This window comes from Trachemys scripta, chromosome 6, assembly GCF_013100865.1.
Source record: "Trachemys scripta elegans isolate TJP31775 chromosome 6, CAS_Tse_1.0, whole genome shotgun sequence".
Taxonomy (NCBI): domain Eukaryota; kingdom Metazoa; phylum Chordata; order Testudines; family Emydidae; genus Trachemys; species Trachemys scripta.
Window position 1 is genome coordinate 79635695 of NC_048303.1, and position 144179 is coordinate 79779873.

At 41.7% G+C, this 144179-nt stretch overlaps 2 protein-coding genes and 1 non-coding gene across 5 annotated transcripts; 1 reads left to right on the top strand and 2 right to left on the bottom strand.

Annotated features, from left to right (window-relative positions):
* Nucleotides 1–3891: 3891 nt before the first annotated feature.
* Nucleotides 3892–30115, top strand: LOC117878682 (tubulin polymerization-promoting protein family member 2-like). Its single transcript, XM_034773017.1, has 5 exons — nucleotides 3892–4091; nucleotides 24922–25013; nucleotides 28774–28950; nucleotides 29133–29286; nucleotides 29641–30115. The coding sequence occupies exons 3-5, from the start codon at nucleotides 28781–28783 to the stop codon at nucleotides 29821–29823; spliced, it is 507 nt and encodes a 168-aa protein (XP_034628908.1). The 5' UTR covers nucleotides 3892–4091; nucleotides 24922–25013; nucleotides 28774–28780; the 3' UTR covers nucleotides 29824–30115.
* Nucleotides 30116–40473: 10358 nt separating this feature from the next.
* On the bottom strand, nucleotides 40474–115071 carry SYK (spleen associated tyrosine kinase). Of its 3 annotated transcripts, none has more exons than XM_034773858.1 (14): nucleotides 114532–115071; nucleotides 84001–84453; nucleotides 82784–82944; nucleotides 70289–70427; nucleotides 68844–68925; nucleotides 68090–68142; nucleotides 60259–60327; nucleotides 53123–53210; nucleotides 51296–51473; nucleotides 48854–49063; nucleotides 48248–48437; nucleotides 45808–45948; nucleotides 45413–45525; nucleotides 40474–43497 (listed from the first exon to the last, which is right to left on the bottom strand). In XM_034773858.1, the coding sequence occupies exons 2-14, from the start codon at nucleotides 84412–84414 to the stop codon at nucleotides 43425–43427; spliced, it is 1911 nt and encodes a 636-aa protein (XP_034629749.1). In that variant the 5' UTR covers nucleotides 84415–84453; nucleotides 114532–115071; the 3' UTR covers nucleotides 40474–43424. The 3 variants fall into 3 exon arrangements, with proteins under 3 accessions (XP_034629749.1, XP_034629750.1, XP_034629751.1); XM_034773859.1 differs by lacking the exon at nucleotides 114532–115071 and adding an exon at nucleotides 109443–109463; XM_034773860.1 differs by lacking the exon at nucleotides 60259–60327.
* A 16226-nt stretch (nucleotides 115072–131297) lies between these two features.
* Nucleotides 131298–131404, bottom strand: LOC117879687. Its single transcript, XR_004646344.1, has one exon. It is a non-coding gene; the product is annotated as a U6 spliceosomal RNA (small nuclear RNA).
* Nucleotides 131405–144179: the final 12775 nt, after the last annotated feature.

Consider the following 144179-nt stretch of genomic DNA (forward strand, 5'->3'; position numbering starts at 1 on the left):
ATTCCTGGAATAAGAGGGTTTTTGGAGTAGTTATGGGCAAATGCTTATCTAATCCCTATAGGATGCTGAATCCCATTTGTTTTCCTCATAGTTCAATATGCATACAAGCCCACAAAGGGGAGTCACCCACAGGCATAGTTTGGGATAGCCTCAGTATATTGATGATGCACAACTCTCTACCTCCTTTTCAATTGTTCCATTGTGAGTAGTGCCATGGCGTTTACTTGCTATCTTCTCTTTTTATCAGGGTGCAGTATTCCTGGGTAGGGAGAAGCATTCTGAGATGCATGATGTTGGTTGGGATATAACCATTATTTAGGAAATATGGCCATTGGTGGTGTGAAACTTTGGGTGTCAATCTTAATTGCTCCTTCAGCATCAGGGTTCATGTTGCAACTGTGGTCAAGACAGGATGGAGTCGAGGCAAAGAGAAGTGTGGAGGGTGGAACTGAGGGAGGGCAACAAAACCATTTAAATGGAGTGATGGAAGGGACTGGGTGAAATACCAGGTGCAATATTAAAAGAGATTTCAAAGCATTTTATGCATGGAAATGTTTAATGTTGTTCTACATAGTTTGCAAGCGCTAGCCAAATATTACTTTACAATATTATTATTATATGGCTAAATCCCAAAGTCCTTACTCAGCTTTTACTCAAACAACACAGCGGCAAAATTCCTTCTGTTTAAGCTGACTTGAATAAGGGTCGATTGAAAGCTGAGTAGAGACTTCAGGATTTGGTCCACAGTGACAAAGTACTGGCGTTAATTTAATTTAAGGAGAATGATTTACATGTCTCAACTATCTGGAACCATCAACTAAAACTAATTCTCAGATTCCACAGAAGCTGCAATGGTGGGGGTGAGGAGGCAAAAATGATGTTGAATGAGTGCCACCAAGTGTTCTTTTGTTGTATTTGAGAGCCAAATAACTCCTCAAAAACCTCTTTTCGTGACTTGGGGTCAAAAGCACTGTAAGTGGAGGAAATTAATAGTTGATCACAAAGATCTGTAATTTTGAAAGGGACATCACAGAGAAAGTAAATGCTGTGAGAGTGACAAAGAGTCCTGTGGCACCTTCTAGACTAACAGATGTATTGGAGCATAAGCTTTCATGGGTGAATACCCACTTCGTGAGACGCATGTGGTGGAAATTTCCAGAGGCAGGTATAAATATGCAGGCAAGAATCAGTCTAGAGATAACGAGGTTAGTTCAATCAGGGAGAATGAGGCCCTCTTCTAGCAGTTGAGGTGTGAACACCAAGGGAGGAGAAACTGCTTTTGTAGTTGGAGAGTGAGAGTGACAGACTTGTAATTAATGTCCTACTACAAGTCAATATCAATCTCTGGAGATCTTCCAGTTGTGAAATATCTGCTGTCCTCTCTGTAGGTGCAAATACACATGTAACTATGGCCAGCAATCTGTTTTCCAAACAAGATGGTGTTTCCTTTGACTGATTGGCACAGCATCTGTTTATAGTGTGTCATGTATTACTGTGTTACATCATGTCATGTGATGGGATGATGTAACCTGATATTATCCCAGCACAAGGTGGGTGAAGAAGTATCCTTTACTGGTCCAAAAACACAGCAGATGTGTATCACAAGGCATCCTACCAGGTCAAATAAATGACATTTTTGGATGCACTTCACCTATTCGTTTTGGCCTTGCTTCTGCTTCTAGTCAACTCAGTGAGAGTTTCATCAGGGACTTTAGTGGGAGTAGGACTGGATGTTTAGTGGTAGTAGGACTAGTATATGGAAGCAGACACAATATATTGATTAAAACAACAAGGAGTCCTTGTGGCGCCTTCGAGACTAATCGATTTATTTCGGCATAAGCTTTCATGGGCTATAATCCACGATGCATGGAGTGAAAAATATAGTAAGCAGGTATAAATATACAGCACATGAAAAGATGGTACAGACTAACACGGCTACCCCTCTGATGATTGTTTTCAGCTATGCTACCTAATTAGAAAGGACAGGTTTTTCATGTTTGCTTCTCCCCAAGCCACACACAGATATGTGTGTTTTCTATTAAGGCAAAGTACAGAAGTGCTATTATAAGTAGGAAGATTTTACATTAATATATCCCTAATCTTTACCATTCACTGAAAATCAGATGATGCTAAGAACTGAATCCTCAGGTGCTCTAAAACTCCACTGGGACTTTTCTGTCCCCAACCTTGGGGGCAGCCTCTAGCACCTACAGGGCTGCTTCAAGTTACTCTGATTTGTAACAGGCCCTTAGGAGCCATTTCAGCCATTCAGGACTGCCGAAGTATAGTGCAGTACAGCCACACAAACCCATGTCTGCCTGCCCCAACATCCACGCTACACAGAGGTGGCTGGAGAGTGGGGGCATAAAGCAAGCTTTACTTGGGTGATTCTCCTATGGCAGAGGAATCCCAGGTGTCCCTTTAAGTCCTCCTTGTACCACTGGAACAGCAAAACCAAAAGATTTGTTTGACAAGTTTTTTGTGGGAGGTTTTATGGCCTGTGTGACAAGGGAGGTCTGACTAGAGCATCCCAAATGGTCCCTTTTGGCCTTGGAATCTATGAAAACTTGGAGTTAGACTAGGATAAGGACCTAAAAAACTACTTTTGAGCATGCTGAGTGATGCAACTACTCAGAGAGGGTGTAAATGTGTTAGTTAACAAAGTGTGTTGAAAGACGTATGCAGAATTTTGACATTTCTAGTGGAATATGGTTATATCTAGAGGAACTAATCAGCTGGTAAATGGCACACCCGCTTAATGGGGAGAAGTGCCAGGGAACAGAGTGAGTGCAATGCATTTCAATGAGTATACAAACAATGAAATGCACACTTGGTCTGTTTAATGAGCAGCCTATTGTCTATCTTAAAGCCTTTTTACAGGAGGTAATGGGTGAATGGACCTTTACTAGCATAAATTTCCTGTGGAGAGTCCTTTGTTCAGTTCAGACTGGTTTCCTGCCCTGCTATAAATTCACTAGATGAGTCAGGTTTACTAATATTTAGTGTTTTGTAAAATGCTTACTTTTAAAACACTGTGCAACTCATCTTTAAATGTAAGCGAGAGCTGGAGACTAGAGGGGTGTTCATGGTAGGAGGTATGAACTATTGTAGTGTTCCAGAACTATGTGAAAAAGACATGTTTCATATTTGTGATACAGTGTCATATGTTTTCTTTGTGTGTGAACTGTAGCATTTGAAAGGGGCCAGTTTCTTGATATAATTCATGCAACGTATAAAACACATTATTTACAAATATGCAACACATAGTTTAATTGATGCGTGGAACTGATCAGTAGGTATCTGAAAACAATTGTATCAACATGCATGAGTGATTAGATGGGGCAGCATGTTAACTTTGTGCATGACAGGTGAGAGGAGTCCCTGTAGATTCAGAGAAGTAACTAAACTTTGAGATTCTTTTGCCAAAGTAAACCTTCAAAACTTCTGAGATTTGCCCATCACTATCATTAATCTGTAGCAAAACTACAGCCAATAAGTAGCTGTCAATATCATCCAGTATTCTGTACTTCGGATGCATTTGTCTTGCAGACACAATCCATAAATTCTTCAACAAGTTTTGTGTCGTCTTCTACAATTTATCATTTTAATGATGTCACAATTTTTAATATATTTAAGAATATATCATAGAATCATAGAATATCAGGGTTGGAAGGGACCTCAGGAGGCCATTTAGTCCAACCCCCTGCTCAAAGCAGGACCAATTCCCAACTAAATCATCCCAGCCAGGGCTTTGTCAAGCCTGACCTTAAAAACCTCTAAGGAAGGAGATTCCACCACCTCCCTAGGTAACCCATTCCAGTGCTTCACCACCCTCCTAGTGAAAAAGTTTTTCCTAATATCCAACCTAATATCTAAGGCTGTGAAAACCTGACATGTTCCCATTGTTTCTATCCATAAAGATGGAAGATAATGAACAGCTGTATCTGAAGAGCTCATGAGTACAGCTTTGGAAGCACTCACCGGGGAGCTGAAGAAAAGGGTATGGCCTTCTGAAGAAGGTTGCTAAGAAACAGATTTCAAATGCTTCCTGATTCTATGAAGAGGCGACACACCCAGAAGGAAATGATCAGGTAAGACATTTTCTATTACCAGATGAAACAATAGTAGTATTATTGAATAAGGAGGTATAAATAATCAGGATTAAATACTGTTAATAATAAATAAAAATAAGAATTTATAAACAATGATATAACCGGACAGCTCTGGAGGAGACAGGGCTCTGAACTTTCAACAAATCTTCCACTGTAATAGATTCAGCAGAGAATCACTTAAACAAGCTGCACAGTTGATTGGACATGTTCTATTGATGAACATCAGGTGGAAAACCCACATTAACTGTCCACTTTGAGGCAAGAAGAATTCATGCTGTTATGACAACTGATGTGTGATATATGCAGATATGCACCACAGGACAGGGCAGAGCTAAGTCAATCCCTGTTGTTTATAGCAAATGATATCCTCAGCGTCCAGCTGAAGTAGTTTAAATTGGTGGTAAAAAGCTACCTCAACGTTTTTTTAGCTAATCCCAAATATGTATTTCTTAAATAAAAGGAGATATTCTATCTCCTAGAACTGGACCTTGAAAGGTCATTGAGTCCAGCCCCCTGCCTTCACTAGCAGGATCAAGTACTGATTTTGACCCAGATCCCTAAATGGCCCCCTGAAGGATTGAACTCACAACCCTGGGTTTAGCAGGCCAATGCTCAAACCACTGAGCTATCCCTCCCCCATGAATTAATACATTCAATTTCAGATGATTTATTTGTTTCCATTATCCTTTCCAAAATTCTACTGAGTTGTGTTTCTAAATATGGCAATCAGTTGCTGAGTGTGACTTTACCTTGTTTCTTAATAATCTAATTAAGTAGGTTTCAGCAATTCATATAATTTATCAAAGACTGTTTTATTCTTAGGATATAAAAGTTCAGAAATGCTACAAGCCAGTTCTTTAATATTTGATTCCCAAATATTTCTTTTTATGAAAACTTGGCCAGTCTATTTATCATCTCTGGATCCAGGGAACTTAACCTGCCAACAATTAAATGAACTGGAATAAAGATAATCAGGCATGATTTAGCATAGTAGAACATTTCTCAGAATAAGTGGCCTATATGGTTTTGATTCAATGTGCCTCAGTCTGGTTCTGCATGGACTACATTTAGAGAGAAGAGCACAGTTAAGTTTCTGAGAAGATTTAATCCTTGGCTTCCTTGACTTCATTCTCTCTTGGATCTTCTTCTACCCAGTGGCGTAGCCAGGATGGGATATTTGGTTGGGCCTCGACTTTGGATAGGTGAACAATTATGGGAAGGCAGGAAGGATAGAGGGCTGGCATCCCCCTAACCCCTGCAGCCGGCCTTGTGGGGGCGATGGATAGACCCTCTTGCCAGGGACTCCTTGGAGCCTCAGGCATGCATCCAGTTCTGGGAGGACATGCTGCTCTCCAGCACACATGGCTCCTGGCTCCCTTCCAGAGTCCACTGCCCTGCCCCACGCTGGGCCTGGCTTCCCCAGGCAGCGGGCCTACCTTTTTTTAAGATCTCCTCTACCGCCGCTATCCGTCCACTCACTCGCCCTCCTCCCAGTGGCTAATCCGCCACTGGGCCAACCCGGGGCCCCAGAAAAAATTGGCACTCCCGTACCCTCACTTGCTCTGCCTGCCTGGTGCTCCTGCCAGGAAGCAGGTTGGGAGTGTGGGGGCTTGCTCCACTCCGCCCACCCCACCGGCACTCCAGCCTGGAAATGGGGTCAGGGTGTGGGATCTTGCCTCGCTCCACCTGCCCACCTGGTGGTCCAGCAAGGGTGTGGGGTTGGGATGTGGGGGCTTGCCCCACTCAGCCAGCCCAGTCCCGGCAGGAGCACCAGGTGGGTGGAGTGGAGCAAGCTCCCACGCCCCGCTTCCCAGTTGAAATGCTGGGCATGCAGAGTGGGACAAGCCTCCGTGCCCCAACCCCACTGTCCAGAAAGAGTGTGGGCAGGTGGGCGGAGTGGGGCAAGCGCTGCGGCCAGAGCAGAACTGGGACTGGGGTGCTGGGCATGGATGCTAAGTGGGTGGGCCACAGCCCTCAAGGCCCTCCTGTGGCTATGCCCCTGCTTCTACCTCTCAGACTGTTTCTTCTCCTCACTTTTTCTCCTGGGCAATTCCACAGGGTGCCATCCTTAACTCCTCTTCTCCTTCCTTTGTAACCTGTCTGATCTCATCCATGTATGTAGCTTCAACTACCATCCTTCATCTCAAAGCTCTCCTCAGAATCCACACCTGTCTTGCTTCAGAGGGGTAGCCATGTTAGTCTGAATCTGTAAAAAGCAACAGAGGGTCCTGTGGCACCTTTAAGACTAACAGAAGTATTGGGAGCATAAGCTTTCGTGGGTAAGAACCTCACTTCTTCAGATGCAAGTAATGGAAATTTTTCAATAAAGGTTTAAATAAAGATTATTTAAATAAAATTTCCATTACTTGCATCTGAAGAAGTGAGGTTCTTACCCATGAAAGCTTATGCTCCCAATACTTCTGTTAGTCTTAAAGGTGCCACAGGTCCTCTGTTACCTGTCTTGCTGCATATTAAACAAAACAACAGCCAATTAATGATGGATAGGCTGTGGGGCTAATGTAGGATAGTTGGCACATTATCTTAACTATACTAAGATTTTTTTAAAAAATTCCAAATGTATATTTATATGAAATTGTATATATTTGATAGTATTTCCAACCCTTTCTTGTGTCACTTGTCTTTTTAGATTTTAGACTCTTTGTGATAGGCAACTGCATTGCATCTTCAGGGTAATGGGACCCTGATCCTGGCTGAGGCCCCTGAGTGTAACTGTAATACAAATATTTCTTAATAATAACTAGCTTGACTTATAGGATTTTTCCACTGTGGCAAAAGTGAAGACACTTATCCATTCAAAACTGGATCAAGACCAAAAACTCATTTCCCCGAGGTCACTAAACAAGTCCTATTTTCAAAAATGCCTACATCATGTATACACATTCTATATTTTTACACCTGGACAACTTCATACTGGCAAGCTAGTCATGGAAGGCTCTATACCTACTGCCATGACTTTGAGTCATCCGTTCCCCCAATTAAGCAGTATTCTTAAATCATTTAGATATTGCCGGATGAGTTTGTAGTACATTTAGCCATGAACAAGGTACAATTTTAAGATATTTATTAGATTATAAAAACCTGATATGTCTAAAGGTTTCCAATGTGCAGCAATTGTATATACTAGATTAGAAGTGATGCATTGTTTGTATGAGTACAATTATTTTAAATAGATTATTTAAATAATTTGCCATTTATTCTGAAAGGAGATGTTTCTCTCAGTATACGTTCTCAGGAGACTTGTCAGAGCTGATGTAGGATAATTTTCCTTGCCTGTATTCCAAGATGGTAAGTTTTCATGCATGATAATCCTTTGGTGGAGATGGGGAGCCCATTATTTTATTTGATGAATACTGTTGCCCCCTGGAGGGCAATTCTCAATTATCACAATATCAGAGTGAAACTTAAATTAAAACTTAGAAATGTTCTCTATTATAAACAAAATATCCCCTTTGGCAATTAAAAATATTGTGATTTTAATTAAAAGGGCTTATGAGCTTAGAAATAACTGATTTCTTACTATGCTAATTATTTTTTGTACATTTGCTGTCTGGATTTGCAAATTACTTGACAGTAAAATTTAATTGCTTTTTAAGGGATCTGAATATTTAATTTATGCTTAGTACTTGGGGAAACAGAGGGTTTTTTGAACAGTGTAGCTAATCAAAGTAGTACGTGTGAGTGTATCCACATGCACTATGGGTGTGTTCTTGCATAACACCAGTGTTGCACACGTAGATGTGAGGAAATGGGATGAGCAAGACAGAGAGATCAGGGCAGCCCAGGATAAATGACAGTACTATTGTGTAACTACTAAGTTATTCCTGACTGGTAGGAGGATGAAGGCCAAAGGGAACATGTAGCTAATCACCTTGCTTTCATGCTGAGGATCATACTTAATTCTGTCTCTCCTCAGATGCCCGTTTAAAACCCCATTCCCATCTCTTTTCCAGCATGTGTTCTTGTGATTAGGAACAGCATTATACTTTTTACGGAAAGGACATAGAAATGGGTGCTGTGAAGGAGCAACTTATGGTTGTATTGAGGGAGGAGAAATATACTACATATGTTAAAAATGTGGATCCTTCTCCCACCTCCTCCTATCCCTGGGGTGAAATCCTGGCTACACAAAACTCCCACTGATTTCAGTGGGGCCAGAATTTCACCTCCAGTTTCCAATTTTGATGCCTCGATACTAATGTGCATTAGAAATGTCTAAGAGAAGCCATCATAGGTCACTAGTTCAAATTGGCCGCAGATCATTTTCACCATGGCTCCCTAGCATTCTGGATCAAATTTGAACTAGTGACCTAATTCCACAGCTCATTACTAATGCCCCTACTCATGCAGCGAGATACTCCTCAATGTGTGTAAGGGTGGCAGAATCTAGCACTAAATGTTTAGTTATTGAAAGCATCACTGGTATAAATTAAGTTGTACAGTGCTAATTTGTATGCATATTTATTTTTATATGTTGCAATTCCTCCCTTAGTTTACACCAGTAATTTGAGTAGTGCCTCTCTACAAATACTGTAGCTCTTAGTCTTCTTCTCACACTCACAGTGTTGCTCCCTGTTGGGTATATACCTTACTACCGACACTCTTTTTGTGTGGGATGTTGAAGATTAGCTCTCTGTGTTCCTTCTCCGGGCTTTCTGACACAAAGACCATTACAATTCTAGGGGTTTATTGTGATTGTGAGGAAATCAAATGTGTTCTAGTCCAAGGAGGATCAGGACTAATTTTTTCCTATCTTTTGTATGCAGGTCTGATAGTATAGGCAAATGCTTCACATATTAATTTCCTGTTTGCCCTCAGATTCACGTTGTGGGTAATTACTAGAAGCATGCACCCAGATAAAAGTAAGGCCATCCTGTTCTGAACCATCCCTTCAGGTTGGTTTGTTCGACCAATCTACTGACCTCATGATGCAGACAGACTGACAGTCCTCTGAGGTGGTATATTAAGGACTGTCTCTTTTCCTTCAAGTGCTGTTTTTTATTTGAAAACCCTAGAACAGCTGTTTCCATATGGTGGGTCCCAACCCACCAGTGGATCATGGGAAGTTTCTAGATAGGTTGCCACATCCAGGGCCTGATGAATCTGAACCCTGGCCTAGCAGAGATACAATTCTCCTGGCTCAGTGCAGAGTGGATGCCCCAGGGCAGGTTGGGGTGGGGGTAGAGAGCAAGCCTGTCATGCAATTACCCTGCAGTGCATGTCCTATTCTTCCTGCTCCGAGTGTTGTGACCTGGTGTGCAGGGTCACAGTGTTACTCAAGTTCGGCATGGCTGCCTTTCCACCAAATCTGAGTGAGTGGCATTGCAACCCCATGCATCAGGTCACCAGGCAACTCAGTTAAATTCAGCCTGGCCCTCCTCCATCATGACAGAGGGATGGCTGGGCCTGACCTGAGCGATGCTGTGACCCCTTACATCAGGTTGGAATGCCTGGAGTGGGGAGAAGGGCCCAGCCCTGCAGGACAGGAGATGTTGCGGAGTGAGTTCAGGGTGGACTTGCTCTCCAAAGCCCCTCCCCCTCAGAACCTGCCCTCTGCACTGGGCAGGGATTAGGGTTGTTGCGTTGGAGTGGAGGGTGCATATATGTAATGGTGGATCACAAAAAAGACACACTGCAGTTGGTGGGTTGCCGTAGAAAAAAGTTTGGGAACCACTGCCCTAGAATCCCTCTATCTCTGGTTCTTCATTTTCCTCCTCCATCCAGTTTGCATTCCATCCTAGCTCTTCAAGTGATTCACATTAATGTGTGTAACCTGTATGCAGAGCTTTAGCCAGGAATGAGTGCATGCTGAATTTCAATGATCCTCAAAGGAAGCTGAGTGACCACCATAACATCTCTGAAAAGCAGAAAACTCAGTGTCTGTTAGAAATTACAGTCACATGCTTATTGTAGCTGTTCTCTGTCAGAAAGATCAGTGCCACACCCTATATATTCAGGTTTTAGAACAATTTATTTACTGTAATATTAATTAAAGCGGTTTCCTGTGTCAAGGATTAAATACATTTCTCATCCAATTCTTAGCTCAGAAACCAGGAATGTGTAGTTGAGCCACTCACAATACGTACCCTAACTAATGAAAAGGATTAATTTCAGTCCCGGGATCTTTTTGCTCTGCAGCATAACTCGGCTGAGTCACTACACAGCAGAATATATAATTTTCTTGAGGACACACTAATGGCTTTAGTCATATCATATAGGATAATATGCACACACACATCACTTCATTTATATAGGTAACACATGACGTAAAGATGGAGTTCATGCAGCAACATGTAAACCTGCGCAACTCTACTGTTCCTTCCAACATTCTAGCTTTACAAACAGTGACAAATGCAGTCTAGTGAAAAGCATTTCACTTACAGTTGTGCTAGAGACTCCAGTTGCGACCATGTTTGGTTTTCAGGGAAATATTAAGCCTGCATAAAACCTGAGTTCTGACATTAATGCACAGAAACTAGTTTAGGACTGGCAGTCTATTCAGAAAAGAAGCTGAAGGAGTATTACAAAGGTCAAGGCTGAACTACATTGACAAAGCTATGTGTGTAGCATTGGACTGTTCAGCTAAAACTTGAACACTAAAGTGATACACCGCTACCTCGATATAACGGCACCCAATATAACACGAATTCGGATATAACTCAGTAAAGCAGTGCTTGGGGGGTGGGGGAGCCGTGCACTCTGGTGGATCAAAGCAAATTCAATATAATGTGGTTTCACCTATAATACGGTAAGATTTTTTGGCTCCTGAGGACAGCGTTATATGGAGGTAGAGGTGTATATCTAAAATAACACTTAACCCTCATACAGCTCTTTTCATCCAGAGATCTCAAAGCACTTGACAAAAGTGGATGACCATTATGGTCCCAATGGGGAAACTGAGGAACAGAGGTGAGGTAGTTTGCCCAAGGTTACATACCAAGCCAATAGCACAGCCAGGTATATAATCCAGGTCTTTTGACTCCTCGTGAGCTGTCCCTTATGTTATATCACATTGCTTCCCTAGGTATGTAAGAAGTTGTTTGTAGTACATTACTTAAATATTGGTTAATCTTATTTTCAAAATAACATTGCTTTAGAAAGCGGGTGAAAATGTTCATTTCTCTTTCAAATTTCTATTAAATCCTCCAATTTAAGAATGAACTGTTCACTTTGGTCACCAGGAAGGCTTAGGTTGGCCATATCAATATTAGCTGGGTAATCTTCCTACTTTCTGATTCCTTTCTGACCACAAATTGTGTACTCAAATAGGCCTTAAAGCAGCATGAAAAGCAAAACCTGTTTCTTCTTCATTCCGCGTGGTATTTACAGTTTTGGATATGAACAAAGCGTGTTCCAAAAAAGCGTTAATTGTCGTCAGTTACAAATACCACAGCAGGAAGGAGAACTAGCTGTTTCTTTTGTTTGTAATGAAGGGCGAGCAGAGCCACAAACGGAAGATTTAATGAGAAAAAGAATTTGTAAATAATAGAGAGGAGGAATTCTAAATTGAAATAACCACATGCTGACCGCAGTACTAGCCTGAAATGCATTGTTGAGGTGATGTACGGTTCACATGAGGTGAGCTCTGTTTTGTCTACTGCTGCAAATAGATGGGTGGAAAAATGTAACTGGTATGTATGTGCACAGAGGAATCTAGCAAGGCACTGTAAAAATTATCAGTCCTTTAGCATTATTCCTCCTTCCCTCCCCTTCCAGGTACAATTTTTTAAAGGATTTGCTGACCCTGAACATACTGAACAAAGTGCATCAGTAATCCCTCCCTCAACAAAGCTGAAAGACTATACACTGCAGTATATGGTTGCAGTCCTCCTATCACAAGGGCTAATCTTCTCCTACAAACAGCCCTTAAGCCCCTGTGCAACTATTCAAGTCTAAGTTACTAAGGCTGACCGCAGACAAACCACACAGGACCCATGGAAGGGGACAAAGACTTCCAATAAATTTCCGGTGGTTTGATGTAACAGCTGCTTCAGTGCATAATACCATTAAACTTCAACCACATAGGTTACTGATTTTTTTTTTAAGATTACTTAATAGGCAGGTAATATAATTTCTGGTATAGTTTCCAGCGATAGATTTTTGCATAACAACATTTAAAAGAATCAGAAGCAAAGGGAAAATTTCTACCCTCATCAACGCTGATATAAATCCAGAGTAATTCCACTAACTTCAGCTAAATTGCTTTGGATTTGCATTGGTATAACTGAGAGCAAAATGATCTGATCTTTTTTTAATGTTACAAACATCTATGGTAAAGTATCAAAAAGATCTTTAAAAATGTGCCCAAATTAGCCTTGTTTCTCTCGTTCTCTACATAACAATAAGGAAGAAACTTATTTTCTCAATTGTTTTGAAACCAAGTATACTTCCGAATTACTGTTATGGAAAAGTGTTTATGGTTTAAACCATTGGGGTCATTGATGTATAAATATTAAGTGTTGAACTCCCCACAGACATAATTAAAGACCCAATGCAGTAGCCACATCCAGAGTTGTTAAGGATATTATGTGGATTAAATCACTCTCCTTTGTATGGCAGCTGAAGCTCTGAGATTCCTTTGGTTGTAGAGCAGCTTCATTAAGGGAGGATATATGTCCAGGCTGACCTTTCCAGACTGTTATCTCCATGAGTAGCCTTGTTCTAAGACTACAGGTATGTCTACATTTAAAATGCTACAGTGGCACTGCTGCAGCGCTATAGTGCTTCAGAGTAGACACTACCTACACCAACAGGAGGGGTTCCTACGCCAACAGGCGGTAGCTAGGTCAACAGAAGAATTCTTCCGTCGACCTAGCGTTGTCTACATGGGGATTTAGGTCATCTTAACTATGCCCCCCAAGGATGTGGGTTTTTCACACTCCTCAGAGACACAGCTATGCTGATATAACTTGTCAGTGTAGATCAGCCCTAAGGGTTTGCCTTGTGTAAAACTCAGGGGACTGAATAAGAAAGAGGACCCTGTGTGTTAAGTAGTGGCGCTTATGGAAGGCAGAGACAGAGGTGCAAGATAACTGCTTCAGGGGACAGGGCAGAGATTCCTTGTCAAAGGGCTGGCCAAAGGCACAGTGGGTGTTGTTAATCCACTTCCCCAAGAAGTGGTAGCCATGTCTACGGCGAACCGCGGCCAGTGGGAGCTGCGATTGGCTGAACCTGTGGACACGGCAGGTAAACAAATTGGCCCGGCCCGCCAGGATGCTTACCCTGGCGGGCCATGTGCCAAAAGTTGCCGATCTCTGGTGTATTGCTATGTTGCTTGGGGAGGGGGGGGTGTATTTTTCACATCCCTGAGCAACGTAGTTATACCGATATGAGTCTGTAGTGTAGACCTGGCCTAAGCTTCTCCAAGAAGGGAATTTCCCATGCACCATCTGTTATCATCCCATTCCAGGGAACAGGATTTGTGAACATTCTTAAATTAACAAATGACATTAAGAAACTATGTGACTCCACATCACTGATTTCTCTTCCAAACAGGAAACTGATCTTGAGGCCCTCAAATTCTGCCTCTGCTCAGTAAATAGGCAACGTTATTTAAAAAGAAATATTTTCCTGGGCCAGACATTAAGCTGTTCCTTCATGTATTTGTTTTTCCGAGTGGTGTGGCTAATGCTATTAGGCAGAGATCTCCAATTCAACTGTCATTATTATAATGAGCCATTTGATGTCTTTACCTGACTCTAACAGTTTAAAATGCTGTCTGTGTCCTATTGAGCAAGTGTGGCAGGAACTGAATGTGAAAGGTGTTTTATCATGAAACACAGTAGGTTAATTAGAAAACTTCATACATTAATAGTGAACCTAATTAATTTCACTCTTTTGAAGAGAGCACTGATTACATTTAGAAAATGTCTGATATCCCCAATAGCAAATTAAAGGTAATTTAACACAAGGTCACTATAGTTTGCAAAGTAACATGGCAGCAATGCATTATGCTGACATCTGAGACTGTTGGCTGGGATTTGGGAGTGGCATGGCATGGCGGTGAAGGGCTTATTCACTACAGTGCAGCCTTGTTCCTCTGGATGAAATATTTGTATTTCCAGAGTGTAGCAACTTGCATGGAATTCGGAGGGAGGAGTACAGGTTGCATGAGGGGGGAAGAGTTTGAAGGAACCACCAGGAAATCTGTCTGTGTGCACATGGCTGGAATTGTTGCTGCAGTTGCAGTATTTCTGTAGTTTTACACTTCTACCCTTCAGTTCATGGGAAATATTGTGCACTGCAAGTGATTAACTTATTCAATTTATAAGCAAGAAAAATATAACTAATCTTACAAACACTTAAGCACAGGCAGAAATTTGCTCATGTGAGCAGACCTGTTAACTTCAATGAGCCTGCTCAAAATAGCAGAGTTATACAGACGCATAAGTATTTTCAATATAGGCCCTATAGTAAATGTGACAGGGGGTCCCATTTCTCAGGCCTCTCTTTTTCACTCTGCCAGTGGAAATAGGAGGTATGGAAGAATTCCTTCAGTGGGCCTCGGTGGGAGATCTGTGATGGAACCAGCAGCGGATGGCAGGATTCCCCTGCATTGAAGCAACTGTATAAATGCTCATGATAGAGAGGTCAGTCTGATTCAGACCTCAATGCTTCAGAAGCCTCAAGTTATATCAGCACCATATAGGTGCATACAGAGTCTGTGTAGTTCTTAGATATTTCTGCTGCCCTGCCATCCCAAATCCACAGATGCAGAGATTACATGTATTACTGCCCCTGCCTGCAGGCACATTTTTGTGCATCGTGATGTCAGTGCATATACCTGAGGAGCTGGCCCTTTAACTTTTCAAAGAGAATCTTAAAATCATTTTGCAGGTTATTTTTTAAGTAATAAGTGATTTAGTTTTCAGCTGTTGTGATTTAGTTTTATATTTAGATATGATTTTCCATGACTGTAATGATCTGAAGTCTTTTAAGGCTGTGTTTTTAAGTAAGGTGACTAGAATGCTGGCAAGAGAGGTGCTGTTCCATTGTTTTGTAGGTAAGAGTTCAACAGCATTTGTGTGAGTTGCTGGGGATTTTGTTGCTAATTTCCATTCTTGTGGCTAAATCTATCTGCATCACAATGTTTTTGTTCCACTTGTATCAAATCACAATAATTATTTATTTGAAAACCTGGACTGAGCTATTTTTAGAGCAGTGTTTTTCATTCATAGTATCTAAAAATATAATCATTCTGTATCCTTATAGGAAGTACGGTACTGACTGATATCATGCTTAGCTGAAGACACATTATAGGGAATTGCTGAGGCCTATTCAAGTAGCCATAACATCCTTGTGAACTCATCCACTGAAATCTCTCTCTAGAGGAGACCAATGTGGCGTTAGAGATTTAGTCTGACTTTTGTTTAAACATATTTGTATAAAAGAATACAGAAACCAGGCATGGAGGTACTTGGGGCCAAAATTGTCTCAACTGAAAAAGTGGAGCTTTAACAGTCTACACCAGCGGAGAATCTGCCCCTTGGCCTTTATACATGTATTTAAGTGGAATAAGGGACAAACTGAATGTACTCAGAAAAATGAGCTTGCCCCTGAATGTTTGAAGGCCTGATGGCTAGAGTGATTGTTTTTGTTTCCGACTGCCTGCCCCGTCATTAGGTGGACCATGCTGATTCCTATCATTCCATGGAAATACCATACAGACGTCTCCCAAAAATGTTACTTCTGAGAATGATGCACTTCACAGGAATTGTGGCATTGGAATGTTATGTGGAGGGAATAGACATACCAAATGTTTTCCAAGTAGTTAGGTGGGTAGCACTTTATTCTAGTACCTTAATCATTTTATCACTTCATGAGATTTTCAAAAGTGTTCAGTGTTGGCCTAAGTCTGCTGTCAATGGAGTTTTACCATTGAATTCAGTTAGGCTGTCACTTTTGAAAATCCCACCCTGAATGCCCACAAGCCAGGCACTGATCATTCCCGGGCTACCCGTGTGTTTGCCCTTGCTGTCAGAGTTGGGCGATGCTTGAAGAGCTCTTTTGCTGATGCCATCTGAGCAGCTCATCCCTGCCCCCGCTGTGCCAGCTGTGAGGATTGGAGGGGCTGAGTATATTGCCAAGACAAGCCCTGCTGACTTAGAGCCTCCAGCAGCAACAGATTTTAGTCCATGTAGTGGAACCTGAAGGGGAATTCTAGATGTTACTGCCCATCCTGTCAGGGATTTACTGTTACTGGCACTTTTTGCACATGTGATGAAGCAGAGGGCTCTGCCAGCTTCACACACACGAGTGAATTTGGATCCAAGAAAACTATTTAGTATGTAGTTTTTAATCCAAAATCAGAATTTAGAATCCATTTTTGGATTTGGAGATTGGCAAAAACCAAACTGGTGATATTCTGCTGCTGTGCCAGGGAAAGAGGCAGTGTGCTTAATCTTATGCCAGTAGGAGAGCACCAAGCCACCACCTGTGGCACTCAGTAATGTCTTGGAACATGACCAGGGTATTAATAATAGGCCAGAAGTACTGGAACTCCTCCCCATTTCCAGTGCTCACTAAGCTGCAGACTGTACAAATCCTCACTGGGTGAGGGGAAGGAGGGCTTAGTGATTATTTGTTTGTATAGTTAGTAAACCACAACATTTGGTCACTTGCAATGAGCCTTCCCTTCATTAATACAGTTTAAAGAGGTTCTTCCATAGATTTTTAAGGCTGGAAGGGACCATTATGATCATCTAGTCTGCCATGCATTATACAAGCCAGAGGTATACATCAAGAGCAATTCTTTTGTATTGAGATTTCTGAAATTCTTCAGGGGAAAAATATTCTAGAGCATTAAAATTTTCAAAGCTATTCTGTCTTCCACATGTGCACATATCTCCCATTAATATCTATAGCGTTTATGCATACATAGGTACCCATATATCTTGGAGCTAACCTCGGCTGCCCTTTATTCATACAAATAGTCCCACTGACATCAAGTTTGAATGCATACCATGAATAAAGCAAGAAAGATTTGGCCCCATTTATAAATCTTGACCACAGCTCATATATGTTTTTATGCTTTCAGGCCATGTGCAGTTATGAGTATAAAATGGCTGTGTGTGGAAAAGAAGTCCTATTTTCCCCAAATGCCAGGTGTTTTCTCCTACCAATTAGGATATGATGTTAGCACCACAATGAGGTTTTTAATTTAATTCAGGATGGAGGAGTTGATAAAACCCCTACCCCTAAAATCTGCTACCCTCCAGCCATACCCTGACACTCCCATTGATGCTAAAGAGGACTGAAGGCCTGGATCAAAGGTAATAGGTGTCTCTAAATACTGAATTGTTTATCTTGAAAATTGATACTAAAAATCCAAGTGTCAAAAAAGCAAAAGATACTTCAGGGGCAGAGAAGTTTATATTTATATCCTGTTTCCATGAAGGAACCAGCGGCTGAAATTGACAGTTGAACCGTTGTGCTCACATAGAACATGTGAGTGTGTGTGTATTTCTGCTAATAAAACCAGCATTCCCCTATAATTAGGAGTAGCAGGTGGTGAGGTCCTGAGTATTATGTACCACAAGCACGGGTTCACACCTGTTCCTTTCACAAAAATAGGAATATATATATCTGTGTGTGTGTGTATGTATATATATATATATATATTTCACCTCAGGTTCTCTGTTTTTGCACACGATTCACCTAAGATGGAAACACAGGGCTTGATTGATATCAGCTTTAAACAAGCTGGGTTTTGGTTTTTTTCTCCCCCTTAACCAGACCTGTAAAGCAGTCCCAGGCTGTGGCTTCAGCAACCGGCAGAGTGAGGCCAGCTGAGTTGTGTAGACTCCCACAAAGGGTGTCTTGCTTCCGGCAGATGTCCCAGATACCAGGCCATTCAATTCCACCACAAAAATAGTTGCGTAAAATATTGTGAGTTCTCTCTGACCTGACAGTGATGGGACTGTTCCGCTTAGCTGGGCTTGTGGAAATATCCAGAATGAGCTGTGGCTTGTGTCCAGTAAACCTCTCTTCATGGTGCAGCAAAATGCCTATCTGTAAGAATGAGAAAGGGAGAGGATGTGTGGTTCCCTGGCCCCTTTTAATGTTAAGCTTTTAAAAATTGGGGTCCGTGTTCCTAATTTTGTGTAGCTGTGTTGATTTTCACCCTCTGAGGATCTGGCCCAGGAAGAATTTTTAAAATTAAGCAGAGTATTTTGCATTGTATGTCATGAAATAATGAGGAGATAAGAAGTGATAGCAAAGATTCAGCCCCCTTTGCTGGACAGATTTCTTGGAGCTAGAACACTGCTGATTCTCTTTAACATTGCTTTTTTCTCTTCACTGCTCTGTTTCTAATCTTATGCCTCTTTGTCTTATCTTTGCTGGGAGCAGGACTGTGTTAGACTAACATGGATTTCATAGGAACTCTGAGCACCTTTCTGTCCAAATCATGCTACCAATTATCCCCGAATGCACAGAAAATCCTTATTCATATTGGTCAGTGAAAATGTATTAGACCCCGGCTGTTCAACAAATATTCTGCTCCTAATGTGGACAAGGCTTTCCATTCTGCTTACTATATTTCATCTCCCTTTATCTGAATTTCAGAACTCATCTCTGTTGCCTGGGGTCTCATTTGCCACTGCCTTGCACCATATGATGTCATTTACATAGGTGCAAATTAGACTGCACAAAGTATAAATGACTCCACGGGATACAAGGCTTATTTCCTCCCATCTTCCTCTCTTGCTCTTATGTTTCCAGAACTCTGCTAATTTTTCTCCATGTGGTTAAACTCATCTCTTTCCCTGGGCCAAATTCCAGTTATAGCTGATTTGGCTCCCTGTCTGTGGAAGTGCATAGTTTTTTAAACTGCCTTCCTCCGGCCAACCTTAAACAGAGAGTATTACACAGATCTCAAGCACTTTTCTCTCAGGACATCTCAAACCAGGGGTGAGTTTCAATTTTGCCTCAGTTGTACTTGGTTCAGGAGTGGAGGGGGGCAGGAGCGTAGAGGGGATTTTATCATATCTTGGCATCTCCCCATATTCTTGGGCAATCTGGGGGCCAATTTGGCTATTAATGTAAATTAGAATATCATTGGTGTGCTCTAACTTCTCACTCTGCTGCAAAGGTCCTACCACCTGCTCCTGCTAGGCTGTTGGCTATGAGGATGGGTGAAGTAGAGCTGACTGTGCTACTGCAATACATTTAATATTGGCCTCAATCCTATGCACAGAGGTGGATTGGGGGGTAGGTCTAGTTGCATAATCCAGCTGTAGCTATATCAGTAATCAAGTTTTTGGAAATTATTATTGGTTATTAATTTTATTGCTCTGAGGCTCCAGCCAAGATGTGGCCCACATTTTGCTAGGTGCTGTACACACATAATGAAAAGACTCTGCCCCAGGGAGCTTACAATTTAAGAATACAATGAGAGACAACAAGTGGATTCAACAAACAGAGAGGCAACCAGAGGCAGCAGTGAGACAATGATTTCCTTCTTGTTTTCCCCTTTAGTGATTTTTATAAAGAATTTTCAGTGCAAGTGGTATTCATAGAAGGTACTGACTGGATTGATAGCTGTGAAGACTGAAGCCCTCTGCTAATACACAGTCCCCGTGCAGAATGGTAGTAGCAATGCAAGGTTGCCTCCATTTGCCCACCAGTTTGCTTCAGCATTGGGTCCCCCTAGAGATGGGAGAATTTCAGACTCTGTGCTCATTCACGTCTCTCTCTCTTTCTGAAAAGTTTACAGTCGCAGTCTTTGTTTGATGGCAGCTGCAGCCTTTTCATTTGCAAAACACAGTTTATTTTCAAATAGGTCATGATTTTTCCTACCACTGATGGAAACAACGAAATCTCTGTTTTATTTTTTCATTGATATTTCTTGATGGAAACATATTTGTGTTTTAAAATCCCCCTAATGACTAAACGAGCATTACTTCTGCTTTTGGAACTCACAACAAATGGTTAACAAAGTAATATTATTTCCTTCACACAGTACAAGGAGTCTACACGCTGCAGACAGGGAGTTCTAAAATGCGAGCTAAATCGCCTTGTGTTGTCTAAGCCATGCTACGCTCAAGGCTTATTAATTGGGATTTTTTTTACTTTTCATGGAGTGCGAGGTGAGATGATATAGTACAAGGATAATGTAATACAGGCTGCAGATATAAACTTTTACAATAACATTGCTTAATAGCTACCTAAGCAAGGTCAAAGCTCTGTTTTCATATATTAATTGAGCCTTGATCTTTATGCATTGACATTAGAGAATGTTGTTGTTCCTCCATAGAATAGAGAGGAAAAGTTAACAGATTTGACATACATCTTAAGAAGCTCGAAATAACATTCTTCAGGGTTCAAACTGTCAGTCCAGTCAATGGGAAAAGGAGAAAAAACACTAGCTATAAAAGGGACATTAAGGACCAGTTTTATGTCATGTTGGTGTATCTCTGTTGGAGTCCTGCACATTTGCCTGTAAGGACATTGGGTGGCAACCTGTTCACACTACAGATAGGTCTCCAAAAGCTTGAAAGCATCTAAATTTTCCATAGGCTTAAGTGTTGTGTCTAAACTGCTTGATTGTGGGTAAACTTCAAAATCCCACCGAAAGTCAATTGGACCTGGGCTCCTTAGGCACTTCTGTAATTTTTACCTCATATCATTTTTGTTAAAGTGCTTGGTTTTGTAAACAACCATGTAAGCATTAAAACAATATTAACATAATATTTTTTGTACATGAAAATCAAGCTTCAATGACTGCTGATAAAACATCAATGTCTGTACTAGTACTGTAAGTACAGTACAAACAGCACGAAGAGTTTAAGATATGCTTCTTTTAGATTAGTGTTGAAAAACTGCCAAGGGTCTTGTGCATACAGAAAAATGTTGTTGGAAAAACATGCACATGGCTGGACTTGTTGAAACAAGTCCAAATCAAATTACTCATTACCAGATGATTTCATCAAATCAAGTTTGAGGCAAGTGCAGTTTTGATTATCGAGGGAGCTAATATAAGGTCACTATATCAAAACAAGAAAATAGACTTCAGGAGCTAAATTCATTCCTGATGTAACTCCAGGGAAGCAGGATTATACTAGGGATGAATATTACCAACATCATAGCATGTTTTTTTATTACTGTGATACATTATTGTATGCCATCTTTCTTAAGAGGTTAGCTACAGCCTTGTGAAGGCCAGTCTGGAATTATTTAATAGTTTCTCTGTACCTCAGAAGATTTTCAACAAAAGGCATGTCCACTTAGCACTTGAGTAGTTAATGGCCAGCATCTTGATTAGACACCATAGACCAAGTTCAACTCTGACTTATGCCCATGCTATCCCATTCAAAACAATAGAGATGCAGGGTACAGATATTGTCCTGCCTCCTCATCCTGTGTCTTCAGGATCTATCATCCAACTGCAAAATATTTACTATGGGCCTCTCAGCCTGAAAGAAACTTTTACCTTTTTTCCCTTGTGGGCAGGTTCCTGGGGAAAAGAATTCTTCCTGCTCCCCAATATAACCAATGCAAACCAAAACCAGTATTCCATTCAAGTGAGTAGGAAGAGAAGGAAGCAGTATAAGGAGTGTTGATAAGTACATGAGGGCTGCTAACCCTAGACTCAGTTTGTTAGGCCCGAGGCATTTAGGCCCGAGGCATTGCATTTAGACAAGGCAGAGAAGACACTTTGAGAAGTATTATAGAATCTACACAGTTTGAGAAATTGTAAAACCAAGGTTCTTAAGAACAATTTCACTTACTACTTTTCTGTTGCTGTCCAGCACAATGAGACCCAGATCTTCATTAGGGCCTCTAGGGGGTATCATAATAAAACTACCACTGGCAAAAATAATGGGAAGAATAAAAGGGAACTTCATTTAAGTGTTCAGAATTAAGAACTGTACAGTGAAAACTGATTATTGTTTTATTTTGGTAATGTTCCATAATAAGAGTACAAGGAGGTCCCTTGTTGACATTGATGTCTGTGAAACAAACAAAAAAAAAAATGCAAGTACATCTTCACACAGCATGTAGTTAACTTTAGCCTTCATTCCAGCACTCACAGATCATCTGGTTCCTTTTTGATCATAGATGTCTAACTTTCTGATACTGTTAAACACGTCTAATGTTTTTCATTTATTGGTACTAACAGCACACTTTACAGACCCTGGCCACTGGAATCTTTTCTGAATTATTTTTCATTGGACCCTGATTCATACTTAATGAATATTGATTATGTTTTTAGGCACACTAGTTCACCAAGTGGAAGCTTGAATAATTAATATTTGCACTTCTCTTTATACTGGGATCATCAAATTTTTCTTTTACAGTTTATAAATAAGGCTACGGGTATTTTTAGTAAAAGTCAGGGACAGGTCACGGGAGATAAATAAAAATTCATGGCCCATGACCTGTTCATGATATACTAAAAATACCTGTGATTCAATCTGGGGAGGGGGAAACACTGGGGGAGCGTGGGAGGACCCCGCAAAGGGGGGTACCCGGGGCCAGCGGCATCAGCAGGGGTGGCTCCAGGCACCAGCGCAGCAAGCGCGTGCCTGGGGTGACAAGCCACGGGGGGCGGCCTGCCAGTTGCTATGAGGACGGCAGTGAGGCGGCCTTAGGCGGCGTGCCTGCGGGAGGTCTGCCGGTCCCATGGTTTCGGCCGTAATTCGGCGGGGGGTACGCGGCACCGGCAGATCACCCGCAGAAACACCGCAGAATCCGCGTGACCGCAGACTTCCCTCAAGCATGCCGCTGAATGACGCCTGACTGCCCCGTGCTTGGGGTGCCAAAAAACATAGAGCCACCCCTGGGCATCAGCAGCTGGCTGGCAGTGACCGCTGATTGGGGCCACAGACAGCGGCTGCTCCAGCTGGCCACCTGGGGACTGCAGCTGGGGCCACGGACTGCAGCTGCTCTGGCCGGCCATCTGGGAACTGCTGCCTGGGGTCACGGATCACGGCTGCTCTGGCTGGCTGCCTGGGGACCATTGCCGGGGCTATGGGAGCAGCGGGTAGTATGGCTGTCCCTGGAGCTGCTCCAGCAGTGGCTGGTGTGGCTGTCCTGGGGCCACCTGAGCAGCTGGCCCCAGAGCCAGCTGCATGGGGGGCCCTGGGGTCAGCCACACTGGCCCATGCAGAAGTCACGGAGGTCACAGAAAGTCATGGACTCCATGACTTCCACAACCTCTGTGACAGACATGGAGCCCTAGTTATAAATGATGAAATGTTCTTTTTAATAAAAAAATCTTTCTCCTTGCCAGAGATAAGCAGAGTCTCACTTTAAATGAAACTCAGTGCCCTGTGTGAAAGTTCAGCCTATTTGTGGCCAGTTAAAGTGCATTCTCTCTGAAGCAAATTGCAGAGTCCTTTACAGATTCTATTTGACCAAAAGTCGAAGCAAAATTCAGCCACCTCTCTATGTTCTCAATGTCTCATATTACAGATCAGTGATTTTAATACACTTGTCGGGGAGCTAATCTCAGGAAATTGGTCATTGGAAAAAATATTTTTATTTTTTTATGGAGGGGAATGCACATACTAAGGTCAGTGTCCTTAATACACAGGCGAGAATGGACAATTTCTGATTTATTTCTGAAAGTTAATTGGAGGGGGCACCTCCAGGACCCAAGGACAGCAAGAGAAGGTCATGTACCACACACTGGTTTTCAAATGATGGGCTGCAGCTTTTTTGCTCACTGTGGGCTATCTTGTGGCATTTACATTGTATCATTACATTGACGGCAGAGGAGTGCTCTACCCAGAAAGAGCTCCAGGAAAGACTTTAAGAGTTTTGCCTGGGGATTGGCCCATGAAGTATGGCTATACCCAGATTTAAAATATCCACTAAAACACTGTAATTATAATCTCATATGTTTAGGGACTACAAACCCAGTGATGATAAATTTCCCCTCTGAATTAAAATCTAATCTGTGAGCCTGAGAAAGGATTCATTTTCTGTAACATAAATGGAAAATTAATTATGAAAATTAAATTGTAAAACCATAAAATAAAATATTCGGAGCAGCTAAGTGTTTAATCTATTTTGCCGTATCTTAATTTCTGACAAGCTGTTTGTCACATTTCTAAAACTAGGATTTTCTCTTCCTAAAACTCTGTAAATGCTTTCCTATAAAAATGGGTAATTCTGCCCTACTCAGGATCTTGCTTTTACTCCTACACATTTGCATCAAACATAGTATATTTGTTTAGCTAGGCAGATGTGATCATTGACTTTCAAAAGAGGACAGCATATTACTCCACTGTACTGCACTTTGATTAAAAATAAAACACTATGTAAATGGAGTTTCTGATTACAGTTCAAAAAGTCTAAGGTTCAACCTCAAAATACAGTACTGTTGACCTCAACAAGAGACAGGCTCAAGACACAAAACTTACATCCACATCTGCATCATGATTTCAGACTTTTCCATAGTTCACAGGTGTTTGGATCTGCACTTTTGATTTTGGTCCATCTGTAATCTGAACAGCTCATTTTGATTGATTTCAAATGTTTAATACAGTTCTTGGGATTGTCAATGTGTTAATGCCTTCATTCAAACAATTTCTGTGATCATGGCACTAAAAAAGAATGTATGCTATAAACAGCTGCATGTGAAAAGAGAGGTTTATGTGATTATGATCATAATTCATAAAATATAGAAGCTACATAGTAATTTGGAATTAATTTATTCATAACAGCAGAAAAAACATTCTTCTTGCCTACTAAAGATTTTGATACTTTAATCTTTCTCTTCCTAAATTTCTGGTGTTCTGCATTATTTTAGGATTGTAAGTGGCCTAACTTTTTTCTTTTTTAGGCTCTACAAAATGTTTGGGTCTCCTTTAAATAGATTATTCAGAATCCTCACAATGATATCAAAGCTGTCCTCCAACTTTCCTGAATAATTATGTAAGTGTTTGAACAGAATCCTGAATTATTCTGTTTATTTAGTAGCTAAGTGTTTTACTAGTGCAGATTCATCCCCTTACCTAGGGCTGAAGGTTTGGGCAACCTTTTGCATCCTTCATAATTCATAATTTGTAAAGTTTTGAAAAAAGTGTCAGTCAGTCTGGTTTTTTTTTTTTTTTTTTTTTTTGCTTTGGAAAGCAGAGATGTGGACCTTGTGGGATTTCTTTAAAGAACCCACAAAGGAGGGCCTTTTTTGTGACCTTTCTCAGTGGCAGAAATAGAGTATTAACTTGTTCTCACCCTGGTGTCTTCAGTGTCTGTCCACATGAGACATCTCAAACCTCACTAAACTGAGTTTGTAAGAGACTGGAAGCAGCTCAATACTTAACTAGTTACATGGTACCAAATTTGGCAATCTCTTGTATAGACTTTGTTGAAAGTCCTGGATGTGCTGTAACTTCATTGAAGCAATGTGCCTGGAACATTTTGAAAACTATTGTGCCATGTGATCTGTCTACTTTAGACAAGAAAAGAAGCTCTTTACAGCTAGGTCCTCCATGTTAAATGGATTAAGAACAAACAGACTGACTGACAGGCGTGAAAAATAGTTGTCAATGCAGAATCATCATTAAGTTGGGTGTGTTGCTGGTGGGATTCTGTAGGGATTGCTACTAGACCAGGTACTAGTGAACATTTTGATCAATGAGGTGGAAGTAAATATAAAACCAATGCTGATAAAAATTTACAGATGACACAAAGATTGGGGGAATGATAAATAATGAGGAGAGGAGGGCAGATATACAGAGCAATTTGGATTGCTTGGTAAGCTGGGCCTAGTCAAACAAAATGAGTTTTAATACTGCCAAATGCAAGGTTATACATTTAGGAACAAAGAATGCAGGCCATACCTACAGAGTGGGCAACTGTATCTTGGAAAGCAGTGATTCCAAAAAGGATTTTAGGCTCACAGCAGACAAACAGAACATGAGTTCCCAGTGTGACGCTGTGACAAAAAGAGCTAATGTGATCCTTGAACGTATAAACAGGGAAAGAGGGAATAGGAGCCAAGAGGTGAGGCCAATAGTAGGATACTGTTACCTGTTCTGGCATCCACATTTTAAAAATGATATTGAAAAATTGGAGCGGATGCAGAAAAGAGGCACAAAAATGGTTTAAGGATTGAAAAAAATGCCTGACATTGAGAGATTTGAAGAGCTCAATCTACATAGTTTATCAAAAAGAAGAATGAGAGCTTGCTTGATTACTGTGTGTAAGTAGCTTAGTAGGGAGAAAATATAAGGACCTAAAGGGCTCATTAATCTAATCTAGTAGAGAAAGGCCTAACAAAGAAAACAAAAACAAAACAAAAAGCAATGGCTGGAAGTTAAAGTCAGACAAATTCAAATAAAAAATAAGACAACACTTTTAACAGTAAGTGTGATTAACTATTGGACAAACTGCCAAGGCGAATGGTGGGTTCTCTACTTCTTGATATCTTCAAAGCAAGACTGGATCTCTTTCTGGAAAATGTGTGTTAATCAGTGACAAGTTATTGGGCTCAATACAGGGTAAAGTGGGTGAAAATCTCTGCTCAGTGTTACATAGGAGGTCAGACTAGGTGATCTAATGGTCCCTTCTGGCCTTAAAATAGATGAATGCTGGTGACACTAGATCTAAGCAATCAGGTGTAGGTTGACCCAAATATATTACTAAGTTCATTACATGGTACTATCCAGGGGCGGCTCTATGTTTTTTGCTGGTGAACAGAACCCTTTTTTTGTTTACTTTTCAAAATTGCCAATGAAGCAAAAAAATTATTTTCCCAGTTTTAGTATAAATTCCTTTTTCAGAGTAGAATAAATTTTAATGGATTGATTCTCCTTTTGTTACACACCAATGATTTCCATTAACATTAGTAGGAATAAAACACATGCATAGATGGGCAAAATGAGTCATATGTGCAAGTGACTTTAAAAACAAGAGACAGATTTTTGCCCTTCTAGTCTTTCAGCTCAGAGAGCTGCTTTATTCTACAAAGTTGCAGTTCTGGAAATTCATCCAACTTTTTCTAGGACAGTAAGTGCTGGAGCCAGACGCACAAGGAAAATCACCCTTTGATTGATTTCTACCAACTGTTTGGGCTGTGAAGAGCAGTGATAAGCTCCTCTGTGTGTTTAGGAATGAGTTATGGTGGTTTTGAGGTTAGAAGACAAAGTGTGCGAGGTGGACATCCTGGCTCCACTGAAGACAATGGGAGTTTTTCTGTTGACTTCAGTGGAGCCAGGCTTTCATTCCGAGTGTTTTGGCATTAGGGAATGCTCCTGGGGAATCCGTTTCCTTATTTTTCCCCAAATAATGTTGTAAAATAATGTGTAGTAGGGTATAAAAATTTCTCACCCTTCAACCCAACTCCCCAGATACCATCACTGCTTTTAGCTTTCTCCCTGTGACACTGATGTCAGCGCTCAGGTGGGTGGAGCAAGTGATGACATCACAAGCAACTGATGAGGTTACAATAGGTGGCTCAGCCTGACTCCCCAGTCTTTGGTGCTGCTGGCTTAAAGTATTTGACCTCCTCCCAGGAGAAACACGCAACAAACAGACAAAGGGCCAGGAATATCTGCCCACGCAGGTTAGCCCAGCCTTTGGATAAGGAGTCAATATTAGAGGGGAAAGGGATCGATTGTGATTTTAGTAATCCCCTGGACTAAATCCAGAGACACTACATTGGGATTTCAGATGAGTGCCTCTGGATTTACCCAGGTGAGCAATCTGGTTCTTCCTTTAGAGTTCCAGAAGCATTGGGAGTACTTTAAAAACCCTATCAGCCCTGAAGAAACTTGAAGGACAGAACCAGTGGGTGAAGGGACGTGGGTGTCAATAGGACATGATGGAAATTTCTAAGAAGCCTAAGGGGATTAGACACTCAAATCCCTTTAAAAATCAACAGAATTGGTTGCCCAACTCCCTTGTACTGCTTTGAAAATCCTGGCATGGTTCATACATTTTCTCTCTCAAGCCTAAATACAATAATCCTGAGTCTGAATCAATTGACAATTAATGGAATATTGACAAAGGGTCAGAAGAGGCTAAAGAGCTATATCTGGGGAGTTAGTGAGAAGGAGAGTATGATTGATTTTGGGTTTGATTCTAAATTCAGCCCAAAACCTAAACTAGGATTTTCAGATCTGCCTAAGGGGATTTGACAAGCAGTCTCCATTTAATTTTAATGGGAATTGGCTGTCCTAATTGCTTAGACAGCTTTCAAAATCTCAGACTTCATTTCTCCATCCCTTAGTTCCCCATCTATAAAATGGGAATAATTCCCTCCCTCAGATACTATGGTAATAGGGGCCTAAATAGGTAGCTATGGTCTGACCTCCCAATGTCATTCACTGGGAGGTAGGAGAGGGTGGAGGAAGCAGGCCCTGCAGGAATCTTTGGGTGGAATCCCAAGGTTTGTGTGATGCTGGAGCTCTGACTATGGATGTGGTTTCCAAAGCTGTCCAGAGGATTTAGGTACTAAATTTCTTTACATTTTAATAGACTAAGACTGACATACACCCGCTCCTGAAATCCCAACTCTGTAGAAATAACCTCCACCCATTTCTCTTCTCTCCTCAGACACCCCACTCCTAAATTCCAGTTGTATTTGTGTAAATATCATTATGACCCCCAACAACATAGTCTCAGGTTGAAGGGTTATAGTGGTGATGTCTTGGTGGGGAGGCCCATCCTAACAGTCTTCCTTTTTCCCTAGCCCGAAGATGTCAGAGTTAGAGAAAGCCTTCCGTAAATTTGCCACGTACGGTGACACGGCTGCCACTGGCAACGATATGACGGGCAAGAACTTCTCCAAGATGTTGAAGGATTGTGGTGTGATGGACGGGAAGGCCGTGACCAGCACCGATGTTGATATTGTGTTCAACAAAGTCAAGTGCGTGGGCAATGGAGAAGAGATGGGAGCAACAGATAAGGGATGGGAGAGGAAAACAAAGAGGGGAGAAGAGCTAGTTTCCCAGTGTGATGAGTGCAGTGGGGATGTTCTGGACTTTTTGCTGCCACCACTGGGTCAGGGAGCTGCAGTAACTTCCCATGTCTGTTCCCCTCTCACTGCAGGACCAAAGGCGCTCGCACCATCAACTTTACTGAGTTCCAGCAGGCCATGAAGGAGCTGTGTGGCAAGCGGTTCAAGGGCAAGTCTCCTGAGGAGGCCCTGCAGGCTGTGTATGCACTGATGGAGGGCAAGGAACCAGCCAACGTGGGTGTAACAGTGAGTACCAGCTCTCTCTAAGGTGTCCCAAACCCGGCACCCCTCACTTCCCTACCCCAGCACCAGATCTCCCTGCCATCTGTACAGACCCCACTTGGAGCAGGAATGAACCCGCTATGAGGACCCTTCCACCTGCCCAAGATCCCACTTCACTCAGGGAAAGAATGAGCATAACACCCCACTCAGGACAGGAACTAACCTAATAGGAGCTTCATGGAGATGCTATATCCCCCTGGAGGCAGAAATGAGCCTAGTACAACCCCCACACAGGCCCCACCCTTTGGAGTAGGCCTGAAACTATTGTGAGATCCAACCTCAATTCTGCTAACTTCTGCTGCGCCCTGTCTCTTACAGAAAACCACCACAGCTGGTGGGGTTGATAGACTGACAGACACCAGCAAATACACAGGCTCCCACAAGGAACGGTTTGATGAGAGCGGCAAGGGGAAAGGGATAGCTGGCCGTGAAGACATGACCGATGGCAGTGGCTATGTTGGGGCCTACAAGGGAGCTGGCACCTATGACAAGACACACTAGAGCTGGCACTGTACCTTAGGGAGCCCTACACCCTGTCCTCTCCTGTAACCTAGGAGGGAGGCCATTAAACATCTCATGCTCATTGCACCTTGGCTTCTTTGTGCGTGTGTGTGTTATTTCTGGGGGAATACTGCACCACTCCGTGCACACAGAATTTATGTTCCCTGCAGAAAAAATGACTTCTGACAGGGAAGCAAAGGGAAGTCTCAAGAATAGTCATGTGCCCCTCCCCAGCACCACAGGTGTGTCAGTTCGGGCACCCAGAACAATGGACAGAGAGATAAATTACGGTGGTGGTGGGGGAAGCTGGGGATGACCTAGCTCGAGGCTCCTACCCTGTGCTGAGCTCAGCTGCTAGTTCCGGCTGGATTGGGGAAGGATGGGACTTCCTCTTCCCTTGCACAGGGCAGCTGGGCTGGGGCTGGGTCAGACCTACCCCCAGAAACCTGCCCTGGCTGCAGAAAGCTCTGCCCCCTCCCCTCCACTGTCTGCCCCCATCGTTCCTCAGCCATGGGGGAGAGGTCACTGTACAGGAGCTGCTCCCCCATCCGCCCAACCCCCATGCATCCAGATCCTCCCCACTGAGCCCCTCTACACCTAAATCCCCACCCCGCTGAGCCTCATCCCCTGCATCCGGAGCCCACCCAGACCAGCCCCCCCTGAGCCCTCTGCACTTGACCCCCAACCCCAATGAGCCTCCCCTGCACCTGGCTCCCCCACTAAGCTCCCCCACACCCAGCCCCCCCCGCTGAGCCCTATCTCCCCCAAATCCAGACCCCCCCCCACTGAGCCCCAACCACCTTCACCTGGACCTCACTACAGAGTCCCATCCCCCTGCACCCGGAACTGCCCAACAAGCCCATGTGCATCTGGACCCCCCCCACACCCAGACCCCCTCCAGGCCACCCACAGCCAGATTTCCCCATACAGAACCCTCTCATCTGGCTTCCCTCACACTAAGCCCTTCTGCACTTGGATCCGGGCTGAGCCTGCCTGCCTGCCTACACCTGGATCGAGGGCCAGGGGTGGGTGTGCATATGAGACTCTGTTCCTTTTACTTGCTATCTTGGTGCACCTGGCGTGGAGGGGCAGGGCCCTGGGGTGTTTCTGGGACAGGCCTGGCCCTTGCGCTTTATCAGCGTTGGGTGCAGCCTCACCACCAACTCTGTATTCGGGGTGACTACAGGGTGATCTCTCACCCCACTGCAATGCTGAAGCCTCCACATTTATCTATGGACAAATAAAATATGCAGAATTTTAAAATATTGTGTGCAGTTTTTTTTTTTTTTTTTTGGCACAGAATTCCCTCAGGCGTAGTGTGTGTGTTTGACTCCCAAATAGGGATGCCTCGTGTCCGGTCAAAAAGGTACCCTGGCAGCTCCAGTCAGCACTGCTGACCAGGCTGTTAAAAGTTTGATTGCTGGTTGGGGGATGAGGCGGGGGCCTGCGGCAGCTCTCTCTGTGGAGCTCAGGAGCAGTATGAGCCCCAGCGGGCAAGGGGTGGATCCCAGCGGAGGGCTGGGAAAGACAGTAGCTGCCATGGTTGCCCCCTCGCTGCCGCAATGAATGCTCCCTGGCCAGCAGGCGCAGAAAGAGGAGCCAGCCCGGCTCCCCACAGATTACATGAAGCTGGTGCGAGGGCAGGGGGCCAGGGCGAGCTGCCAGTGACTGTCCTGTAGCCTGCTCCTGGGGGCTGCTGCTCCAGCCTTGTCTCGGGACCATGCAACCAGCAGCTAAGGGTCTGTGGACTTGTCAGTCTCCTCCCCAATGCACGGAAGCATGGGGCTAAAGTTGGGCTGCTCTCCCTGCGAATGGATCCAAGCAGAGTCACGCAGCAGCTGGGGGTGGAGACCCCAACCAATGGCCAGACTGGGGGGACAAAGGAGAGGGGCTGGGGACCACTGCAAATGGTGGGGGGGATGAGGAGGGGACCTGCAGCAGAGTTCTCCCTAGAGCTGCTGTGATTTGGGCTACACTGGGGTTGGGGGGCGCAGCAGGCCAGGGACAGCAGTGAAGTATGTATGTGTGGCCCTTGTGGGGAAGTTGCTCCCCCTCTCCCCCCCCGCCCACATTCCAGAGAACAGGATTAACTTTTGTCCTTGGTGCACTGTCCAAGCCATGTGTCCAGGATTCATGGCAGATAGAGCAGCCTCTTAGCTCTGGGAAATGCCAGGGCAGTGCTGGTGTGGCTGCTATTTAAGGCCCCCCCCCCCAAAGCCGCCCCAGCCAGAGCCGCCCAGAGCCTGCACCCCAATCCCCCTCCTATGCCCCTGCCCCAGCCTGAAACCCCCTCCCACTCTCGGCCCCAGCCTGGAGCCCATGCCTGCACCCCAAACCTCTCATCCCTAGCCCCACTCCAGAACCTGCACCCCCAGCTGGATCCCTCATCTCCTCCCACACCCCCAACCCCCTGCCACAGCCTGGAGCCTCCTCCCACACTCCAAACCCCTTAGCCCCAGCTCAGACCCCTCCCCCACCTCCTGGGCCCCAAACCCCTCACCCTCAGTCAGAGCCCTCACCTCCCCCTGCCCCAGCCTGGTGAAAATGAGTGACGGGGAGATGAGAGCAAGCAATGGAGGGAGGGGGAATGGTGTGATCGGGGGCAGGGCCTTGGAGAATGGGCGGGACCTTGGGGCAAGGGTGTTCGGTTTTCTGCAGTTAGAAAGTTGGCAACCCTAATCCCAAATCTAGGATTGCACGGCCCAGAAGAGCTGGTAAATACCTGGATGTGGGACTGGAAGCGTCCAATCCAAATATGAACAGGCCCAGGCCAGCTCCATGCAGGATCCTGACCCTATGCTGTTTTGGCTGCTGGCTGGTGGAATTCTCAGCTCTATTTTCAGGCTCATGTTTATCAAAGCTCCCACTAGGTATGGAGAGAAAAGGAACAGGAATGCAGCCAGTTCTAGCATGCTGCAGAGAATGGCAAAAAAACAATGGGAGGAGATGCTGAGCTGGGTTGTCAATACAGCTGGGTTCTGTTCTAAGAGGAAAAAGAGGGGAGAGGTTGCTATGGCTGAGTTTTTCAGATGATTAGCAATATAGGGCTTATGAAACATGGAGGGGTAGTCCTGAGTCCACCCTTGGGTGTGATTTAGTAGTTAGAACAGGTGGGAAGCCAGGAGGCAGGACTCCTGGGTTCTAGTCTCAGCTGTTTATGGGGAATGGGCTCTTACATGATAACTAAGAGGGTAAGTCAGGACTCCTTTAGCTGTTCTGCCACACACTTCGTGTATGACCTCAAGCAAATCACTTCAGCTTTGTGCCTCAGTTTCCCCATGTGTAAAATTGGGCTAATCTTATTTTCTCCCACCCAATAGACCAAATCCAAGCTCAGTTATGCCACTGTAAATGTGGAGTAACTCCATTAAGTTGAGTTGAGTTACTCCAAGTTTACACATCAGTAATTGAGCAGAAAAACTGGCCCTTAGGCTATCATGTCTATTTAGATTATGAATGCATTCCTCCCCTACACATACGTATGCACGCCGTAGAACAAAGGTTCTCAAACTTCATTGCATCACAACCCTCTCCTGACAACAAAAATTACTACATGACCCCAGTAGGGGTAAACTGAAGCCTGAGACCCCCAAGTTCTGTGGCCCTGAGTGGGGGGTGGGGGAGAGCCAAAGACCAAGGGCTTCAGTTCCACGCAGGGGCTATAACCTGAGCCCAACCAGCCCTCATGACTTCCGCTTTGGGTCCTGACCCACAGTTTGAGAACCAGTGCCCTAGAACAAGAAGGGAGCGTATGGACGGCTGGTGAATGCGCTGTTGGGGGAGGCTAGCCCCTAACCCCTCCACCTCTGCGCAAGGTCCTGCCCCCCCCCCCTTCCCTGCTGGATCCCAGAACACACAGCCAGGGCTGCTGGCCCCCGGTGCATGCCCCTAGCATTCGGTGGGTGGGCGATGCAGCCGGAGCACCCTCCAGTCCCAGGCAGGTGGTGTGGTGGGAGCACCCCCCCCCCCAGAGTGCTGGATGGGGAGCACACTCCCAGCCCCGGGCCTTATGTGCACGGGCCCCAGCCTCTCAGCCACAGAAGAGCGGGAGGGGAACTGAAGCAGGCAGGAGGGAGCATGGGGGCGGGGCGGGGCAGAGTGTGGGTGGAGCCATGCCAGGCTGTTTGGGGAGGCACAGCCTTCCCCTGCCTATGCTACCCACTGCCTATGAGGGAGAGCCAAATCACAGAACCCCCTAGTAGTAATCTAGGAAGGCAGGGATGACCAGGGTATGAAGTGATGCAGTTGTGGAATCACAGCATCCCCAGAGTCTGTCTAGGGAGAAGCAACATGAGTGGGTAGGGAGGGGAGTAACACATGCAGCACAGTACTCCCTGGTATGGGGTTTGACAGATTGAGCACTACCAAGGTAGTGAGGGTGGCACCTGCAGCTTCACAATGCCCCCTTGTGGTGACAGGGCACAGCCAGGATATGGTGGCATGCCCAGCTACATAATGCCCCTTCGCAACCATGCTGGTGAGACAAGGCATGACCAGGGTACAAAGGAGGCTTATTGCCATTTTTTCCTGTTCCTCAGTGCAGGCAGCTCTGGAGGCTTCAAATACTTCAGCTAGTGCATGGGATACAGCATGTACCAACCTCCCTTGAATAGCCTCCTTCATTACTCAGATTCACCCTCCGGCATGACAGTTGACTCTATCCCCATATGACTTCCCCTCCTAAACTGGGGGAAGGTGCCCTGGATATGAGGGGAGGGGGTAAAACCTTCAATTAGGGAGGCAGTGGGGCCCTAAAGGGTTTGAGGGGAGGATTTCCCCTGGGGTTGTCATTGCTCTCTGCCCTCTATTCCACTGTATTTCCATACCTTAACACATTTGGATATCTTTTAATGTCAAAGCTTAACTCAGAATTTCACAGGTTTATGAGGTTTGGTTGGGAATAATTGCCACATCTCTGTAATAGATTTCAGCCTCCATGACTGATACCTATTATTATTATTATTAATTTGTATTACAGTAGCACCCCTAGTCACATGTGCTAGACCCTTCACAAACAGAACAAAAACCAGCCCCTACCCCAAGAGCTTATAATTTATATACTCTCACCCGTAACTCCATCTTTACACTGTATTTGTCTGCAAATAGAATATGAATTTTAAATATTGTATGTTTAAATATATTAAATACTTATCAGTTACATTTTCAGCCACTGTAGAAGCATTAACTATTTAATATAATCCTAACCTATGTAGTTAGGGTTAATTAACATATGTTTGTAAAGTGTTTTGAGATACCTGAGTGCAAAGAGGAGAAGACCCATGTCTTTTTCTTGGAGAAGCAAGAAACACAAACAATATTTCAAAATAGTAGGGGAAATAAACTAAGAACATATGGAGGAAAATACAATCCTCATCCTTGCATTTTATGACAGAACTCTGAATAGTCAACACACAGCATCTGTCCTCACTGCTGCTTGTTTTAGTACGTTATGTCCTGTACAATACTGCAAGCAAAGTACATGTACATTAAGCGAGAAGAGGACATTATCCAAAACAGCTATTGCACTAGATGAAACAATCATAGAACGTTCTCTTGTCACTCTCTTTTCCAGGGCAAACCCGTGTTTTGTTTATACAGTCAGCAGGCAACTGCAACCAGTATATTTCATAGCTACTTATTCCTCCTTGTCGGTTCTCTTATTTGCTTCCCGAAATAGCTTTGCTTGCCTAATATTGTACTTAGTGTTCAGGAATCAATGTGACTCAGAGGCTGAGGGACTAACAAGGGTAATAGTATACTCCCACCATTGCCCCATTCTGGGTGGTAATGGTAGGAGCCATCCCATAGGGCATGCCCTCAGTGCTCGTTGGGAAGGCTGAGGCCTCCTTCCTTTCCAGCCCAGTGCTTCCTTTCTTTCAATGGGCTGAGAGCCACCCAGGAGGAGAGAGGCCTCAATCCCCCCTTCACACACAAGCACAGAACGATGTGTGAGTACGCCCTCCTGCCACTCCAGCAGAGTGTTCTGTGTATGGGAGCCTTGATAAACGACCTCTCAGTTTGTGCTCTCCTCTTCCATTACGGTGGAGCAGACCAAGCCGAAGACTATGAGGTGCCTTGTCTGTGAGGAGATCCTTTCAGGAACTACAGAGGGAAGCTCTGGCATAATTGCTTCCTGCCCGTGAACTGTCACTCTTCCAAAGTGATAGAGATTCTTCTAGCATCATACAGACCTTCTACCAGCTGGACTGGTAAAACCATTTGGACAAAATTCTACTAATGTCAAGGGAAAAGAGCAACACTAGAACCCCAGGTGTTCCAGCTCATCTGGATTTCTTAAAAGATGGCCGTGCAAAAACTCTTTGCTCTTGCAGAACCCCCGGCCCCCAAAACAGCATTCTGAGGATAATCTTCATATTCTAGTATTGTTGGTAACTAAGATTTAACTCTTTCTTCCACACGTCACAGAAAAGGTCTCTTTTTGTCTCAGCTTACAGTGCAATGGCCCTCAGGGCCCTGAAATAAACTTGTGAATAAAAAAAGCTGATCATAAGAAACAGCATCTTCTTTTGTCTCAAAGCAGAAGAAAGCTACAAATTTTGACTCCTATAGAAAACATTTAACTTTCCCCCCAGTTCTGCTGAACACAGCAAGTACATAACAGATGGAGTTCAGATCAGCTATTAGATTTCCAGAAATATAAATCAGAGGCTTGATTTCAGGATTACTTTACAGCCTGCATGCATTGTATACTGTAACAAAGTATCTGCTGAACAAATTGAACAGCTAGGAATTTAATATACAGGTATAAAATTGTCAGATTTTTGAAAGGAACAGTTTGGATGTAACTAAAAAGAATTGCACAATAATTTCCTGGTATAAAGTTATGTAAACTAATACAAGACGGGTTTTTTTTTTGTAAAAAAAGCTGACACAGAAGCAGCTGTGGGAGCTTTGGGAACAAATTGCGAGCTTTGTACTTGTGTTTGTGTGTACTGCAAGTTCTGTTTTGCATTAAAATGGACACAATCAGACAATTGAGGGTGACTTTCTGAGGCATGACTTACTCAATACTTCATCCTTTAACCTAAATTGTGCAGCACTGTATCACTAAGAAGAATCAGTACTTGTTCTACTCGCTCAATATATGCAAAAACTATGAATGTGTCAAGAATGCCAGACTTACAATCCATAGTGTCTAAGCCCTTTCACTTTCTGTGAGTGGATGGACAGAGTCACGGTCTATTGAAGAATTTAAAAATAGTACCTGAGCCACACAGGATTCTGCAATAGCACAGCAAGGGTAGAGCCTACAATTGAATGTATAAAGAAAAAAGGGCTGTACTAGCATTCTAAAAAGACAGGAGCAGCCATGCAATATACAATATCTTGTTTGGCCAGGGTTTTTACAATTACATTGCCAAGTGTCGTACAGTAGCTGTGTATTGCAGTGTGCAGACCCCCTACCTGATTTCCAGCAAACAAGGCATGTACCTACCTACTCAGACATCAAGGAGTGGAGTAATAAAGTAGAACTGGGATCTGAAAACCCAATTAAGTACTCGGGTAAGACAGGAAGCACTATAAAAAGTTAGCAGATTTTACATCAGTGCTATTATCCTGACCCGTAAACTCGGAAAATCAATGGTACTGTATATGACTCCTTAACCATTTAATAACTCTTCTTTTTATATTATTAGTTTTTAGGTGCTAAAGGATTGGATACAAGCGTAGTTTTGGGGTAAGATCTGAGTTATATCTTGACCTGGGGAAGTGGCTGATCCTCTGGGATTGGAAGAACTTTATAGATGAGGAATCTGTTTTTCAGTAACCTTTCATCATAAAGTCCAGGTGCCTTTGTGGTCTGGATTGCCTAAGGGGACTGTGTTTTGGCTTCATGTTAACCAGTGTTGTGCTATAGAAGCTCATGTTGTTACTGGTTTGGTAAAGCTAATTATAGAATAAGCCACCAGCTTTGGGGGTGTGACTGGCCTGTTTTATCAGTCCATTCTGAGTTTGGCATTCTCAGCTGTGACCCACACCAGGCACGCTCCACGTGCCCTGTTTTACAATTGTTATAATCTGCAAGGGAATAAGGGAAAGCTTACATGATGCTCTATTTCTGTAACAAATTGCTCTCGCTCATAAGCCCATTCCTACCCCTCACTTTCTTGCTTCTCCAAGAAATAAAAAATCAAGACACAATAGCCATTGTTTTGTAGGCTGCATAGTGTTTCTGGTTTGTCTTTGCAGAGCCTGCAGGAGGAGCACAACAAATGGGTTTGCTAGAACTGCCCTGCGTCCTGGTGGCATTGATAAAACTGGCACATAAACAAAAGACGAAGAACCAGAGACATGTTCACTTGAATTTCATTTTAAGAAAAGTGGTTGCTAAAGGGCAAGAGGGCAAAATAGAAGAGCAAGGTTTTGGCTGGGTTTTTTTGGGCCAACTTTTCAAATACACGGTGGGCACAATTGAAAAGTTTCCTTTTACCAGGTTTTCCACTCAGCGTGAGCGTAATGGTTTTAGTGATATTGCTGTTGTAGAGAAGGAATATTGCACAAACTAGCAATATTTTATTCCAAATGTGGAAAAGAAAACCATTTATGTTCACTCACAGTAGAGCAGTCATGTCTTCAAAATAGAAATGTAAATATGCATTCAAAGAAGCAACTGCACTCCTAATATTGTAGTTTTTGTCTGTGTGCCAAACTACTTGCTGTGCTTTTGAACCTTTGTTTTGAAAAGGGGAAGGCAGTCATTGCAACACCTCTTCCATGCCCCTTCCCCACCATCTGGCGCTGGGCAGAAGCACTGGGAGGCTAGTGCTGCATCCTCTCCCTCAGGGCATTCCTCTGGCCCTGAGGGATGTTCAAGGAGAGAATGTGGCTGGCCTTTGTGCAGAGATGCCAGGCAGAGGGAGTCTTGCACTCATTCTCACTCTTGCGGGGACAAGCTGCCATTGAAGCCGGTTACTCATATGGCAATATAAAGCTTTTAATATGATGGGCAGTCTTTGGTATCTGTATATTTATACCTGCTGGCTGTAAAGGAGTTCACTGAAATGAGAGCTATGAGTGTGATGGTCCATCAAGGTGTGGCACTCTGTGGAAAAGCTGAGGTGACTGAAGGAAATGGTGAATCTCTCATCCATTGAAAAAGGCAAGGAGTAGGCTCAGTGAATATTTGTGTGTATGTTAAGGTATCTAGCTGCTATTCGCCTCAACTAAAAGGTAGGGCTAAGGCTCAGGGGAAATGTGGGTGATTGCTGTAACTATTGCCCTAACCTGAGATAGCTGTACTAAATTGATAGAATGTTATTTAATACCGTTGCTTTCATTTATGTTTCTAGAGGCAAGCTAAGCTACCCCAGACTAACAGGCCACAGTTTTGTTAAAATTCATGAGCGAAACAACATTGGATAGTGCTTGGATGGGAGACTTCCATAGAATGACTGGATGCTCCAGGCAGGGAGGTATTGATTTAACAGGTGGCATGCATCCCTCTGAGTCAGTACTCAAGCTCTGAATGCTAGCTGTACTCCTTGAGATGCTTTCCTTCGCTGTGGTCATTAATATACCCCAGGATATTTTTTGCAAGAATTAGAGGTGAATTTTCCTGGGCAAAATTTACTGCAGGAAATTACATACAGCTAGCCTAAGATTTCCACTCTCATTCATTTGGTTACAATATTCTTTTCTTCTTGCCCTAACGTGTGCAGTGTGTTACTGTGTGCTCTTCAACAACTGTCATGTTTTATCCCAGAGTTGGCTGCATTTGAATGGTGGGGGAAGTGATGGATTTATTTAATTACTTACTTTTTTCTAAATATATAATCAAAGTGAAAATGCAAATTAAATTAAAGGTAGTTACAGAAAATAAAAGGTCAGGTGTTTAGAGAATAAAAGAGTATTAACAGCATTAAATCTATTCAATCACTGCCATCTGCTGGCAAGATGTGTTTCTTACAGCTGGATCAGCACAATTCTAAGTGACTAATGGATTGATGAATATCATTATTGACCATTTAAAAATAAAGAGAGACAGTTTCAGATGTTTAGTCTGTACCTGGTACCAGTTCTAGCTGTAATTATTTTAGTTGATGAAATTTATGGGTATTATTTTTGGTTCCTAGTTTAAAAAAAAATCTTCACTTGGTATATTTCTCGGTATATTTAGAGTTTATCTACACACTCGTTCTTTTCAGTTTCTTTAAGTAAGCTATGAAAGGGGATGAGTGAGTGGGACCAGAATACAACTAACTACAAAGATGCAAATGATTAAAACAGATGGTAACTGACATGATATTGAATACTTTATATAAATCATAATCTTAGAGATTATACTTTTCCATCAATGCAATAAATACACTTCTCCGAGAGGTGGTAACTAAGTGCAAGGAAGAATTTCTCTCGCAACCTATCGGCATGAAAAGTGGGGTTAGGTTGACCTAACTATGTCTCTCAGGGTGCAAAATTTTGGCCCAGAGCAATGCAGATAGGTCAACCTAAGTTTTAGGTGTAGATCAGCCCTGAGTAAAGGAATCACAATCTGGCTCAAAATAAACAATCACAGTAATTTGAAAAATACATATTCTCTACCTTGTATCAGTAATGGTTAGAAAACAGTAAATGAAAATAATTATATCATGGTCAAATATATTTTTTAAAAAGATTCTTATTACAACCAAACCTTTTACAAAAGAATACCTTTAATTTCAGTTTAATAATATATTCATTTAGGTCACAAAATGTTGTATTCATACACTGCAGGCTTTTATAGCAAAGCTAAAAAAACAATAAAATACTACTAATCAGGATCTTTCTTCACTTTTAAAAATGTTTTAAAAAAGAAATTGGAGAAGGTTGGTCCTCCCCAACTTTGTCACATTAGGCCATGCTCTCAGAAGGACCGAGAGCATGTGGAATTATAGCACTTGCTTGGTGATGGGATTTATACTCAAATCTGACTTGTTCTTGATTTACATCCAATTTACATGCACATGTGGATTACCGCACATGGAGATTCTAAATTGTCTGTGCAAAAGTGAGTGCTCAAAAATCAAACAGAGGCCACTTCTAGACAATGTGGCCATGCAGAAAAACAGATGCTGAGATATCTAACTTTTCAAACCAACCAATTTACATACTGGTCCCATTTGGATAAAGATAAATGGCCTTCGTTTTCAAAAGCAACTCGTAGTTTTGAGTGTCTTTAAATATCAGGTACCTTTACAATGTCTTCCATTGGGCACCTCAAAACTAAGGCATTGAAAAATCACTAGTCACTTTTGAAAATGTAGGCCATTTATCCTTAATTTAGTAAAAAGAAACAAATTATCTTACATTAGATCTACAGTACCTATAAATATTTCACAATGGAAACCAAACTTCTATAACCCATTTCTATGTTTGAAACATTGGCACTGTTTAACCAATTTCTTTTTCAAAGGACAAAAATAACATCTAACCTAACTTAAAATACCCAGTTAATTCCATGGTAAAATACATATGTTCTGAAAAGACATAGAAATAAATATATCAAGCCTTAAACATTATTCTTCAGTACCTTTACATACCCATATTTCGTTTAATAATAAAATGTGCATCAATTTATGTGCATGCCAATAAATTAATTTTGGGAACTAGTTATCTTATAAGAATAATCTACATATATTTGGAAGGTGTAAACACCAAGAATTATTTAGGACTGAATACAGGGCTCAAAATTAATATTGGAGTATGTGTCTGTAATTAAGAAACGGAATGAAAATTTAGGCTACATATCAGGATAAACTTGGAATATTTAAAATGAGATTGGAGAAAAGTGTATAATAGGAAACAATGAGGGGAATTCTATGATTTGTTATCTTTATACAGTGCCAGAGATAGTTTGGGGCATTGCAAACAAACAGAAAGATAAAGACTTCTTCCTGAAGGGTTTACAGTCCAATGCAAGATGAAAGCTATAATGGTAGCACACACACTAACATTATGGGAAGGGCAAAGGTAATGAAATTGAGGCAGATGCATCTCTTGGGATAAAGGGATTAGGCGTGGGGGATGCTCTGATTCCTGCAGAGTGAGAAGTGAAAAACTGGTTGCATTTCAAATACCTTTTGAGTTCCCTTTTTATGCAATGTCGTTATTATAAAATATTAAGAGTGCTGGTGCCTACAATTCAAGGAAGATAGTGGTAAATTGAAGGGGGTTCAGAGAAGAGCCATGAGAATGATTTAAGGATAGAAAACATGCCTTCTAGCTCAATCTATTTAGTTTAACAAAGAGAAGGTTAAGAGGTGACTCGATTAAGTATCTAGATGGGGAACAAATATTTAATAATGGGCTTGTCAATCCAGCAGAGGAAGGTGTAAAACAATAATGGCTGGAAGTTAAAGATAGACAAATTCAGAATGGAAATAAGATGTCATTTTTTTGACAGAGGGAGTAATTACCATTGGAACACTTTACCAATGGTCATGGTGGATCCTCTAATCAGTGACAATTTTTAAATCAAGACTGGATCTCTGTAAAAGGTATGGTCTAGGAATTTTGGGGAAGTTGTATGGCCTGTGTTGGAGCTCTGACTAGATGATCACAATGGTCCCTTCTGGCCTTGGAATCTGTGGAAGTTGGATGGATGGGTGTTGTGGAAGAGGAGATATTTGAAAGAGGGGGTGGTGACTATTTGGCATACAACATAGGGAATCTGTTAAAAGACATAATCCATAAAAGACATCGGAGGAAGAGGACAAAGGTAAGACAGAAAAGGAGATGCTTCCATTGGCCAACCAATGCTCTCTCAGCTAATGCAGGCACAGACAATAAGTTTAATACTGAGCAACATTAACTGAGGCATTGTTACCCCCTCTTCTAGAAGGGAGTATGGCTGAAGAACTCCTCCTGCATACATGGCTATGCCCCTAGACAAGCTGGGGGAGTCCTGAATAGAAAGAGGTTTGTGGGGGGAAGGGCGGAGAGAGGAGAATTCAGAGGGGAATGGATGCTTCCTTGCCACATGGCAGGGATTCACAAATTCTGTTTCCTCTCTACTTGCATTACTGCAGAGGAGTGTAGGGCTTTTTACTTTGAGGGGATTTCAGTGGTCTAGGTAGAGTACATTAGGATATAAACTAAGAATTAAACTGTCACTGGGAGAAAAAGCTTTATCAAAGCTTAGGAACTTCTGCGCAATTTTTAGGGTAAATACCAATAGTGAGAAAATTAGTAGCAAGGCTTTTATGCTGGCTCTACATTCAAATATAGGCATGAGAGGAAGAGAGATAAAAGAGAGAAAATAGAATTTGCAATTCACACCCCTCCCTCCAAAGACAAGAAAGCTGTATGTAAAATAAAATAAACTTAATTTAGTAGAATTCTAAAGATCTATTGTGCTGTCTTTGCTGCACACAGTGTAGCAATATCTGCTTTTAAAAAGATATTTAAGGGCCAAAAATTGCACTGAAAGCAAGTAAAGGCATCTATTACAAAGGGCTTTGCTTTGAACTTTGACAACATAAAGAGCTTCAGCAGTACCAAACTGAAGTCATGATGTTTTCTAAAGCTAAAACTTTTGGCTTTTATTTTCAGAAGGGGGCTTGCAGCAGACCAAAATGTGCATAAGGTCCATAGTATCCACATTGTTAATGTGAAATGTCATAATAGTAGTTACGTAGTCTGAGCTCAACAGCAGAAAATCCTGGTCGCTCATCAATCCTGTAAGAGGAAGAGAGATATAACTGTACAGTAATTGGAAACCTGTGAAAGGAATGGCCTTTGGACCACTGCTCCATCTCCTTATAGCTCCAGACTTTGCTGAAGGTTCATGTAAATGGCCAAGATTATTTTATTAGAATTACCACCAGAGAGAACACCAAATGGTGATTGTCACACTAAAATACATCCAAATCAACTAACCCATCATATAGACAATGCAATATATTACCCATTACTATACGTAGCCAGAGTCAGTGATACACCTGTACATGAAAGGCTAAAACTGCTCCTCTTTACCTTCTACCTCATTTATTTCAGATGTAAGGTGTGGAAGATAGTCCATACAGTGCACCATCTGACTCATAATGAGAGCTATGACCACAGCCTTGGAGTTGCTTCTGATCATCTTTGAGAATGGTCCTGGATATGTGGCTAGAATGCGTTTCTTTTACCCACTATTAATTCAGGCAATTGATTAAATTGAGAACAAGTCCTTGTGAAATTTACATTATACATGGATCCATTTACTTCATATGGCCATAGAATTGCTTTTCAAGCACAGGTGCACTGTCCTTAGCATTTTCCCCAGTACATTTATTTCACGGATATAATAATCAGCTTTCTCATAATATATTTATTCAATTATGTCATAATTAAGTGTTTAAGACTTTGCAATTAATCCTGACAGAAGTGATTCTGATGTGATCAACAACTGTTTATGGCATTCATTGAATTAAACAGAGAAGAAAGTCAGGCTTATTATAAGAAAGAATCTATATTTCTGTGAAGCGCATTATGTTTGTTGTTATTTCTAGAAGCACTGTGCTCACGAGGACTGTGTTCCTGCCATGACATACCATCCACCAATTCTGCTTTCAGTTATTTACTGATGTAAATTGAAAGGAACTTCTCCCAGTTTATGCCAATGTAACTGAAAGCAGAGTTTGGCCCATTGCTTTCATTTGTAGAAGACTGTATCTTTTTGCAATGTACCTGTGATGATACAATATTATTTTTGTATTGTCTTGTGGGAACACTGACTTTGTAGTAGTTGTTTAGGAACCCGTCTTCTCACCATGGCTGATTTTGAAGCGTTAAATCAAAATTTTGAAATATTTTGCAAGTTGTTCCCCTTTTTAAAAAAACTTTTTTCCAAAGTAAAAATATTTCAAATGTCAAATTTTTGAATATTTATCACACAGTGCAATAAAAGGAATGTCCAGGTTAGGGTGAGCTTTGTGCTTTAAATTTTCCAAATTTCTTCAACTTTGGAAAAACTATAGAGTGGAAAAATGAAACTAACTCAGCCATTCTGTAACTTTTCAAAACTTCAATCTTAAAAAAGTTAGTTTTTTTTCCTTTTGCCTCTTAATAACTTTTCCAAAGTTGAGGGTATTTTGAAAAGATAGAGGAGGGGAAATAAAATACAGAAAAAAAATCTAGACATCGGTCATTCTATTGCATTCAGGTGGCGGGTGGGGGGAGGGGAGGTGGGAAAATATCTGATAGTTGGACATTTTATTCCATTTCAATTTTTGAAAACAAGAAAAAAAATCTCTGTTAAAAATATCATCAAAAGTAACATTTGCCTGTGAACAATTTTGATTTTGATGAAACCCTATTTTTTGGCCAGAACATTTTTAGGCCTTATTCTTGTTTAAGCAGTGTGGAAAATATCACATTTGAAATCAGATATATTTTTTGTTTGATAGGTAGACGGTAAGTGCGTATAGTTCCACAGCAACTTGTGGTTATTTGAAAGCATGATGGACTGCTTGAAGATTACAGCTTATTGTTTCTAATTAAAACATCAGCTGAAAGTATATGTTTTCAAATGTCTCTTGTTTTCTTTCTACATATTAGCTTATCTGCCTAAGAAATATCAACAGGAGGTAAAATGTCACATTATACTTACTTGTATGTCCAACAGAGTTTCATCAAGTCATAGACCTCAGTTGGACAAGCCTCAGGAGATTCCATTCGCTCTCCTCTTTCAATCATCTGGGCAACCTCACTTCCTTTCATTCCCTAAAACAGAATGATAATGCCTCAGTTGCAGATAGAGTACATCATCTGTGCTTAAAATATGAGAGGTGTAGACACAGCAAACTTCTGAGTCACACTATTGCCCATGTGCTTCATTGAGCTTCCACAAATGGGTAGCTGGGGATTGTCCTGGCATGGGAGAATCACTTATTGCAGAAGAATGGATCTATCAGATATGTGTGTGCGCATGCACGTGCACATATACATGGGTGAGGTCATTACTTTTCACTAACTTTAACAAAAACATTGAAAAAAAATACTCACCTTATATGGCTTTTGCCCATAGGAAAAAGCTTCCCACATTAGAACCCCAAAGCTCCAAACATCACTCTTGCTAGAAAATTTGTAGAAGTTCATACATTCTGGAGCATACCACTTGACTGGCCATTTCCCATGACTTTGTGCCTAAAAATGAGTCACAAAAGAAAAAGCAAGCAGTGGAAACAATTATACTTCTCATCAAAATTCAAATACGCCATGTTAACTGAAGAAATGTAAAGCAATGCCATCAAACTGCTTACACACACACACACACACACACACAGCCATAAAATAGATGGCATATTTGCTATAAAAGAGACATTTTGTAGTAGAATCTGTGGAGTTGTTATTGTGCTAGTCACAGTATTCCACACTATGTTCTAGCATAGGAATACCATGAATACCACAGTAAAGGTAAATTTAACTGCAAATGATTTTTGGTCATGTTTTTAATGGCATCTACTGCATGCTGTTCTTTTATTTAACATTCAATCCTTTTGTCACTCTTTTAAAAATAAAGGTTTTCATATCAAGTCTCATTTGCACAACCTGAGACATAACAATTAACCTGAGGCTCATACTTGCTTCAAGGCAGAACTTGGTCTCAAGCAGAGATTCCCTTTTGCCTCAAAACAGCATAGGGACTGATAATATTGCAATATGATACTGAGTTGCAATCTGATTGTTTCTTAACTCTATTCTGTGGCAATACCAAGTTATCACAAGGCAATGTCACTGTGAAATTCCACTCCGCTTTTCAGTGGGAAAGAGGACTGCACCTTTGTTATCGGCTCTCAGGGCTGGTCTGGGCTGGTCTACACTACTGCATAAGTCGATGTAACTTATGTCACTTAGGGGTGTGAAAACGACATCCCCTTGAGCGACATAAGTTACATCAGCTTAAAGTGCTGTCCACACCTTGCTATGGTGGCCTCTCGCAGAGGTGGAGTAATTATGCCGATATAGTGGGGTAGTGTAGACATGCCCTCAGTTAAGATCCCCTCTTCACTTGAGACAAACTGTGCTTTTAAAGAGCTCATCCTGACCCCAAACATTTTAATTGTAATTAAAAACATATTTCTACTGTTTGTGGCTCCCCAACACCAATCACAATGAGCATCCTCACACTTTTCTTAATGCTACTGCTCATGTGTGAGAAACACCTGCCTTCATGCATGTTGGCCTCTAACTTACCTATGATGATAAATCAATCGAGTAGGAGGAAGGAGGAGGAGAGGGCAGGGGCAAGGAATGTTTGAATTGCAAGGCCTCACATGCATATCTGGCTATTCACCTAGCCCTGGAGATGTTTTGACAAGGAAGACAGAGCAATGAAAAGCATGGGGAGAAGCTGGTATCATAAGTTCATCCGAAAATGCTTCAACAGGGGTGTTGGATCTCTTTTTAGCCCTAGATAATCTGCTCTTCAGGAAATACAACAGACCAGCTCCAGCTTAAAAAAGATAAAACCTTTTTGTATTGGGAACGGGGGCACAAAAATCAGAATATAAGATAAGGGAATTAAACAAGGCTGCCCGGGGAGAGGGGCGGGGCAAGTGGGGCAATTTGCCCCAGGCCCTGGGCCCCACAGGGGCCCCCATGAGAATATAGTATTCTATAGTATTGCAACTTTTTTTTATGGAAGGGGCCCCCGAAATTGCTTTGCCCCAGGCCCCCTGAATCCTCTGGGCAGCCGTGGAATTAAAAGAAGACATGATGGGCCCAAAGGTCTCCCTTGGCTCCCAAGGACTGTTATCTTTTTATGAAACTTGGCAGTTGTTTCCTTTCCTTTGGATGCAGGCAGTATAATTCACTTAAAACTGAACTGAACAGTTCCTCTAGAGAAGGATTTATTTAGACATCATTTGACCAAACTGTTTTCATTCAACCCCTTCCCAAAACGAATCATCATATTTCAATAATATGAACAGTGTTAGGTTTAGTTTTGGGTGATGATGTTGAAAGAGTTTGGGTGCAAAATATATGAAAATTGATTGACACTATTCTCTAGTAGAATCCATTTCTAAGCCTGGTCAAACATTTTTAGTTGAAACTGTTTTTCAACAGTAAATTGGGCTTTTGACTAAACAAAAGAAACAAGGAAAGTGTCTGCTTTCCGTGGAAAACTTTGACTTGTAATCAAAAAACAAAATCTGAAAAGTTTTTGCCTTTAGGCCAAAAACAACTTTTAGGCTGAAAATCCCCCCACCCCCCTTTTTTTGTGTGAAAAATAGTAAAAAATTTCCATGGAATTTATTTTTTCCCACCAGCTCTATCCATTTCAGTAAGGCCATTCCTTTGTTTTAATTACCGACTAACAGGCAACAAATAATAAAATATGTTCTGTATTTCAACTTTTAGAATAACTACTTCAGCTGAAAATCATTCCATTAAAAAAAAAGTCACATCACTATCAAAGTCATATACCTTGTACTAATCTTACCTTGTAATAATTCTCATCAGAAGCAAGAGCTTTGGAAAGTCCAAAGTCACTAATTTTGGCATAATGTTGGGTAACTAGCAACACATTTCTTGCAGCCAAATCCCTGTGCACAAAATTGTTTTCTTCCAAGTATTTCATCCCCATGGAAACCTGATGCACCAGCTCTGTTATATTCTTTTCCTTGACATGTCTGAAAGTCATAATTGGGTCTGTAAGAGGTCAGTAGTTCATTTTCATGACTTTTAATGGAGCTACTGTACAAATTCATTAAATGACCTTCCTCGCATCATATAGGTCATCATGTTCATTTATGTTTTAATAAACTTTAATTAGAACTGATGACAGAAGTGGCTCCTGAACAAAAATAAGAGTTGTATGCTCAGATTAACAGGCCATTGATAGTGGGGCATTTGGAAATGTTTCATTTATTCAAAAATGTGGCAGTTTCATCAGAAAATGTTTGATACCTAGGAGTCTTACAGTAGCTTTCCACACTGTAGATTTAAGAAAGGAGCCCTTTTCATTAGTTTTTTTTTTTAAAAGAACATACCAATCTCATTTCCTTTTTTGACAAAACCATATAAAACATACTCAAAGCCAACATACCGGTTTTTCTGCAAAAATTTATTTAATGGTCCAAGTTCCGCCATCTCCATTACTAACATCCAGGACTCAGCTTCACATATGCCTATCATTCTGACAATGTATGGGTTATCCAGTTGCTGCATTACATTGGCTTCTCTCAGTAATTCATCCTTTACGGCTGGATCGTTATTCTCATTCTTAAGAATTTTTACAGCTACTGGCTTGGCACCCCTATAAAAGAAAGTCCAGTTGTGGGATTACTTGTAACAAAAATTTTAACTTGCACATACGCACAAATTTCTCAAGTGTCACTGTGCACCAATTTTGATACTTCTAGGTTTATAGTGGAGATTAGAAGTGGTGATACAATTGGGACTTCTGAATTTTTTTTGGCACTGAAAGGCAAAAAAGTGTAACAAGAGTATCTCTTACAATGGGTGAAGACAGCTGAATGAAAGATAGAATTGAAGGAATCATAGGAAAAATGCACACACATCCAAGAGAAGAGTCTTGTAAACAACCCCAAGATCCTCATTCCCACTTTGGCCCCTTTAAAAGGCCTGAAGCAGCATGAAGGGGCCCTGAAAGCCATGTGTCTGGTTTGGGGAGTATTTCCCTGGTGCAGGCAAATGGAAAATAGCTATAAGGCTGCCTTCCAAGGACCACTTCATAAGCCCTGGTAAAGGGGCATGTTGATATGGTGTTGTGGATGGGTGGGACTGATGTGTTGAGGGCAAGGCAGGATTATGTAGCACTCCAGAGACTCTAGTCAGCATGGTGGCAGATAGGGCAGTAAGAGAAGGCTGCTGTAACTTAGAGCACGTGCAATTGAATGGGAAAGTCATTGTCTGGAGAACAGTGGTGAATGGTCATAATTTGGACCCAACAAATTCACTGTCCATTTTGATACATTTGACGAATATAGGATTTTTAAAATTGTAAATTTCACAGTTCCAGATATTTAAATCTGAAATTTCACAGTGTTGTAACCTTTGGGGTCCCGACCTAAATTCCCTGTAATCTGCGCAGTTGTGCAGCAGCCTTCTTAGCGCCATGCAGGCACTCAGGGAACCCGCCCGGGGATCTGCTGGGGCTGAGGGAGGGGCGCCCCTCCCCAGCCCCAACCTAGCCTAGCCCCCAATCTGCTGTGGTACCCCCCTCCCAGCCTGAACCCAGCCCCAACTTGGACTGCTGCGGCACCCCTCCTCGGCATTGAACTCAGCTCCGACCTGGCCTGCCGGGGGAGAGGCGCCTATCCTGTGGTTCCAACCCCGGAGCCGCTGCAGCAGGGAGAGGTGCCTTCCCCTCCCCCCAGCCCAGGTGCTGCTGCAGGGAGAGAGAGCCGGGGGGGGGGGAAGGAGGGAAGGAAAAAAAGAGTCCTCTCTCCCTACCATAGCCCCGGAGCACCCTCCTGCACCACAAACCCTTCATCCCCAGCCCCACCCCAAAGCCGCACCCCCAGCCGGAGCCGTCACACCCCTGCACCCCCTCCCACATTCCAATTCCCTCGGTCCCACTGCCACCACATGAATTTTGTTCTGTGCACCAATATGAAAGGGATGTGTCACATCACCTCCATATTGGTGCACGTAACAAAATTAATTCTGCACATGGGTGGGAAAAATTAGAGGGAACACTGGTCCCAACCCGAAAGAGGGTTGTGGGGGGCAGTTGCAAGGCTACTGTGGGGGGACGCGGTATTGTCACCCTCGTTTTTGCGCTGCTGGTGCTGGTGGCAGCACTGCCTTCAGAGCTGGGCTCCCAGCCAGCAGCCATGGAGCTTCCTGGAGTTGGGTCTGACCCAGCCCCAGGAGCAGTCTGTGCAGGGGCAGAGGAAGTACTGTCCCTACCTAGCCAGCTAGGACTAACAGCTGGAACCTGGCACAAGGTGGGAGTTCCCAGCTGGGGTGCCCCCAGCCCTGCCCCTCCCTGGCTCTGAGCCCAGCACATGGGGGTTAAAGGGACTTTGCGCTGTGTGTGTGTGTGTGTGTGTGTGTGTGGAGTGACCACGTCACTCACCTGACCATGGCACCCTGGGCAGTCACCCACATCGCCCACCCATAAGGCTGGCCCTGGCCCCCCACAAAAAGCAATGACCCCTCCCCCCCATACCATGCCAACCTCACTTCTATGCTGCTAATGACAGTGCACTGCCTTCAGAGTTGGGTGCCCGGCCAACAGCTGCCACTCTCCAGCTGCCCAGCTCTGAAAGAAGCACAGAAGTAAGGTGGCAATACCATAACCGCACCCCTCCACCCCCATAGCCAGATTTCATGGGAGAGAACAGATTTCACTACATAGATGTAGTGGGCACATTTCCACCGTATGGGCTAAAATAATGGCTAGGGAGTACATGAAGCTTATATTTTTGGACACAGAGGGAGAAATGTGTGTGAATTTCACCCTCAGTTACTGTATGTAAAACATTGTGTCACACTAAATGAAATGGTAGTAAAAACTTACTTTTTCATCATATAGAGCCCTTTCTTTACAGTACCAAAGTTACCAGAGCCAAGTTCTTCTTCATCCAGAGACAGCATTTTTCTGTCTAGTGAGACATTTTTGGGTTTTATCTCCTCTGGATCTGCATATGGACTTTCATAGACTTCGGTGTCCATGGGCAAGGCATCCCTCTGATCTCCTGCATTTCAACCAATGAACAAGTTATCAAATTACAGGAAGTATGTCTGTTACTTACGGTAGTTTGTGCTTTCACATCTACTGTATTCACAATGTAGGTGATCAGAATGGTCACTCATACCTTTGGTTTAGCAGTATGAGTATTTGCTTAAAAAAAGTCCAGCTACTTTAGATGAGATCCATTCACTTTGCACATACACACATGGCGCTACTTGCATTGGGGGTAAGAATGGTAATCTACCTCATTTTTTTATCAACTTATTTTCCTTTCTACTACCACCAGCAGCGGAAAGTGTAGCATTTGTCATCACTACCTGCATTGTCCTTGTTAGTACACTGATGTGCAATTTTTTTTGCAGCCTTGTATACTTGAAAAATAAATAGAATGTTACAATTAAGTGAAGTCTTTCCGAGACAATGTTTGTGGAAGTTCTCTGCTGTGTGTGTCATTGTAAATGTTAGCCTGTGCTCATATTCTGATAGATTGTGTAATCTTGGGAAAAAGTTCATTTATATGGTGACATCTTATTTGTATGCCCTTACCCTTTCCATTCCACATAAATATCCACAGTCATCAACTTAAAAGCACAGTGCTTTTCTGAAAAGTGACTCTGGTAAAACTGGCATCATGCACTTCTGTGTTTATTGTCAGAATGATTTCCAGATCTAATTTTCTCTGTTTAAAAGGAACATGATGTTTTACTAACTGCCAGCCCTGATCAACCTGGCATCCGAAAATCCAAATTGGGTTCTTTCCTTCTCTTACATCATGACTGGTGATGAAGATTCTGGAAACCAAATTAGGCGACCACTTGTACCTCTACAACCTGAGGTCTCAAAATTTAGGTGTGTGTGTGTGTGTGTGTGTGTGTGTGTGTGTGTGTGTATATATATGTGTGTGTGTGTGTGTGTGTGTGTGTGTGTGTTCTGCACTCTTTTTCAAGGGTGGTACAGCAGACATGTGCAGGAGCACTGCTGGGGAAACTTCCCTGCAGGTTCCAGATGCTGCAGAGCCCCTCTTCATCAGTCTAACATGCCTGTAGATGCATGTGATAGAATCTAGCCCATAAGTAGTAATCATTTTTAAATGGTTTGAAATGTCTACATTTGTTGAAATGTTCACAAATTTTAGAAGTTGACAGCAACACTGTTACTGAACAAACACTGAATTATCTGTCTGAGCTCTTATCCACATGTAAAGGGCATTATGCCAGCACTGAGCCTTATGCTATTACTGCCCAAAGGGGAAAAACAGGCAAACCCTAAATCACCCACATATTGTTATTCATATTGTACCAACTCCCCTGACCAGGATGCTGTGTCAATGTGGTGCTGCTCACGGGAAGAGAGCTGAGAATGTAGTGGGGTTCCATACAACCTCAAGCTCTGTGTTAAGGAACCATGAGAAAGGGAGAGAAGAAGGAGAGGATCCTTCTCTGTATGTCTGGGCTTGGTATCAAGTATCGGGGGTAGCCGTGTTAGTCTGTATCTACAAAAACAACAAGGAGTCTGGTGGCACCTTAAAGACTAACAGTTAGTCTTAAAGTTAGTCTTTAAGGTGCCACCAGACTCCTTGTTGAGCTTGGTAGCGATTATTATTGACAGGGAGAGGTAAAGGTTTTGGTATTGACACAACATATCTCTGCCTACCTTGTTCAGCTCCCATTAGAACTCTCGTCCTCTGCAGCACATAAGGATTAAAAGATGCTGAATCATCATGAGGCATAGATGGATGGAACTGCAGCACACAAATAGAATTTTTCAGTTTGCTTAAGAAATGGTGCCTTTGAAAGCATTTTTTTTTTCAGGGGATTATGGCATAATGAATGCTAGAAAGATGTAGGTGGAGAATTAGAGAGTAAGAAAGGGGTCAAACCAAGCTTATCTCATTCTTCAGGTTATTGCTGGAGTAAATATGCAGGCCAAATAAAACATATGATGCTAAAGCAGAACAAGATACTGCAAATATTTCAGAGCATTGATTCTGAGAGAATTAACTTTAATGGTTCATGCACAAATCTTATCCTGTGGTCATTTTAATTTACATGCAGTTTTCAAATCCTATTTCAGTGTAACACTGGAAGTCCTCAGTATTTTTCTTTGATTTTTTTACCCCCTAATTTAGTCTCTTCAAACCCAGGCCATACAGAAATTCTGAGCACAAAATATATATATATCTACTGTCAATGCACACATTGTAGAAATGGCTCCAATTCCACTATTTTGAGGAAAACAAAGGTAGATAGAGATAACTTTAATACTCTTAGACAATCAAAGATTATGGGCCAGACTCTGTGCCCTATTCAGTCCCCTTTGTGCTTGTCTCGTTGCATAAAGGGGCCAGAAACTCACCCTACCTCTCCAGCATGTAGAGCCAGTTACGCTACCCCCACTGCAAACTTTGCTGTAGAGGAGTGCTAGGGCAGGGAGAGAATATGGCTGGTGTGAAGGGTGGTCCAGTGATCCCTGACTGGTAGATGGCCCTCTGGGGCCATAGGCAGCCAATCTAGATTAGATAAATCCCCAGGCTCCTCTAAATCTATTCTGGGGCTGTTATAGAACCAGCTTCAGGATCCAGGAGCCACAACCAGTTACTTTGCAGTTGAGCCCAAGATTTCTTCTATTCTCTGAAAAGATCATAGCTGATGTTGTAGCAATAATATGAAAGATGGCTTTGAATGGTATAAGCCAACCAATGGAATTCACATTCTTAGAAGTGAGTTATTCAGCTATAAATACTCAGACACCAAGAAATGTTTACAAGGATCCAATATATAACACATATATTGTACTTGAAAGACAGTAGATGGCTTGTTTTGTACATATTGGATTATATTACTGTTTTTAAAAGCTTTCTTTATATCTGCAACTTTTATTTTTGATGGCACAAACAAAACAGCCATAGTTTTCAAATTAGGATAAACAGAACTTCAGAAATACTATGGAGTTCAGATCAATTAGTTGGTACGCTATCTTTTATACCTCTCAGTCATAGCATTTCATAAGAAAAGAAGCCATTGTTCAGGAGGTATTTCCAACCAAAACCTAAAGAAATAATTTTGCCCAATCGGGTATACAGAAAAGGTTTTACTATCTAAAATTTTAGAGTAAGCGCCAAATAATGGGCTAGCTTGATCTCCTCAGGTCTACCATGGTCCATTTGTGCCACTGTACTGGCATAGTGGGCCTATAGACCTCCCTCCCCTCCCCCCCCCCCCCCGTGGTGCTGGAGCATGGTAGGCTACATCGGAAATGCCCAGAACACTCTGGTTTGTGCAGGTGGCTGGAGTGTCCCCTTAGGACCATATGCAAACAAGCATAAATTAGAGCAGTCCTGAGGCTGCTCTGACATATTGCAGGGGCCAAACTGGCCCTTGGCCAGCTCCAGAATCGTGAAGCCACAAAGATAGTATAAAAACACATTTGTCCCTCTTCCCCAACCCTAACTTTGGGTCCTAGGGTGAGCGAGCCCTTCCAGACCCAGGAATTAAGGCCTATGTTTCCTTGGCATATGTCACTTCACTTTATGGGGTCACATTTTTATCTAGGTCATAGACTTTTACTAAAAGCATCCTGACAACAAATTCAGCAAAGCAAAAGGAGAGAGTTAATATTAGACATTCCACAAAGAGAAAAGAGGGACAAAATTAAAAAGTAAATAGAATATGATTTACTGGTCTCTCATTTCAACTGTTCACTTAAAAGATTGTGCTCTAGGACCCCATCCATGGGAGCATGAGCTAAGGGAGGAGACTGGCCATGAGGGAAAGCAGCATCCCCCATTTTTAGGGGAGAAGAGAAAGGGAGATGGGGGCTGGAAGGCTAGGAAGAAGGAAGATGGGGAAGCCAGGAGGAAGAAATGAAATGTGACCAAGGGGGAAGAAAAGAGATTGAAAGGAAGGTTAAAAAAAAAAATGATGAGGCTACAGATGAGAAATGGGAGATCTGGGGGAATGGTGAAGAGAAAGATTGGAGAAAGGCTGTTTGGTTGATTTAGGGACAGAGTGTCAGAGCATAGAAGGTCAGTCCTAATTTCTTCTAGTATTCCTTTTACTGTCAGTTACAACGGGCTATATATGATCCAGTCAAAAGAGGCATGGAAGAGAAGGATGGAGAAAAGGGGGCGAATGCCCAGAAAAGTTGAGAGGCTGCTTGTGAAGGATGTTTCTTCTTTTGGCAGTGCAGCATTTGCAGCAAAGTTGGAAGCGAGGAGTTCTGAAATGCATAGCAGAGGTGGGCTCTTCAATTTCAGAGAAACAATGGCATTGTAAAAAATAGCTCCCTTTTGTCCTGTTTACACTAGAAATTGTTACTTAGCACAGCAAATAACCCTCATTTATATCCAAAGATGTATGGGTCCGGCCAAATTGTTTGGGGACCATGGATTGCAGACTACCTTGGGCGAGGTTGCCATTGCCACATGCCCATAACTTACAGTTGGAAGTTGTTCAGTGGGAGTTGAGGGTGCCCAGTACTACACCAAAAGTACTTGGATTTGTACGATTGTGCTAAGCATGGGAAGTTGTGAACCCAATGCCTTGAAATGTTCCCTGATGCTTACTTTAAAAGCCTATGCAGGAAACCTTTTCTGTAGTCATGATTAAGTAAAGCCCTTTTGCCATAGCTGAAGGTCTCAGATAACCAATGCAGCATGACATTCTCATTTTATTTCTTTTCATGATTGGCTGAATGTTCTCTAGAGCTTGTACAATTACTGTGCTTGCATAACAGGGAGTTATTGCTGCTGCTAAATTCAGCAGACCTCTTTGCTTTTTAGATGAGCAAAGATTTTATGCACAATTTTTTTTCTCAAACAGAAGCTCAGGAGAAATGTGATATAAATGGGGAAAGGGCTTAAAAATGACAAGCTCAGAATTTCTAGTGGACTGGAATTTGCTGATTGAAACTATGAGCCAATTACATACTTGATAGTAATACAAATCAGGAGCCTAAATCATAAAGAGGTAAAGTTATGAAAGATCAAAAAGTAATTATTTTTGAATTTTGATCATTAGTAAGATATTCTGATTTATACCTGATCCAAATTTATATATAAAAGTATTCTGCCTCTTTCATTTACTAATATTCATAACCCCAAATCCAGTAGGTTAGCACTCAAACCTTACTAGCTAAGCAAGCACCTGACACATCTAAGACATTTTAGCCCCCACTAGATGGCACTAGTTGATTTAAATTTTCTTTTTTGGCAGGTGACTTGGACTTCCTTTGTCTAAACTTGACTCTAAAGGAACGTTTGAACTGTTAATTTTGAGTCACTGAAGAAGCTACCAGGAAACATTTTGGTTTGACATTAAGATATAAAATCAACATGATCTATTTTTGAACTTTTAAAAATGCACATTCTAGAAACTTTGGCTGTAATTAAGGAGAAATAATAATCTTCCTAATTAATGAAGTCAAAATAAACTTTGACCTCCAGCTCAGTATGTTAATTTTTGAGCATGGATATAATTTTGCATTATCTTAAAACCTGCATTATTGTTGAGTACTCAGACATGTAACGTTAAATGGCTATCAAATCAGGTTTCAAAAGCTACCTCCCATTTCCTAAAAATATCAGGCTTTCCTTACAAATATGTGCGTAATAATAAAAACTGCTTTCCGGGACTGCAATTGTCTTCACAACATCCACACAAAAATACAGACTATTTGGGATGATGCTATACTGCAGCCACCAGACATTATTTTGCTGCACAGCAGCCTCTCAAAATGTGTTTCTGCAATCCATGTGTGTCACAAGACAAGGCTGCCTTTACTAGCACTCACTTGAGATCCACTCACTTTGCACATTTGGACCTATGTCCTGCACCTTTTGAAGACAACAGAAGTCTTATTATTTAATTCTACTCCATTTTTTCCACAATATTTACCTTCCACTGTCACAAAGTACATGAGAGAGACTGGACTACAGTAATTAATATGGTTGTAGCTGCCACGTGGCAGCTTATGAAGTCTTAGATCAATGTATGATCATATCCAGGGCCGGCGCTTCCATTTAGGCAACCTAGGCGGTCGCCTAGGGTGCCAGGATTTGGGGGGGGGGGGCAATATTTTGCCGCCGTTGGCGGCAATTTGGCGGCGGGGGCTCCTTCCGCGCTCCGGGTCTTCGGCAGCAATTCTGCAGCAGATCCTTCACTCGCTCCGAGACCCGCCGCCAAAGTGCCCCAAAGACCGGGAGTGCAGAAGGACCCCCTCACCGCAGAATTGCCGCCGCCGACCGGGAGCACGGAAGGACCCCCGCCAAGGGCGCCAAAAACCCTGGCGCCGCTCCTGATCATACCACTAGGATTCCATAATCTTCCATCAAATGCTGGTTCTTACTGGGATCACCAGGAGTTATGGCATGAAACTGAGAAAGGGAAATTTAGCCAGAAGGAAAAGCTGTCTCACAGTAGATGTATCCCACTGGGGGAACAGTCTTCCAAGGGAAGTAGTGGAAACACTATCATTTAGAACTTTTAACAGTAGACTAGAGAAAACACTAGTAAATATATAATAGCATTGAAAGGCAGGTAGTTTAGAGGAGAGGTTTTCTCTATCTGTAATTTCTATGCTCCCCAAAAGCATTTAACGTGTATTATATTGCCACATTGAACAGAGTTGTAATTTCCCTGAAACAGTTCACATTTTCAGCTCAAATCTCACAAGGTAGTTTGATTCTGGGCTGTCAATCTGTAAACTGGCGAGATCCCGCCTGACAACCACACACACATTTGTTTCTGAAGGAGTGAGAAGAAATCCTGAACTGTTGTGTATTAGCCATTGGTGCTAGAAGTTTAGTTCTGAAAGAATAAATGTGGCAAAACAAGAATGTCGTTCGCCTCTTAAGGGACTGCATGTTGAAGGAAATTTTTCAAGGAGAAATTTTCAAAGGCAGAAATGAGAGTTATATGTCCAACTTCCACTGAAAGACAACAGGAGTTTGGTGCAACTAACTCCCATTTCTGCCTTTGAAAATCTCCTTCTTAAATTCCTGGACACAGACTTTTCTATGAAATATAAGATAATATAATACTTTGTCTTATGAAAACACTATTAATGCATTGGTTAGGATAGTTCATATTCACCTAAAAATGAATGAAGGTCAGGAGTCAATGATGGTAGCGTAATCCACCTGCAATATCACTGATTAGGAGGTGTATTGACTTGCTGAAGAAGAAACAGATAAGGATGCTGTTGGTTGGCTAGAGTCTTTTGTTGCTGAGTGTTTATAGACTTGTGATGTCCAGCAACTACTGTTATTTTCTGATGGTGCTCTCCACAGAGTTCCATTCTACATCCCCTATGATCCAGTGTGCATGTGAGTCTATTGGGGAGGTGGATGAGAGGTGGGTGGCAAATATTGAGGATAAATGGTGTCGCCAGCATGCTGACAATCCACCTCTAGGTCCCTCTGATCCAGTGCATATAGGCAAACACTTGTCTGTGTCTTCCAGAGATTGGAGTCTAGGGGAGGGTGAGCTTGCTGAGGCTTAATCTGGAGAAGATTTATGGGATGTTAAGTTTGGGGAAGTAACTGGAAGATTTGTGAAACATTATAACTTCTCTTACAGAGGCTGTTTTTTGTGATGTGGGTGCATAATCTGGGGTCTGCTTTGATGCCCATCTAATACTAGATGATTAGATAGCAGCAGTGACCAAGATGGCTTTTTTCCCATCTATACCTGGCAAGAATTCAGACCCCAAGGAACTTATTAACCAACAACAGCATAATAAGAACACCAAACAAACACACCTACACTCCTCATATACAACATCATGGGCAAATTTTCAGATGGGCTTTAAAATCTGTGTCCATAAGTATTGTGCACACAAACAAGCACATGTGCATGCAAATGGGGCATTTACAACAAGGCCTTCTTCTGCAAGGCCTCACATGGTGCCCAGCAGAGAGAAAAGGATGTTTGTGCTCCAGCGTGACAAATAAGGTAAGCACTAAGCATAGTTCTCCACACTGACCAGGAGTAAATCTCAAACATCTTTTGTGTCTGCTTCTTTACTCTCAAGAACATAGGGTAAAAAAAGGGTGAGGTGTGGGTGAAAGAAAGGACATAAGTGTTATTCTCAATATGCAATGAAGCTATTAGGTATGTGCTTGAGGCTTTGCCTCTATACCTATCACTGTACAACGATAATTTATTGGCCATGTAGGAGTATTCTCTTTAATGCAGGATTGAGTTCTCCGGCACCCCCTACCTACTTATTGTGCTTATTCTTGCAACACTGCATTTGCACAATGCATGATCAACCCCAAGACATAACGACGTGATCTGTGCACATAAGTTCTGTAGAAGCATTTTAGTGGTTGTTTGAAAATTTGACCATAAATGTACTCACTAATACATAAAGCAAGCCAATTTTCTGATGGCTAGTAATTATTTACATTAGAAATATAATTTTGTACTGGTATAATTTATTATTTTTTAAAGTATCTTCCTTGTATTGTATCTCAGGCATACTGAAAACAGTGCTAACATTTCTGGATGTGAGGAATTAAGTTATCTAAAAATACAAAAAAAAATCTTTTACCGTTGCTAAGGATCAGGCATTGGTTTAATTCAATTAACCAAGACCACATTTGTGCATATGATTTGTGATTAGATAAAACAAGGATTAGAAGCAAAAAGATTATAAAATCTACATGAACAAATTGTTAGTAGCCAGACACATGCTTAGTATCAGCAAGCCAGAAAAGAAGTGAGGTTAGCCAAGTGTGGGCAAGTCTTTTCACTCATTCAAAAACCTACAAAGACTATATTATGCACCTTTTTGCTGCCAGGCTTTGGAAAGGTGTACGATTTGAGTCTTGAGATAATTCCACCTGTTGACCAAGTCTAGAAACCATAATGTCAAAGAGGAACAGTAAATGTGTCAGGAAAATATCTAACGGTAATTTATAAACAGATGTACTTTTACAAGAACAACCTTCCAAAACATTCCTGGTATTTTCTCTACTCTGCCTCTAAGTATACTTTTAAATTATTACGCTGAAGCAAAAAGTATGCAAAAGTAACACGTGAAATCTCCAACAGATCTTCCCTAAACCATATCACTCCCTCCCCTTCCAAATCTCTCCTTTAGAAATCATTATATCCCAACATAAAGGAGAAAACCACAACTGTTACATGTTGACTAGCATCGTTGAGATAAATTCTGCTTCCAGTTACACTCTTGCAATCCCACTAATTTTAGTGAGGTTCCATGCGTGTAGAGCAAAATTTAGTCCTTAGTATTGTATAGAATTTCCAAAGTTGGAAAATACACCATACTTTGCAGAAATACAAAAGGCAAATTTGACTACAGTTATAAATCAAAGACAACAAGGCTTTTCTCCCAGTCATTCACACAGTAAACCTTTTTCACTACTATTGTGAAATTTTTATTCCCTAAATAAACAGGATTTACCAATGTGAAGCAGATAACCTTACATTATAGGTGGAGTGTTAATACAGCTATCAATTTGAAGCACACCTTGGTTTTAGAATTAACATAAGATGGTTATTTTAAAAAAAAAAACTACATAAGCTGAATTGAACTCAAAACAGTATTTTGAAAAACAAAACAAAACATAAAAAAACCAAGATTTTGATTTCCATAGATGCAGTCATGCCTATATAAATTAATTGAAAACAAAAGCAAATATGTTGTTCGGCAAGTATGTTATATGAGTCGATTAGCCCTAAATGGCTCTCTCTAAGAAATAAACAGGAACAAAGAGCACACATTGAAATTTTTGAAATAGTATTGTGTTGTCCTAACAATTACGAACTTACAGTTGATATGGCACTTAGACTCTTTTTAAATAAGATAACTCAAAATAATGTCCAAATTAATTATTTGAAAAGTTCTAAACCTTCAACGTCAAAAGTAAGTTCTGAGACTGTTTTACGTGACTGAAAAGAGGAGTCAATCAGCTGTATTTTCCCCAAAGCTTTCTTTTTAAAAGGATCATTTGCTTTCAAACAACTAAAAAAGCAGCTTTGTTTTAAAACATCAAACTCGGCCTAATGTACATATTCCGATTTCAGGAATGGGTGCTGTATGGTGTGAGACATATTTTAGGATTGAAATACCAAAGTTCCAAGATTTTAAAAATTGCATATTGAATCAGTTATTTTCCTTAATCTGACAATGTTCTCTTTCCATATGGGATCAAAAACCTTTGGGAACTTTCTAGTTATCCTGCAACAAATGAATTTATCTTCTAAAGCGTTTAGAGTTTTTGTGTAGGGTGAGCACTGTTCATCACCCTTTTCCTGTAACAGTCGTTCCTTAACTTTTGACCTGATGCCTGTGCAGCAGTTTGTAAGGCTTTAGAGCTAATAATAACTAACTCACATGATAGTACTGCAGACATAAAAATGCATCCTAAGATGAATATTTTGTAGAAGTTGAAGGAGGATGGCAGTACCAGTCTAAATAAGCTGGCACTCATAAAAATTTAAAAACTAATTAGGTTTGGACCTAGAACTTACATGCCTAGTGCATGGTAACTACTATATAAATATAACAATACTTGGACAGATGACCGTTGATGAAATCTGGATACTCTAGACTTGTTGCTTCTCTGTATTGTAAGTGACTGATTTCAGGCTCAAATCCTAAACTCATCTCCTGGCCTAAATCCTTGATCAAGGTTTTGGGAAGATGTTCAGGGTGAAGGAATCATCCCCAAGGTGGTAGAGCCAGTGGCTGAAGACGTTTACTTGGGGTCCCTTTACATGATGGGAAGGAAATGTCTCTACCCTGCCCAACTCTTCGGTGGAGTACTGCTATATATGGGGATGATGAGCAGGGCTTCATGCTCTGTGTTGTATATGCACCTCTTGTACAGCCTTCCAACACCCTGTCTCCCCTTTCTGCTCTGGTTTCACTGCAAAGGAGACCTCAGTGTGGCAGAAGAGGGGACTGGATTTTGACATCTTGTCTGGTGGCCTAGTGATAACGTTACAGGAGACCCTACTGCTCTGTTAGTCATTGACGCTCCAGAGGGTGAACTATAAACACAAGTAGCTTCTCTGAAACCATAAATTGTGATCTTCACTCTCATGAGCTAAGAAATTTTGGGACTACTAGAGGCTTGTCTTGTGAACACAGCAATGGCTATTCCATCTTTTCTTCCTGCACTGATTATCTATCTCCTTATATTCCACACAACTTTATTTCTGGGTGCCTTTTCCAAAACAAGCTGGGACCTCTTAATCAGAAATATTTGAATAATAGATTTTTTTTGGTTCACTGGGAATAAAAATATTTTTTCAGGTTGACGTGAAAACAATTTTTTGGAAGTTTTCAGCAAGTCAAAAAGTTAAAAAAATCATTTTGGGTCAAACTAAACATTTTGTTTGATCTAAAATGAAACTTCATTTTGGATCAAATGAGTTTTTTCCTTTTTATTTTTTCCCAAAGTATTTAATTTTGAAAATGTCAAAACAAAACATCTGACAAAACAGATTTTTCTTCAGTTTTTTTGTTTTGATTTGTTTTGTTTTTTCACAGAAACAATTTGCAAAATGGACACAAATTCATTAAGTGTTTTTGATGGATCCAAATCTGCCTATTTTGGCTGAAAATAGTTTCAGCTGAAAAGTTTTTCCCACTCTACCCCTAATCAGTTTAGCTCAGGCAATAGCCAAGTCTAAGAAGCAAAGGATGATATCTCTGACTGTAGAGTCATGTTAAGGGCAGGTTTCAGAGTAGCAGCCGTGTTAGTCTGTATCCGCAAAAAGAACAGGAGTACTTGTGGCACCTTAGAGACTAACAAATTTGTTAGTCTCTAAGGTGCCACAAGTACTCCTGTTTATGTTAAGGGCAGTCATTGATGCATGTATTTGGGAAGAATTCCATTCAGATGAGTCTATTGACTGTGAATGTTTTTTGTGGAATAGTGGGCATTAGATAGGGGTCTCTCCATGTAATATTCTCTTGTAGTACATTAAATCTCCTGCTCTGAGCACCTCCTCTGTGTTTTATAGGTCACCATTGGTATTTATGCTAAATTGAGTCCTGCATTCTTTGTAGCTTTCTCTCTTTCAAAGCAGAGGCTAGTGTTGTTATTTAAAGATATGGGCCAAAGAAAAATGTGCTTGCAGGTTTAAAATAGGAGTATCATGGAAAGAAAAATGTCAGCTGCTTCTACAGCTCAACTGGCTGCCCAGCTATTTTCAGATCCAAATCTCCCCGTTCTACTTCATGATTAAATACCTCTCTCACACAAAAGATACCACTCCTTTTGGTAACTTCCTCATTGCTGGGTTTTGAATCTAGAGATTTCAAGAACAGAGTGAGGAGTGGGAAAGTGATAGCAACCGAGAAGGGCTAGTGGCATGGGGGGCATGATTACGCATAGGGATAAAGGTGGATCAGAATAGCAAGTAGGGGAGAAGAAGAAGGTTGAGGGGATGAGTAGTAACATGGGGCTGGATGAGGAGTAAAGAGACCAGAGACTAAGGGAAGCAGCAGTAACAGGGTAGGGTAGGAAGAAGGGAGCCAGGACAAATATAGGTAGGTGATAGGGGCTTGTTGGAGCAGGACAGGGAGAGGAAGGCAGAACTATATGGAATAAGGAGTATGAGAGAAGGTGGAGAAGCAGAGGGAAATCTGCTTAGATGAGGAGACCCTGTTGGCTCTCTGGCTGGTGGGGAAGGAGGAAGGATTTGGGCTGTATGCTAGTTGGCAGGCAGGAAGAATCTGGTCTGTGGGAAGAGGGGAGTGGCCATAGTTAAAAAGGAAAAGGCAGGTAAGGGGAGGAGCTCCTTGCTATCCAGCTTTGTAAAATTAAAGGGATATAATGCTCCAGGATTTCTGAAAACTCTGATCTCAGAACAGACCTAGCATGCTATGGAAATGGTGCATTGGAATAAAATAAATAGTTAACTGCGGATTCTACATGGTCTACATCAGTGTTTGCAATTGTTATTTATTCTTCTGAGTATGCATTTCTATCTGTGCAGTTTGAATTAATTTTTAATTTAAGCCCTGTATATAAGAACTGCTGCATAAGTGGTCAGCTGAACAGTTCAAGAGTTACTGTTTCTCCACAAGGATGCCCATGTGGAATTCAACTATGGTAAGTAAACCTTTTGAGCTCTGTAGATAATAGGATTCCATGTAATTTTCAATTTTTTCCCTTTATATTAAAAAAGCAAAGAAATGACATACAAGGACCTCTGTTAATGCATACCAATGTTCAGATGTTAATTACAGTAAAGTCTATAAATTATATATTACTGAGAACATATTCTCCGTACAACAATAATTTTAGAAAAGGAACTAACATGGTATGCACATAACACTTATCTCATGGAACCCTTTGTTCTCCCCAACTCTCCTTGCTGTTTTACCATATGTCTAAGAAAGGGCTCAAAACTAGGTCAATAGCAAAATTTCTATTCACTTCCATGGTAGAAGACTCAGGTCTATATCTGTAAGTCCCTTGAAGTTTTAATGTTTTGAGCCCCAGTCCTGAAAACACTAAGAATGTGTATAATTCTACTCATGTGAACAGGCCTTTTAAACTCAATGGGACTATTCACAGGACTAAAAACACACTTTTAAGCATTTGCAGGACCTTCATATGTAAAGAATCATGAACAACTAGGGAGATATAAATAACGTTAAATTATAATGATACAACTAGAATTAGAGCTGCAGTGTAATTTCACTGATGAAGCGGAGAGAAGAGTTTAGCCTGTGTTCTTTCATTACATGATCACACAACATTGGTCAATTTAACCTATTATTCAGTTAATAGAATAAAAAAATAGAACTACATTTTTTTCTATAAGCTAACACTTTATAGAGCTTCAAGTGTTTACTTTTCCTTTATAAACTTGCAAGCATATAGGTAGTATTTTCTGTTCTCACATAAGCTGAATTTTAACATTCTGCCTCCACTAAGGTTGTGGAAATAAGATGACTTGTGTACTGTTGACATGTTTAAACTTCACATTTTAATATAATTTTAGTTACACATATGTTGTATGGAGCCAAACCTCAAGACCAAGATTTTCAAAAATGGTTAATGGTTTTGGGTGTATATGTCAAAGAGGCCTGATTTTCAGAAAGTACTGGCCTCTTACTCTCTGAAAATCAGGCCACATTAAGGTGTCTTCAGTTGGCACCCAAAAATTCAAGCATCCAAAACTACTGGCCACTTTTTGAAACCTGGGCCCAATTCCAGATGTTGTATGATGATATAGCACATTGGGACAGTATTCTCACAAAAATCTTTCTTACTCTCATGAAAGTATTTCCTGGGGTTATTTCTCTGTGGAAAAAGCCACTTGAACAATCTACCATTGCAGTAAGAAGTGGATGTGTTTTGTTATGAAGGGAATGGATGGCAGGCTAAAGTCATTAGCTTGAGCAGTCATACCATCAGCACAAAACTAGAGCTAATCTGGGCCGGCAGGGCAGGGAAGCAGCACTTTTGAGAGCCAGGAATTTTTCTTCTTTAAAAACACTGGGTGAAGTTCTGGCTCCATTGAAGTCAATAGCAAAACTCCCACTGATTTCAATGGGGCCAGGATTTCACCCAAAGCTTGTGATCAAGGTGAAGACGTACAGGTTTAAAAAGTGTTTATTTTGTTTTTTTTAAAATTACTACATGGATCTCCCCTGACCCTGCAAGGCTCCAGTAATGACTGTGGTGCAGTCACTCCTCTAACTGGATTGTGCGAGCTGGTCCACGACTTGGCCCTTAGTGTGTGACAAAGTCAAAGTTGTCCCTGAGGCCAGTGTGAGTATTCACGCAGCCTGGGTACATTCATGCATGCAGGCAGCAATGCTATTGTCATATTTTGTGCTTTGCTTGGCAAAGGTATTACATTATTTTAAATATTACATTTTCTCTCTGGCACCACTGCCTTTCATGGTCTGTTGCTACTGATCAAACACTAAAAGGCTGAACATAGGGTACCGTGCTGTTTAACTAAATGCTATCACCAGCCCGCACTTCACCACAGGCTCATGTATTGTACACTCACCTGTCTATGTGACATGTAGTTTTTAACTGATCGTCACTCATGGAGAGCCAGGACAGTCTACCTAACTACTGCCCATTTATCAGGCTCTGGCTGGTATGGGCCTGTAGGCCTAAAACACAGTCTTAGTTTGGGTACATCGGCTCTCTCATTCTATCCCAGAAAGAGTTTCCCTAGAGGGCAACAATTTCAGACTCTTCCTGTATTGTTTTTCTGTATCTGATGTTTCCTTAACTGGAATCCTAAATCTGAGTCTAAACATTAGTAAGTGATACAAGTACAAGATTCACATTTTAGATATTTTTAAAAACTAGTAGCAGATAGGTGCCATTTGTGCCCCTGAAAGTATCCCTGTATTTTCCTAAAATATAACAAGTGATATGATTGCATATGTTTGGTGATCATGTAATTAAAGACTCTTTTGTAGTCCATATGGTCAAGCAGGGCAGTTCTGTTTGGTGTGAACCTCAATTCTGAATTTCTTGTGCTTTGTATAATTAAAATGTCAAGTTTGGGGCCAAATCCTGCCCCCTGCAGCAGTGATGAGAAAAAAGGAAGAAAGTCTAGATAATCTTTTACTGCCTCTTCATCTTTTGCAGAACCAGCAGGGAAGAATATTTCCAGACAGCCCAGCACATGGGCCTGGCTGTCATCTCTGTCTGCAAACCACATCCTAAAGGGTGCATGGTCTGTGGTCGAACAAGGGTGCTTCTAGCCTCCCAGTCAGCTATAGCCCAACCCAACACTCATTGAAGTCAGTGGAAAAAATCCCACTGATTTCAGCGCATGTTGGATCAGGCCTTTAAAAACCTGAGGTCAGCAACAAGTGTTAACTGTGGAAATAATTTATTCAGCAAAGTGATTCTGTTTTAGCCAGCAGATTCCTGAAACAGAAGATGCACCACGCAGTATCTCAGCTCCCCCCTGCTTTTATAATTAGTGCAGGATATGGCCCATAACATTGCCCTAGTGTAGCTTTCTGCATATGATAGATCATAATTTTTGAATCTTGTGCCTATAAAATAAGCCAAAAGAATTATGTGCTGCATATAACTCTGAGCAAAAACTGATTAAAGGAATAAGCCAGCTAGAATATTTCAAAACAGGGGTAATGTACTTTTCCATGTACTGTCTATATCAGGGGTCGGCAACGTTTGGCACGCGGCCCGCCAGGGTAAGCACCCTGGCGGGCCAGGCCAGTTTATTTACTGCTGACGCGGCAGGTTCGCCCGATTGTGGCCACCACTGACCGCGGTTTGCCATCCTGGGCCAATGGGGGTGGTAGGAAGCCGCGGCCAGCACATCCCTTGCCTGCGCCGCTTCCCGCCGCCCCCATTGGCCCGGGATGGCGAACCATGGCTGGTAGGGGCCACCATCGGCCGAACCTGCCATGTCAGCGGATAAATAAACTGGCCCGGCCCGCCAGAGTACTTACCCTGGCGAGCTACATGCCAAAGGTTGCTGACTCCTGGTCTATATACAGCAATCATAAGAAAATTAATTCACTACTGCAGTGGCATGCATTCATTAAAGTTCCTAAAATGCTAAGAAATACTAAGGATCTCACTTGCTTTTCTTAAACATAAGCATTGCTGCTACTGCTTACTCTTACCTTAGGATGGATTCCGGGAAGTGGAGGTGGACGGGTGTCAAAAATAATGTTAGCTATAAGGGAATCAAACATAGGAATTACTTTGTAAGCATACAGATTGCTGCCATTCTTATCAAGAGTGGGGAATATAGCAGCGGAAAAAAAACAGGGTGGATGGCCTCTTATCTAACTACTGATTTTACATACTATGGTTCCAGTAGGTTTTATTCATGACCAATTGACAAGATATTAAACACAGCAATCACCGGCTACACTGATTGATAAGTCATGTTCAACACCATGTTAGTTATCACAATGCTACAATATTGTATTCTTATGAGAACTAATTTTCAAGTGAAGAAAAAGCCATTTTTATGACCTGTTGAGACTTTCATCCCTTGTTGTTATATAAACCAGCCTTAGAACCTGGACCAGAATTTCTTTCTGCTTTCTGGACTAGATAGAATACTTGCCAGGCCTACTGGCCTTGAAAAGCTTGCAGACAATACTTCACTGCCTGAAAAAGAGAAACCATCCCAAGAAGAATTAAAATATTTGAGGATAGCAAGGGACTAATTGCCATCAAGATTAGCAATCATTGGAGGCAAGAATATGGCTCTATATAATACAGAATCCCCCCACACCTTCTCACACTATCCAGAGCAATTCTTTATAATAGTCTGCATGTTCCTATTCCTCTGACAAAGAAAATGCACACACCTCTTCTTATCTTTAGCAGGAACATTAGAGTTTTACAGTCATCTGAATAACTTACCATTTTCTGAGCCAAGTCGTGCACATGGAATTGTGAGGACCCTTTGCAGCCCATCTGGTTTGTATGAATAATGTTCAACTAACTACCAGGACAAAAAAAGAAGAGAGAGAATGTCAGAAGGTAATATTGGGCAATAATACCGGCTGTATGTTCTTGACAAGTCATTTCACCTTTCTGTGCCTCTGCTTCCCGTCCTACTCTGTGTCTGTCATGCCCACACGCTTCAGGGCAGGCACTGCCTCTCACTGTATGCCTGTACAGTGCCTTGGCTGGGCCTGTAGACACTACTGTGATGTTAATAATAAGTCATGTATTGTTATTAGAACTGGCCTTTGCATTTTTGGATGACTTTACCTGTACACAGACTGTGGAATCACAGTCATTCTACTGTCTATTGTGGGGTGGGGTAGGGGATGCAGGCAGGATTTGCAGCTCTGTTCAGAGACCACACTGAGTCATTGTACTTGCTCTCAATCCTATCTTTCTAAATTGTGCCTGTGTGTTCACAGCATCTATAGCAGATATTCATGGGGGGGGGAGGGAGAGAGAGTGGGAAGAGTGTGTGTGTGCGCGTGCGCCTCCCACCAGTATCTGTCTGTGGTGGAAGAATTTCCTTTGCCCATACAGCTCTCCTCATCAACAGTGGAGAACACTAGTAAATCAGCATTTTTTCAGCTTTGCATTAAGCAGGAAGGACATGCATAGTTAAGGGAAAGGCTAACAATTATTATATACAACTATAGACTTACATTATACACATACAGTTATAACAATTTGTGTTAATATAATTTTAAACAATAGGCGGCAGCAGAAATCTGCTACATTTCTTTTAGTGTTTTCAATTTACCCACATTTATTCCTTGCAGTGCCTCATCTTTATTACAGACTACAGTATAATCAGCAATCCATTCCATGATTACTTAATCTGGGCCAGGATTTAGACAGTGTTGGTAATGCTGGGCAGGCTGTATTTCTCAGTTTGCCAGCTAGAGAGTCACAGAGCTAAAGAGGACTGTGTGTGCCTAGCATCCTAAACTATTCCCTTTGTGGTTACCACACCAGAATTCTGTCTTTTGCTTGTCACAAGGGACATTACAGAAATGCCATAGAGCTATTATTTAATCTTGCTTTTACAAATGAAAATGCCTTTTCATTCAAGGAAATGTACAATTCTTTAAATAATAACTAGAGAATTTTTAAATTAAGCCAACATATTTAAAAAAAAAACAACACACTATCAAAAACTGTACCACTTACATAGCTTTCTATAATAAAAGATACTTCCCCCTTTTCCCCCAAAGGATGAAAATCACTAAAAATTAAGTTAGAATTATGTGGCCAATTAGCTAAAGATTGCAGATGCGTGGTAAAGTAAAACAGAAAACTGCCTTATTTGGAGCTATAAAAACATAAAGAGAGTTGTCCAACTGATTAATTTAACAGACCTGCCAGAGGGTGTCAAACTTTTTTCCATCTGGTATAGAGAGCTTTCCTGTCTTGTCTCTGTCAATACGATAATGCAGTACTTTTCCTTCACTGAACAGACAGAGAGCATAGGATCCATTGTTGTCCCTTTCCCTGATTCTGAAATGACAAGAGAAATATCAAAGGTTATTCTCAACTAGTAGCGAGCACCTGTATTTTGGGGGAAAAAAACCATATTTTCTACAAGCTTTCCAAAAAGAAATAGGGCTAAATCTGTATCCCAGCTTTTGAGGCCTTCCCTTGAAAACCCTCATGTACTTTAGTGTATGCCATTTTCTGAAGTTTGTTTTATCATTTTCCTTTGGGGGGGGGGGAGGGGGAGAGAGAGGAAGGAAGTTCCAACATGTGGAGCTATTTGCTACGGAGCAGCAGAATCCTGTGTTCTGCACAACATGCGTACTATGGGCAGGTCTACACTAGAAGCGCTACATCGGCACAGCTGCACCAATGCAGCTGGCTGCTGTAGCACTTCTGGTGAAGATGCTCTATGGCAACAGGAGAGTGCTTTCCTGTCAGCATAATTACTCCACCTCACAAGAGGTGGAAGCTATGTCAGCGGGCGGGTGTCTGCCACCGACATAACGCCAGTGTGGACAGCACTTAGGTCGTTGTAACTTGCCTTGCTCAGAGAGGGTGTCTTTTTCACACCTCTGAGCGAAATAAGTTAGATCAAATTAAGCACTAGTGTATACCTGCCCTCAGTGAGTCAAGGGCTCTGAATGCATGCACTTTTGTGCATTGCAGGGCTGAAGTCAGAGACAGGGCTCTTGTACATAACAGTTGTATTTACAGCAAAGAGTCCTGTGGCACCTTATAGACTAACAGACGTATAGGAGCATGAACTTTCATGGGTGAATACCCCCACTTCGGATGCATGACCCACGTATTCACCCACGAAAGCTCATGTTCCTATACGTCTGTTAGTCTATAAGGTGCCACAGGACTCTTTGCTGCTTTTACAGATCCAGACTAACACGGCTACCCCTTTGATAGTTGTATTTACGTCTTTCTGGTGCCTCAGGTAGATATAGTGAAAACTGATTCTTCACTCTTTTATCCTATATCCTAATACAAAGATTTGGGTGCGGGGGGAGGGAAGGATATCTGAAATAATAGCAGGTTAAGATAAGCATAAATAAAAAGAGAAACATTGAATTAGCTTGTGGTGTTTACTACTCTACTTCCACACTACTATACGTAAGGATAAAATTATGTCATGGAGGTCATGGATTCTGTGACTTTCTGAGACCTCTGTGACATTTTCCACTTCAGCCTTGGGATGGGGACACCGGAGCTATGAGCCACCGTGGATGGCAGGAGTGCCCCGGAGCTGTCTGCTTCTGCGGGTGGCGAGGGAGCCCCAGAGCTCTCAGCCATAGTGGTGGTTGCTGGATCCCCTCCCACACAACGGGGCTCGGGCTTCAGCTGTCTCCCCCCCCCCAAACCTCCCCTTAATTTTTAGTAAAAGTCACAGATGGATCAGGAGGTTCTGTGAATTTTTGTTTATTGCCTGTGACCTGTCCGTGACTTTATTAAAAGTAACTGTGACAAAATCTTAACCTTAACTATAAGTCATGTTCAAGCAACGTAGCAGGATTTTACAAAGCAGTCTAATCGTATTAATTATGTTAATATTTGTTAAGCAAATTAGATCTTATGCTTCAAGGTGCAAGGTCTGCAGTGGATACATAGAGCATTGCACTGTTGCACACAAGCAATTATTTTCTCTCTCTGAAGTATCTCTTTCTGGCTACTGCCCCAGACAGGGTGCTCATCTTAATGGACCTGTGGCAAAAAGTCAAATCCTGGTTCTGTGTTCTTAAGTGTTTGGAATTCACATGCAATTCTTATTTATTTTACATAATATTAGGTTATGAAGATGATCCATGTTCTCTCCCCATTATCTTCATTGGTAAGATAAGGAAAATCAAAATTTATCTAGGAGACCATGGAATGTAGTGCAAGAAAAATGTGTACTATTCACATTCAGCCAGGATACTGGCCAAACAGGAAATCTAAAAACAATATATGAAATGCCTGCATTCAGTAGTGCTGCTTTTAAAACTATACTGCGCATTGTAGTCACATTAGCCCAGTATGGGTTTGTCTCCCTTCAGTGGCTGTCCCCAGGAAATGGTTTGAGCATGCTACTGCCTTTATGCAGTCACACTGGTCCTTTAGCAGAAAAAGTAGACTTTTGATTTTAGATCCAGAGGCCCCAGGTTCAAACACAGCTGGTAGGAGGCTGTCATCTGAATTGGTCCGTATGTTTTCTGATGTTACGTCTTCCCACTGGAAAATGCAGCTTCAACTACATTGAAACCTTCCGAAGGGATGTGTCAATTTTGACTAAACTTTAGACTGAAACCTGCCTGGTTTCCTGCCAGCTCATCCACATGCCTTCCTGGGCTTCTTAGCAGTCCATTTGTCAGACTGCCAGGCTCCCTAGGCTCCTTGGCTGGCCAGGCTGCCCGACTCAGGCAAGTGGCCCAACTCCCAGGGCAATTGCCTGTAAGGGGAGTCAGGCAGCCAAGAAAACATGCCAAAAAATTCCATTTTTGGTTCTCTTGCCTGTGAAAAATTTCAGGGTTTTGACCTTTTTCTCCAAATTCGAGACAAAGGGTTTTTTGGTTGTCCATTTCCCCACCCCCGAAATTCAATTTTTTTCATGGGCAGGAAAAATTGTTTCTCAGCCAGGTCTATATATCAAACAGCTTTCAGAGTTTAAATGATATTGAAATGAGTTACCAGTATATACACAAAGGTGGTTCACAGTATTAAAGAACTGAAAAGCCGAATCATTGTTAAGGTTAAGATTTCGTCACAGTTATTTTTAGTAAAAGTCGTGGACAGGTTTTGGGTAATAAACAAAAATTCATGGAAACCTGTGAACTGTCTGTGACTTTTACTAAAAATAATGGGCTTGGGGGGGGGGAGTGATTGAAGCCCAAGCCCCAGTGGGGGTAGGACCCCAGTGGGGGTAGGATGGGTCCAGCGGCTTTCAAGGCCGCTACAGCTAACAGGTCCGAGGTCCCACCATGACCGCCGGGAACTACAGGTCTCCCCAAAGCCAATGGTGGCTAAGAGCGCTGGGTCCCCACCGTCCTGGGGCTGAAGCAGAAAATGTCACAGATGTCTCTGAAAGTCATAGAATCCATGAGTTCTGTGACCTCTGTGACATAATCTTATCCTTAATCACTGGCAAATAGTTTCTCAAATAACTTAGAGGTAAATATATGGCATGAAACCCAGACATGGTACTGAGATGCTTTTGTTGGTGTTGTATTTATTAATACACAATTAGGTCATGTTCCTGTAACTCCACTGGGCTTTGTAATGCTTTCCTCATTTCCTGGCTGCTGTGAAGGAAAGGGGTTTAATTCTCTTTCCCCTTCCTGGTTCCTGATGTGTGTGTTTGTTTCCCCTCTTCTCCTACATGTAAGATGGAAGGAGTCTCTCCTTTCCTCTCACCCACCATCTCTTGGCAGGTAGGAGTCTCAGTACCTTTCTCTCCTCCTCATGCCTGGACAGAAAATACCAAGTTTCCAGTGGCATCTATATGGATGAGTTTGTTCAGCACACTCTCAAATGCCTGAGCCACAGTTTTGTGATTCTGTCTTTTTAATCTCTGCCTGCATTTCATGTAGAAGCAGCAAAGTGTGAACCAGGGCAGGAGACTAAGTAAGAGGCACATGTCGGGCCCTGAAGAGCCGTATCCTACTTCAGAACATTTTCCTTTACATCTGTGATCCTTAAAAAATTTAATATAATCAGAGTCTACTCTCTCATTGATGTCTGGTCTTGAGAGGATGTATGAAGGTAACTCATTAACAATAATAATCTCTGCACATGTAAAATGTCAGCTTCAGTAGAGCAGATCAATATACTGGATACACGATTGCTTTCCATGTTATTGGGAGATAATAGATTGTATTTCCTAATATGGTGCAAGTTACTTTTTGAATGGAGGTCTAAATGCTATGGAATGTAATGCAAAATTGCAAATCTATTTTGGAGACAATGCCTTCCACCTTGAACATGTATTTCTAGTTCTTTGAATTATTAAGAGCGATACACAGGACAACAAACTGCAAGTCATTCTCCATTTTAGCAGAAACCTTGCTGCTCTTGACTGGTCAGTCAGTACAGGAAGTCAGTGTGCTAAGTACCTGTATGTTAAGAAAAACCACAAACAATATGGTTCAGGTTTCTTTTAAAGTGATAGGCAAGCTATTTTGGTTTCAGAAAAAAAATATCTTATTCTATTTCCCCTTTCTGCAAGTCAGTGTTCCAATCATTTATGTTCTGTACATTTAAATTTTAACCAGCAAATACAACTTTGCATGCAATATGGCTGAATAAGCAGTTCAGAACAACCCATGAACAAGCTTAAACAAGTCCTATTTGAATTCAACGAATCAAATCAAAACATTATATCACACCTATTGTTACTGTATCACATATCATTGTGATGTGCAGATGCTAGCACTATGATGCAATTAAGAGCCTGCACACTTTCAGATGGCCTTCAAACCTGTTGTCACAGCTCAAAACTAAATGCTTGCTGCCTTTGCAAGACAGTGAGAAGTGTTCTTAGAAGCTAGGTTTCACAATTTCATTTTGGTTTTGAAATGGTAACTTGTGAAACTGATCATGGTTTTCTAGGTTAAGCTAATCCTAAGGAACTCTTGATAAGTATATACTGCTTAGCACTTAATAAACTTCACCACTTAGTGTGTCTCCTTTGCCCATGGAGTTTGAACAAACTTAAAAATTAAAGTGAAACTAACGAAGAAAGAACTACCTAAATTGAAAATGACATTTTCTGAAAGGCTCCATAAGTGAAATCAACAAGTTTTGCATAGCTCTCATTGTGGCAGGGTGATACAGTTTCAGTGTTGCCATGTTGGATTTGGGGTTCACCTACATTATTTTGCATACACAGAAGTTTTTGTTTAGTAATTTTGAGAACTGCAAAAACAAAGTAACTGATTAGACTGTGTGTTGTAACTGTGCTGTACAATGCACCACACCATTTATGAATCTTCAATAGATTCCCATGTAGAAGTTCAAATGATACAATAATAAAACCCTTGTCCAAATGGTTTTCTGTGGGCATTGTATATTTAAAAAAATTTTTTTTAATCAAGATCTATTAAAGAAACCAGTAGTAGAATACTACCTGCTCCTCCATCCCAACACTTGCATACACCCACAGAAGTAAAATGCAACAGTTTATGCCTGGAAACAAGAGTGTGCTCCTATTCCTACTGAAGTCAACTCCCATAGATAGCAATAATAGGTGGAACCACACTGGTGTCCAAATGTTTTGGTTTTTATATTATTTATATTTTAAACACCCACATTACAATGAATTCACAACTGAAAACTAAGTATTAAGTGGTGCAGTGAAAACAGAATTTATTCATTCCATTGGTTGGAATTCTTCCACTCAGTCTGTCCCTTGGGTTTCTTAGGTCCTTACAACTGTAAGGTTAAATGACAATTGATAGCTGTTTCAAGGATAAATGTAAATCCTGTAGGCTCATTTAAACATTTTCTTGGATAAAATCTCGATTTTAACTCAGTACCTTTTACTTCCAAACAAAGCCAAATTATCCCCTCTGTAAAAACAAACAATTCTTTTGAGGAAAAAATGTTGTAAATATAATGTGGAAAATTCATGACATTCTACCATTGGGGAAGTTTGGAAGAAGTTAGTGGCAAAAGGCTTGGTTTTGGAATGCTGTGGAACTCAAGGATGCTTGAAGAATCGCAGCCCTCCTCAACTATGAATTGATCAGAGGCCCTCTCAAAATATTGGGGTACTTGGCGGTTCTTTGCAGACCCCTAAAGAACAACCATGTGAAGCCATTACAGGGATTGTAAGCAAGCTATAATTTATAGACAAAAACATCACTGACACCAACTTCCAATCCTGGCAATCCGTTTACATTTTGAAGGCTATATTTAGCACTAAAAGGGGCTGGTAATTTTTGTGGGGAGGAAAGTCCCTCCTCCCCAGTTAAATATTGGTGGGGACACATCCTCCCTACTTTCCATTGGGTCCAACACCCATGGAAGTGTAGCCAAAAAAGGGCTGCCAGTAAGTCTGGTGGAAAGTGAGAAGAGAGGAGGAAACACATAGTGTAGTTACTCATCCCCTTTTCATACTCATGTGTATGTGTGCCCTACCCCAGGCCATAGAATAGAGAGAGCAATCTGCCCCACAGTCAACAACTAATATGAGCCTGTAATATCTTTATCAGCGGAATAGTTGGATAGGATTTTCCAGTTCCTTAATTAAAGTATCAGATATTTTTATTTTCATGATAGCCTATGTCAGCAGTTACCAGTCCTATTTATAGATACAGAGCTAATAAAAATAATGCAGATGTGAATTACACAATTTAGCACCATGTTGTTTGGTCAGGCAGTATTTAAAAAGAAAAGCAGACTTCTGAGACTAGATTCCTACTTAAAAAAAACAGCGTCAATTTTTCCAGTACATGAGAAAAGCATTTAGTGTCATCAGGTGTGAAATCACATAAAATAATGCTGGACAGGATGCCATTAGTCACTTTAATGGACTAGACTAGCTTTGCTCGGCCTTGGCAAGCTCAACAGATTCTGTAGACATCCTTGTGATATTAAAATTATGTTTTGGTTCCTTCCTGGTACTTCTACATGGGTGATCAAGTTACATTCAAACTATATGTGGCTGTGAACCTTCTGATAACATGAACACAATTGTATGTAATTACAAATAATTAGAGAAGCTGTATGTGTTTGTATCTAATGCTGAATTTAAAAGTTTATAAATGTGTTAGAAACTATATATCTCATTTCAAACTGCAAGATTTGAAGCTGTACATCTAAATTTCTAGATCTAGCCTTTATGTCTTGCAGGAATTCATCTTCTAAACACATGCTTATAAAACTAAATTTACAAATTCAAAGTCAGGTGTACACTGGCTACCATTGCTTAATTAGGTGCTGGAGCACAAGCAATTTTTGCACATTCATAACTGACGCGAAGAGCCCAGAGGTATCAGGGCTATGAACTGCCAAACCACTAATTAAGCACTGCTGGCCAACACTAACAATAGCAGCAATAGACAAACAGATACCATAGTTATTTCCCATTTGAAGTGCAGGAGAAAACTGGCATTTTAGATATGGCTGGTTTGTAATTGTTGGCAAATGTTTATTTTACTTCTTAATGGGATTTTACTGTGCCCATGCACAAACCTGTATTTGTAATAATCATTGCTTATAATCACATTCTAATATTATGCACCCAAAAAGAGAGTTTATTGGAAAATTCATAGAGTTTCAATAACATTTTAGAGCCCTGCAGAGAGAAGAATTAAATAATAAGAAAGTTGACAAGTACTTTACAACAATATCTCAATGAACTTTCAGTCTATTCTTCAGCTCATTTAATGAATGCCACCTGTTGGGGTGGTGATAGGGGTGTAACATTTCCCAGACCTCTTTTGTTGCAAAGAAAACATATGTTTCCATGTTCTGAAATGGAGAATACGAAAACGCTAGCTGGTAAGACTATTTCTGCGATAAATGGAAGAAAAAAAAAAACAACCCTGATTTGATCTTCTACCCCCTGCCAGTACATCATCTAGGAGTAGAAACTACATCTCTCTGCATCTGGGACAAAGTGCTGACACAACCAGCCACGCTGTTAGGAACTGAAAAATTATCTGCATGAAGCTGAGGGGGTAATGAAGCAGTTTTCTAGTGACATACATCACATTACATACCTAACTCAGTTTCTTTTTTAGAACAGGCAGATCAGTCAGTCAGGGAGGGTTTCAAATCATGAAGAACCTCACAGAAGAAATTCACAGCAAGTTGCCAGAAATTACCACTTTTAGTGAAACTATTTTACTGCACATAAATATCACTTAAGCATCAGAAAATTACTCACTAGTAATTCTGTTTCTTATAGTTCTCTTCCACCATCCTATCCACTAACAGAAGTTATAGACAGAGGATGCTACCCAAGCAATGAGGCAAAGAAGGTAAGCATGGCCTTATGGCATTTGGAGCACCTAATGGCCAATAAGTTTCAGAAGGGAATGACAAAGCCAACTAAGGCTATGTCTGCACTAGCACTTTTGTCAGTCAGGGATGTGAAAAACACACACCCCTGAGCAACATAAATTAACACCAGTGCTTCTGTCAGTGTGACAGCACTATGTCGGCGGGACAGCATCTCACACTGACATAGCTACCGCTGCTCATTGTGGATTGTTTAATTATACCGAAGTGAGAGAGCTCTCTCCCGTTGGCATAGAGCAACTACATGGAAGACCTTACAGTGGCTCACGGGAGATCCATGCTACTCTAAAGTCTCTAGTGTAGACATAGCCTAAAAGTGCATGTGAAAAAAACCAAAGATGCTGGGTAGTCACTTTACAAATTCCAGAGGCAGAACCTCCTATCCACTGAGCCCATGAAATCACTATATTTATGTGGGACTTCACAATTTTGGATGCAGCTGTGTGGCCTGGCCTTAAGGTAATGGGAAATAATCTTTAAGCCACTAGTAGCCTTCTTTCCCTTGTTATAATCTCAAAAAAATTGTTAACTTTTTATAAATTATGAGCATGATTTATGTACAATTTCTGATCTCACTCATCTCTGCTGCAAAGAGACATTGCAACATAAAACAAGAGGTTAATTGACACTAAATGGATTGCCTTGGGGTAGAGGATGCAGGGGAACCCTCCCCCGCTTCCCCAAACCTCAGAACTGAAGATAAGAAATGAGCAGGACACATCTTCCCCCATTCTGCAAGCTACATTGACAGTAACTGAAAATTCTCCCTAAAGAGAAAGATGTGCTTATGTATCACTCTCAAGTCATGTCTACACTTTCGCTCCGGAGCGATCGATCCAGCTGGGGTCGATTTATCGCATCTAATGAAGACGCGATAAATCAACCGCCGCTATTCACGTAGCTGAAGTTGTGTAACTTAGATCGATCCCTGCCCCCCCATCTCCCCAGTGTAGACCAGGCCTTAGATACTTACAGTTTCTAAAGATATGGCTCCTAAAGCTTTGAATGGGTTCTACAAACACCTGGAAAATATATGGTAGGGTCTACTGAAGAACCAATGGTCAATGCCTAGGTCTCCTCAAAAGAAGAGGACAAAGAAGCTTTTGGATATAGGAAGGAGAATCAATTTCTCTGTCTTGAAATGGCTGAGGTGGATTTGCAGAAACTTGATTCAGAGACCTCTTTGGAAACCAGCCAGGAAAAAAAACAAGAACATTCTGGGAGGAGCAGGAATACACATCCAGCCACATTCAGAACTTCACTGGAAAAGGTATTGCTAATCCAGGAATAGGCAAGGGAAGTCAAGTGCAATCCTCTGTGGGACAGTCAGCAAACTCTTTCAAAAAACCCTCATCTCTGAACCAGCACTACTCAGTGTTCTGCCATCAGACCAAAGTGTCCCAAGGTAAAGAAGAAGAGCAGACCTGTGAGAGTAGGTCTCATTCACTAGGGAATTTTCTCACCATGGTTAATTCTGTTCTGTCCATCAGGGAAGCAGGAACCTTGACTGCAAAATACACACAAAGAACCAGAGTAGCGCTAAACTACTCCAGCAACAAATCACTGGACAGACTGTTTCCTTTCTAGAGCATAAGAATCTTCTTCCACTCAGCTTCTGAAGACAAAACCTGCAGGATCTGTGCACCTAAGTATGTGATTACATTTTCAAAAAAGATAGGAGCATAAAATGACCTTTGAGAATTCCTAACCCAAACTACTCACAGCTATTTATGCACTTATCTGCTTGTTCTGGGGACAGAGTATTTGAGTTCTGGTGGTATCTATAATCTTCTGAATTTAAACGGGATAGGAGAGCCTTCTCTCACCTGTCATTCCTCAATACTAAGGGGAGCCCTTTAAACTCTTCTTTCCTGATTATCTTCATATTTCATAGCAATGAAAACTTTTCAGGTTTGATAACACCAGTCCTCCCATGAGATACTCCTGAAGGGATCTAGGTATTTATTCAGACTCAGACCCTTTTATTGGACACTGAATCAAGAGAAGTAGGAAAAGTAGAAAGTGCAAAGTTGGTCAGGACTCTGTCAGATTTCTTGGGTGAATAAGCTCTAGAGACAGTTGCAGAAGAGCACGTAGCAGCACTAGGAATCCTCCAATCTTAGCTACTTTTTTTTTTTTTTTAAAGGGAAAGGCCAGAATGGTTCGAGAAATCAGATGACAGCAATTGACTCAAGCCTACTACTGAATGGGATAGTGTGCTGGAAACCCTTGGCATACCTTACTTCTACCAAACCCTAGCTGTCTTCAACCTCAATCTCTTCTAATTTCATGTAGACTTCAGGTCTCTGCCACACCAAGTGAGCTCCCGCCTTGCTAAGTGTGATGGGGTGCTTGCCCCACTCTGGGCTTTAAGGGATTAATAGAGCCCTAGGGAGGCTGCTCAGGAGGCAGCCGATCAGGGGCTGCAGGGCAGAGGAAGGCAGTTGTATGCTGGGAGCCCAAGGAGGAAGGACTGTCTCTGGAGGGCTGAGAGAACTGCCAGTACCCTGGCTGGCTGCTGGGGTTTGCAGGCTGAGGCCTTGAGGCAAAGGCAAAAAGGATGCTGGGCCAGACAATTCGCTGCAGTAGCCACTAAGGGAAGTGGCTGAACAGTGGACTGCAGGTCCCCCAGAATGGGGGGAAGCACAGTGTGTGGCACGGCTGCGGTCCTTGGAGAGACGTGGGTTCTAGAGCAGGAGTGACGGGGGCAAGGCACCACCTGAAGAGAGTGCACTGACATGCAGAGCTAATTCACATTATAGACGGCAGGAGGTGCCAGAATGGTGAGTGAACCCCGTTACACTAAGCTGCGTACTGAGTCCAGGTTCTCCCATAAAGCCACTGAGAACCATCTCAAGCAAGCTGAAGCCATAACTGCCCAACACCTACTGGGAATAGCAGATGTTCACAGTGACCAGAAAGCACTTATCTCCACAGAAGGCAAAAGAAGTGTTTCAGGAAGGACAGCTCTTGCACCTTCTTCTATTTGTTGTTAGGCTTCTTCTGCTTTGGAAGCTGCTTCCATGATATGTGTACAGATTCCAGAAAACAAAGACATCTGCCACAAGCAGGCTGCTGGAGATGCTCAGTTGCATGTCTTAACTCAGACCACATATGAAGTAAATTCCAAGAAATAGCGGGAAGATGAGAACGCCTATTGAGAAGTCACAGAAATTCTACATTCCAGGTAGCTGCCAAGCTTGCCTGTCTGTACCAGCAAGAGAAAAAAACATGTAATCTGTTTCAGAGCAACTACTGTCACAGAAACAAGTGCATACAGTACTTAGTCTATAAATACATGGTAGAGTCTTATCATACACATTGCTATACGTTGTTGTTTGTAAGGAGTATTTATGTGACGTGTGTGACCTTAACCTAAAGCTTTGTTTCCTTTCTATCACCCATACAAGTTTTGGAGTTCTTGTTCCTGTTTAATAAAGGAGTGGTTTATTTCCCAACTTCTACCGTGGAAAACACATATTGGGCAAATTATTACAGGAAAATGACTCAGGGCTAGACTGTCACTTTGCCCCTTGTCCATTTTACAGTGTGTAGCTGCATGGATCCAGGAGCAGACAAGGGAGGGAACTGTGACTACAGCTAGGCAAAATTTGTTCGATGAATAGTAAATTAATCTGAAAATGCATTTTCTGAGGCACCAGAACAATTTATAATTCCGGATTGAATTCAACCCACAAAATGTTTTGATTGAGTCAAATTAGCATTTTCCAAGAGAAAACTGTTCCCCTGGAAAATTTTCAGTCCACTTCTTCTCCTGACAAACTGGCTCTGATTAATCATTACCCAAAATGTCTTGTTTGTGATCAGGTAAACAGTAGAGGGGTCATATGAGTGGATAGAGAAATAGACACAGAATGGAAGATAAAGTAAAAGTAGCATTATTTAATTACATTCTTGCTACCACTTAGTTGCAGAACAAAGTATTGTCATTGCCTCCTTGAAAAACAAATAATTATGGACACTAAATGTTAACATAGTTTACCAGTATTTTGTATTTCTTTGATATCACATTAAGTACTAAACTTTCACTCATAATATAAAGCTGAATGGAATTTTCTTGACACTCTGAATTCCTCTGCTGCTTCATACAGATTTAACCTCAATGTCTGCTTGAACAAAACATGATCCTTGCTTTCACTCTATATTTTCATTTGAGTAAAGGTGAAAAAACTAATCTCAAAAGACATCTGCTTAGCTTTGGAATGGTTAGCAGCAATGAATGTCACACTGCATTGGGCTTTCCCACAGTGAATGACCCAACTCCTTTCTCACAGTCTCATTCATGATTTAGTTAACGAAAAGGTGCAGCAACCATGGTAGAAACTACTACTACCAGAGATGAAAGTACTCACAAAAATTTTCCATTGGTCTTTGTCCCTAAAAGAACACGATGCTCTGATTCTTCCCTAGAGATCTTCCCATGGAACCAAGGCATCTTCTCATGGGCAGTAGTGGCAATCAGCTTCTCCAGCTGTGGTTTTTGACTAATAATAGCTTGTTCGAGGGCATTACCCTGCAGAGTGGGCAAAGCACAGAAGGGTCAGTTATACTGTTTTCTGTTACAGTGCAAAAAACAAAACAAAACACAACAAACACAACATTATATTAAATGCCAATTACTGGACCGTGAGAGACACATCCAAACTCTGCGAATAATCAGAAAGTTTTAGATAAAATTAATTTGGTTACTATATAAGTTTTGGACTCATAGGGCAGAAACTAAATTCAGGCAGACACTCTGAAATTCAGATATCTGGGGTTTATGTTTGTGATAGATATTGCAATGGGTATCTTTGGGAGACCGTATTGTATATGTTTATGAATGGTTTACGTATCATTTTGAGCTAGGGATTCTTTGGAACTCCAGTAGGTGGAGAGTTACCACAGCTCCCCTAGAAACTAAAACTGTGGGGCATGCCGCATGATTAAGGCTAGTCACTGAACCTGTAAACTCCTCTAGTGGTGTACTGCCCCTTAGGGTGGCTTGCCTATACTGGTTCAAATGGGTTTTCACAGACCAACAGACTAACGCTTTTGGTATAAAAATGCTGTGCTTAAACTCACAGCTATGTAGGAAGACAAGTTCCTGTTCTAAATTGCATACAATCTAAATAGACAGACAAACAAAGCAGACCAGGAGGGGAGGATGCAACACAAAATAACTTGCGCGCCAAGCACAAACATACACTCTGTGTACAACAACTTTCCTTAAAAAAAAAAAAAAAAAAAAAAAGTGTGTGTGTTTAACAGTTAACTATTACCTATTTTCCTTTTTTGGTTTGTTTTCAATCCTGATTGGCATAGAGAGATGCAATGAGAGACTTGGTCTTATAACACTTAAAAAAATAAATGACAAACTATGCCACATTTCAGGAAAGAATACATTTATTGACAAGTTAATACAATGTACTGAAAAAAAAAAGGCTTGTAAATCACAAGCAAATATAGCAGCAGTAACACAAACCTAACTACCACATAGCAGTAGCAGTGGGTTGGAACCCATATAATACTGACTTTTTAAAAATTTCAGAGTGAAGCATCTCTATTGCAGAAATGGGATTGCATTTACCTGTAGGTTCCAAGTTTGTTTGACATATTCCCTGATAAGGGTCTCTTTTAAATCCTCAAATGGTCCTGTTTTTGGCTCAATGCCTGGTGGCCGGTTGCAAGGTCTCCTCAGTAGACAAACAAGACCATCAGCTTCGTCTGAGTGATAGTTAATGAGTTCAGCAGGACTCATATGTGACTTCCCTCCTGCAATGGCATAAGAGCCACTCAGCTCTCTTTCAATTGTGTAGTGATGAACCTTCTTTCCATGTGCCAGGGACAAAGCAAAACCACCAAGGTAGTTTCGACTCTGGCGCAACAGATATAGTCCATCGCTCAGTCCTCCTTGCAGCAGGTAATCTTCTGCTTCTTCACGTGTAATATTGCCAAAAAAGTAGGGCAGATGGTTAGCACTGTTAGCCATGTTGGTGGCCATGGCTTTTCCTTTTGATCAGCAAGGACTAATGTTTTGTACCTGAAAAGAAAGAAGGAAAAATAAGCATCCACTGGAAAAAACAAAAGACGACATTTTGAGGAATTTGGTAATAATCCTTCCCCATTTAAGTCAAAGGGAGTTTTGCCATTGGCTTCAACAGGAGCAGGATGGGGTCCTAACTGTTTTGTCACTGTACTACACAGACATGAGATTACCATTTTTTGGACCAAAAAGGCATAAGGACATTTCCTGCAATGTTTCATGCAAACCTCCCATCGAACTCAAAGAGCAGTCTGCATATGGGATGATGGCAGAACATACCCTAGAACCAATGGCATGCAGTCCATGTATGCAGTGCATGCATTGCATGCCCTGGGAGTGGCTAGGCCCTCAGAACAATTTTGTCTGGCCCCTGAACCTGCATAAAGGATGCCATTTTGTATATTTAGGTTTTTTTTTTTTTTATAAAGTGACTACATTGAAAGTGCTAAGTCTTGCACATGCATCATGAACCCATCATCTGAAAGAAAGCTGAGCACTTTGAGTTTTAGAGTACAAGATTACTGAATATGGGGGACAACATATGTTTATGTATAGCAACATACAGACATTACATTTGAATAACTGTTTCCCTTTTGCATATCAAATGCAAATACTTCAAATCTGTATTGACAGAATCATGATTTGTTTGTTTTTTCTTAATTAAAGCAGTAATATTTTTTTCTTAAAATAAGACAAAGGATGCTCATAATAACAAAGGACCAAATTCTGCCCTGAGACATATTTGTGTGACCCCCCATAGTTTTAAACTGGTGTTGTATGCATGTAACTGAGGGCAGATTTTGGTTCTTGCTGTTTAAACAATTTATTAATAGTATTCACTTGATACAATGTTTCAGTTTTTAAAAGCTAGTGTTTGTTAGAAATAGAAACAATGGGCCATGCTGAAGTTGATGGAGTAATGCTAACAAACATACACCAACTGAGAATTTGACTCCATGTTTAATCCATAGTACTTACACTGGGATGCTGTTTTACAACTTTACTAGTCTGTCTACAAATAAACAGTGGATTTTATAGGCTAAGGTAGACCAGCCTATTGCATTACTTTGGACCCTGCTGTGCCAGATTATTTCTGGCCAGTTCAAAGATACCATCTATGGATCCCACTGGACTATGACATCTACAGAAGAATATTCAAGATTACAGATGCAGAAAGACACCTCCCACTTTTCACTTCCACTTTGTTCCACTATGAGGGACCAAAAACTAGGTGTTGCACTTTTAAAACTAGCAGTAGACTATATATGACATGACCAAACATGTCTTTTTATAGCACTGCAGCTGTGGTTATGATTTCATAAGACTCTTTCATCCAAGTTCCTATTTTCAGGTGCTTACAATGTTCAGATAATATATATCCTTTGAGCTAATTTTTATATACTTATTTTCAGCCCAAATGTGAGATATAGAAATGTAGTGTGACTGCTTCTGAGATAGCCCAGCATGAAGAGAGGAACTTATTAAGAAAATTTTCCCCACATATTTTCCCACATTCATTCATAAGAAAATGATTTTGTTTAGAGACTACAGCCTCAGTGAAGAAGGGATGTTTTGTTAAGTCTGAAAAAAACCAACTGTGAAATGAAGCGGTTATAATTTACTGGTGATAGCTTGCTGCATGAATGCAGTACATCCTTTTCTTTAGGCCGTGTCTATAGTACAGCCACTACAGCATCACAGCCACATCCCTGAAGCTGTGCTGTTACAGTGCTGCATGAAGCTGTTACAGGTGCTTCCTATGTCTACACTACAGAAAGTGTTTTTCTGTCAATTTAGTTAATCCAACTCTCTAAGAGACAGTAGCTAGGTTGATGGATGAATTCTCCTGTTGACCTAGTCACATATATATCGGGGGATTAGGTTGACCTATGTGGTCAGGGCACAAAATTTTTCACAGTCCTGAGTGATGTAACTAGGTCCCTCTAATTTTTAGATGTAGACCAGGCCTCAGAAAAGGGCAATTCCTGACTCGGTTGCTGTGCAGGATCCCCAGCAGCAGAACTAGTGCCATTTCAGTGTCAAAGGGAAGGGGTAGGATTTTAGGGAGTCTATACAGGGGGTCTGCAGCCCTTGCATAACAGGGTTCAGGACACATATGGGACTGGGGCCAGGGCCAGGAGATCTGTTGCTATGTGAATCTTCTTGTCTTCACTTTGTGCCAGGAAAGGGGCATGTTGGAGCTACAGAGCTACTGCAGCCCCACATAACAGTGACATGCAGCGCAGTATTTACTACCCTGGTTGGTCTGAAACAAAAATCTGTGGTTTAAGAGAATCACTTGCTACACATCTCTACTTAAACCTTGCCTGGGATTTTTTGTCACCCACAGTGCTGACAGGTTCCCTACACTTCTGAATAGCCTGGTGTCTGGACATTTATGTTCTTAATCTTAATCTATTAATGCAGTTTTATGCATTAAATATGAAAAAATAAATTAAAAGAAATTAAAATGGCATAAAATCACCAATGAAAATTGAGAATTGAGTTAAGACCAAAATAAATGGTGATGTATAAGGGGTATCAAACATTGATTTCATACAAAATAACTATTCACAAGGCTAAGACTGTCTGCACAAGATGAAAACTATGAAGGCTTTTCTTCAAGGAATTGAATCCATTGGGCATCTAATGATAGATCCAAAGCTCCTAACATTGAATATGTGAAGTCACTCTCATATAATGCATTCAGTAAACAGACATTTAGGTTAATAGATGCTTAAAAGTTGATTTTTTTTGTGATTTATCATTTCAACAATATATTTGCTTCCCACTCTTGCTCTATTTGTTATACTTCGGGTTCATTAGACCAGTGTCAGAGCCTGCTTTCTGAATTCACTGTGCAGTTATTAAAATACAGTTATGTTCTGGGAAACAGGATATACACAACATGGAAAAATAAAACAAATTAGGATGAAAAAAATGAAAGGAAATGTAGGGTAAATAAAATAGAGCAAAAGTAAATTTGAATTTTATGTTGTGCTTTAAAGTATATGAAGAGTTTCTTTCTTGCTATCTACACCAGAGACCACTCTAGCTATAGGCAAACTAGGCCGCTGCCTCAGGTAGCAGATTTCTGGGAGAAGTGATTTTACGGGGTGCCACAAACCGGTCTATGGAGATATGAATTGCAGAGCACCTTAACACATAGCGCTTTAATGGCCCCATGACAGTCAAACTGGAAAGGCCCTTGCACACACACAGTGCAAAGTGCTAGATTTGAGGGCGGAAAGCAGCAATGGGACGTGCCTCCAATTTTTCTGGGCTCAGCAGCTATGAGGCAGGGGCAGCTGGGCACCTGGTAATTGCTCCTGACAGGGATGTGTGCAGGGGAGGAGGTGAGAGTGAATCAGGGATAACTCTGCTTCTCCACCTCCCACACAACCCTCCCCACCCCCCCCAGCCTCCTATAGGCACCCACCATGCACCACATGCTTCCTCCAAATACCCCCACCTCCCACACAATCCCCCCAGTCTCCTGCAAGCACCCATCATGCACCCCCTGCTTCTCCCAGACACCCTCCACACTCAACCTCCCACACTGCTGGTGACTGCTGTAGCTGTCATCACACTCTGTCGCACAATATAGGCTCTCTGGACTGGGGGTGGCGCCGAACTGCTGGAGCACCAGATTGTCTCGAGTGGTCTCTGATCCACAGACATAGTTGTTTTAGTTATAACAGGCTACAGCAGACAAATATAAGCCAAACACATGAATAGAATCCATTATTTGCTTGTTATAAAGAATTTTGTGTTAGAATAAACACACTAGGATTTATAACTATTCTGAAGTGTTGAAGGGCAAAATTTCATTTCTTAAAAATAATTATCTAAAACAAAGCTGTAACTATTTTACATTAAAAATGCTTGAAACTGAAAAATTGGATGAACACCCATTAGCACTAATAAGAATTTCCAGGAACAAATCATAATATTTATTTCAACTGTTTATATGATTAAACTAAATACAAAGAAGAGTAAAAGAAGAGTAATAGCATCAAAAACAAACCACACTCCCAAAACAGTGAGTTACAGACTTGTCAGAGGAATGAGAAAAGTCCCCAGAAGGTGTCAGATATAAGTCTACTTAACTAAATAGAACTAACAGAGGTAAGACAGCCAGCAATGGACTCTTCCAAGAGCTGGTTCAGCCAAAGACCCTTGAGTGACCCTTGTCTCTGCCTACAGGCACCAAAATAAGCAGACCATAATTAGCAGGCTGTTAGGTAGGACAATCATGCAAGGACCTAGGGCAGGGGTGGGCAAACTACGGCCCATGTGTCGGATCCGGCCCGCGAGCCATTTTAAACCGGCCTGCGAGCTCCAGCTGGGGCGCCAAGTCAGGAGCCGCACCATGTGGCTCGGCCCTGCTCCGGCGCACCAGCTGAGGCACCATTTGGCTCGGCCCTGCTCTGGCGCTCCAGCTGAGGCACCGGGGTGCGGTATGAACCTGCTCTGGGGCGCATGGTCAGGGGCCGCACCACGCTGCTCAAGAATGCCTAAGTGATTTAGAAGCCTAAGTCTCAGTGAAAGTCAGTACTAAATGCAAATACAATATGCTGGTTACAACAGACACTGCCTTCAGCATATCTAGATATGGAAATGTAGGGTGAACTTCATAAAGACCAAGATTCTAGAACGATTAAAAAATTTTTTTCCAGTAAAAACAACGGATATAAATTATGGCTTTTTATTTTAGCTGTCTGAATAGATTTCTGGTATCAAAGTCCAAAGGGATTTTTTGTATATGGAAAAATTATAGGGACCACTCAATATTCTGCCTAGCAAGTATGTTTTTATATCCATATATATGTAATCTTATTTAAATTCATTATGCAGTCAAAGAACATACAGTACAATTTGTAAAAGCAATTTTCTACTAAAGGAAAAAGAAGAAAAATATCTTGGAACTTTGTTCAACAAACGCTTAAGCAACTGTTACTTTAAGTATCACTAAAAATATAAATTTGCTGCTGTCTGTTCTCCCTTAAGTGCCGATGACACAACACCATTAGGTTCCTTTTAAATAAATCCATTATGGACCATCTATCTAGGCATTTTATTATCTGAATGAGAAACAGCTAGTTAAGACTCAACTCAAACAAGATAGAGGTGCAGCTTGTGGGCAGAAGAAAATATTTTGAGAATCTAGCTGGTGGCTTGTGCATGCTTATTATTCAGGAAGTACAGCTGTTACTTTTGAGACTGCCTGAATTTGCGGGTCACCCTTGACTACCTTTCTCAGAATGGAGGCCAGTGATGCAATAACGGTCAAGAATGCTTATTGCTTTATATTTCTTAACCAGAAGGTCCACCTGCTTCTCTCTGATACACATCTCACCAGCCATTTATCTCTCTATTTTATCCAGGGTATGCTATTGTCATGTGTTCCTAATTGGGTTTTGCTTGAAATTGATAAAAGGGTCTACAACAGTTGCAGAATACAGAAGCTCACTTATTTCTCAAGGCCCTTCTTCAGCAGGCCATCCCTATTCAGCAAAGTCCGTACATAAGTCATTAACTTCAGGCATGTGCTTAAGTCCCACTAAGAAGACTAGAGCATGTGCTGAAGTGCTTTGATGAAGAGGGATGACTTAAGCACTTGTTTGTATACTTTGCCAAACTGGGGCCATACATCTTAGAATAGGAATGAAGGATTTATTTACACCTGCTCTCCAAAAATCTAAATTAGCTGCTGATACACCATAAGATACATTTTATAAGTTTAACTTTAATACACTCAACCATTTATGTTGTATATATCATAATTTACCTTATTGAAATGTAATGAAGTTTTCCAATTAAACATTTAAACTAGTCCTTATATCACTTTTTGAACCATGGTATTAGTTTCAGATACAAAATGTTACACTTTCAGTTCCATCCCAGTACAAGTTAAATGAAATACCACTATATACTCATACAAACTATGGCTCAACTCTCCAGTCACTGCATGACCATGACCCTGCAAAGTACATATGCACATATTCAACTTTAAGCAAATGAGGATACCAAAGAACTGTAAATGGGATAAATCCCATGCTTAAAGGTAAGTTTGTGTATAAGTGCTTTGCTGGATCAGGGGAACAAGAGCAACACCCAATGGAGTCAGTCCCGCAAACATGCCCAGGAATAGTTCTACTGAAACAGAACGACTCACCTACATAAAGTTAAGCACATGTGCGTCTGTAGATCAGGCCAGATAGTATACTGGGCCCATAGCTGCAGGAACTAGGGGTGCAGGGGGTGCTTCTGCACCCCCTGACTTGAAGTGCTTTCCATCATATACAGGGTTTACAGTTTGGTTCAATGGCTCTCGGCACCCCCACTATACAGATTGTTCTAGCACCCCGGCTGGGTCCTGGAACTACGTGTGCTCAGTCCTGTTTTCAACAAAAAAAACTCTTATTCGCCCAGTTTAACTTGTCTCTACTGCAAAGAAAAATCATTATACACGCTGCATTTCTATTGGGTACTTGGAGTCTAAGAAACAAGAACCGGAGGAAATGCTGCTTAGTATTTTGCAGTGAACAGATAATATCACTGTATACAAGTAAATATAAAAAAAATCATTAATTAAGAAGGAGATAGATGCCTCCTTTTCTTGTCTTTTCTTTTGCAAAGAAGGGGAAAAGTAATTTAATTGACTGTAAGGACTGGTATCATGTCTGCTCATCAGAAGGAAATGAAGGCCCAAATTCATCAGCTTTCTAATTCAAACAAAAGTTCAAGACTTTTAAAGAAATCTCTCAGGCAACATAGGGGATTATGTCAACATAATCAAAACCAAGCAAAATATGTGAAACAAGCTGCAAATAATTTCATCTACCATTGTGGGCAATTAAATTACATATCATTGTACTAGCTGTTTAAATACATCATTCTTAGAAGCTTTGGAATGCAAGTTATTAAAAGATTAATGAATATATAACTTTGTAGAAGGTAAAACAATTGAGAGGGAAAGGATACCACAGGGCATAATCAGCATTTAAGGCTGCATCTTCCTGTGCACAGCTTTATTTCTGCAGTCTTTCATTTCAGAACACTGTCTTCTGTATTACCCAAGAAAACATACCAGACCATGTGCCTAAAACCTTCCTCAACATAGCTTCCAAAACACACCTAGGTAATATGTGTTGTAACTTTCATTAATTTTGTGCAATTCCGCTTTTATATAAAGGTTGACAAATTATTACAGCTGAAAACAGTATTTAAGAAAATATACTTTTTTTATATTGCACTTGTACCAATACAGAAAAACAGCTAGAGGGTTTCCCATTCCCACCATTTTATATGCTTTAAAACCCAACTCTTGCACGTGCTCTAAAATCCAAATGGTTAACTGGACTGCTATGAAATTTGATGTGCCTCACGGGGGAGTGCTAGACATCCAAATTTTGGGTAATTTCACCAAGGATTTCTCAAGTTACAGCCCACCCCGAAAGCCCTAGTTTCCTTTTGCTGCCTTGTACTGTTAAACTGAGAGGTACTAATGACTGGATGAATCGGAGACCTCTCAGTTGCTTTGAACTCACCCTTTAATTAACTAACTAAGGCTAGGTTAATCACACGGCCCCATCTAAGACAAAAGGAGTTTCAACTGGAGTGGCTAGAGCAGGGATAGGCAACCTATGGCATGCGTGCCGAAGGAGGCACGCAAGGTGATTTTCAGTGGCACTCACACTGCCCGGGTCCTGGCCACCTGTCCGGGGTGCTCTGCATTTTAATTTAATTTTAAATGAAGCTTCTTAAACATTTTAAAAACCTTATTTACTTTACATACAACAATAGTTTAGTTATATATTATAGACTTATAGAACGAGACCTTCTAAAAACATTAAAGTGTATTACTGGCACACGAAACCTTAAATTAGAGTGAATAAATGAAAACTTGGCACACCACTTCTGAAAGGTTGTCAACCCCTGGGATAGAGTGTCAGCTGACCGGGATGTGAGCAGTCTAGTCTAGTGGTCAGGATCGGCATTAGGAACCAAAGCCAAGGGTCAAAAAGGAAGGCAAGAACTCTCTCTTTGAAACAAACCAGCTGAAACGTACATGGTTTGGGATTTCACATGACCTTGGAATTCACAAAGGTTTGGGGAACATTATTAAAGACATGGGCAGACCCAGAACCTTCTCTCAATCTGCCTGGACTCTTTCATCCAGCAGACACTATCAGCCATCTGCCTTGTGCGATCTTCTGGCATAAGAAATATCTCTAAGTATAGATCAGGTAGAGTGCCCTTTTCCACAAGCACTGGGAAATGGTCCTTTTGTTCTGCTGCTATTTGTGAAACGCTCTTTACTTTATTCTGGGGCCATTGAGCCCCCGCACATATACTCTCTTATTAAACTGACATGTTTCACTGGAAGGTTCATTTGGAATTCCTGTGTTCATATGGACCTGAAAACTCCAAGTAAACTTCAAGAAATATGAACCTAGGTAAACCAATTCTGCCAGATTAGGTTCAGCAAAAACTAAAAACATATAATCCCAAAGCAGTGGATTTCACATAGGCATGTTTAAGTGATAACTTTCACAGTGGCTCAGGAAAAGCTAAACATGTCCAAATGTCACCTGGCTACTAAAACACATCCAGAACACAGCAAATATCTGCTATATATTCTCTCATATAATTGCCATAGATACAGAATAGTGACAGAATTATTTGATGAAAGTAACTGCAACTTGTTTTATTTATTTTGCATTTGCCATTACCATGTTACTGTTTTAAAATCAATAAAGGTGTTCTAAAATTAAATAAAAATAAAGGCAGTATTTTCTTGGTATCCATCAGAAATTTCAGATAACACACAGAATTAATAAACAAATCTATTAGTGCTGCAGTATTTCAGTTACTGACATTTCTTAGCTCGTAAGACTTTTAGCTATAAGACAGGAGTCAGTATTCTGAATTTATGAAACCCCATCTCTATGAAAATTCATCTCTGGTAATTTTCCCAGGATTTAGTCAGATCTTACCTGTTTGATTTTAGTATCTTATAAAAGAGAGATCTCCTTTCAGTGAAGATGCTATATGCTGTGAAGATGAGTACTGTTGTTGGCAAAGGAAGTGATTGGCTGTACAATCACAGTATAGTTCCTACTCTAAATTAGTCACTGAATTGGTTTCTTTTTAGAAAATGAAGTACATGGTGTTTAATACAATTTAGTAATAGGTGCATTTTAAACATAAAAATTGAAGAATGGGAGATTCTCCAGGTCACTTTCTCTAGTGTGGTTAAAGCCCAACATAAAACAAAAGACTGAGTTGGAATTCAAATGAAGGAAAAAAGTATGAATCGAAAGGAAACTACCGTATATACTCGATTATAAGCCGGTTCATTTATGAGCCGACCCTCCCAAGATGGATAAGTAAAAATGGAAAATTTTTACGACCCGTTCATAAGCCGACCCTGTAATTCAGGAGTCAGCAAACTTTGGCTCCTGAGCCATCAGGATAAGCCGCTGGTGTGCTGAGATCGTTTGTTTACCTCGAGCGTCCGCAGGCACAGAGGTAAACCCAAGTAAACAAAGTGTCCCGGCGCACCAGCTGCTTACCCTGACAGTCTGGGACAGCAATGGGTGGGGAAATTTTTGGGGTGGGGAGAAGCTAGGAGTCAGGGGAGTAACCCCTGTTACCACTCCCACATGACCCCACCTCTAGCCCGGGACCCCCACACTTTCCCCATCCCATCCCTTCCCACCTGCCTTATCTGGGGAGGACCAGGGGAGGATGTCTCTGGCCTGGCTGGAGCTGCTCTGGCAAGCTGGGCAGCGCGGCTGCAGCCTGCTCCGGCGGGCCACACTGGGCAGCGTGGCCGCAGCATGTTCCAGCAGGCTGGGCCGGGCGGTATGGCCGCAGTGTGCTCCGGCGGGCCAGCCAGCGTGGCCACAGCCTGCTCTGGGGGGCGGGGCTGAATGGCAGCCTGCCAGCCCTGGAGCTGCAGCTGTTTCGTAGGCTGGGGGGAGAGCAGCGTGGCCAGAAGCGGAGAGACTCTGGCCCTGCCTCTTCCCTTCTGGCTCTGCTGCCTCTCCTTGCTCCCTCTGTTGGGAAGAGTGGCTGTGTCCCACCTCTCCCTCTCTATATCCGTTCATAAGCCGACCCCCTTCTCTGGTGCTTCCCTTTTTTACTAAAAAAATTCAGCTTATGAACGAGTATGTACAGTAAGTTCAGAACCAGGACTCATCCCTTCTGCTATACCTACAAACGAAACAAGACTTTGCTAGCTTGTTGGGCTTTTTGCAGGGTGGAGGGAATATTTAAAGTTATATTTAAACCTATATCATTCCATCAAGAAGCATCTTTCAAAGGAGGTGAGAAAGGAAACATTCTTCTTGCTCTGGAAGGAGAGCAACTCACAAGAGCCATCAAACAGGCTTCAGAAGCAGAAGCTCTCGGGCTATGCAGCTATATGCTACTTCTAAAGGGGTACTTCCACCCGGGCACTGACCTTGGAATAATATTACCTAGCCCTTGTATAGCATTTTTATCATGCACATTAAGTATTAGAAAAGGGCCTGTGGCAGCCCCATTCCCAGCACAGAGTCATGAATTCCAGCTGGCTCAAATATCATATGTCAACTGAGCTCAGGGGAATGGTGTTGAAGGATGCACTGAATGCTCTTTGGTTTGTCTTTCCTCTTGCAACCTCCCAGTGAATACTTAGGATCAGACTGTGACTGGCCCAGTGCATGTGTGCAAAGAGAAAAGAGGGTGCAAGAAGCCTTCCCCCCAGCTTTGTGTAGCTGTGCAAGAGCCAGTCATTGAATGGCTAGAGAAAGTAGGTACTGTGCAGAGCTAAACCTCATCTGTGGCACAGGACTCCCCAAAAGGCAGTGCCCCTGCCACCTCCCTCAGGACTAGTTAGCACAGATGCTGGGCATGGAAATTAGCATATGCTAAACCTTCTCTTGGGGTGTCAGAGCTGGGGCAAGGGTGAATTATGGGAATGTCTACCAGAATTCCTCTTGAAGAGTCCCTCACATGCCATCCATGGAGGAATGTGGCTTTGAGTTAAAGTTAAGCCCTATGTATCTCCCCCAGTAGTGTGAGGGAGCACCAGTGAGGCAGGGAAGAATTATGAATTGGTTGCAGGATTACAGGCCAGATTCTCAGCTACTGAATATTCATATAGCTCCACTGACTTTAACAGAGCTATGCCAATTTATATCAGATGAGGGTCTGGCTCTAGATCTTCTCAGTGACAGCTCCATCCAGAAGTATAGCCAGGAAAGAATGAGGAATATTAATACTATACAAAGGAGACTGGGGCAGTGAAAACCCTCTTCCCAGGCAAAAATTATGTCTCATTCTTTAGGCCAAGATGTGATGATCTGTCTCCCCATTCAATTATGACTCAGATCTGTGGAAACTCCCAAGGATTTCATGGTCACAGAATGAGGAAGACAGGCCACTCACAGGTTAGGAGGTGAAAAGTACAAGAGACAAGGAGCTCATTCACATGAGGTCTCTTCTCCTCCCAGGCAGCTCTACAGCCACTTCTCTCCAGCAAGCTAATATTTCCCCTGAATAAGTTGGTCCAGTGTGGATCCAGTATCCTTAACCTTCTATAACCTGGATAGCGTGGAAAGCCATGAAAATTACATTCTGGATAGGCTTTCCTATATGAGTAAATGCATAAGTTTAATGTAGATAATATTTGAAACAGGAAGTTTCTTATAACAGTTTCTGTGAAATACCCTATTGAGATTTGATTGGTTACTCACATAATGTCACCAGTGCATTGCCTTTCTGCATTTAGATGTTTATCTGTCCATAGATGTAACAATCTCACAGACCTTTCCATTTCTCACTGCAGCTGGTGGACACTCAAAAGCCACATAGTTTAACCAAGAGACAGCTACATACTCTGCACAGCTGCACTGTGAATGGCTGAAGACAGAATACTAGGACTGACCTCAGGGACATAGCATTAGTTCTTAATTTTTTAGAAGATGAAATGAAGATTGTTAAAGCACACAAAAATAAGAAGCTCCGTTAAACAAAAGCTGAAGATTTCTCAGTTACAACAGCAAGAATCCTTATAGGCCTCTTTAATATTTATAATCCATTTATTCATAACTATAGCAGAGAATCACAAATTAGACATGAGTTTGCAAGGTGATATAGTAACTTTGATAGAGTTCAGTGAGAGTTTCTTCGGTTTGCCTGAATTCTTCTTCAAGAATTGCTGGGAATATTCAGGTCAAGGGACAATTTTTAAATGTTTGATATAATGGCACATAGATATGCACTGGTACAAAAACACACATGCAAAGCTCTAGACAACTTCTCTCTCTGGAGTTGTTCCTTGTATAGTGGTTTCCTACATAACTGACTTGCCTTTCTTTCTGGGATTCAAACACAGTGGTAGGATCAACAATCCAGTAGCAACTAAGAGAAATTGATTATGGCACAAATCTCACCCCTCCTCCTAAACCACAGTAGAAGGCCAGTGTGTTTCCCTTGAAATCATTGCTTGGCACCCCACCAAGATTCCATCCAGACTAATGTGGAGTGGGGGTAATGGGCAATCCCAGGACAGGCTAGGAGAGGTGTGAGGGAATGGCCAGGGGATGCATAACAATGTAGATACACCAGACCAGAACTCCATGCAGAGGTGCACAGGCAAATATGGAGGAGAGCCAGAGAAGATCCGTCTTCCCCAATCCCCAGTGAACTATACTGTGCAAAGTCCATTTACTTAGGGACGGATTCTGGCACTCTTACTCACATGGAGTAGTACCTTAATCCACAAGTAGTCCCATTTATTTCAATGATCTACTCATGGCATTAGGCACTAGTCAGCATGAGTAAGTGTGTCATAATCCTATCAGTCTTTTCACAGGGGAAAGTATTTGGGCCAAAGTGAGAAGGAGAAAAAAGTACCATAACAGAGGGCAGGAATACATGATGTGTGACTTTAGAGCTAGCTGCAGTCCATGACCCCTAAACTGCCCTACCTATGAAACAGCATAGTGAGGACCAAGCTATCAAGCGTGGTGTTTTACTTATGGTCACCCAGACAACAAGGAGTATCGATTATTGTGGAGAACAGAGTTAATCTGTAACAATTTTATAAATGTGTGACCTAGCTATTAAGATAATGCAGAGCTAGATGGGGTTGTCTATTGGAACATGTGACTAGACTGGGTTAATTCAGTAGTCAGTATTGTTTTGTTTCCCAACAGGCCAATAATTATAAATAAGATATTGGGGGTGAGGGGGGTGAAGCAGGAAAAATAATTCAAAAGTCCTTAAGAAAAAAATGAGTGGGCTATTAATTGGAAAGTGCCTACCCACCCCGGGCCTTGCTCCCTTAAGATTAACAGGCTTATATTTCCAGGCTGGGGCCTAAAATCCAAAGGAAACTGAACTGTAAAAACCCCTGCCAGGGAGGGGAAGGAGTTTGCAAGTGAGCAGCAGCTAATCAGGGCAGACACTGCAGGTAGAGACACTAGGATAGAGAAACTGCAGCATGGCAGTCCGCCCCCGCCCCTTCAGCCCAGAAGTGGGGGTACTTGGGCTAAGTGGCACTTACCAAAATGTGCAAGGGAAGGAAAAGACCCAGGCTTATAGGCCTTTTGTTATTTTAAACTCTTTGCTCGCTTGTTATATTGTTTGGGTGAACAAACAATACATTGATTTTGAAAAAGCTATTGTGAATCACTTTAATCAGCTGCTGGTCACAGGCTCTGCAAGAAAATTTCTTGCAGCTGCCAAATACAGTTAGGTCTGTTAGGTTAACACAGTTGGGAAATAGGGGACTGCAGCCCTAAGATCCAGTCTAAGAGTGACTGAATCACAGGATGAGAGGTGAAGGAAATGAAGCCTGTTACCAGAGGTCTGAGCTTAAGCAGGACAGCAAAGGGGTCTAAGGTACAACTTGCGCTGTAACTGTGACAATAATCTAACAAAGAAGATAGACGTATACACAAATATTATGGTTAGTTTAAATTTTTTTAAAATGTAAATATATAAGCAAATTAGGTGCCACCACGGGTGGCTGGCAAAGTTGTCAGTAAGGCAGTCAGTGTTGCTGTACCCCTGCCATATGGCAAACAGCATAACATCAGGGAAGTAGGTCTTTCCACACAGACTGAGATCATATACACATCCAAAAAGCAGAAATACAAAACATAAATTATACTAGAGTTTAGTGGCACATTAATTAGTCACAGATAAGACTAATTTGGAAGAAGTTACAGGGAAGCTATGTCTGTGTTCCCTCCCCATTATGACATCCATTATGTCCACCTATTGCCTCTTCTACTTAGGGACCATCTTTTTGTGATATGTTTATATAATAACCACACAACAGGACTGGCACCTATAGATGCTACCAGAATACAAATAATATGAAAATCAGTAAGGAGAAGAAACAATAATGCTGAAAGAAACCTGGGGACAGCAAGTTAGTCTATTCTTGCAACCATAATCTCAGGAGTAAAGGAACTGAATTGTGAGGGAATATTAAAAACATGGCTAACTGGCAATAAAGTGGGGCTTTGCTTGATAAAATCTGTAAATATTTGAATAGCGTGAAAAACAAGAGTGTAGAGGAATTTAGTGTAACGCACAAGGATACAGCTGGGAGTAATAGGATGAAATTAAGAAAGGAAGATGTAGGCTGAATATCATTTAAAAAAAAAAAAAAAAAACTTCCTACCAACAAGATGTAGCATGCTGCAATTGTCTTCCAAGGAAGTAGTGGGAACCCTTACAGTTTGGAACATTTAAAACTAGACTGGACAAAATGAATATATGCTGACAGGGATAAGCCTATTTTTGCAAAAACATCATTCAATAGATCTTTTACACCTTTAACTTTCACAATTATCTGATTACATATTGAAGAGAAAATTGAACAGCATTAGTGTACAACTTTTTCCTGAAATATTTTATGCACAACTGCCTCCTATATTGCTCTTCCAAACAAATTAGATACTGATTTTGAGGAATTCCTTTGTACTCTAAATGATAAGTCAGTATATGTAGGATTTTGGCCTAGTTAATATTCTTTCAAGCAAAATTAGCTAATCTGCAAACTCCAATTTTGGTCTAACAACTAGGTGTATATTTTCTCCTTATATAATACCCATTAATACTAAAAGGAGTTAAGCGTGCTTATAAAGGAGAATATATACTTGGTGGCAGTTTCAAGACTAGCTGATCCAGCTGTGCAAGTTTCATACCTGCTCTGCATTAGCCTCTGTTCTGTAGTGAACTGGTGTGACAGTTAATTAAAGAAACAGAAGTGACAGCACTTTGCTATTTGTAAGTAAAAGGAGCCAGATCCTCAGCTAGTGTAAATTAATAGCTCTGTTGAAATCAATAAAGCTACTTCAGCAGACACCAGCTGAGGATCTGGACCAACATGAACTATACAGATATTACACATCACTCTGGCCTCACCTCAGAACAACCTGGTTAATACATTAAAGTCCATAGACTGCTCTTGATCTATGGACAGAAAAAGTGTAGTAAGATTAGCATGCAACAGAGCACCCGCAATATAACATTTATAACACACAAAGATAACAACGTCCAAATATTTCTAGCCATTAGATATCTATATCTGTGAGTTGTGTGTGGATTGAGGTTAATATCTAGTCCATAGAATTCTTTAATACTATTTCTGATGCGGTTATAAATTTGTTGTAAATTGGGGTCGTTAAGAGGTGCTATAAATCCATACTTATTTTTTTCCACTTTGAAAGCAAAACCTTACATTTTTATAGTATTTTTAACAAGTATGATGGATTTCAAATATCAGTCAATTCTCATCTTCATATTTTTGACACATGACATATGATTGCTAATAACTTTCCTGTGCCTAGGCATTTAGATTATATTGTTAATTTCGTTCAGGATTACCTTTGTTTTCACGGTCTACTATAAAAGTGAGTTTTTATTCACAATAAAGGAAAAAGGGAAAATTATCCAGAAGTTGAAGAACATAGTAGCTGTTTAATAATATGCAGTTTAGGAGAGTAATTGAAACTCAGCCATGCAAACTAGAATGACTAATTTTTCTATTTATTACACAAAATCCCTGGGATCCTTAATGATCACAAGTGGTCAAGAGTTCGATTTTCTCTCTCATCCAACAGATGGCACTTCCTCACAATGCCCCTTAACATCATGCTGGAACATAGTTCAGTACTGATTCAGGGGAAAGAGAGAGCTCCATAGAATCCTCAATACATTTCGTGTAGCATACTGGGCTTTCCTTGGGGGGCTGACAGCATTATGTATGAAAGGCTAAGGCAGTATGTCTGCAGACTTCACCCAAGGCTTCTCCACCCACCTCACAGCCTGCAGTCCCCTTCACCCCTCCCCCCCACCCCCGCCTGCCCAAGTCTGGTTTCCCTGCTCTCACTGGCAATAAAGCTACCTTCATTATGTGGTAGATAGAGATCTTACTCTTGACCCAACATAGCTCCTGACCACTTCCATCCTCTTTGATCACTTTAACTACTATGCTGTTGTTTCTGACTCCAGTATCACCTAACTTCTATTGCAAATGTCTTTTATTTGTCTCTGCCGTTGATTGTACTTCAAACTCTAAGATACTCCTTTCTTGGGTACCGAAAACTTTCCTTATTGCACAGCATGCTGTCCTTTGCACCTCTGCTTGTTACATTCTGAAAGTCTATTGAAAACCCTTACAGCAAGTTCCATTTTCACCAGTGCCTCAACACTTACTCTGCTTCCATACCTTTGAGATAAAAATCATCTTGTTTGAGGGGTACTCTTCCTGTGCATTTTCACATTTTAAAGTAGTTGAATTTCATTACATTTGCCCTTAACTTTGAATTGCTTGGATTTCTTGTGGTTGTTTCTAAGCTGTAAATGTTCCTATAAGCCTTTAAAAAAAAATCAGTTAAGATACTGATGTGGATTCTTAAACATAACTCCAATTTAATTAAGTTTTGGTCTGGGAACAGGACATACTATATGCTGACTCTTATATAAAAGGAGATCTTTGAATAGGGTGACCAGACAGCAAGTGTGAAAAATTGAGACGGGGTGGGGAGTAATAGGAGCCTATATAAGAAAAAGCCCCAAATATCGGGACTGTCCCTATAAAATCGGGACATCTGGTCACCCTATCTTAGAACCACTAGTCATATCTTGGACCCAAAGTTCCTCTTTACTGATATCAATGGGAGCTTTGCCATTGACATCATTAAGAGCAGGAATGGGTTTAAGGTAACCTTGAAATTGGCTTAAAAATAATATGTTAAAGAAAATGGTTTCTTTTGTATTTGCCTTCTGGTCTTTGAGCCTTTTGCGTTCACATTGTCAAGCTTTTGAAATTTGAAATTTGAAATTAATGGAGATATCCCATCTCCTAGAACTGGAAGGGACCTTGAAAGGTCATCGAGTCCAGCTCCCTGCCTTCACTAGCAGGACCAAGTACTGATTTTTCCCCAGATCCTTAAATGGCCTCTGCAAGCACATGGGCTAGAAACTTCCTTTTTATTTTAAGTGAAAGTTGAGATTCTCATGCAGTCAGATGACTCCAGGAGATGGGGATTTATAAAGAAATAGCACATATCAGAAGAGTTGACAACACTGCCCCTCCCCCAACAGGATGAGTAGATACCTTGAAAAAAACAAGAATTTCCCATTTTTTTGAGCGCTCTCCTGGCGTCCCAGTTTGGGTTATAAAAAATGGGACTGGTTTTGACATTTATAAAGCTGCTTCAGTGCCACTCCTAGTGCTTCTGTGCTGAAGCTGGGGAGAGGAGAGAGAGGAGCAGAACCTTCCCCCTCCTTTGATCCCAAAATTCTTCCACTTGAATCTTCACCTCCCCAACAAGACCATGACTGTTGGACTCTTCCCATCTCCCACAACCCTTTGACAGGTGTTGGTTTGAAAATCGTGTCATCCTAATCAGGTCCTTTAAGAAAAATAAGTTATTGAAAAATTGCCTGGCATTTGTGCCTCACATAGTGAATGTCCCCTTGATTATATCTTTTTTCAGTGGGGCGAGAGTAGGGCCCTACATTTCCTTTTACATTTAGTTTAAAATATTACTTCTGCTTTTTAAAAAACAAATCACTTATTTAGTGGTTATTAAATCATCTTTTTGCCACCTGCCTAGAGAATACTTATGCTGCCATGAAGCAGCCAGTGCCTCTAGCAGAAAGATGCCCTCTATGACAGCAAACATTTCATCTGTGACACAAATTGCATCATTTGGATAGAAGGATGATCCCTTATAGACAAACTGATTTTCAATGCATGGTACCCACTCTGCCAGCTTCCAAAATTAGGACCTGATGGGGATTTGTTAATGCTGAATGCAAAGCATTTGAGTTATTTTTGATGGACTGTCCTGTAGACTGGCTACTCCTCAATACTTGCACATGAATGAGATTTTCCTGTGCATTGACAATCAAACAAGCATATCAAATATGCCAGTACCACAGAGATGTGTAATGGGTTTGATACTAGACCCAGTGCACAGCTTGAGTAAATGGGGTGGAAAAGGAATAGGATTTGCCTCTACTTGCACACACAGAACTCCTATTGACTCCAACTGATGTTGTGTGTTCACAATGATTACAGAATAGTAATAATGTTTATTAACTCTTATTCTATCAAGCTGACAATACTGACAAAGCCTGTATTGGGGAGCACAGTTATATAATCAGTTCATAGCGCCAACAGCCAACCTTGATGCTTAAAGAATTATTGAACTAAATTACAGTACAGGGAAACCCCGGTATAACGCACCCCACGATAACGCGAATTCAGATGTAACGCGGTCATAAGGTGGCTCCGCTGCCCCAAGCAAAAAAAAAAAAAAAAAAAGGGCAAAAAAAAAAGAAAAAAGAAAAAAGAAAAAAAGCGGCCGGAGCGCTGTTGAAGTGCCCAGGAGCAGTGGTCACCTGGGAGCCCCCCGCGCCTCCCTGACGGTGTCCCCAGCAAAAGGTGGGGAGGGGGCAGGGGAAGCCCCCAGCGCTCCAACCCATCCCCGGCAGAAGCGCAGGGGGTGGCGGGGAAGCCCAGCACTGGGACCCCCCTCCCACTGCAGCCCCGGGAGGCAGCCTCACAGCTTGGGGGGGGGGCACTCACTCCCCACTGCGGCCTCAGGCTGTGATGGGGGGACAGGGCATCTCCGGTCTTGGGGCCGCAGTAGGAGGTGGAGAGGACATAAAGTAGCAAACGGGTTGAGAAGCTGCAGTGGGGGGGGGTGTGGAATGGAGGGGACCCTGAGTGGCACCCCAGGGAAGGAGCAGAAAGGGGTGGAACCGTGGGCAGGGAGGAGCCCGCAACCCTGGAGCTCTCGTCCCCGGCAGGCACGGGGCCATGGCTTCTCTCCAAGCCGGAGAGAAGCCGTGGCCCCGCGCCTGTCAGAGACAGAGAACTACAGGGCTGCGGGCGCCGGTGCTCACTGTCCCCGGCAGGCGTGGGGCCGCAGCTTCTCTCCCCTGCTGGGCACTAGGCGGCGCACATCAATGCACCGCCTTGGGGACCACTGACTGGCTTGAAACCCCGCTATACCGCAACCCCGCATTTAGCGCGATGTAATTTTTTGGACCCCAAGCATCGCGGTATAGCAGGGTTTCACTGTATATGCAAGCAAGGATTTTTATGGTACCTTGTGTCCATTTTTTGTTATGAATTCAGTTCCACTGTAGGAAAAAAAACATGTTTTCTAAAATTGTTAATTTCATACACGGAATAATAATACTATACACCTCTACCCAGATATAACATTGTCCTCGGGAGCCAAAAAAATCTTACCACGTTATAGATGAAACTGCGTTATATCGAACTTCCTTTGATCTGCCGGAGCATGCATTCCCCCCCTCCCCTGGAGCGCTGCTTTACTGCGTTATATCCGAATTCATGTTATATCGGGTCACGTTATATCGGGATAGAGGTGTATAATGTAATGAGCATAATTACATGTGTATTGTAAAGTCTGAGAATATATATACAATTAGGGGCCCAATTTTGCTCTGGTCAAAGTCATAGGGAGAGCTACCACTGACTTCAAAAAGAGCAAGTTCAGGCTGACTGGGCCTGATCCAAAATCTCATGTAAACCCATAGTGAGTATTTGTGGCATAAACTCATATTTTAAGATTTTAAATAACAAAGACATAAATGTTTGCCCAAGGTTGACTCTGAATATATAATATACTATAGTCCCAGAGAACACTTTTCAAGCCAAGTTTAGTTTAATACAATTAATTCTATGATACAGCAAGCACTTGGAGGCAGAACACTGTAGAGAACTATACAAAAATAATATGAACATAAAAACATAAGAATGGCCATACTGGGTCAGACCAAAGGTCCATCTAGCCCAGTATCCTGTCTTCCAACAGTGACCAAAGCCAGGTGCCCCAGAGGGAATGAACAGGACAAGTAATCATCAAGTGATCCATCCCCAGTCACCCATTCCCAGCTTGTGGCAGAGGCGAGGGACACCATTCCTGCCCATCCTGGCTAATAACCATTGATGGACCCATCCTCCACGAATTTATCTAGTTGTTTTTTGAACCCTTTTATAGTCTTGGCCTTCACAACATCCTCTGACAAGGAGTTCCACAGGTTGACTATGCATTGTGTGAAAAAAAGAGACATCCTTCTGTTTATTTTAAACCTGCTGCCTATTAATTTCATTTGGTAGCCCCCAGTTCTTGTGTTATGAGAAGGAGTAAACAACACTTCCTTATTTACTTTCTCCACACCAGTCATGATTTTATAGATCTCTATCATATCCTCCCTTAGTCATCTCTTTTCCAAGTGGAAAAGTCCCAGTCTTATTAACCTCTCCTCATACAGCAGCCATTCCATAACCCTAATCATTTTGTTGCCCTTTTCTGAACCTTTTCCAATTCCAATATATCTTTTTTGAGATGGAGTGACCACATCTGCACGCAGTATTCAAGACGTTGGTGTACCATGAATTTATACAGAGGCAATATGATGTCTTCTGTCTTATTAGCTATCCCTTTCTTAACGATTCCCAACATTCTATTTGCTTTTTTACTGCCCCATCACATTGAGTGGATGTTTTCAGAGAATTATTCACAGTGACTCCAAGATCTCTTTCTTGAGTGGTAACAGCTAATTTAGACCCCACCATTTTATATGTATAGTTGGGATTATGTTTTCCAATGTGCATTACTTTGCATGGACCAGATATAGCCCAGATGAAGTTGCACATGATAGGAGGAGACAATACAAGGAGCTTTTCTGTGGCTTACTAAGGGGCTAATCAGCATTCCATGGGGAAGCATAGTCCCGTCTCCATTCTCATGCCCCTGTGCCCACTGGTCGCTTGAAAAGAGGTAGAACCACAGTTCCATCATTGCACTGTCCAGCAGAGCCATCTACATGTAGAGAAGGAAGTATACTGCATCATTCTCAGGGGTGGGGTCGTTGGCACACTGGTGTGTGCTCCCTGAGAACCCTCAAGAAGAAATCTTGCTGACTAGATTTTATCCTGGATGCCTCTTTGCACCCCTTCTAGTATGCTTAATGATGCCTAGTTTGCCATGTTTGAACCCACTTGATTTCTGGTCATACTTTGGTATAAAGTGAAGTTTGTCCTCTGCTGTTTTCTATGCCTTATGTTTAGGCACAATTTATCAAAAATGTAAAGTACAGTAGTACAGAAAAGGAAATAAAAGCAGCAACTGAAAAAGATACAAGTAAAGAGAAATGCTAACACATAAAAAGTGAAAATAAAACAACATAGCTGGGATGCTAAACATAGAAACAAAAAGAAGCCATTACAGCAGAGCGGGGTGAACTGTGAAATGAACTTGCAGAATTGGGAAAAGCAGTTTAGGAATTAAACAAGAACTTTCTCAGTACATTTTCAAGGAGAAACACTAAAAATAACCATAACTGTCTATCCAATGCCCTGGTTATTTTCAGGATCAGTCATGCAGTGGCAGTAAATATGTTAGTGAAGCACATTTCCAGATGGAGCTTATTCTCTTTTTAGAGGAGATCAGGCTTGTAATCCTGAGGCCATTATGACAAACCAATAAGGATAAAATACAAATCAAACTTTCACCCAAAATCTTTTATTAAGGTTGACTCTAAAGAAAATTGTTTGATGTACCCCTGTGCTTCCTGGGTTCATGCAGGAGAAGAATCTGAAGTACTGGAATGCTGTAGGAGAGGAACACTCAATTTCCAGAAAGGCTAACCTTGGAGATTTTCAGCCTAATTCCCAAACAAAAGAAATAGCCACAATGCTGAGCACCTCCTTATAGTGCTATGCATCCTTAACTCCCACAGATTGCAACTGGTGTTGTGGCTGCTTGGCCTCATTCAGGATCGACTCAGCATCTTTCAGGCACAGGCCCTACATTTGGATATGTATGCACACCATCCCTTCAAACACTGGGTTTGACTCATCCCTGTTTATGACATTCTAGCATGGGATCCAGGAGACTAGCTAACCCTCTGAACTCAAATGTATCAACTCTGGAAGCTGAGGCTTCCTAGTAAAGGAGGCTCTCACCAGAAACAAAACAGGAGATGGGAGAAAATACAAGCCCTCCCTCAAAATGAGAGGTGCTCCAGCAAAAGCTGAACATCTGCTTACTTGAAAAAGAATTGTGCAAGGGCATCACAGTGGGTGACATGCATGCACTGCCTTATTTAAATGTAGGCCGAGAGCAAAATTAGTGGTGTATCATTTAAAAAGATTCAGTGCTACAAGGATCATTTAGAAAAATTTGGTTGGAATAATAATACACTGTCCTATCTGGCTCAGCAAAGGGTTTCACAGCATCTTTTAAACTAGTAGTTTCAAGCTGAGATGTTCAAAGTTGCCTAAAGAATTTTGACTCCCATTCTCCTAATCAGCTTTGAACATCTCAGCCTTAAATTCAGTTCTAAAAACCCTAAACATAAATAATAGTGTTCACCTTAAATAAAGAGTTATTATCAACCACCATAACCATGTATTCTTAAAGTAAGAAGGCTTAAATCATACACTATTTCATTCATTGCACTGAAACTTGCTGTTTAACTATTTTCTAAAGTGTTGTGTCTCTCCAGGTATTTTTCTTCTTTGGGTAGTCTCTCAGATCACATCAAGCGAGATTAATACTAAACTAGACAGACATCTAAATGGGCACTTTGCTCACTTTGGGCCCATTTCACTGTCCTTACACTGAGAATTACCTTGCTCTGTGAATAGTCATATTCGACTAAGATGGAACTCAATGCAAATACAAGTGGCAGAATCAGGCCCTTTCCTCATTCAGACAGATGTCACTGGACACAAGATCTATACTGATAAACACAATTTGCAGTATCTTTTTAAAAGTAAGTGCAAAACTAAGATGGGACTTTAACTTGTTTGTGAGTCAGCCTTCTCATCTCCCAGGACAGAAAGGATTACAGTACACTGAAAAAAGCTTCTCCATCAATATTCCTGATAAACTTTGCTGAAGTGTACTGAGTTAGTCTAATTTTTCTAAGATTAAGGTATCAACAGGAAACAGGTGAGATTAACCCTCACTTGTATAGAGAGGGTGCAATTTACATTTCCCCTGTGTCCATGCAGACAGTCATGCTGGCAGACAAGTTCAGACCCAAAGAAAAAGGTTCCACCAAGAAAGAGACAAAAGAAAAAATAATAATAAAAATGTTGCTAATAGAGGATGTTATACTGGCTAATAGTTAGGCAGATTGTGAACATTAAGGGTTGGTTTCTTAAGCAAAGCCTACATAATGGCTTCCGTAAGAGAAGCCATCAACCTGCCTCCCTAAAAGAGGCATTTATACGTTCCTCCAACAGTGGAGCCAGTTCTTCCTGGCTGGCCTTCAACCAACCAGGACACGTATCTGAAGGACATGTTGTGGAATAAAAGGCCCCTAACCACTCCTAGTACTTCAGTATGTCACTAGTCTAAACTATTCTAGAGAAGATCTAGCTTTGTGTCCTCCAGACACCATTCTGTATCCAAAGAACAAACAGCTCAGCTAAAACTGCTGAAATGTATTCGCTTTATTTTATGAGGCAATCAAAAATAGTCTCACAATGGGAGGAAAATTTCTCTTGATAAAGGCCCCTTTCTCATTCTCGGCAGAAAGAGGATGCACCTGGCCCCAGAGTGTTCTGGGCCAATGGGCAATGTCTCTAGTTTTTGCATTGCTGTTGCTGTAAGAAGCTGCCAGATTGGGAAAATATTTGGTTGTCAAAAGTGTTCTCTTGTGCTGTCTTCTCAGCAATATTAGCTATTGTATTGCAAAGTAATCTGAATGTAAATGACTGTACAGTGCCCACTACATCAGGTATGGAAGAATGACTAATACTGGTACCACTGAGGTTCATTATATCCTAGCTGCTGGATCTGGATCAGAGTATTATGATTACCTGACACCTGTTAGATCTCCATATCCCTTAGCTTCTAAAATATTCTCTAATATCTATGATACCAGCTGCTCTTGTTTTCAAAGCTGCTCTTGTTCCCTCATCCTCTAATCCATGCCACTCAGAACATCTTCACCACTGATTAGATGGTCATTTGCTTTTTCTTTCTCCTGGGCTTATGATGGTTCTTTTGGTTGCCTGCCCTTGAGGTCATTGAGAGTTGCTGGAACACCAGGTCTGGTTACTTGCTGACTTCACTGTCAGTGCAGCTTGACACTTGCCAGAAAAAAGCCAATATAGGAATTTGCTTCTAGAGTACTGATGTTATGGCCGTTTGCCTTTGTTTGGGCATGGGATGCCTCTACTAAACAGTATTCATGCCTACTGTTGCTGCTATACATAAAAATATCCAGTGGATATTATAGTGGAAACTGTGCCCTCCTCTTTTGGCACATTTTTCTGTATCACTTCTGTGGGGATTTTTATGTCCATCAGACCCTTACTATTCTTTCTGTCCACTCATCAAGTCCAGTTTACCCAGGCATTGCATGACAAACAAAGCCCGCGTCAGAACTGAGAATAAAAGATTTACCTGTCACTCCAAAAGAGTTCCCTCTTTACCAATCACTTTTTCCATACATGGCTTCCTGGCACCCTGACAACCTCAGACCAGGACTCTATTTTAAACAAAAATTGGTCATAGTTTGGATAAAAATGACATCTTTCCTGTCAATGTATTGGACATTCCCTTGATCTAAAAGACAGCTAACCCAGTTATCTGATTTACAAAAATAATTGCCACACGCTACTATCTGTTTTACAGACCTCCTAGCAAAAGGCATCCTATTGAATTCACATATCTGCTTTGATGTGCATAAAATTTTCCCCTTTAACTCAAGCATATGCTGCATTAATTGCCCATTATCTTCTTTAAAATGTATCGTATGTAACAAGGCTTAGATGTTGGAGGAGATTTTATATTCAAAAGTTCTTCACACCATGTCAAAATCATCCTTTTAATTGAGTGAAATAAACGGTCTCAGTTCACACATCAATGATCAAGGGCCACATTTTCAAAAGTGGGAGTACTGAAATGCACAAGAGCTCTAAGAGCATGTACCTGCACTGGTGAGTGCAAATCAAACTACTGTGCATTTTCCTGATCTTTACACATAAAACTCCCACACTGGATTTTTAATTTAAATGTTGTTATATCAGAATATTGCACAACTTTGAAAAACCATCTGTACTTTGTGCCAAATTCTACTCTCAATTCACTAATTTAAATTAAAATTAACTCTAGAGAGTCAGTTTCTCTCTGTGACATCATTTTAAATTGACAGTAATTCCATCAAAGTCAATAGAGTCCCTCTTGATTTAAATTTGTATAAATGAGAGCAGAATCTGATTGCTTTACTCAGTGGTGTAATTTTAAATTAACTACCTTAAAGTCTGATTCTGCTCTCAGGTCCATAATTTTAAGTGGAGAGGAACTCCACTGACTTCCAAACGACTGTGTAGATGAGGTCAGAATATGGATCTTGATTGTAGTCTTATCTCACTTACCCCAGCAACTTAAAACAACACGTAACAAAGGGGATTAAAAAAGAATGTGTACATGTGTGGGAAAGAAAGCACTGCTAATTGTGATGAATCTGTACTGTGAGGTAAAGGTTTTAATGCAGTTTTTTAAAAGGTTTAGAAAATGCTTCTGTGCTTTATAATCCTTAAGTATTTGTATAATTCTATAATATTTATTTCCCTGGTACACTTTTTATTCTTACACTTCCTGCCATTATTGCACCTGCTTCCCCAACCTATCACCACTCACACTGGGGGTTCGTGACAGGGTAAGCTGCATTACCAACCTAAGAGCTGCTTCACAACAGGCTGAATTTTCATATTGCAATGCTACAAATCTCACCGCTTTGCAAAAGGATAAAAACATACAGTGGCAAAAGTGCAAGCCAAATGAAATCATGTGCAGTTATACAAAAATGCAAACCATAAAGTTAAAACACTTTTTCTTCTCTATGCTTTTTTGCAGCGCTCATCTAGTCAATTTGACTATATGGACAGGAAGTTATAACCTATTTTTAACTTTGGAATGTGAACAATAATCAAAAGAGAGGCTAAAAACTTTATAACGTAACTTAATTCCACTGTAGTAGGAGATATTTTGTATCAAATGTATGTATATTTCTCCATAATCTTATAGTGAGATCTGGATTGATCTCTCTGCCCTACAGAAGCAAAACTTGCACCTCCCTGCAACAACAATGCCTCGTATACTCTTAGTGGATTCACCCCCAAGGAGGCGAATTTTAGTTTCCACTAAGGTTAAAACATTACGATAATGAAGTGTTGCAATTGCTCACTTAAAATTACAAAAAGTCTGGGAATGCAAAAATGAGGGGTCCAAGTGCAACATTAATTCAGCTATAAAGCACACATAATATTTTGTCTTTTTTTCTCATTAAATGCATATCTTCTTTGTGTTGTAAGGTGTAAATCATAAAAACATATACCATGTGAGCAAGTTAACGTTGTTGGAAGCTTAACTTCAGCATTTTATTTCTGTAATTTTAATTATACCTTTGCAACAAAATATCTGTTTGCATTTCCAAAATTATACTACTAACAAAACCAGTAATAATTGCTCAGTATATTCCTCAAGTGTTCCACTATGCAGATAGTGTGCAGGGTCTGATCCTGCAAAGCTTACTCACATGATTTGTCTTTACTTATGGGCGTAATCAGTGAAACTACTCGTATACCAAAAGAGAAGAGAGGATTTTCAATAACTGTAAGGTGATACATTTAAAAATATGTTCTTGTTATTTCAAATGAAAATAGGATTTGTAATGTGAAATTTCTTTTCTTATAATAAACAATATTTTTCAGTTTACAACTAAAGGACCTGACTCTGCAAACCCTTGTCCATGTGAGAGAAATCTTTACTCACACAACTGGATCCATTGACTTATGTGGGATCAACAACTCACACTGATAAGATATTACAGGATCAGGCCAAAACTGAATAAATGATCATTTGAGCTAGACTTGATGAGATAAGTTTCTAGGGCCTGATCCTGAGAGGTTTTAAGCACTTTGGCCCCAATTCACAAAGTACTTGAGTAGCTTCATTGAAATCCTTGGCTAATTAATTATGCAGGGCTCAGTTACATCAGTGTGTAAATATGGAATATTCCATTGCTATTAGTGGAGTTACTTCAGTCAAATGAGGGAAATGGATCTATAATATTCCATTAACATTCACATTCACATATTTTCTAAGGACCAAATTTTGCTCTCTCGGTTACGATAGTAGCTTGATTCATTTTCTTTACTTCACTGGGGTTACTCTGAATTTAAACAAGTGTAAATGGAGGAAGTATTTGACTTAGTCACTCCCTGTGTTCCTCTGCCTCTAGGGCCTGATCCAAAGCCCGGTGACATCAGTGGGAGTCTTTCTATTAACTTTATTAGGTTTTGAATCAGTCTGTAGATCAACTAATTAGGCACACTTACAAAAATCAAAATTAACAAATAACATTCTCAAACAACATCAGACTCACACAAAGAAAAAAAAAGAATCAAATGCATCAGTGCCATTATAGTGTAGTCACTAAAGTTAAAAACATTATAATGTTAGTACTACTCTTAATTTTTTTTTTTTTGGCTCCTAGTACTTTTAAAAAGATGCCTATTAACTGCTTCCAAAAATAACTCCCCCCAACTTCAGATCAAATTCTGCTCTCAGTTACATTAGTACAATCATGATGACTTGAAAATAGAAATGTAACCGAGTAAAATTTACATTTTTGATTTTACTGGGCTTTAATATTTTTAGTAGAAACAAAACCTGAAAGCTTTATAAAATACAATTATGGATTTTAATGATTCCTTCAACTGAACATGAAAATAAGAGCAAATATTAATCATTAGTTTAGTCATTCTGATCTTCCTAAAATGGTTTTAAAACATTTATTCCAAGTTGTTTTATCTATTCAAGATGAGGCCTTCCTCCTAACCTTCCTCTCCACAAAAAAAACTGTCAGAAAATAAAAACACTCATGTCTCAAGCTTCCTTATTTCTGCATTTATCAGTCTTAAGCTTAACGAATGGCTGAGAAAGGAAAGCGTCATAGTTCCTGTAAAAGTACCCACTCCAAGTGCTCTCACGCTGTAACAGTTTATGGCCCTGATCTTATCAGATCTGTGCAGGGTCAATGCATGTGGATCACACTGCACATTTGGGTCCAAAGGTCCAGGAAATTTAAATACTTTGTACATGGAGGGCTTGCAAGACAAAGCCCAAAATAAAGGATATTAACAACAATTATGAGTGAAAATGTAAATGGCTTGTTGAATTATGGGGAAAAAATTGCCATAAGAGGGAGATTCTTTCCAAAATTACCTTATAATTAAACCAAATTAGGGAGTGTGATTTTGAGCTTGATCCTGCTCCACTGAAGTCAGTAGTATTTGTGCCTAAGAAAGGAAATGCTGGATTAGCCCCAAAATTGGCCTGACATACCACTTGCTATACTCCGCCAGTTTTATGTACCTGTGACTCTATTAAAGTCAATGGAGTTTCACCTTTGTAAAACTGAAAAAAATAGTGGTGACTGCATCCAACTCATTTCAGTGTGTCTAATAATATTCTGCAATTTTTTTTTCTTAGAAAAAAATCATCAAAGACATTTGACAAAAAAAAAATTGTTAGGCTTTAAAACCCTGAATTAATATATTGTATTTAGCATCCCTGTAACTTCATCCCATGCAAACCGTGAGCATTGTTTATGCTCACTGAACAAATCAGTTTCACATTCATATATCTAACTATGCTCATTTACTTAAATACTGGTTTGTGTCGATTTTAAAGACAGTTGTCATTTACAGAGTTTTTTGTTTGCTTTCAAACTGGGACATTTTATTTGTTTTCATAGTAAGCAGTTTAGTGGAATATGCCCCCTTATATTGCTTTTTGGTGTTAAAGTATTTTTTTAAAGTGTCAGTAATAATTTTGACTGACTAATTTGTATTTTTGATTTGCCGTGGTATGGTGTGTATTTTTCCCTATATCATTTACTCCACTGTTTTTCAAATTATACATAAAAAGTAAGCATAGGATGTAACAAAGAAACCTAGTTGGGCAAACTTGGCTTTTAGGTGTGAAGGAAATGTAAATGTTATTTTAGGGATGGGCCCAAACAAAACTGCAGATTTGAACACCTCAGAACTTGACGGGGGAGGGGGTAAGAATGTGAATTTTGCAACTTGGGGCCCCTCTCTACTACATGTTGTTACTTGATGCAACCCAAACGTGCTTGGAACGGGGCAAAATATCCGTCCAAGCTGTATTTAAAGGGTGTAAGGAGATGCGATGAGCAGTTAGTTATAAAGCACCTGGAAAACGAAGGCGGAAGAAATCGATCCATGCTATGGGTTTGTTCATCCTGTGCGTGTCCCTTTCCTAACGTGTTACTGACAACTGCAGCCCAGTCTAGCCGCGAAGCTTCTCCGCTCTCAGATCAGCGAGTGACGGACTAGCTGCAGGGCTACAAAAGGGACAACCCGTGTCTTGCTTTCAGAGCCAACCGGACTCCCGAGCGTGCCCCTGCCAGCGCGTCCCGCCCAGGGTTCCCTCACCTGCCGGAGCAGGCAGCGGCTCTTACCTAGGTACGGCGAATGGGGAGCGCCGCGGGCTGTCAATCCGCAGGGATCCTGGCCGGGGGGAGGGAAACGTCCCTGGGTGCGGCGCCCTTCCCCGGCTGGTGGCCGCGGGCAAGCTGCGGCTGAGCCCCCGCGGCGAGGCTGCCGGAGCGTCCACACCTCAGCGGGGCGGGTCCCCCGGGGGACACCCCCAGCCCAGGAGCAGCACACAGGGAAGCGGAGGGGCGGAGGCAGCAGCCGCTGTGCCCTGCTGAGGGGGTCCCGGCTCGGCTCCAGCACGCTGCCTCCCGGACCTGCGTTCAGCGAAACCTTCGCTTCCTCATTTTCTGCGGCAGCCTCGGCTACTTCCTCCCAGCCTGGTTTCAACTCACACACTTCCTCATTGGGCAGGACCGCAGCTGCTCCCCCCTTCATTTGCTTAACAGCCTTGACACGTTCATGGAGGCCACCGGCTTCCCCAGCCAGGATGCACCAGCTCGGCGTTGGGTGGCTTTGCCGCCGCTGTCTTCTTCTCCCTTTCCTGTCTGCAGCCTCTAATCCGTCCCTGTGAAACACATCCCGCAATTCCACACCTCCCTCTCTTGCCTTTTCCCCAAGCCAGTTTCATCAGGGATCTGCAAAATAATACTTTCCTTTCTGGTCCAAAAGCGTTCAAGGGAACCCACCCACACTGGGTTTCATAGAATAATAATAATAATAATAATAATAAAAAAGATTGAAAGGGACGTGGAGAGGTTATCAAGTCCAGCCCCCTTGACTGAGGCAACACCAAGTAAACTTAGACCATCTCTGACAGCTGTCTTCTAACTTGTTCTTAAAAACCTCCAGTGAGAGCGATTCCACCACCTCCTGAGATAACCTTTTCCTGTGCTTACCTAGCCTTATCCTTAGAAAGTGTTTCCTAATATCCAACCTAACTCTCTTTTACTGGACATCCAGCTCATTACCTCATCTTACCTTCAGTGGACATGGAGAACAGTTGATAACCAGCATCTTCATAACTGCCCTTAATGTATCTGAAGATTCTTAGCAGGTGTCCATCTCCAGCCTCTTCTTCTTTAGAAGAAACATGCCCTATTCTTTCAGTCTTTCCTGTTTTCCAAGCCTCTTATCCTTTTTGTTACTTTCCTCTGGACTCTCTCCAGATTGTTCACATCTTTCTGAAGGTGTGGTGCCAAAAACTGAATATGATACTCCAGCTGACGCTTCACTAGTGCCAAGTAGAGTGGAACAATTACCTCCTGGGACTTACAAATGGCACTCCTATTCTGACATCCCAGAATGATATTAGCCTTTTATGCAACTGCATCATGTTGTTGATTCATATTCAATGTGTGTTGTATGTGGTCTACATGAAATTATTATAACATGGGTGCACAACTAGTTGGAAAAGTGTACCCAAAGAGTAGTTGTGGGGTACAGTGGGGGCTGTCTGTTACTATTCAATATTTGCATTAACAACTTGGATCATGAAGTTGAGAGTACACTTATAAAATTTGCAAATGACAAAGGTACGAGGAATTGTAAATATTTTGCAGGATTAGAATTCAAAATGACCTTGATACATTGGAGAATTGGTCTGAAATCAATGAGATTTAATAAAGACAAGTTCAAAGTACTGCACTAAGAAAAAAAAACCCAAATACCAAATGGGGAATAACTGGCTAGGCAATGGCTTTGCAGAACTGGATTAAATCATATCTTTTAAAACTGTCTACTCTTGTCTTAAGAACTCCAAGCAATGGTGAGTCCACCACCTCTTTGGGTGATCTATTCCAATGTTTAATTATCCTCAGAGCTAGGAAATTGTACCTTATTTCAAGGCTGAATTTGTCTAACTTCAGCTTGTAGCCCTTAAATTTGTTAAGCCTTTGTCAACAAGAATGAAGCGCCCCCACTATCAGATATGTTTTATGTGTAAGTGCCTAGACACATTGATCAAGTCACCTCTCAACCTTCTCTGTGATAAGCTGAATAGGTTGAACTCTTCAAGCTTTGTAATGTGAGGCTTGATTTCCAACCTTTATATCTCTTTTGTGGCCTTCCTTTGAACTCTTTACAGTGTTTCCATATCCTTCTTCAAATGGGGGAACCAGAACTGGACACAGTTTTCCAGTAGTGATTTACCAATGCTATGTACAGAGCAAGATCATTCCCCTACTTCATCCCCCTTTTTATACATCTAAAGATTGTGTTAGTATTATACTGAGTTCATGCTCAGGCATTGTGTACAATGACCCCCAAAGTCCTTCTCTGAGTCACTGCTTTCCAAGACAACCTCCCCGCCTGTAAGTGTAGCCTGCATTCCTTGTTCCCAGATGTATTACCTTGCATTTAGTGATGATCATTTAACTAGGCTATTCAGATCTCTAATAGTAACCTTCCCGCTGGTGAAAGCTCCTTGGGAAGCTCAGAGGTTTCTTCAACCTTTCACACTTGCTGCCTAGGGGAGGGAACAGGTTCTTATTTTCTATATAGGAATCTACTAACTCTTTTCTTATCACAACATGGAAGAAAAACCTTACAAACCTTAGAGCCTGAAAGTTCTAAATTCTGGCATCTCCTAACTCAGGGGTTGGCCCACATCCGGCCCGCGGGACCTTCCTGCATGGCCCCCGAGCTCCTGGCCTGGGAGGCTAGCCCCCGGTCCCTCCCCCGTTGTTCCTCCTCCCCCGCAGCCTCAGCTCGGGGGCAGCGCAGCTGCAGAGCCGTGGCCTGACCTGGTGCTCTGAGCTGCGTGGTGGTGGCGGCGCAGCTGTAGCTCTGCCAGCCACCGGTGCTCCAGGCATCGCAGTAAGGGGGCAGAGGAGCAGGGGGTTTGGATAGAGCAGTGGTCTCCAAACTTTTTTGATCGCGCACCCCTATCAGTAAAAAAATTTTGAGCACGCACCCCCTGCTGCGCCGGCTCTACCATTTTTGCCACAGCAAAAAAAAAAAAGGAAAGCCGTTTGGACTCCCGCCTGACGAAGAAAAAAAAAAAAAGGCGCTCCTCCTGCCATGCACCCCCAAGGATCCTCTTGCGCACTCCTTGGGGTGTGCGCACCCCACTTTGGAGACCACTGAGATAGAGGGCAGGGGAGTTTGGGGGGTTGGTCAGGGGATGGGGGTTTGGATAGGGCTCGGGGCAGTCGGGGGGGGAATAGGGGCAGTGGTCCCAGGGGGGCAGTCAGGAAGGAGGGGGGGTTGGATGGGGGCAGCAGGGGGAAGTCAGGGGCAGGGGTTCCGGGGGCTGTCAGGGGAACAGGGAGAAGGGGTGGTTGGATGGGGCAGGGGTCCTGCGGGGGGCATCAGGGAACAGGGGGGGTTGGATGGGGCAAGAGTCACGAGGGGGCAAATAGGAGGTGGGGGCTGGGCCACGACTCCCTCCTCTAACCGGCCCTCCATACAATTTCCAAGACCCGATGCAGCCCTCAGGCCAAAAAGTTTGCTCGCCCCTGTCCTAACTATACTAAGGAGGGTATTTATCTGAGCAGTATACCTCTGTTTCTGGTTCTTTCCTATTGGGCAATCTTCTGGCACTCACTGTGCTGTAGGCCCATTGCCCATAGGCTCTGCCTAAACTATATCTCCCCCCCCCCCCCCAAAAAAAAACCTATTCCAAGAAACCATTTAAAAAACCTGATTATAATTTTGGATGGCACAGTCCCACCCTCCCTATGTGAATGGAGCATAATCTGGTTAAAATGGCTTTTGAAAACCATTATCAAGATCAGGGGGCATATTGTACCATTAGCTTTTAAGCAGAAATCCACATTGAAATATATGGTACAGCATGATCCCAGGTTATGTATGAGCAACATAGGAGGATTCAAGCAAAGGAAATTGGAATTCTATGAGGCTGTCTACATTTTTCCCCCTCTATTTTTTAAAATCATTGTTAGCATTTCACATGAGACTTAATGCAAGTAAATGTAAAGATGTACCTCAAATACAAATATATTGACTTTTTGTGGGTGGAGTGGAAAATCTTCAAATTTGTTAACCAACAAACTATTTCTACTATGTACTATTATACTCTGTGCAAAGGATGCCAGCTATTAGTCAATTCAAATCATTCGTCTTTTTGCGGAAAGTGTGTAGCTGTCTAAAGAAAACACAGTATGCATGGTGCTTCTGAAAGTATTTGATAGACGTTAGGAATCTGTGACCAACTAGTTCAATGTGAATGCACAAAGGGGACACCAGTATAACATAATAATCAGTAATTAATTTTGTATTTCTCATTACATTTCATCTGCAGGAGGAAGTCCCAAAAATCCTCTGTCCTTGCAATCTGATCCAATTAGACCATAGCACTCAGGGCTGATTAGATCAGGCTGTACCACCTATGACTGCAGTGGGCCCCAGCTTGGGAGATGCCCCCACAGGAATGCAGAGACAGTTCAGAGAACACCTGCTCAGCTCTTCACTTTGAGATAACTCTCAGCAAGCTGAGCCTCATTCACTCCCTTGAGCGGCCAAAGCCACATAAGCCTGGCCAAGAATGTGGAGCTTCTTAGAGAAGAGAACCTGTCTTCAATACATACAACTATAATGGGAGTGGCATCAGTGTCCTCATTTGCCCATTGCACCAGACCCCCACTTCTAGCATTGTCTTGAGATGTTCTTCTGTTCTTCCCATTTCTTCTGGAGTTGCTCCTACTCTCCATGGCTTCTCCTACTCCAAACTGAGTTTCCTCAACTTCCCTAGGAGCTGTTACTGCACACAAGCAGGGCTTCCTTTCGACATCCCCCCTCCCCCCATTAAAAGGCTGCTCCTCATTTATCTCCTCAGCTCCTTCCTGCTGCTCAAGTACAGGGGCTTCCTCCACCCTCAACACTTTCCTGCCCTTTCATTAGAGCTGTGCAAATAATTGTTTTTTTGGCTCTCTGGCAAAACCAAAAACAAAGTTTGTTTTGGGTGAGCCAAAGCTATTGTTGTTCAACTTGAAACGGACCCTGGATCTGCAAAAGATATATAAAGGGGGAAGAGAACAGAGAGGGAGAGGAGCCATCATGAAGAATCCCCTAGCTACCACCTGAGCTGCAACAAGAGCTGTACCAGGGGAAAGAATTGTGCCCAGGCCTGGAAGGTGTCCAGTCTGAGAAAAAACTTATTGAAGCATCTCTGAGGGTGAGATTATCTGTATTCAGTTTGATTAGGCATAGATTTGCGCATTTTATTTTATTTTGCTTGGTGACTTACTTTGTTCTGTCTGTTACTACTTTGAACCACTTAAATCCTACAGTCTGTATTTAATAAAATCACTTTCTATTTAGTAATTTACTCAGAGTATGTATTAATACCTGGGGGAGCAAACAACTGTGCATATCTCTCTATCAGTGTTATAGAGGGCGAACAATTTATGAGTTTGCTCTGCATAAGCTTTATGCAGGGTAAAACGGATTTATCTGGGTTTAGACCCCATTGGGAGTTGGGCATCTGAGTGCTAAAGACAAGCACACTACTGTGAGCTGTTTTCAGGTGAACTTGCAGCTTTGGGACAAGTGATTCAGACCCTGGATCTGTGTTAGAGCCAGACGGGAGTGGCTGGCTCAGCAAGACAGGGTGCTGGAGTCCTGAGCTGGCAGGGAAAACAGGAGCAGGGGTAGTCTTTGCACATCGGGTGGCACCTCACAAGGGGGTTTCTGTGATCCAACCCGTCACATTCTTTATGCTGCCTGAGCCGTATAAAAGAGTCTAACTGTAAATAAGTATCAGGCCCTAAGAGATTTCATACATATAAGTACTAACTTTTTATGATCCTATTGGGATTTCACCTACATATAGCTGGATGGGAGGGGACTACAATGGTGGCACTCTAAAGGGAAAGTGAAATGCTGTTAAACAAGAATTAAAGTGAGGAAAAACAAAAAATGAATCCCTCAGCCTGCTAAGATAGATAGGCAATTTAACTGTGTCAGTGTGAAAGCCTGTTGATTATAGAATCATAGACTTTAAAGTCAGATGGGACCATTGTGATCATAGAATCATAGAATATCAGGGTTGGAAGGGACCTCAGGAGGTCATCTAGTGCAACCCACTGCTCAAAGCAGGATCAATTCCCACCTAAATCATCCCAGCCAAGGCTTTGTCAAGCCTGACCTTAAAAACCTCTAAGGAAGGAGATTCCACCACCTCCCTAGGTAACCCATTCCAGTGCTTCACCACCCTCCTAGTAAAAAAGTTTTTTCTAATATAATATCCAACCTAAACCTCCCCCACTGCAACTTGAGACCATTACTCCTTGTTCTGTCATCAGGTATCACTGAGAACAGTCTAGATCCATCCTCTTTGGAATCCCCTTTCCGGTAGTTGAAAGCAGCTATCAAATCCCCCCTCATTCTTCTCTTCTGCAGACTAAACAATCCCAGTTCCCTCAGCCTCTTCTCATAAATCATGTGTTCCAGCCCCCTAATAATTTCTGTTGCCCTTTGCTGGACTCTTTCCAATTTTTCCACATCCTTCTTGTAGTGTGGGGCCCAAAACTGGACACAGTACTCCAGATGAGGCCTCACCAATGTGGAATAGAGGGGAATGATCACGTCCCTCGATCTGCTGGCAATGCCCCTACTTATACAGCCCAAAATGCCATTAGCCTTCTTGGCAACAAGGGCACACTCACTGTTGACTCATATCCAGCTTCTTGTCCACTGTAATCTCTAGGTCCTTTTCTGCAGAACTGCTTCCTAGAATTGATCATCTAGTCTGACATCCTGCACACCGCAGGCCACAGAATCTCACTCACCCACTCCTGTATCAAGCCCCTAATCTATGTCTGAGCGTTTGAAGTCCTCAAATCATTTAAAGACTTCAAGGTGCAGAGAATCCTCCAGCAAGTGACCTGTGACCCACGCTGCAGAGGAAGGCGAAAAACCCCCAGGGCCTCTGCCAATCTGCCCTGTAGGAAAATTCCTTCCCAACCCCAAATATGGCGATCAGCTAAACCCTGAGCATGTAGGCAAGACTCACCAGCCAGACACCCAGGAAAGAATTCTCTGTAGTAACTCAGATTCCACCCCATCTAACATCCCATCACAGGCCATTGGGCATATTTACCACTAATAGTCAAAAATCAATTAATTGCCAAAATTAGGCTATCCCATCATACCATCCCCTCCATAAACTTATCAAGCTTAGTCTTGAAGCCAGATATGTCTTTTGCCCCCACTGCTCCCCTTGGAAGGCTGTTCCAGAACTTCATTCCTCTGATGGTTAGAAACCTTCATCTAATTTCAAGTCTAAACTTCCTGATGGCCAGTTTATATCCATTTGTTCTTGTGTCCACATTGGTACTGAGCTTAAGTAATTCCTCTCCCTCCCTGGTATTTATTCCTCTGATATATTTATAGAGAGCAATCATGTCTCCACTCAGCATGTTAGGCTAAACATGCCAAGCTCTTTGAGTCTCCTTTCATAAGACAGGTTTTCCATTCCTCGGATCATCCTAGTAGCCCTTCTCTGAACCTGTTCCAGTTTGAATTCATCCTTCTTAAACATGGGAGACCAGAACTGCACACAGTATTCCAGATGAGGTCTCACCAGTGCCTTGTATAAAGGTACTAACACTTCCTCATCTCTCTGGAAATACCTCGTCTGATGCATCCCAAGACCACATTAGCTTTTTTCATGGCCATATCGCATTGGCGGCTCATAGTCATCCTGTGATCAACTAATACTCCGAGGTCCTTCTCCTCCTCTGTTACTTCCAACTTATGCATTCCCAGCTTATAACAAAAAATCTTGTTATTAATCCCTAAATGTATGACCTTGCACTTTTCACTATTAAATTTCATCCTATTACTATTACTCCAGTTTACAAGGTCATCCAGATCTTCCTGTATGATATCCCAGTCCTTCTCTGTATTGGCAATACCTCCCAGCTTTGTGTCATCCGCAAACTTTATTAGCATTATGCTTGCTTTGGGTATATATAGATTTGCTGATGTGAATTGCTAGTGTGGGGGAAAACACATCAGAGGCAATATCGCTTGTTGAATAACGTGGTTGAAAATCCCATATTTTCTACTTAACAAGATAGAAATGAATGGGTTCAGAACTAATGCTAAGTTTACATTTACATTATTTTGACTGCATACAATTATGGTCATTTAAAACATAGAACATTCTTGACTAACCTCAAGTATATTTATCCAAACCTTATTGATCTTAGAAAGCGTCAGGAGTAGTTGGTTCAAAGTTAGGGCAAAAGTTTGGGCCAGTCCCTATTTTATTTCTCTGCTTGTCCACTATCCCTATTTCTAGTTGTCAGTTTGACTCATGTGGTTGTAGCAATTATAAGAATATTTGAAACAAGATCAAAATATGGTGCATATCTTGAGATTAATGAGTGAAATACTTAGAAAAAACAAGATATGATAAGGACAAATAAGCAGAGTTTATCTGCCTGTAATCTAGTAGAATTTTTGGAGTGTGTCAAAAAAATGTACATAAAGGGGAACTGGTAGATACTTGGACTTTAAAAGTCTGTGACAAAGCCCCTAACAAGAAGCTGTTAAGAAAACTAAGCAGTTATGGAGTCATTGATTAGAAGTTGGTTAAAAGACAGAAAATAAAGAATAAATAATCAGTTTTTAACATGTCACAAGGTGGGTTTTTCTAACATACTTACTAGGGGCCAGATTCTCAGGGCCTTATTCTGCACCTAGCCCTTCTTAGGGGGTAGAATAGGAGCTGTGAAGGCTTCCTGATCCTCAGACTCCTGGTGGCTGGTCTGGTCTTAAGGAACAATGTAGAGCAGCCTTGGGGACCAAGAAACCATTCCACTAGCTAGGGATTACCTGAGTACAGAGGCATTCCAGCCATGCCCCTTTTCTCTCAGCCATTCCTCTTATGTTAGGGCATGGCAAGGAGGTGGCGTAGAGCTAATTTTCTTGGCCCTATTCCACTTGGGAATTCCCCTATGCTGGGACAATCCTCAACGGGCTGGTTAAGCCAGTTTTCTACCTCCTAGAACTGGTGTTGTACAAGGTACATTTTGGTGATTGGAAAACAAACATGAACAATCAAGTGACAAATCTGCAGATGAAACTAAGTTATTTGGGATAATCAGAACTGCAGAAGACTGCAAGGAGAATGAGAAGGACCTAACAGAGCTGAATTTGTATCATGATAAAAATACTTCTTAGTTTTTCTTCAGTAGAAATCAAAGTGTTTTACAAAGGAGGTCAGTATCATTATCCCCACGTTACAGATGGGGAAATTGAGGCATGGAGAGGTGAAGTGACTTTCCCAAGATCATCCAGTAGGCCAGTGGCAGAGCCAGAAATAGAACTCAGGTCTCTGGGTCCCAGTCCATTGTGCTGGACACTAGGCCACTCTCTATTAATGACATCAGAAATGTACTGTTGACAATTGCCAGATCGTACACTTTGTAAGGAATCATTTCAACTACTCATGCATATTGCAGGGTTCTAAATTTAGTGTTACCACTGAGGAAAGAAATTTAGGTGTCATTGTGGACTGCCCAATGAAAACCTTTACTCAATAAGCAGCAGAAGTCAAGCAAGCAAACTGTTAGGATGCATGAAGAATGAAATAAAAATAACACTGAAAATAGTACTAGCCCCATTATATAATTCAACAATATATCTTCACTGCAAATACTCTGTTTTCAGATCTGGTGACTATCTCTAAAAGAAAAAAGTTTCAGAAACACTGATGAAAGGAAATGCATTGTGGGGGGAAATGTATTAGCCTATGGAACTCATTGCCACAAGGGATCATTGAGGCCAAAACTTTAGCAGGATTCCAAAAATGATTAGATATTTATATGGATAATGAGAACATTCACAGTTATGTTAGGGTCAGGAAGTCAGTATACTAGTATAGCTGGAAGAAAACTACAGACACCCAAGATGAAGTAGGTAAGCTAAGAATGCAACCAATGGTTTTCACAATCTAAAATAACTAATGACATGTGGAGCTTCTTATCCTTATTTTTACTTTCAAGTGAAACATGATTGACTTGACTAATTTATAAATATGAAGTAGGTTTTAACACTCCACACACACTGAGTTTATTTCATACTGACTTAATAAATATTGTCAATCCACCATCATGAACTAGTTTTTCTTTTTACATTCAGCATAGGATTTTTCATAATACACCTTAACCTCGATATAATGCTGTCCTTGGGAGCCAAAAAATCTTACCGCGTTATAGGTAAAACCGCATTATATCGAACTTGCTTTGATCCACTGGAATGCGCAGCCCTGCCTCCCTCCCCCCGGAGCACTGCTTTACCGCTTTATATCCGAATTCGTGTTATATCGGATCGCATTATATTGGGGTAAGAGGTGTAGTAAGAGTCCAGACGGATCATTTCAAGGTTTCATTGTCAGTTTTGGTTTGTTTGCTTGCTGCTGTCAGGTAACTGAAGGCATGATTCCCTGAAATTTTGTGATCTTGCGAAGTGAACTTCTATTTATGTCTTTTAGTTGTTTAAATAGCAGTTTTCTTCTGCATTTTGGTTTCTGAAGCTTGATTCAGTACTGAAAGAACAACAACTGATTTGGTTCTTCACAGCTAGTCTCAGAAGTTTCCAAAAACAGTTAAGTTATAACTGTTATATTAAAGTTTATTTATATAAAGTTATATTAAAGTTTATTTAACAATAAATTTCTTCCTTACTATTAAGTGTGCTTTGAACACTACAATCTCTTCCTTGTAGTGGAACTGGTTTGTTGGGTTTCCCCTGCCATTAAATATTGTATGAATCCACACACGCCTACAATTTGTGGGAGGGGCAGAAAAATGTACTTTGTTAATCTGTCAGAAGCCTATTCTGGTGAGTATGCTGATTATACAGAGTCATTCATTTAGTCACATTTGATGAGTCACTGAGATTCTTCCCAAAGAGACAATGTGTACAGTGTGTATTTAAAAAAAGGGACGTCTTAAAGAAGGCCAAACTTTAATTCCAGTCAAATCTTACTATCTCTAAAATTTTAGTCCATTTCACTGCTTGGTTTTTGTTCCACACCATAAAAGCGAGAGAGAAAGACAGGAGGACAGAAAAATGGTAAATTATAACATGCTTTTCTCTGTGTGTAGGTGCACACACTTTAAGCTTTTATCTGACTAAATCATTTAGGGCTCAGTGTGCCTTTAAGGCATAGCTTGCTGTTGGCAGTAGGTAGGGGAACTTTGGGAGGAATTATTCCCCCTGTATAGCCAGCCAGCTCAACTGTTTGGTGCATATGACAGACAGAGAGAGCTGGAGTTAGAAAGATGGTGCTTTTCCTTTTTCTTTAGCACTAGAGATTAGTCCTGGCTTACTTGTATGATTATAAATAGCAATGGAGAAAGAGCAAGAGTCAAAGACATGCAAAGCTATCCCTACAGGGCTCCAGAATGGAGCTAGGAAAGAGTCATTTCAAGCTCAAAACATGACCCAAATATGAAAAAGTTAAAAAACATTTTGAGTGAATCTTGAACTGGAGTCAGGTACTGGGTGAATTTTTTCTTTATTCACTTCATGAGCGCTGGGGAAATTGACTAAAATCTGAAACTGCAGAAGAGTTTCACTCAAAGGAGGTGCAAACCCATGCATAAAACATCTCCTTAGCGCCCTAAGAACCAAAACTGCTGAGAGTCTCATAGCTCCACTACTGTGTCCCTTGAATAGGAAACAAAAGTAGGTCTGATTCTGATCTCACTTACATTGGTTTTATACAAGTGTAGCTACTGTGACTTCAGTGGAGTTTCTCCTGATTTCCATGGAGACTTAGTGACTGTAATATAGGAGATTAGAACAGCCATCTCTACTACCTGTAACAGGACACTAATGCTAGCTCTTGTTTCTATAAGAAGTATTTCAAAAATTGACTGTGCTGCCTTCAGTAAGAACAAGTTGTTCAGCTATGAAATACAGCACTAGACCTTAGAAAGAAGGGCTCTCTCTAGCTCTCGCTGTTAGTAAATGATAACCAACATTAATGGTACCATAAGGAATATCAGGTTTTGCCCTTTCAGACTGGGACAGTAGTTGATTGCAGTATGAATGGGCAAATGACATCTGCCATCCACTGGCAATCTGACCTGCTGAAATATAACATGTGGCACTGTGCTGGAAGGGAAAGGAACAAACATTGAATCCCTTTCCTCCTTCATTCCTCTTTCATCCTCAGCAATGGCATTCTTCTTCTGCTGCTATTGCTTCACTCGGTGATGAAGCCCTAGTATTTTCAAACAAGGAGGAATGATGGTGGTTAGGATGCTCGATTGGGACTCTGGCGACACACATTAAATTCTCTGGTCCACCACAGATTTCCTGTGTGACCTTGAGCAATTCATTTAGCTTCTGTGTTTCAGTTCCTCCTCTATAAAACGAGGATACTACTACTTTCCTACTTCACAGGGAGCTGTCAGGTAAATACATTGAAGATTATGAGGTGCTTAGTCATGAGGATCATATAAGTACCTCAGACACACAGAACCGCTTTCTTTGCTGTGTATGATAAAGGGACTTGAAAAGATGCAATTTCTGTTTTGTTGGCACAGATAAGCAATAAAAGGGACTATGCAAGTCCAAGAGAAAATATCAATCTAGGTTAAAAAAAGTCACATGGCTGATGGACACTATACTGCGGAAGGCCCTGATGAGAAAGGAAGTAACACAGTCTATGGTATGTCCAGCTAGCTTAACCACGTGTGAGGAATATCCTTTCCAGTGTGCTTGGGTCCTCACCACAGCACTGCTACAAACCTGCAAGAGAGAGAGAACCTCCAAAGGGGTTTAGACAGAAATGCTTCAACACTTGTTTTTGTTAATAAAAGGGTGACAGATACATACAAATTAAAGATGAATGTGAACAGCCCTGGACTTTGGGGTTATTTAAAAATCTAGATTTGAATTTTTTAGTTTGGTCCCTAATATGGGGATGTGTTGTTACATTCTGTGCTTAGTAATGACACATTTCATTCACATAGGGCTTTTTATCCAAAGGGCTCTACAAAGGTGTGTAAGTGTTATTTTTATTATTCCCATGTTAGAAATAGGAAAACAAAAGCAGAGAGGCAGGGATTTTCAAAGGAGTTTATGGGAACTAGAGGCTACATTTTTAGAAGTATTTAGGTGCATAGTAGAATTTTCAAGAGTGCCTAGGCATTTAACTCAGACTTAAGTGCCTAGGTGTGTTTGAAAATCCCACTAGGACACTTATCTGCATCTCTAGGCACTTGAATACCTCTTAAAATCTGGGTCTAGGTGCCCAAATCTCATGATTTACAAATGAGTTGGGTGCCTAACTCCATTAGGGTCCTTTAAAACTGCTAGCGTAAGTCACTTGTCCAAGGTCTCACAGCCAGGCTTTGACAAGCCTAGAGCCCATTTTTAACACTCTGTTCAGTGTTCTAACAGCTAGACTACATAGCTACAAGACTCACTAACTGATGTTCCCCCTCACATCTAAAGGAGAATAGACTGCTCTGAATTTCAAAAGGTTATATTTATAATACTGCAAACTGACCCCATTGTCCTAGATTATATTCTCTCACTCGTCCATTCTATAGCTTTCAAAGTAATTAAAAGAATATGAATATGAAATTCAGAGACCAAAAAAAAAAAAAAAAAGGTTAATTGACAGATGCTGAAGGATAAAATAATTTGCATCTGCAGGATTTTAGGATAGAGCTGCAAGCAAGATGCACCAGCCACCCCTAGAACATAGTATGCTAGTGTGAACCGACTGTTTGTTACATTCTTAGGATTAACGACAGCAGTGCACACTGCAAATTTATTCAGCTCCAAAGTAGTTTCATATCCACTGCATACCCAACTGCAAATATGTTATTTTTTTTCTTTTTTGGAAAATTTAATTTTGTTTTATATTAAAAACTCATGCTTATGTATGCTACAAAATTTGCAGCAAAATTACTATTTTTTTACCCAATTTATTCACTGCCTTTTTTAAAACTAGAGGAATGTATAAGGAATAACTGCAAGGAGAGTGCCTGGGAAGCCAGCCAGCCCAGGGAGAGCCTGGGGAGCCCACCTGGTGAGATGCCAGGGACCCAAGTAACCTGGGAGTCCTGGCTTCCCAACAGCATGCCAGGTGGGCAGGGGAGCTGAGCAACCCAGCTGTCTGCTGTGGGAGGGGAGGAATGTTAAGGAGCTGGGTATCTCAGGCAGGTAGATAGGCTGGCTGCTCAGCCTGCCTGATTTCTGTCAAAATTTTTGATGGAACCCATACATTCCCACAATATGTTTTGATTCCACTGAACCAGCATTTTAGGCAGAAAATTTTCAACCAGCTCTGCCTCTGGCCCGGAGACAGTTATTGTTCCAAAAAAATAACATCCTTGCAACTTGCATCCTTGGAGTTCTCAAACACTGTGCTAACACTGCCCTAATTTACTGTAAGTACAGAGTACTGTAACTTTCCTATTGCTACATTTACCATTAACTCAGTTTGGCACCCTTGTATCAGAGGTTTACAAAGCTGCAAGTAGCATCTCTTAACATATGATAATTTTGTCTGTATGTATCTGTAATGATACCGTGTGTTACTATACTTTCTGCCAGTGGTGAAATTAAACTGGAAATATGAGAATAGGGATGGCTGATTAACTGGGGTTTTTTTTGGTGGCTGCCTCTGTCTGCATACACCCATGAAAACTTGTTTTTTCCCCTCAGCATCCAATGCCTCTGACCCCCCCCCGCCCAACTCACGGCTAATTTTTAGATTGAATGTTGAGTTTTGGCACCATGAGGCAGGAGGTGACAGTCATCAGAGCCTAAGAGTGAGAGGCTGTGGGAGTGCAGGAGAGAGTTGGATAGGCTCTCACACATTACTGCACATAGGGCTACCATACAAACTAGAGCTGGCCATGCAGACTGATTTGAAATTGGTCAGTGTAAACAACAGTAGTGGAAATCAGAACTAGAACAATGTCAGCTTTCCATAATGACTTTTTTGTTATTTAAGTAATATTAGCCTATTTATGACCATCTCAGTGGCACCACTGAGAATTTTCACTGTTTATCAGGAGAAACGTGCTTCATAGTGAAGTACATTTCCCATGGTTTTTTTGGAAGGAGTCCTGCCAACAAGAATTTCAGTCAAGTATTTGTGCTTCAGGTTATTATTATTAAACTATAAAATATTGTTTCCTGCAGCACGTCATTGATTGCTAGCTGGGTTACACCTTTGGACTTTTGTTAAGGCATGGTGATAAATCGCAATCTGACTTCATGCAGTATTTGTACTGCTATGCAGTGACATGGCCAGTTGAAATAAAGGAAGAGATTTGCCCACTATGCCTCAAACTGAGCACAAAGGCTAACAGTAATTCATTACCACAGGGTTAGCAGAATTGTAGACATTAGTCAACAATTTCCTTCCTGCCATTTAGGGTAAAGGGTTAAAGTTCAAGTGTAACATGGAAAACCTAGCTTTGTAAGAGAAGATGCATGGGGCTTACAGTTAATTCTTCCCTTTTTTGCTTCACTTTGTAAATTAATTTCGGTGCAAATCTTGTGGCTAAATTCTGCCTTTGGATGTGTGCACATCTCCCACTGATTATAGTGGAAATTATATAAGACCCTTAGTGTATATAAGTAAGTAATGTGTCTTTTGCAAGAAGGGCCCCATTTTGGTAAGACCCATTTACATAGTATGAGCCACACAGTATTTCTAATCTGAATATTACACCCCCAAACTTGCTACTTTTAACTTGGCCACCATTGTAACACCTGTGTCACAAAAGGAGTGACTTCCATACTCTAGTACTGTACATTTCAGTGCCTGGATAAATAAATGTTTCTGTACAATCCTCTTCCCTACATTACTTTTACATGTATCATCTATTGTTGCTTTAGAACTTCTGTCTCGAATAGCATCATATGTTGCATTAGACTGGCTAGCAAAAAGTTTATTTTGTATTTGCTTAAAGAATTGTGTAGAAAATGCTAAGCAAAAAGCAAATCTAGGCTTTTTGCAGTTTTATAATATCAAATCAGCAAGATCCTCACTAATTCAGAAATTGTGTGGATCATAGGAGGATTATAATATGAGCCTGTAAACCAGAGAAGTTTACTTTATTACTAACTATTACCATCGTTATTAATGCAGCTCTACAGGGGTGTATGGCACTTTACAGACATACAAAGCCAAAACCACTGCGATGGTGGGCATAAAACCTAAATATCACAAGTAACAAATGAACAACAAAACACTGTAGTAGGTGCATAGAGAAGGAGAGAACACCCACAAAAACACAGTATTGTTCTTGGGAGAATATTATTCTGTAAAGTCATATAAGTTGCTACACACAAAATATTAAAGTTGCAATGTCTAGCATTCAAATGTTTGGGCATTTCCTAAGTAAGATTGGCCTTAGAATCATAGAATATCAGGGTTGGAAGGGACCTCAGGAGGTCATCTAGTCAGGGCCGGCTTTAGGCCGATTCAGCCGATTCGGCTGAATTGGGCCCTGCGCCAAGAGGGCCCCGCGCTGCAGCTATCAACCCCGCCCCCAACTCACTTCCCCGGCCCCTCCTCCCCTCCCCTGAACGCCTCGCCCCCTCCCCTGCTTCCCGCGAATCAGAGATTCGCGGGAAGTCTCAAAAGAAGCAGGGGCGGGCCAGCAGCACAAGGTAAGCTGGGGTGGGGGTGGGGGTGGGGGCACGAGAAGGGCTCCAGGGAGGCGCGGCCTGTTCCCGCAGGCCCCAGCGGCTCTGGCCCGGCCCGGTCCCCGCGGCTTGGGTCGGCTCTGGCCCGGCCCGGTCCCCGCGGCGCGGCTCGGGTCTCCCCCCCCCCTCCAAAAATATGGAATGCTTCACGAATTTGTGTGTCATCCTTTCACAGGGGCCGTGCTAATCTTCTCTGTATCGTTCCAATTTTAGTATATGTGCTGCCGAAGCATGCACTGCCTATGTAGGAGTTGGAAGGTGTGTCATCCTGAAATCCCTTGCCTCATTCATGAAGTAACAGGACGATCTCATGGTTACAGTTGAATGACACTCTGGAGAACTTGATCCTCTCTCTGTTTCTGCCACAAAATTCCTATGTGATGCTAGACAAGTCACTTAACCCAAATTTTTCACTGGTGGTTGTTATATCCTTGGGGGCAGTAGTTTTAGGAAGAAATCACTTGAGACACAGAGAGCTGTGAACCTTAAAAGCAGCCATTTATTTCCATGCACTGAACTAACCAAAACCAGCCAAAACTGGCTGGGCTATCCCCTAATAAGCTAACTCAGTTGCCATAGCAACAACAAGGTGCTATTACCACGACAACCAAATACAGAACATATTCCTCCCCCCTTAATAAGAACATCCCCTAAATAAAACAAACACTAAACTAGAGAAGGAGGGTAGACTGCCTACATTCCTGGCTAAACCCCGGGGATTATTTTGTCCCATAACCATGGGTTCACCCTAGCTAAAGATCCAGCCATTGAGGAGGTGGTCTGTCTCTAGGTGGATTACAGCGAACTTCTGGTGTTGTTGCACCCGAAAGTAACTTGGGCACAGGCCTGACAACGGGCTCAGGGTTTGTAGCGCGAATGGGTGAGGAGGTGGTATCAGCTCGTTCCGGGCAAGGGGGTATCTCAGCCATCGGCAGTAATGGAGGATAACAGTCAGGAACAGGTGATTCTTGATTCGGTGTCTTGCCAGAAGAGGTGAAGTCAGACAACTCAACTGAAGATATGTCCTGAGGACTGGTATGACCTGGCAACACCTGATCTACATGTCGCTGCCAGGTCAGATTCTCTGCAGTCCGGACTGTGTAGGAAACAGGTCCTGGTTGGGCGATGACCGTGGCAGGGACCCATTTAACTCCAGAAGTATAATTCCGAGTCAAAACTGACTGTCCCAGGCTAAACATTCGGTCTTTTGCTCTGGGTGCACGCCTGATGACTTGATATTGCTGCTGACATTGCACAATTTGTCTGGGTTCAGAAGGTTTCAGCAGATCAAAGCAAGCGCACAGCTGTTGTCCCATCATTAGAAAGGCCGGGGATGCCTTGGTCGTAGCATGAGGTGTGTTTCTGTAGCATAGTAAGAAGGTGTCCAGACGCTTTTGAATGGATAATTGTCCCCTTGCCAATTTCAAAGATTGTTTCATTGTCTGACCAAATCTTTCAGCTAATCCATTGGTGGATGGATGATATGGTGCTGAAGTGATGTGGTGTATCCCATTTACCTTCATAAAATTTTGAAACTCCTGAGAGACGAACGCAGTCCGTTGTCGCTTACAAGTTGTTCTGGCAGACCGAAACGATTAAAGAGTCCTTGTAGTTTTTGGATAGTACTCTCTGCAGTAGTGGACTGCACTATAGAGATTTCTGACCATTTAGAATTGGCATCTACCACCACCAAGAACATGCTTCCTTCAAGGGGGCCAGCAAAGTCAACGTGAATACGTTGCCACGGGTTTTCAGGCCAGTCCCATGGGAGTAGGGGCGCCCACTGAGGTGCATTCCTGACACCCTGACATGACATACAGCCTCTTGCCTTCTCTTCAATAGCACTGTCTAATCCAGGCCACCAAAAATAGCTTCATGCAATTTCCTTCATGTGCATTATTCCACAATGACCGGAATGTAGCTGTTCTAACATGTGATCTCAGTGGTGGTGGGGCAATGACACATCTTCCCCACAACAAACAACCAGATTGGATCGATAACTCCGTCCTCCTGGACATGTAGGTAACAAGGTTGGGTCAGACCGGAGAGGTTCGTCGAGATTTTCCATGCATCACCAGGTCCATAACTTGAGACAATACTGGGTCAATGCGAGTTGCCCTCTTTATCTGAGTAGCGATGATGGGTGTATTCTCTACCTGTTCAAAGTGAAAGATTTCCTTTTGGGCAGTATCCTGATGTTTGACTGGCAAAGGCAACCTTCAGAGACCATCCACATTGCCGTGCAGAGTGGATTTCCGATATTTGATTTCATACGTGTGCGCTGAAAACAACAATGCCCAACCTTGCATACGACTAGCAGCTAATGGAGGAATGCCTGTGTGGGGTCCAAAAATTGAAGTCAGAGGTCGATGGTCTGTGAGAAGAGTAAACTTCCGCCCAAACAGGTACTGATGAAACTTCCGAATTCCAAAAATAATTCCCAATGCCTCAGTTCGATTTGGGCATAGTTAGTTTCTGCTTTGCTTAGAGTGCATGAAGCAAAAACAATAGGTCTCTCTTCTCCCGAAGGCATAATGTGTGACACGACTGCTCCCACTCCGTAAGGGGAGGCATTGCAGGCCAATTGTAAAGGTAAGGATGGATCAAAGTGCGTCAGAACTTCAGAATTTAGCATTGCATCCTTAGCTTTGTTAAATGCAACATCACAGGCTTCAGTCCACTTCCAGGTCTTGTTCTGCCCAAGGAGTTCGTGAAGTGGTTTCAGCAGTGTGGCTAACTGTGAGATGAACTTCCCATAATAGTTCAATAGACCTAGAAACGAGCGAAGCTGGCTAACATTTTGAGGAGGGGGAGCCTCCACAATAGCCTTAACTTTTGCAGGGGCCTTATGAAGACCTGTAGAATCAATGATGTGTCCCAAATATTCAACAGAGGACGGCAAAAAAGCCAGAGCCGGCCCTGCCAGTGGCCCTGTAAGTGTAGCCATGGTTTTAGTTTCAGGTTTCACAGTCAGTGCAAACACGCCAGTTCTCACTCCCTTCCAACAGCAAAAAGGTTTGGTTTTTTTGGTACCTTGACTTCTACTTCCTTCTGTTGCTGGGGCAGCATAGGAATCCCATCCTCGTCGCCACTTTGTTGCATCCTTGGGGGCAGTACTTTTAGGAAGAAATCACTTGAGACACAGAGTGCTGTGAACCTTAAAAGCAGCTATTTATTTCCACGCACTGAACTAACCAAAACCAGCCAAAACTGGCTGGCCTATCCCCTAATAATCTAACTCAGTTGCCATAGCAACAACAAGGTTCTATTACCACGACAACCAAATACACAACGGTGGTCATTGTGTGTTCATTTTCTGGATGCCCTACTTGAGACCCTCCAGTAGGATTTGAAGATGTCCTGAGCACTCACAACTGCCTCGGACATTAATGGGATTTATACTTTGAACACAGCAAGTGGTATATAATGCTAAGTACGCCAAAAAAAGATCTTAGTGATCTCAAATTGGACACCCAAAATTAGTGGACACCATCTCTCTGTGCCTCAGTTCCCAATCTAATCAAATGTGGATAATTATTTCCCCTCATCTTGCAGGAGTATTGTGAAAATAAATTAATGTTTGTGGAGCACACAGATAACACAGATGTGCACCGTTAAAAAGAAGCCCTGAACAAGCTGTTAATTCTGTCTTCAGAGCAGGATTTGGATGACGGTCAGTAAATAAGGTCATAGGCCACACACTGAACCAGGAGAAAATAAAATATTGAATGGCTATTCAGTAAGTGAGAACTATAGATCCCGTGCACTGAAGGATCCAGGGTGCTCTGGAAAAAAGTATGTGATCATAGAAATGTAGGGTTGGAAGGGACCTCAAGAAGTCGACAAGCCCAGCCCCCTGCACTGAAGCAGGACCAAGTAAACCTAGAACTTCCCTGACAGGAGTTTGTCTAACCTTTTGTTAAAAACCTCCTGTGACTGGGATTACAATCCTTCCTTCCTTCCTTCCTAAGTGAAGTATTTTGCACTTGTCTTTATTGAATATCATCTTGAATTAAGACCAAAGTCTCCAGTTTTTCAAGATCATTTTGAATTGGAGGAATTCTGTCCTCTAATCTTCTTGCAACCTCTCCCTGCATGGTGTCAAATTTTATAAACATACTCCCCACTCCATTATCCAAGTTATTAATGAAAATATTGACTAATACCATACCCAGAACAAACCCCTGTGGGATCCCACTAGATACACCTTCCCATTTTGACAGCAAACCATTGATGACTACTCTTTGAGTATGGTCTTTCAACCAGTTATGCACCCACCTTATAATAATTTTTAGACCACATTTCCCTAGTTTAAGAGACTGTCATGTGGGACTGTGTCAAAAACCTTATTAAAATAAAAATATATACAGTGGCATAGCTGCAGCATTTTAAGTGTAGACCTACCCTCAGTGTCCTTGCCCACCCTGTCCCAGTCTTCCCCACAGGTTCTTTGTCCCAATTTACTCTCTCTGCTATCTCCCTCCATAGTTTGAGCTCTTGTCTTTTCTAAAGCTCAGATCCTCCAAACTGCCTCTTCACAGCATCTGGAGACCACAGGGCAGATAGTTTCCCACTCTCAATTCTGGTGTCTGGCAGCACAGCAACCTGGAGCAGCAGTTGCAACAAGTCCTGCTCAGCCTCTGCAGTCCTGGGATGGAGTATGCTCAGCACAGGTGGCATAGCGAGTTTTGCTGCCTAAGTCTAACAAATCTCTACTGAGCATGTGCCAACTGAAGGGTTCTTTTAGAAGCCAAATTTGGGGGGAAATTTTCACAGCAAATGGCACACCCCTGACACAAGGCCAACCACTTTGCAGCGTTTCAAGGTTTTGTTCCAAAAGCACCTGAGCTCATCAATGAAAGGTTATAAAAGTTTTCCTTCACCGTCTCAGATTGGCAAAACATTTTTGCCTAATATCCTTTTTGGGAATGGGCAAACCATTTTAGCTGAAGCTTAAATTATATATATATTTTAAAAATGGCAGTGTGAGGCAGACACTGGGCATGGAAAAATTCAGCCTGAATGATTACAGTTTAGTAAAGTTTTAAGTGACTGACAACCAAGTCTTATAATTAAAAGTGTCAGGCAATCTTGAATCTGTGTAGCACTAACAACTCTGCTTAAAATTGTTTTGTTTCATTTCTTGTTCTCCCTCCTGCCCCCCAAAAATATTCAAGGATAAGAATAGGAGTAGAAAGTGCCAGAGTTGAAAAGTGAGATAAATTATTAAATTAATTTCTTTCATTCACACATTTTGTAACCTTTTTCCTCTGTAACAAAGTCAGGCCGGACAGCTGAAGGAGGGTTTGGGAAAACAGGCATGTTAGCCCTAGAATGCTAAAGGCCCTTTTTTCTACAAGCTGGGAAGGGGTTACTTCAGGTCAATTAGGGACACCTGAGTCCAATTAAGGGCTACCTGAAACCTGTTAAAATCTCTCTCCTGGTGAGGGGGAGACAAAATGCTGCAAGGCTAGAGGCAGTAGGGAGATTGGTTTTCTCCAGTTTGAGAGACTCCTCACCATAGGGGAGACACCCAAAACCCAGTGCCTGTTTAGGGGAAGGGCTGACACCCCGGTGCCAGTGACAGGACAACACCTGCCCCAGTGAGGGTCCAGGGAAATGTAATCCCCTTTTGTTTCAGTGCGTTATAGACTTTTCCCCTTTGTTTGGCAGAGGAGCACTCCTCAGTCCTGCCCTGAGGCCTACTGGGAAGGCTCTGAGAAACAAACCCCGAAGAGGGAAGACAGACACACTCCAGAGTGGGGGGCTGATTTACTCCAGACCCAGCCCCTATCAGAGGAGGGAGCACTAAGTCTGGCGAGGCAGAAGGGGTGCCCTGCCACACCTCTTATGAGACTGTTCTTAAGCAGTCAGTGCACCTTCTTCTTCTCCTTGATGCCAAATAAAAACAGTGCTAGCACCAAAGTGGTTCAGTTGCATATGAACAATTCACTCCCAGAAATTCAAGCTACAAAAGACAATGTACATCTATATCAAGTAAACATGGGTAAGAAACACATTTTTGATTATACTGATTTAGTGTCTTATTGATTTGTATGCACTGCTTAAACATAGACATGTCTAACTTGCAAAGGAGGCCAACATCCCTAGGACATGTGTTCATATTCAGCCTAAATGGGTGGATGGCAAAACACTGGTACTATCTGATTGCTGTTTGATGGCTTATGTGGAGTTCTTAGTCCACTTACCAATGGCCGAGTATCTACAAAATGAAAGCCAATACCTCCACATTCGGTTTTAGTTGGTACCTTTCTTGGCAGTCTCAGCAGAGAGACCAAAGACTGAGGGGCATTGGGACTGAATTATTTTGACCTCCAGAAATGGTCCAGCAGGAGAAACAGTACCGAGAAACTTTAATTTGTCATAGCCTATGCTGTACTGATCTGCGAATAAATGGAAGACTTAATTCCCCGGGACTGCCAGCCTAGCACCATTCATGACCAATATATTCATACACATTTTTTTCAAATGGACTGCAGTCTGAGTTTATTCAGAGAGAAGCTCAGGGAAAATGTCTTGAAACAGCTGAGAGAAGACTGGACAGAACACCATGCTCTCCTTTTCTTTGTATTTGCTAAAAGAGGTTTGCATTTAGTCAACACAATATGGCAGGGTACAATAGTCACCTACACAAACATTCATTAATCTGGAAAGTGTAGGAGCACACAGTCAGCTGCTGTGACAAGCAGGATTCCCTTTCAGACTAGAACACCCTGCTGACACTTCCACCTATTCTGTAGGATCATTACAAGAGGCTCCAACAGATGATAGCTGTCCTCTCACTGCCGCACATCATTCTGTAAATATGCTCTGGTGTGAACAAGATTGCCTCAGAAATGCCAATAAGGCTGAGAGCTTTTATGACACAGTAGTGCAGTTCTCCTCAGTAAACCTCTACAAGCTATTGTTTTATCAATCAAATGTGGCAACTGGGACTGAGAAAGAAACAGTTTGGACAAAATAAGATAAAGCTAATCTGTACAAACAAGAAATTCTGAAACAGTCACATCTTGCCATATGGTAGACGTTTAGGCAACTCATCCTGTAATTGACAGTTACAAGTGCTGTATATGGACACAGCAATTGCAACAAACATAGATGGATGATGCTCCAAATATTTATGGAATTCTACAAGATTATAAAGATGAAGCACAGCCAACATCATCATTCAGTGCAAGTATAAATTTCCTTTCCTCCTCCAGCCCCATATACCTATCCCTATAGCCTCCCCAGTTTGTATGTTTTTTCCAGCTGAGAGATGGGTGAACTTGGAATGGTGACTGTCTGAACAGCCAGGAAAATCCCATTATCTATTGCTAACCAACATCTTCCCATTAGAAAGTTTAAGCTACACAGCTTGTATCAGTTGTTCACCCCTAACAGCATAGTTTCCTGTCAAGTATATGAACTATCACTTCTGACGCCTACTACTTATCAAAGCCTAATCACCTGTAAGTGTGAGTACACATATGCATGTGTGTTTCTGGCCTTACAGGCCAAATTTAAGAGGACATCTGGTATTCTGGTGATGTCTGCTTCCAACTGGGGTTCTCCTTTGACAGCTATTTCTGATAGCACCATGAATCTGTGCTTTTGGAAGCTCTCCTGCAGTAGACCCTGTTAGCCACAACCTTTCTGAGCACCAATCTTGTGTCACTGGGCTTATCCACTTCTGACCCTTTGTGGTCTCACCAGGGGTTAATGATATCACCAGCTGAAATCTATTGCCCCTTTAAGGATGGCTGAGAGTCCCACCATTAAAGATTATACTTCCATCACCTGGTCTCACTCCCAGCAGTCTCCATAAGTCTGGAGGGGAACTTTCCCTTTAAGAGGCAGCCTTGAGAATTGCTCTCTGAGGTCTCTCAATACTGATTTTTGGTAGCAGCCCAGCTAGTGCTATTTCTGTATCCACCAGCTAAACTCTGCAAATGCTGTTCAAGGCAGGACTGGACTATAGCAGCCTGGGCCCCTAGGCTACAGACCCCACTCCAACCAGGGCTCTGCCTCTGTAGCTTAGCCCCCATGCTGAGTGATCCCCTCTCCCCAGATTGTCGGACTTCAGTCCGTGCCTATTACTGTAAGTATGAGTTGGCTATTTGTTTATTTTGACAAACAAAAGTTTTTACTTAAAATCCACCAAAAACTGCTTTAGCAATTTTCAATGTATACCTTTGGTTCTATTTATTTATTTCTTTAAAAACTCTTATGCCATCACTACAAAGATATTGGGCTAAATCCCGCAATCTTTACATAAAGTGAATTTCCATTGAGTTTTAACTAACTTTAGGCTTTACCATATTGTTAGAAAATGGATAGTTCATGGTCATAAAACTGTGTGCATTTTGATTTACCCTCTATGTCCTGTAGAGGGTAGTGCAATTCCATGCTCCTTTATTTTCTGTTTCCAGCAGGTTGCAGGAAATATTAAATACAGACTAGCAAACTAGTTATGATTTTCAGCTTTTGTTGATTTCACCTGGAATGAGCTTTTGGGTTGTCCCAGCTTCTGAAATACAAGCCACATACTGTTCATTTCAATGTACAAGCTGTGCAATGCTGTCAAACAGTTTTTAATAACCATTTCTTATAAAATTATCTCAATGCACAAAACAAATCAAATAAACCTTTGTCTTTTTCATAGGTAGTATGTTACTTTTATCAGAGTTTATCACAGTAGTTGTACAGAGTTCTTTGTCTGAAATGTACTGTACCTTGATTTTAAAGAACTGCAACCACATTGTAACAGTGGAGTCATATTGCTGAATGACAGTCATATTCAAAGTCTGATGACCGTTTAGCATTCAAAATATCAATGAACTCTTCCAGTTTCACCTTGTAGAGTACCTGGTGTCACATAATATTAAAGGCCAGCACTAAAGCATTACAGATGTTAAATTCAATGGTACCTAGCACCTGGTATGTTCTTACCCACTTGTACTCTTACCCAGTACATTAGGAGATTTTTATTACAGCTGGAAGAAAGGAAAGGGTCCAGATACCCATGGTCGAAGTCTTAATTACAGGAGTATACACGGAATAATCCCTAACTCAATATATAGAGCAAGAATGCACAGCTAGCCTTACTCATTGGCTCTAGAACCCAGCATGCTTCTTGCAGGCTGAATCTTTCTTAAAAGAAAACAAAATCTTTGGAGTTTCAGGTAAAGTAAAACAAAGATGTGTGACAGCAGTATCCTGGCTTCACTGAGATCTGAGAGTCAGTTTATCTCATCTCCTTCTCACTCATCTTGGTAGTCTATGGCTAATATAGTTTAAAGAGTTTACCTGGCCAGTGTGGATTTAAAAACACATTCCATTCATAGAGTTCCAGTGTCATGTGTGGAAGACACTATAAGGCTCAACCCTGTTTAGAAGGAGCACTGCTGATATGACAGGATAATTTGTTCTCCAAACACCATTCATTGCTTGGCTTTTCTTCTAAGACTGCCAGCAAGGGCACCAGATGGGGAAATAAGCTATATGCTATAAAAACCTATCCACTAACAACCAAATTGAAGCCACCACCATGTTTCATACAGATCACTGAAAAGTCATCAGTTGACACTGCTTTAATTTTGGTACCAACCTGGGTTGGACACAAATTGGTGAGGCTATACATTCCATTTATTATACCAATTATTGTACCATTCAGTTGCCCCAGAAATTATGCACACATACAAACACATTTGCATTCTATATTACATATGCTAATGAAATCCATTGTCATTAGTGCCCCTAAATGGAGAAAACTTACAACTAAAAAGTAAAATCAGTTAAATTAGCACAGTGTAAATGGCTGCAAAGCTGAATGCATAGGCACAGAATTAGTTACTCACTTCAAAACCGTTTGAATGATTTTGTCTATCACTGACTATGAAAGCATCTTTTTCTTACTGTGCATAGCAGTATGTTCACTGTAGAATGATACTGCCCTAGCGAAGTGAACTGCATGATAACTCCTAAATGCATATATCAAAATAGTAACAGTAAAAAGACTGCACTTTGTTTGCTATACAGTTCTAACAGCTTTCTAGAGAGGAAGACTAACGGAGCAGATGAACAGAGTAGTAGATTAGTGCATTAGCCTGACACACACGAGACCTGAATTCAAATCCCAGTTTACTGGTAGGTTATAATAAGTGAACATTAATGTTCCTGTTTCAACTTAGTCCACAACTGTGTACATCACTAAACCACCACGTGACTGGCAGCCTCTGCCCTAGAAAGGCCAAAGATTGGAAAAAAGGTGCTGCAGGTAAAGACTAGAGTAAATTGGCAGAACTCTTGTGGAAAAACCTGCCAGTCTATTTGACATCTATCTTTAGGTATAAGAACTTATTGTATTGCTGTGGTAATTGAAGACCAAGCAATACTATGCCTAGTTCAAGCAAGTTCTTTAAATCTTTTTATCCCAGCACTGAGGTCTGCTTTTCAAACCATCCATAAACTAGGACTGTATGCAAAAGTGTGTGCACAATTGCATGTAAAAATGCACATGACTCCATATCTAATTAGCACTACCATGTGAGTAAAACACATATTTATGTGAAATCAGCTGATTAAAAGCCTATCATTTATGTGCACATAGATCTTATTTATATGTGTGGTAAATTACACGTGAAGATGAGGAATGTCACACATTTTGCATATAGTTTTGAAAAACAGGTCCTACATTCACTCAGATTTTTAGAATACAAAGGACTCCTTCTCCACGTGCAATGCAGATGTCTAAGCAAAAACAAGTCAAGCAAAACCAGCAGACCTCAGTTGTAAAAATCGGTTTTTCACACTTTGGTTCACAAGATGCAGATACATCTCTCTTTGATCAAGACAATGAGATTCCTTGTACTTCATATATGATTTCCTCAGAAAGAGAGTTTTGAGCTAAATTATTGCAGACAGACTTGTTAAGGCAAAAGAGTGATCAAGAATATATAATTTGACAGGCTTTAGCCCAGTGAAGTTAGTGGGTTTCACAGATGTGAGAACAGAATGTATTCCTTAGGCCTGGTCTACACTACGACTTTAATTTGGATTTATCAGCGTTAATTCGAATTTACCCCTGCAACCGTCCACACAACGATGCTATTTATTTCGAAATAAAGGGCCCTTTAAATTGATTTCTGTACTCCACCCCGACGAGCAGAGTAGCGCCAAAATCGATTTTAACATTTCGAATTAGGGATAGTGTGGCCGCAATTTGATGGTATTGGCCTCCGGGAGCGATCCCACAGTGCATCATTGTGACCGCTCTGGACAGCAATCTAAACTCGGATGCACTGGCCAGGTAGACAGGAAAAGCCCCGCGAACATTTGAATTTCATTTCCTGTTTGCCCAGCGTGGAGAGCACAGGTGACCACAGATAGCTCATCAGCACAGGTAACCATGCAGGCCGATAATCGAAAAAGAGCACTAGCATGGACCGTACGGGAGGTACTGGATCTGATCGCTATATGGGGAGAGGATTCAGTGCTTGCAGAACTTCGTTCTAAAAGACGAAATGCCAAAACTTTTGAAAAAATCTCTAAGGGCATGATGGAGAGAGGCCACAATAGGGACTCAGATCAGTGCCACGTGAAAGTCAAGGAGCTCAGACAAGCCTATCAAAAAACAAAGGAGGCAAACGGTCACTCTGGGTCAGAGCCGCGGACATGCCGCTTCTACGCCGAGCTGCATGCAATTCTAGGGGGGGCCGCCACCACTACCCCACCTGTGATCGTGGATTCCGGGTCGGGGATAGTCTCATCAGCTACACCTGAGGATTCTGCCGATGGGGGAGAGGAGGAGGAGGAGGAGGATGAGCTTGCAGAGAGCACACAGCACTCCGTTCTCCCCAACAGCCAGGATCTTTTTCTCACCCTGACTGAAGTACCCTCCCAACCCTCCCAAGCCAGTATCCAAGACCCTGACACCATGGAAGGGACCTCAGGTGAGTTTACCTTTTAAAATATAAAACTTGTTTTAAAAGCAAACGGTTTTTAATGATTGCTTTGCCCTGAGGACTTGGGATGCATTCGCGGTCAGTTCAGCTACTGGAAAAGTCTGTTAATGTGTCTGGGGATGGAGCGGAAATCCTCCAGGGACATCTCCATGAAGCTCTCCTGGAGGTACTCCAAAAGCCTTGCCACAAGGTTTCTGGGCAGTGCATCCTTATTCCGTCCTCCATGGTAGGACACTTGACCACGCCATGCTTGCAGCAAGTAATCTGGTATCATTGCCTGACAAAGCCTGGCAGCGTATGGTCCCAGTGTTTGCTGGCATTCAAGCAACATCCGTTCTTTATCTTGTTGTGTAATCCTCAGGAGAGTGATATCACTCATGGTAACCTGGTTGAAATACGGGAACTTAATTAAGGGGACAGAGGTGGCCGTTCCTACTGGGCTGTTTGCCTGTGGCGGAAAATAAATCCTTCCCTGCAGTTAGCCAAGCGCAGATGGGAAATTGGCCCTGAGCTTTTCGTGTTTGGCTAGCAGGGATCTTCCCTGTTACCAGCCACGCGGTGGGGGGAGGGGTACCGTGATCATCCCAGAGAATTTATGGCGGGAGGGGGGTGGCAGCAGGGGGGGTGGGTGGTTAGTTTGGCTCCTGCAGGGATCTTCCCTGATACCAGCCACGCGGTGGGGGGAGGGGTACAGCAATCATCCCAGAGAATTCATGGCGGGGGGTGGGGTGGGGTGGTTAGTTTGTTTTCTGCTGCTGCTGAATGTTAACAGAAAAACCGCAGCACTCTACAGGCTATGCTTGGTATGTGGGAAAGAAGGGCGCAAAAGCTGTAAGACAATGGCTTACCATGGCCGCATGCAAGCCGAATTCTGTTGCCCAGACCTGTGATCTCTAGCAGCAAAGCCACAGGCACTCAGCATTAAGAGGCAAAATGCAACCTTGCACAGAAATCACATGTGCTATGTAATGTGAATAGTGTTGGTCACCGTGAAAGAGTATAAGCATTGTTCTGCAAAATGTATCTTTTTAAACAATTCTCTCTTT

Excerpts from the sequence above, each read along its gene's own strand:
- LOC117878682 (XM_034773017.1), top strand. The coding sequence starts at position 28,781 with ATGTCAGAGTTAGAGAAAGCCTTCCGTAAATTTGCCACGTACGGTGAC. Across the intron at positions 28,951-29,132 it reads ATTGTGTTCAACAAAGTCAA|GACCAAAGGCGCTCGCACCA; the intron begins GTGCGTGGGCAA and ends CTCTCACTGCAG. Across the intron at positions 29,287-29,640 it reads CAGCCAACGTGGGTGTAACA|AAAACCACCACAGCTGGTGG; the intron begins GTGAGTACCAGC and ends TGTCTCTTACAG.
- SYK (XM_034773858.1), bottom strand. The coding sequence starts at position 84,414 with ATGGCCACCAACATGGCTAACAGTGCTAACCATCTGCCCTACTTTTTT. Across the intron at positions 70,428-82,783 it reads AAGACCAATGGAAAATTTTT|AATCAGGGAAAGGGACAACA; the intron begins GTGAGTACTTTC and ends TTGTCATTTCAG. Across the intron at positions 45,949-48,247 it reads CTGATGAGAATTATTACAAG|GCACAAAGTCATGGGAAATG; the intron begins GTAAGATTAGTA and ends ACTCATTTTTAG.